Source organism: Spea bombifrons, chromosome 5 (assembly GCF_027358695.1).
Source record: "Spea bombifrons isolate aSpeBom1 chromosome 5, aSpeBom1.2.pri, whole genome shotgun sequence".
Taxonomy (NCBI): domain Eukaryota; kingdom Metazoa; phylum Chordata; class Amphibia; order Anura; family Pelobatidae; genus Spea; species Spea bombifrons.
The window spans coordinates 50,927,795-51,071,973 of NC_071091.1; the positions used below are offsets into that span (position 1 = coordinate 50,927,795).

The following is a 144,179-nucleotide window of genomic DNA, read 5'->3' on the forward strand; positions in this document are numbered from 1 at the left end:
TTGGCTAACTGACGTATAAGAGATTGCAAGCTTTGAAGGCTTTCTAGGTCTCTTCTTCAGGTATATTACGATACTAATAACCTTTTAATTGGCTTTTTGGATGTACGTCGCTAAACGGTCTCTATTCGCTTTATCGTATGCATTTATTTTAGCGTATATTAACATAGGTGCTTTGATTTCTTTTTGCAGTGACGATACTTGTGGCTTTATCAGTGATATTCTTCCCTGTGTGATTTCCACGCGCGTTTTTTTTTTTATGTCGCGCTAGTCCGAGGTGTTCTTTAACAGCCAGCTTTGGCTCTCTAGGAAAATGCCTTTCAGCTCTCCCACGGTGTTGTGCCTTTCTAGCTAGGAGTGTTTGTGTATGCGAGCCGCGGCAGATGCTCCTTCCAACCTCGCAGATCTCCGACCCACGCACGAGTGTTTACATATTTATAATACTGATGATGAAATAATACACTCATTTGATGAAAGCTAAACCTGTCTCTTTTTTTCTTTTTTTTTCTGTACTGCAAATCAACACTTGTTTAGCTGATGCCGATGAATCTATTTGATTCGGACTGGCTTCTGCTATACGTGGCTTCAGTTGGTATATGTGATGGTTTCTGGTTTGTCCTAGTTTGTTTTAGATCTATTTTCAGTGATGTGACGAATGGTAGCTGAGGGTGTCAGTGGTGGGCGTTTAATTTGTTTCTAGGTCACTTTGTCTTTATAAATGTCGATTAACCCGAAAATAATTCTACAGCCGAGCGTTTTTGTTGTTGACATACGTACGTTACTGATAATGAAGCCAGCGATGGAGGTTACAGCTGTTGCTGGGTAAATCGCTGCCTGTCCCGTTCTTGCAGAGCTTGCTGTCTCGTCCTTTGGTAATTAATGCATGCACGCAACCTTATGACCTTTACATTGTTTTTTTACGCTCAAAAGTTTGAAGTCCCTTTTTATAAAAAAAAAAATATTTTTTTGAAACAAAAGCAAATTTTTGTCCCTTTAAAATAACATGAAATGGATTAAAAATACAGTGCAGACGTTGTTAATGTTGTCAATGACTATTACAGCTGGAAATCAGCCGGGCTGATTTTTATTTGACTATCTTCATAGACAGAGGACTTCTATCGTTCCTGTGTTCCAATAGCACGTTGCATTAGCTAATCCGAATAAGGTTAAGAAGGATAATTGATCATTAGGAAACCTTTTTGCAATTGTTACACAGCTAGAAATGTTTTCCACGGCCCCAAACTTTGAACGGTAGTGTGCGTTTTTATATAGGCGTCTCTTTAGATATGTCGCGTCACCCGTTACGATACAGTGCTCTTTGTAATGCCGCTGGCAGGAAACTCTCTATCTGATGTGACTCAAACTGCTAGCGAACCTGGTCTAATCCATGAAAAGCACGCTAGAGTCAAGGATGATGCGATATTCCATTTGCCATCATTTATCCTCCTACAATGTGCATTAAGTTAAGTGAATACTTGAGAGAAAGATGTCACTTATTCATTCTAGCTTAATGTACCGTCTGCACTGCCTGTTTTTATCATGTTTTACTCATGTAAAATGTTGGCATTGAGATAAATATAATATATATATTATTATATTATATATATATTTTTTTTACATTTAAAAGCACATCTCTTTCAAGAAAATATCAGGTGACTGAAGTGTTGATCCCACATCATCACCTAGAAACAACCATTCAGACCATTAACAAACATCCCCCCTTCTTTATAATTAAAAGTGTTGTCCCATATGATTCCGGACATTTGTTTTAAAGCTTTAGGACATTTTCTACAGGCCCCCTTAGACGCGCCGACATTCTAGCAGATTTATGCTGGCCTCCATTCGTGCCCATTGACCCACACAGCTATTCCTCATCACTGTATAGTCTGCTCCGCTAATTTCAGCTGCTGTGTGTTTTTGTGAAGGCATGGAAAAAACGAAACATAGAACCGCACATTGAAGCAGGACTGATGTCTGCCGTTCCATGAAAAGACACAAAATTGCCACCGGCTTCTACACGCGTTGTGCTTTGCTAAATACCGTATTTGCTCGATTATAAGACAACCCTGATTATAATATGACCCCCCAAATCTGAAAATTAATTTAGGAAAAAAAGAAAAACCCTGAATATAAGACGACCCTATAGGAAAAAAGTTTTACCATAAATGTTCATCTAAACTGCAGGGGATCTGGATCTTAGTCTCATAGTCAGACCTATTTGAGGTCTGATTATAAAACGACCCCGATTATAAGACCAGGGGTGTTTTTCAGAGCATTTGCTCTGAAAAAAACCTTGTCTTATAATCGAGCAAATACGGTAATATCTTGGTGCCTTTCAATTAAAAGAAACAAAATCGCCAGCAGTGTACACATGGAAGCATGGAATGAATACTAATATCTAATATATATATTTTAGCTGTATCCTCTTAACAGTTTTTGTTAACATTTTCAGTAAATATTACATGTACAGTAGAAACCAACTATAGGCCTTGTGTTTTCAGGATAGCTTTATGCCTATTGCATGCCTATTTAAATTCCCTCACTGTATTAGCCGCTATTACTTCTGACGGGAGGCTGTTCCACTTATCTACTACCATCTCAGTAGCCTTGCGTTTTAGTAGACAGAGCAACATTTTATTAAACGTGCTTATCACATTGTAAATGCTGGCTTGATTGTAAATTACCCTAGAGCTGTTTCCATTGTGTACTTTCAGATGCAGCTAAAGCAAAGCAGTGATTGACAGCTTCACTAAAGGCACACAAACATAGCTGCGCGCTGAAGCCTCCAGATTTATCTTGTGTCTTTAAAAAAATCAAACAAATTTCTACTTTTTTTTTCTTTTAATACCTGAAAATAACACACAGAAAGTTTTTTTTTATTTTGTTTCACATTGGCAGATAGATTTTGTAAATGTTCAGGTCTGTTTTATTTGTTTAGTACTGTTGGAAAACAAAATGTTTCTTTTCGATCTGTTGAGCTGATACACCTCCCCTCTTTAAACAGTGACCAAACCAGCAAAAGTCCTTTGCTGTCCTCTGTACTCTGCTCTTACACCATGGGCTCAGTTCTGAACAGCCAGAAAAATAACTTCACTATTTCCAATGCAGGATGCCTTCCAGACCTGCACTTCTCTGTATCCCCTACATGAGTGCAACAAAAAATGCTGCTAAGGTTTAACGGTCATGCAGAATATCCAAATAGGGGCTTGAACCCATTATTGGAGTTGACCCAAAACAGAATCCGTGTATATTGCCTGCATACCAAGCTAATAGGAACACAATCTGGATCTATTCATGATGGCAAATCCATTTTGTAGAGCTGAAGCATCGGGGGTCTGTGACTGAGGCATGCAGTGTGTTTTTGGAGAAAAGTGTGTGCGTCTGTGTACCTGGGAGTGGAATGTGTGTTTATGATTGGCATGCGTGATAGAGTTGGTGTTCTGCATGTTTGTGTGTGTCGATCTAATGATATGATCCCTCCTTGGGGGTAAAACGCTAGGATGTAAGCAGTGCTGTATAAAGACACCACTACCGTATCCTGATGAGGATCTCATGATGCTCCTCTAGCCAGTGCAGGAACTTCTAGCCGAGAGCAATTAAGGGGTTACAAAAACATGAAACCAAAGGTGGGATTGTTCTTTTGATACATTGTGGAATCTTTGACAGTTTTTTAACCCCTTAACATCCTTGTCCTGAAAAAAACCAATATGACTTGTGTGGGTACACTAAATGAGTGAGGATAAAAAAAAAGCCTGGTCCTTAAGCGGTTAAAAGGAATTATTTTCTGGTTTACCCTTGGGGGGGGGGGACCATTGCTCTGCACATTCTTCAGTTTCCCAGCACATAAACGAGTTAAGTCCCTTCAAAGGAGTAGAATCGCTGACTGGTACATTTGTAGCCTGAATGAATATCCCCTGTTTTGTGCGATTTCTCGTTGTTGGTGCCAGAGGAAGGTTCCTTCCATATTTGCTTTCAGATGCATTTGTCTTCCCGTTGTTTGGTAGTCTAGCACATGTGTAATGAGGCCTAAATTAGAATACTGCAATTGTGATGTATTGTTCTGTGTGTGTTATGTATTTGAACATACAAATTGTCTATACGATTGTAACATGTTTATTGTCACATTTTTTGGCTACCATGCTTCACTTGTATGGCAGATTTCACTAAAATGCTGCTCTGTTGTTTTTGGAATGTTAGTAATAGATCTATGCTAACATCGCTTGTCTTGCGTAGGACTTTTTTTCTTCCCGTTGGTTTCTCGTTATTATACAACTTTTGTAATATTCCTCATGTCGCATAACATGCTCTGCTGTATGGCAGAATAATAAAGAGCCACACAAGAGGCCACTGCTCTTGCGGATGGATTTTATCATAGGAATGATTATTATTTCATATAGCACAAGGGTAAAAAAAAAAAAAAAAGCAGCACTGCCAGTGTTGCTGATATATTTCACAGCGCTATATATACTATGCAAATAAAGGCACAATAGTGCATGCATATATAAAAATGTGTCCTGGATGGACTCGCATTTCCTAATCTACCGGACTGCCGTGTTTGTCTGTCTTATATTCACGGCCTCTGACTCAGTTGCAAACAGCTTTATCACATGCATAGACTATTCTGAGCATACAGGCTTCTTACTGCTGATCATTCTCTTCAAGAAAAGAAAAAACATGCTCTGTGACATCTCTGGGAAAAGAATATTACATGCCTTTTCATGTTGCCGGTTCATATTGGAGTGCTACACGTACTGTTCCTTAAATTGACCGATTTTATAAAGCTTTTTACCAACACTATGGTTAATATACACTAGCACGATTGTTTAAATAAAATAAAATGATATTGCTTAAGGTTGTAGAAGTATGGTGTGCCTGTCATGTAGGATTGGGATTGCAAGGTTACAAGCATAATATACCAGTTGGTATTTTAGATCTTTATTATACAGAGCTCGGCTTGCAGCAAAATGCCTTGTTGCCTTTTGTGCATATTCCTCTACGCATTGAAGAATGCAGTTAGTCGTGCAAGGCCACCAAGCAACGACAGCATTTTTTTTTTTACTTCTGTATGGTTTGACTTTCTGTGTAAGTCTGAGTATTTTATCAGAAGTGTGCTTATTGAAAAACTTATTTGTAACCAATAATATGAAACCCCTGTTTTGCTTTTTGGTAACCTCTAGAACAGGGGCGTCCAACATGCGGCCCGCGGGCCAAATGCGGCCCGCGAGACCTCGAGGTGCTGCCCGCGTAAGATCGGCAGCCAGGGCAACCGATCTTACGCGAGCCGCACCTCAAGCCCAGCTACTTACTTGTGGGAGGGTCTTCTGGACTGCACACAGAGGAAGCGGAGTTCACGTGACATCCTACTTCCTCTGTGCTTTAGCAGAGAAGGCAGAGGGAGGCCGCGCCCCCTGCTGAAGTCTGTAAGCGGCATCGAGGAGCTGCCTTGCAGGTAAGGAGGTGGGGAGGGTGTTTGAATGAGTGTGTGTGATTGAGGGAATGAATCTGTGAATGAATGATTATATGAATAAATGTGTGTGTGTGTGTGTGTGTGTGTGTGTGTGTGTGTGTGTGTGTGTGTGATAGCATGGATGTGTAAGTGCTGGAACCTAGGCATGATGGGACTGTGATTGCTGTTAGCAATCACACTCCTATCATGCCAAGTCAGCCAGTACATGCTGAAACCTGGCCAGCTGCCCCCCTTGTGTATTGATGCTGCCAGCAGTATGGGGTCTGCACTTACAGCCACCCTGTACCAGCATGTACTGGCTGACTTGGCATGATAGGAGTGTGATTGCTATCAGCAATCACAGTCTCATAATGCCTAGGTTCCAGTATTTACTGGATGGATGTGTAAGTGCTGGAACCTAGGCATGATGGGACTGTGACTACTGTTAGCAATCACACTCCTATCATGCCAAGTCAGCCAGTACATGCTGAAACCTAGCTAGCTGCCCCCCTTGTGTAGTGATGCTGCCAGCAGTATGGGGTCTGCACATCACTTACAGCCACGCTGTACCAGCATGTACTGGCTGACTTGGCATGATAGGAGTGTGATTGCTAACAGCAATCACAGCGAGCACAGTCCCATCATGCCTAGGTATCAGCATTTACTGGTTGCATGGGTTGCCAGCATTTACTGGTTGCCAAGTCATATTGCTAATTTTGTCCAATTGTGTGTTATCTACTTTTATTAAAAATGTGAGTTTTTATTATTATTTTTAAAGGTGGGGGTCATTTTCGGTTTTGGCTAAGTGAACCCTGAATGTTTTGGTCCAGAATTTTCATTTTAGTTCATCCCTAGAATAAATCTAGGGAATCCTGAATTTGTAGTCGCAAAACTTTCTAGGCCCAGAAATCAGTGAGAGGAAGAGTAAAGGTTTTGTGTTATTTACTTTATTTTAATCTGCATATTTTATTAAAGGCCATATTTTTTGTCACAGTGAAAAATGAGTGCGGCCCGTGCACGTATACAATTCTGATGAAGTGGCCCACTGCAGAAAAAACTTGGACACCCCTGCTCTAGAATGTAAGCTTGTGAGCAGGGCCCCCTTAAAGGAATATATTGGTTTGTCTTAGTCTGTCAATTCTTCTAGCTTTGTCATACGCTTTGAATGTATGTATTGCGAGAAGAGTTGATAAACTGTTTCCACTATATATATATATATATATATATATATATATATATATATATATATATTACAATTTAATGAAATGTAAAAATTTGCAAGACAATAAAAGGAAGTGTTAGTTTGAAAAAGCCTAAACATCTTGAGGTCTAAAGTCTAGACTAGAAAAAACACATGACAAGACCTTTGAGATCACATTAAGTTTTACTTCCCTTTTAATACTGTTTGCGAGGAAATGATGAAACCAGTTGCGAATGCACCATTTACATGTGGAGCTGTAAGTAATGTTCACTTACTTAATATTCAAAACTGTTCTGCCTTATTGTATCAGCTATCCCATTGGCATAAGAAAAACATCAGTTTCTCGTTAGATTGAGATTTGGTAAAAAGTGGAGAAGGACCATAAGTATGATCATTTAAAATCACTGTGTGTGTATGTATATATATATATGTAATCTCTATATTTATTGTTCCACCGAAAAGGGCCTATAGAGCCTGAGCAGAATACAAAGTATGCTGCCACCAGGCATATCTTCCTTATCCATCAGTCTAACACCTCTCCCTTCTGTCATTCTCTTCACTGACTGCCTGTATGCTTTAGGATCTAATTTATAGCAGTTCTGCTCCCTACATCTTCTGACTTATCTCCAAATACACACCTATAGACCCTCTCCTCATCTGATGATCTTCGCCTGTCCTTGGCACGAATTTCTACCTCTCCTGCACTTATACAAGACTTCCCAGGTGTTGCCGAACACGGCTTATTGGACTCTCTGCTTGTCTCCGGTCCTTAAAATTTTCAGAAGGGAGCTAGTATTTATTCAAGTCAACATGGAGCACTGTCTGTGTGACGCAAGATGTGACTCCATCACAAATTTATGCAGAGAAAAAATGATCCTGCGTTTGCAACATTACCTTGCTGGAGTGGATTTACTGCATGTAAATCACACCGTGAAAGCAGGAACTAAGGGACACCAACACCTCAAGTATTGGAAAACTACTTGGCACGCATTGCTAGATATCCTACTGAAAACATAACTATATAGTATGGTTCCCATGTAACAAAGTTTGCAGGAATCGTAAAACTGTTAAATATCCCCTCGGTTGCAGGGTTATCATAATTTACCTTTTAAAGTTCTATTTTGATTGATGACCTGCCTTTTAAACATCTTGTCCTGTGATTTCCCTAGATTTCATTCTTCTAGGTGGATGCTCTGCTCAGTGAAAGGTATTAAATTATCATGCAGCTGTTTAATCCAACTATTCCCTTCACACAAAGCTTGGTTGTAATACTGTTCCACAAACCACTTGGCATTCATTTTTTCTGGTTTCTCTATTTGCCTTTTTATTTGATATCGCCACTTAGACTTTTACGTCTTCCATTTTAAGTGCAAATCCAGAGTGAAAAGAATCCATTCATCTCATCTAAATTCTTTCTGTGCTCAGTTTCATAAGGTTTCCATAAATCCCTTCTTTAACTTTTTCGACCCTGCTTGAAAGTACATATAGAGTGTGTGTTCTAAAAATGTTTTGTGCCTCCTTCTAAATGGGCCAACTCAGCTGTGCTTGAATATTAGCTCCTTGACGACAATTGACGTGCCTGGCCATCAAGGAAATGCATCCCTTTAATGACAATGGATGTGCCTGGCGCATCATGGAGTTGAACGAGTGAAGAAAGCATTCATTGATTGCTTTCTTCGCTCAGCTACTGTTGCTGCAAATGCTCGACAAAGAGGTATTCAGCAACACCAAAAAATTAAGTTGGGGCACCTTTAGACCACTCCTTGGAGCCAATGTTGAAGTGTCTTGATATAGTGGCTTTCAGCAACCCAAAAAAAGGTTGATTAGGAGTATTTCAAGACACCTCTTGAAAGAGACATGTTGCCTCTAACAAGATGGTGATGCCCATTCAAAAAGAGTTCACAGAGCATCTCTCCAGACCCTCTTAAGAACAGGTGATGCAGGTCAGTGGAGCACAGCTCACTAATATCTGTGTGGTCAGTAAAATACAAATTAAAAAAAAAATAAAGATGTAAAAATATTTAAATAAAAATGTAATAACATTTTTAAAATAAAAAAGGCCCTTGGTAATCTCATCATGACATAAGAGGAACAATCCAGTTCAAAGAAATACCCTGGGGTGTCTAGTTTTCAAACATATAGGGTTTCATGGGGTAAATTGAACTGACTGGCTTCAAAGATGTCCAGAGTAGGACATAGGGGCAAAATGATCAGATTTGAGAAAAAAAATGGTTTGGACATATGCTACTTAGGCTTGGTTTCCATTGGGTTTTTTTTTGCTAAAAACGCCTATAAAAACGCCAATAGCGCCACCTGGCGTTTTTTTGTGAAAAACGCATGCAGCCAGATGTTAGCTGTAATTCAATAGGAAATCGCAAAATGCCATTTCCACTTGGCGTTTTTCTGTTTGGCGTTTTTTCAGTCCTCTTTGGCGTTTTTCTGCTTTTTTGGGCTCTGTGGCAGTTTTTCAAAATCGCAGCATGTTGACACTCTGGCGTTTTTTGCAAGAAATCTTGGCTTTTTTTCTCCAATAGAAGTCTATGGGAGAGAAAAAACGCCATGAAAAAGCCATGTGGGTTTATTGCCTTGGCGTTTTTTCCACAGTTACAATGCAGAGGATGGACCCAGTATCTGTGTGTCCTACGAGAAATAGGCTGAAAACAAACAGTTTCACACAAAACAAAGTCCTGGACTGGTTCATATTGAATTTTACACCATTTGGAACAAACGTGCCATTACAAACAAACATACGCGACCGGATCCTGCGTGCCAAAAGCAACAGCAAACAATTTGCACCATCATTTGGGGCCAATCTTCCCAGAGGAGCAGACATTCGAAATAAAGCATGCCTTACAAACCACAGAAAAGAGACAAAAGGGTCTACCAAGTAAATGACATCAGGAGAGGGCAGATACTTGCCATTTATCCTAATCCCTTTTAGCTGGGTGAAACTTCTAACTTGTAAAGGCTGGAAAAACTGCCTAAGGTCAAAAAAAGCAATTTCCACAGAAAGGCTAAAACGCCAGAAAAAACTGCAGAAAAAAACGCCAAAACGCAGGTAAATGCAGTAGCAGTTTTCTTGGCAGTTTTCCTGGCGTTTTTCATCAAGAAAAAAACGCCGGACAAAAACCCAAGTGGAAACCTAGCCTCATACTTATTGCCCTATAGCTTGCAAAAAAGAATTGTTTGTTTTTTATCGACAAATATTAGAATATTAAGTGTTTTTTCATTAGCTTTTGTAGATGAGTAAAATAATTTTCAAACAAAGGTCAGAAAATACTTTAAAAACTTACCATACTTTAGAAAATTACAAACACTACAGAAGTGTTAAAATAGCCATTTTCACAAAGCGTACAAAAAAATAAAAAAAACATCTTAAAGTTTAATGGATAGCCTGCAACATTATGATGACCATGATCAATGACTATTTTATTTGCAAGTTTATGAAAATCTTTATGACAATTAAAAACAGCCCGAGATCTGTGGTGTGATTATGACCATAATATTGCACCTTAACAATGAAGATAATTGTAATAATTTATTAATCATAAAAATATACTGCCGTCCAAGTGACTTTGTGGTTATTTATGATTATAACTAATATGCATTTTTAAAGAAAAAGATCCGGGTATATTGCATTTTATTTACCAGGTAATGTTAATATTGCAGGGTGATGGTTATTTCTATTGCTATCTGTGAATGATCGAATTCATTGAGTGTATTAAACCATTTTCACGTTTTCATTTACTCCTAGCGCTGAAGTGTCTCTGTGAGCATTGTACAAAAGACAACCAGACCTGCGAGACGGATGGCCTTTGTTTAGCCTCTGTGACAGTCCAGGATGGCAGAGAAACTCACAACAGCATGTGCATTCACCAGTCCGACCTGTATCCTCCAGAACGACCATTTGTATGTGCTTCCTCCGTAAATTCTGAGGTTCAAACAAAAACTGTTTGCTGTGAACAAGATTTCTGCAATAAAAAACTTACACCCTCAACAGGTAATAAACTATGAAAAAGGACATGTTTTGTTTGTTTGTATTTATACCAAGATATCATCGCCAGTATTTGTTTTTTATTTATGTAAAGTGTAGATAATTAGTGTAGGAAGGCAGCTAGAGTCTCTTCTTTCTGATTGTGAGTAGTAGTATGGATAGGATAGAATAATTCCCACTTCAAGATATATTTAAAGTATTTTTCTTGGGAGTATGCAGAAGAAATTCTTAGCGTAGTTATATATAATCCTGGATTTCATCCTAATCTGCTGTACTCCCGGGGCACACCATAGCGGGGGGTTGATCCTGAAAGCTACTTGCAGTAGCGGATGCGATGGCAGAGTAAATACCCCCAAGGCATGTGCATGCTATATAATTAGGGATTAAGGAAAACCTGTGGTTTGGAATAAAACGCCACTTGTGTGGACGGACACCACAAAGGTTGTGTACTTGATGATGGGCTCATTGAATAAATGTTTTACAAACACTAAAATCGCTGGCAATTTTGATGGAAGTCTGTAAAGAGGGGATTCACAAGCAGGGGTGCTGGTTTAAGTAAACCCAGGAGGATGTATAGCATCTCCCTACTACTTTACAAGTAGTAGTGAACATTTTAAATCTAAGGCAACGGAGAGTCAGAAAGGGAAACAATGTCAAACAATAAATACAAACAAAAAGGATGCCTGCCCACAAAGCCTGTTTAAATAAATGAATTCCATGTCAAAATGAAAGATGACCATATACCTTCTATACCTTCCCCAAGTCCTTAAGTAAAAGGTTGTTTGTAATACATAGGCAAAGTGCTATGTGTTTTTGTAAACGGCTTTGTTGGGAGTAGATATGATTAGTCTTGTGCATGGCCTATAAAACAAAAAAAAAATCAATCTTCTCCTTCCGACCTTTCCCATTCCGAAGTACTGTCATATAGAAAATAAATTGTATTTTCACTTCTATTTTAATATTTACTGGCTTGACTTTTCTTTTATTTAATAATACAAATGCTTCTTATGTGTCATGTTGGCATTATATCAGTTGTATACTATATTCCTAATAGCAATGTATTTGTTTTTTATTCAGCGCCGCCATCAACAAAGAATTTTCCCAGTTTAAGCCCGGTGGAGTTGGCGGCTGTAATTGCAGGGCCGGTTTGCTTTATTTGCATATTAGTGATGTTAATTTTGTACGTCTGCCATAATCGGAATGTCATTCATCATCGTGTTCCAAATGAAGAAGATCCCCATTTAGATCGCCCCTTCATATCTGAGGGTGCTACATTAAAAGACCTGATTTATGACATGACAACTTCAGGTTCTGGCTCAGGTAATTGTTTTTTAATACCAATGACACAAAATGTGAATTTGTTATATAAGTAACGAAATGCAATAACAATACTGCGAATGCATAATACATATTAAAACATAGCAACGTAATTTACGTTGTAAAAAAGGCCATCAAGTTCCAAACCATCTATCTATCCCTCCTGCTTTTAATCCAAAAGAAGGCAAAAAAGCTATTTTTCAAATTTTACCACTTAATGAAAAAAAAATCCTTCTAGACTCCAAAAGGCAATACGATTTCTCCTTGGATCAAGATAGCCCTGTATGTTTTGCTTTCTAAAAAAAAAAAAATAAAAAAAATTAAAGTTCACTCCCTGTTTGAAGGCATCCATTTGTATTTGAAAGCACCACTCTTGGCAGTAAATTCCGTACCTTTATTGCCCTTACTGTAAACAATCCCTTCCTTTGTCCTCTATGAAATCTTTGCTCCTCTGGTCTCAGAGGGTGACCTCTTGTTCTTTGTACGTTTCTGTTAATGAACAGGTCACTTAAAAGCTCTTTATATTGGTCCAGCATGTTATAATATCTCCTCTAAGAGGCGATTTTTCTATGCTGTTTCCCATGGTTAAATGGATAGTTTTCGTGAATGTTAAAATTGTTTGGAATGTTTGTATATTATAGACCACAATATAAAATTATTGAAACAGAATAGCTAAGTTTTATATTACCAATAATGTCTAAATAACCAAATTTGTATGGTTGCTAGCCAGTCCTCGATTAATACAATTACATTTCTCACAAAGCTTTCTTAAGTGCTTAACAGTATTACTGTATAGAGCACTGTACTTAATGGTAATTTTATTGTTATGGTACAAACTATATAAAGGGTGCTGATGTTCTCTTTCTAGGGCTACCATTACTTGTGCAAAGGACGATTGCTAGAACTATTATTTTACAAGAAAGCATTGGAAAGGGTCGATTTGGTGAAGTATGGCGTGGGAAATGGAGAGGAGAAGAAGTGGCTGTAAAGATTTTCTCCTCAAGGGAAGAACGTTCTTGGTTTCGAGAGGCAGAAATTTATCAAACGGTGATGCTGCGTCATGAAAATATTCTTGGTTTCATCGCAGCAGACAATAAAGGTTTGTAGCATTAGGACCAGAGGCCATCGTTGGGTGTAATGCAAGCAAGCTTTATTTTACTGAGTATCTAATCCAGGAATGGGGTTTAAACATGCATTGGGATAGGCATAAAGCTATGTGTATTCACATTTTAGGTCTTTATTTTTGTGGTAAGTCTTCCACATGTAGCTTATGAGTAATATAGTGGTGTACCTCTCATGATGAGTGAGTATAGTCTCTCTGATGTAGTAAAAAAATGCTAGCATTCCCCTGCAAGCGCTGTGTAGGGGCTGTGCTATGTTCTTTGGCATTCCGCTGCAAGCTGTGTGTATGTCCTATGCTTAGGAAGTACACCCAGAAGTACCATGCCACATGGACCCCACACATTATATGCCATCAAATTTTAGGTTTCTGTATTGTCATGCCTGTACTTTATTTGCAGACAATGGCACATGGACCCAGCTGTGGTTGGTGTCTGATTACCATGAACACGGGTCTCTGTTTGACTACCTAAACCGGTACACAGTCACTGTCGAAGGAATGCTGAAACTTTCCTTATCCACTGTGAGTGGCCTGGCGCATCTCCATATGGAAATTGTTGGGACACAAGGTAAATTCTCTTGAATGGATTTTTGCAGCCTTAAGTTAAAACCTATCCGCTTTAAACAAAGATTGTAGCAGTGAATCCTGTGTAAGCCATGGAAAACAATATTGCTTATGTTAAATTGTATAGAGTAACTTCTGTCCAGCAGTTGGGAAATGCTATTTCTGTTTGATTGCATGAATTACCTTAATTGGATGTAGACATAATTGCTGTTTGCTTTACTAGGTAAACCAGCTATTGCCCACAGAGACTTAAAATCCAAAAATATTCTGGTTAAGAAGAACGGAACTTGCTGCATCGCTGACCTGGGACTTGCAGTGAGACACGATTCTGCAACAGACACAATCGACATTGCACCAAATCATAGAGTTGGAACAAAAAGGTATATTTGTTAGTATCATTAAATCACAAAATTTTAACAAAGGCTGGTAGTAGAATTAATGCACGGAAAGCGTTAAAATACTAGCATTTGAAATACCTTAGGGTAAATATATGGTTTGATGGGGTCAATTGAACTAGCTGCCATTTAAAGATGTCCTCAATAGGACATGGGGGCAGAATGACTGGTTTTGAAATAGCAATATTCTACTTATTGTCCTACAACTTGCAAAACAACACAAGTATTTTCACATAAGAAAAGGTGCTTTTTAAAAGAATAATATAAAGTATAATACTATATTTTATATATTACAGTAAATTAGATTATATGATCTAAAGAAAGCCCTTCTTGTTCTGGAAAAAACTATATAGCTCAAGGAAACCGCCATTATCACAAAGGGTACAAAAAAACAAAACGCTCTGACCTTAAGGGGAAAATAACATATTTTCTAACTTGTTCTCCATTATTCCTGAGGAAGCAGTCTAATGCCTCTAAATGCATACTTGTGCTTTCCTGTGCGTTCTCTGTATTGTAATACAAAGCCATATTTTTTTTAAAAACGACTAACAAAATACACCCTTTGTCATAGATGTGTTAAGTATGTAAAGACAGATTAACAATACAAACTGAAAGTTCGATTGACTTTATTAAGCAGTGTATTTACCAGAAATGTATAGTGTTTGATAGATGGACATCTTCTCATTTTGAAGCGTCTACATCACATCATGTAAAGTTTTGTATTGGTCGTCAAATTGGATGTCCATGTTGCATTTTTGTTAATGCTCAGACCTCCGAAAAATGTCATAAATAACGTTGTGCATTTAGTCCTTACTGTGAGATGCAGTATATACGTTTCTTGTATTCCTTCAGCATGCACATAAACTGCAATTTTGAGTGCACCGTGTCTGCTTATAATGCTGTGTGCATGATATTACAGTTAGGTGTATGTAATTCAGCCTTTTTTATAGTGATCTAATGAACATTACTGTTGCTTTTGCTGCTTCTACGTTAAGAGCTTCATTTAATAAACCATATAGGTAAAAAAAAAATACTAAGCCTAGCCCTCTCAATACCTGTGCGCGCATACAGCACTGCATACTGCCAGATTTAGGCAAGCAGCCTATGAATAAGCAATTTTTGCCCCAAACTCTGCATGTAACACCTGAGATCCCGTATGTCCAAAATGCAACTCGAGGAAAATCCGACAGCCTTAGATTCATTAATGAATTAAAACCTAAATGCAATTCGATCTATGCATGTACTGGTAGTTTGGGTACTGGTGTATAGAATAAATCTTCCCTTTTTTACCTGAACCTGGCTTTCCATACATTTGTGAATAACAAGACCACTTTATTGGTATGTCATATTCTTAACTCATGCTTCAGGGTAACGCATAACTTTTTTTTTTTTTGTTAAGGTACATGGCTCCTGAGGTACTAGATGATTCCATAAATATGAAGCATTTTGAGTCATTTAAGCGTGCTGATATCTATGCAACGGGATTGGTTTTTTGGGAAATAGCCCGTCGATGTTCCATCGGTGGTAAGTGACTGCTGTGATGTGTATATAACTAATATATATATTTTAAATCAAATTTATGTGCTACATTTTTGCTAGTTTTGTAGTTATACGTTTTTAAACTTTAACCCCTTAAGGACAATGGGCGGTCCCTAAACCCATTGAAGCTTTTTGAGCTGCGGACTTTGTCATTGAGGGGTTAATACATTTTTTTGAACAGTGTTTTGTTTCCTTTCTGCATTGTTTGCAAATAGCGTTTGTCCCATAGCTAAATTTGCAAATTTAGGACTGCTAATTATACTGCTAAATCAATGTATGTCTAGTGAGGGTTTCCAGGAATAGAATTTACACAATTCTGCAGTGAAGAAAATGGGTGCGGACAACCTAAGTATTAAATAATAACCTACTATAGTGAAGATCCCTGACAGCAGATAAAGTACCTATAGTTTAAACAATTAAACACCCCTTTCCAGTGTCTGGATACACTTTACAGCCCAGTGGGGAGAACAATATGACTTATAAAAAGAAAAAAAAAATGATTTTTTTTTTCTTCCCTTGGAAAATTATACGTCTAAAATACAATTTTAATTAACGTATGTTATAACTCAATATAGCTTATCATGGAATAGGGATTATAGGACATTTTTAAGGAAATACATGAATTCCATTTATCTTCCATTTATCTTGGTCAGAAATGCTTTTGACTTGATAAAGGGAGGACTCCCGAAAGCTCGTCTATTATTTTAAATAGTGTTAGTCCGATAAAAAAGGTATTACAAGATTCTGCAACATTTATCTTCCAAAATATTTTTTTAAAGGAATTAAACCTCTGCAATGGGTCTCATTGCTCAACTAAGACACGTACAAAATCACATTGTACCTTTTCAAATGTTTTGTACTTTAACAGAAAAGTTACCAGAAAGCGGCATAGAATATTTACAGGGGACCTAAAGTGTACTAGACAAGGAAAGATCTACAGATACATGTGAAGGAAACAAGGAGTGATGTATATTTTTCCTGACACCGCCTCTAGAGAAGAATGCATATTAAGTAATGTGAGCACTTTAATATGCATTCTTTCAAAGAGAGAAAAAAATTAAAGCTCTTACCTGACACAGATGAAGCTGCCCTCCAGCTGGAGCCTTCTTCCTCCATGACCTGTTGGTTACTCATTGTCTGCTTCAAGCAGCCAATCAGTGGGAGGAAAGTTAGTACCATTAAAATCAGTGGGAACACTTTCCACACATGCACACAGGGGAGTCAGTGCTGGAGATGAGAATGCAATTTGCTGGGATATCTGTTCGGCATTTAGCTGGGGTGTGGGAAGGGGCTCATGCATATTGGGGTTTCTGCAGAGTTCCCCCATATATATATTATATATATGAGCAAATCCTAATTAGGACTATATCTTTACAAAAATCCTTGCATGAAAAGCGTTAAAATACTGACATTTTAAATGCCCATGGGGCATCTAGTTATTTAGTGATGGGGCAAATTAAATTGGCTGGATTTGAAGATGTCCCATAAATAGGACATGGCCACACACTGACCAGATGTTGAAATCCCCTGCCCCCCCCCCAAAAAAATGCACACCTCTCAGATGTGGCCTTCTGTCCCCCCATGCAACCCAACAAATCCATGGATGGGGTATCACTGTACTCAGGAGATGTTGCTGAACACATATTGGGGTCTTGTTTGAAAGTGACATATACAAAAAAAATACCTCCATAGATTTTGACAAGGGCTGGTGGCAAAATTACTGCATGGAAAGGGTTTAAGTAGCACAAAGTAGCTTACGAATAGAAGTTCATTTGCAAGGCTGAATAATTATTTTGAAGGTGCTTTGCTCTACTTAGACAAAACATGTCTCTGGTATTTCATGCAAATAAACTTAAGCAGGTCTCTCATTTTATTATTTTGGTCTGAAGGGTTAATTACATTAAAACACAAATCAAAAAAAAATTATTTCAGTCTCTATGGCAACAAGTTGTCACGTGGTTATGAAGTGTTCCTGGCAAAAATAATTAAGTGCCCTTTTACACCATTAAAAGCATTCAGTACAACTTGGAATTATGTTGCATTTAGTTACAAAAGTGTGTATTCGGCGGAATCGGTTGGAGAGCACCTTTTTACGGTGTTTCTTTATATTTAACGGCAGTCAGTAAGGTATTAAGTTGGTCGTGCAGCAATTGTAACTGGTGTTGGTTTTCCCTAATAATAATGCTCAATTGTAAGTTGATCTATGAGCTGTTGCGGTTGTCTTTTTACCCTTCAGATCGCTAAACATGATCCAGGTTCAGGCTTTTTAGTCATCATGAATAGGAGTTCAGCGATTACACGTCCTTGTGTTTTTAGCTGTTGAATAGTTTAATAACCCCGCAGTCTGCACATGTATTATGCATAGATACCCTAGCTGATTGGAGGCTAGTGGGATTTGTTTTGTATTCTGATTGAATGACCCCTTATACAGATGACTGTGGGATACCTGATGCTTCCTGGATACATTTTCATGACCCAATGCCATTGTACAATGTCCTGTTGTAAAATGATCCATTTACATGGCTTTCTTTCTTCTGAGATTATACTATTTGCATGCAATTGTTTGGTTTTCTGTGCAATTAATCTCATTCCATCAGGGTCTGTATGAAAATGTGTTTATTATTATTGTATTAAGCTAATCAAGCATTTGCCAAGCAGTATTCAGTGTGCTGGTATTTATATTATTATTATTATTATTATTATTATTTATTATATTTAGATAAAGCCATGGAACATAGAAAATCTAGAGTTTGGAAAACTTTGCACAGTATTTTATTTGTATTTATTCTTTTTCTCTAATGTGAAATGTACAGGAATCCATGAGGACTACCAATTACCTTATTATGACCTGGTACCATCTGACCCATCGGTGGAAGAAATGAGAAAAGTGGTCTGTGAACAGAAGCTTAGACCAAACATTCCAAACAGATGGCAGAGTTGCGAGGTAAGCTTTGTCTCGGCAGTGTTCATGCTGCTGCTACAATGAAACACTTTCCAAAGAGTTTCATAGATGAATACGCTGAGCATAATTCAAGAACGTTAACACAGAATCTGCTTGACACTGCTAGATTTATTTTGGATGCAACACATCAAGGTAGAGACTCTTAATACTCTGTTCAGACAAGAAAGTAAAATGTTGGTCTTCCACTGCAAATAGTTGCTCGGTTCTTTGAAGGACTAGACAAGCAAAATAATACAGAACTAACCGTTATTTTGGGGGGAAAAAACCAGGAGGTTAATTTCAAAGTAATGTTTGGTGAACGGGCAAATCTTTCCTTAAATTTTTTTTTTTTGTGTCGATGATAATATGGCACATTTTGTAATTTAAGAAAAGTGCCCATGTTTGTGTTCTAAAATGCTTATGACTCAGCAGCAAACAGTTCAATTGCACATATAGGACTGAATGTAATGTTTTATCTTCTCTGACAGGCATTAAGAGTGATGGCCAAAATCATGCGTGAATGCTGGTATGCCAATGGAGCAGCCCGGTTAACCGCTTTGCGCATCAAGAAAACACTATCGCAATTAACGCAACAAGAAGGCATAAAAATGTAACAGATCCCTTTGAACTGAATTGCATCATTCGGTTTTTACCCAGTTTGCCTGTTCTGAAGATATATTGTTCTACCTCGACGAGGGAACGGACTAATAGTGCTGCCTTTCTGAAATGACGTAGAGTGATATCTAGGCCGCTCGGGAAGGAGGAGCATCTCAGATCCTTGCTGCTTACTTGGATCACCATCTTCCTGGGACCTTTTGTAGTTAGAAATGTTTCTATTAACAAAATGGTACAAATGCTGGTCTTTTTTTGTTTTGTTTCTGAACAAACAAAAAAACAAAATCATCAGTTTTTAAACAATATTTGGTCATTACATGATAAAATCCAAAGCCTTTGCAAAGTCTACTTGTAGAAGTTAGTGATGTGTACCTGTGCACACTCTGCTTTAAGAAAAAAAGGAAAAAAAATACCTCGTGCAATTTGGGGAAATCACTTATGCAAACAGTTTTATATGCTTTCATGCCTTCAGAATTATTTGTATTGCCGGTAAGTGCCACATACAATGTTATTTTTACACCAGTACTCAAGATGTTATGCAACATTTTTAATTGTACATGCAGAAATGGATATTGGTTACTAGAAAAAGTCTTTCTGACTAAAGCGAATTATTTTTTCAGTGGAATATTTCAATTATAATTGTTTTTTTGTTGTTATATATTGCTGGGAAAGTCTGGTCATCGCTACAGACGCAACCTTGTACAAAATTACCCCAATTATATTTCTTCCCATTCCAGGTTTAACGACTGGGGGGTATGCTTACGGTCATCTACAAACTATATTAGTCATCCCGTTTTCAACAGGACAGCCCTGATTTTAAGGTACTGTCCCACTTTTGCAGGCAGTGGTGATCATGGGCCGTGTGGACAGACCCTCTGATTAACCCATGACCAGCCAAGTAACTTGTGGCGTTTTTGGTCCGTGTTGCTAAAGCATACACTACACCCAATCTCGGCTCCAGCAGGAGAGGTAAGGAAGCCGGGTGCCTCCCTGCCTCTTTATGCCACCCCCAAACAAAGGTGTCCCGATTTGGACATCTGAAATGTTAGGGCGTTCACGTGAGCAGAAATGCTCACTTATTCTTAAAGGCTTAGCACACTGTAAATTTACATATTGGTGAAATGTTGCTGAGCAGACCCTCTCTCTCTCTTGTGGTCATAAATGCCAAGTGATACACTACGTGTAATGTTAAAATACTTTTATGTTAATATACAACATAAATTTTTTTTATAGTGATGTAGCATGCTGCACACACACACAAAGAAGGATATCGGGGAGTACACATTTATTACAGTAGATTGAGCACTCTCTTATTCTTCAAATTTACAGTCCATGCCAGTTAAGAAACTTGTGTAATTTTGTTTTTAAAACTTAAACAATGTTTGTGTATGCCAGGAGCGCAACTAACTTCCTGTTCTCACAATTGTTATATTCATTGCCTCTTCTATTAGCAGTTTACTTCTGACAGGAAGTATGCCTGAAACGCATCTCAGTTTCACTGAGGTAAAATAGTCTGTCAACAAATACCACCGAAACTATTACGCTTCATAGGTTATTTTAATACACAAATTTAACGGAATAGTCATGTTTCTTTTGTTTGAGTGCGGAAATCTCTTGAAATACATTTGGCTTAGCGGTTTTCAAATTCCATGGCACATTACCATATTAACCCCTTAAGGACAAAGGGCGGTCCCTAAACCCTGTGTGAAAACAATGCATTTTGAGCCCGTACATGTACGGGCTTTGTCATTAAGGGGTTAAGCAGGCTGATGTGCCATAGTGCCAAAAAGAAGCCCTGGGATATCTGCACCACAACTGGCTCTGCTGTCTGCCAGGAGGCACGGAGCCACTGGCAAACTTAAACATGCCATGTTTTTGAGGAAAACACAGCTTGTTTAGGGGACTAAAAAGCCATTGGTTGCTCTTGGATACATCAACAACTTTCATTTTAATTAAAATGAATCTAACATATGGTCTAATACGTTATGGGGCGCTCTACATGACAGTGTATATCTGCTTTCAAATATATGCAGCCCATATATTCCAGTCGTTATTCTTGCAGGTAATATTTAATCCAGCCGAGTAGGCTTTTTGTGTACTCTTGCTATCATTCCTATTCCTATTATCATTTCAGAAAGTCCTACATTTTTTTATTTTTTTTTTATAGTGGGTAGCTGTAGTCCGTCGCTTTCTTTATCATTTAGAGAGAGCAGGGAGTATGTTGCACGTATCGGTTTGGCCTGGGGTGGGGGATAAACCAGTAGATAAGCCATTAAATGTTTAACATCATTTGTCAACTAGAATGTGTCACTTATTTTATGTTTAAGAGTAAGTGGTTGATTATCTAAATGTAGCTCTAAACGTGTTCCAGAATCAGAGACCAAAATGTTTCTAATGTGTAACCAACATGCAAAATATATAAAATTCTTCATTTTTAGTATAAAAATTACATGAACCCAAACCTGTGTGTACTTAGATGACTTGGATCATGGCGGTCATAAGATGTCTCATGGGGGTTTTAGATCCGCATCTGACAAGCTACCTGTTGGTCTCTGGGATAGTGTTGAAATTACTCAAGGAAACCAATAGTCCCAGTTGTTACACTTCACTTCTCTTGACGACAAAGCAGTGTTATTTTCTATGACTTAAGAAATTGTTTATGTAATTGAACATTCTTCTTATTACAAAGGTATTCTATGTTTTTATTCTTGAACATTTGTGTATGTATTTTATTATTTATATGTGTGTGCTTTTGAAATTTAGACTTTTAAAGAATGTAATTGCTTTGCATTTGTGTATATAGTGGGAGGACCAATAAATATTATGGCACGCCTGCAGCCTTCTATTTTAATTTCCTAATCAATCAGTTTGGTGTTTTTTATGATTAAATTTTAAATTACTCCTATGCCTTTTTAGGTTGCCTACAGACCTTTAATGCTCCATTACGAAGCAGTAGAAGTTGTATAGAGTTGGTACCATTTAACAGCAATGCATGAAAATATTAGTAAATCTGACATTTAAGCCCTTGAGATTTACAAGGTAACAGTATTTAAATAAACTTCAAAGGGATAATAGTCAGCCCACCATTCTCTGTCAGTGAGTTAGTATGACACTGATGTGGGAGGCTGTGTTCCAGAGTGTTTAACTCAGTGGATTAGCTACCTTCACAACTAAAACAGGCAGATGTTGCTCCTCACAGCTATCTTGAAAACATCTTAACCCATCCTCCAATATTGTGAGATTATATATTCCTAAAGGTTAGAATAGATGCCTTTTGTGCTACCTTTGTGCTTAACTTGATGACTACATCCCTCCCATAACAAAATCAAGTTGGCTCCCAGATTTATCTATTAAGGGCCGTTAATGGCCCTTTGATGTGGCTTTAGTAGAGTATACTTTACAGTGATCAGCTCGTATGAACACGGTTCCTTGTACTAATTTAAACAATGAAAGTTGGGCGATTGTTCAACCATGAATGTACCTCATTCATCAGCTTAGAAATCATGCAGGAAAAGGCGCGTGTTAATTTACAGGAACTACATGCTCCCCTCAATCAGGAAAGTTATCAGATCTTGCGCCACTTGGTACAATTAAATGGCCGTGTAAGTTGGAAGTGGGCAGATGAGGCATTAATGCTGTTTTTAAAATAATGCAGTTTCTCAATACCTCACAACTGCTGATTATTTGAGATGCATGTTTTATGTATGCTGTTATAAATGTGCAACCTCACTGCCCAGTGTATAAATGAAATTCAAAATATTGACTACATTGTAGATGGTTAGGGACCATGTCTATTCACTAAAGGGAGCATTGTGGTTTCATTTCCCTTCATTGTTCATTATAAGGGGCCAACACTGACAACTTCCTCAAGCTAGAAGTGCTGAAGGGGGCTTGTGTGCTGCATGATTTAATGGATAGTCTATGGCTAAAGCTCATTAAACTATTCATTATACAGGGGCAGCTAATTAGGAGAGGATCTTCATTATATATATAGTCAAGGATTTTAAACCATAAAGCTCCCTTAAGTGAATAGAACCCCTTATCTTAGAATGAATTTGTTTTGCTGATATGTTCTGGCAATACATGCCCTTGAGGCATATGTTGCTTATATATTGAAATACATTTTTAAACTTATGTAATTTTGCTCTTTTTAACAATTTCACCTTTTATCATAGCTCATGATTTACAATTTGTAGAAAAGGCACTGTCTGCCAATGAACTGTTTTTTCCCATTGATACACCCTTGGTTTTTCCATCTATAAAATGAATGGTGGAACAGTGTTAGAGCATCTTGGGCCTATAAAAAGTCAAGCTTAATAACTTTTGAATGCAATCTGGGTCTCTCCAAGAACTTTCATAAAAAAGCAATTTATTTTTAAACAATTCTTTAAAAAGAAAAGTCCTACAGCATTTAAATCAACTTGAAAGCTGTTCATTAATGCTGCATACACCCTAAAATGTAATTCTGCATCAGTATTTTAAACTAGAAAATACAACGCATGTATATTTTTAAACTTTGTAAATACGATTTTATCATTCCAGCTTTGGTAATACATCTTCGAATTCAGGACATTTTGACTATATTTTATACGTATTTCTTAATTCGTGATCCTGGTACTATATTCAAGTTGCAGGAAATAAAACTGGTTGTAGCTTTATATATATATTGCTTTACAGTGCCATGAAATTCATTCCTTTTTTTTTTTTTATATATATATATTATGATGGCAGGTAAACCCTGTGCCGTTGTGCCATAACATATCTTTTCAACATTTGGTGACCTCAGTTTTTGTAAATTGTTTTAAAGAAACACGACCTCTAAAAGCCATCAATTCTGGAAACATCAGAAAATATTTGTGTTGTAGATTCTGAAAAACACCAAGGTGTGTTTACCTCGTGTATATAAATAAATGCATTGATTGGTTATAGGACTCGAATAGAATTGCATTGGCTTGTGTATACATTACACTGTATATCATAAAAACCTGTTTGGGATATTGGATTCTTTCATACAATTTGTGCAGCCTTTTAATACAGCAGTGTGAGATTTGAATAATCAGAACCACATTTACACATTTCAAAATCTTGTATATTTAGTTACTTTTAAAATATGCTTTTACTAAACTGTGTTTCTTTCTGAAATATGTATGCATTTGTAGAGCAATCACCTCAATATGTTGTAACTATGATGTAGCTATGCGGATGTCAAGTACTAACATAGCAATGTAGATTAAATAAAGCAATGGAAATATTTTTCATGGAACATAATGATGTTTTGTGCATTTGAGTGTTGGTCTTTATTGTCTTGAAGCTGTTGGTGGAGTTTCTCTAGGTTCCTGGTATTTGTCCAGCTATGACCAGGGAAATTAAACGCTTAACTTTCCCTACCTCACACATTTTCTTAACTTATTAAACCAATAAGTTTAACGTTAAAGATGATGGCCCTTCATTATGCACAGTAAAGTCAGTGAAACATTGTATCACCCACATTCTTTAGCCTTGGTCAGATTTCATGTACAGTGCGTAGTTATTGTACTGTGCCTAATGCACAATGCAGTACTTATTTGCCCTTAACAATCACAATCGGTAAAATGTTTTAAAGTTCTACGTCACCCCAGTTAGTAGCTAAAAGCGATCAGAAAGTTACATTAGACTCCAAACCTGTTCATAGACGCATAAGTAGGGAAATCATGTATGATGATAATGGAAAACCATATATCCTCTTAAGGATCTTGAATGAAAACAATATATTGGGGCCCTGCAAATCTTACATTCTCTACCAGTCAATCAACACAACTTCTCCATTTACTCCTGTTCCATACTGCCCCCCGCCCCGAAAACCCAAAGCTTGTGAAAAAACAACCCTACGTATCCCACTGCCGGCAACTCTTTAAAACTGCGTTGTGTCCTCTGTTCTGCTGATGAGGCGCAGGTCACCACTTCATCAGCACAGGTGGCTGGTCTACCTTGGCAGGCTGAAAAACTTCGAAACGGCCTAATCAAAGAGGATGCAATATGAATTGAACCGAAGATTTGAAAGGCCCTACACTATATAAACCTAATTCACACCTGTAAACCCGTATTCTGAATTTGGATAGATAACCTTTATGAATATAAGAGAAAACGTGTCATTAGTGAGACTAAAATCCTTATTAAAGATATAGAAGCATCAAGATCCACTTAAAAAAACATAAAACAGATTAGAAAAACATATAGGCATGTTTTATTTCAATTGCAGCAGGAGGTTCCATTTTACATCAGGAATGGTTCCCAACAAAATGTTACAATAGCATATTTATCTGTATTAGTTGAGTGGAATGTGAGAAGTAATAGCATTCTTGGTCTACAAGAAAAACTCATCTAATACTTTATAAATTAGTGATTTATCTAACCTGATAACTGTAAGGGTTCTTGCAGTATAAAAAAGGCATTCAAAATAACTAGTGATGTATAAAAGCTGTCATGGCAATACTTTCTATATACATGTATACTGTAATACTGTGATATATTAATGTTTTTAGAAGATTCCTCAGAGTGGAAGTATTTATTTATTTTTAATTTTTTTTTAATTTAGGGATGTATACTGGTGACGCACCAGAAGTCCAAGTAGTTTTTAGTTTATTATACACTTAGCTTTCTCAGAACGAAAATAAACCATAGGCTTTCAAAAAAAAAAAAAAAATGGGGGTAGAGAGACATTATACCCCTTAGGGGGGGGTTATATATAAATAAGCTACTTAGAGATGAAAATAATTATACTTTTTAATCATAAAATGCCAGGAAAGGTTATCTGTGTACACCGCTTGCACTTAAACGGTCAATGGACGTGTTAAAATAACTTACATTCAAACACTTGAGTTAATAGAAGAAAACGTTACCCTCAAAAATAAGCTTTGATATTTAGAAAAATATATTGCAGTGTACGGGGCTTTTTGAAGTTTAGCATCTAGCCCATCTTTAACACATTGCCAGACTAGTCATAATCAACCTCCCTCCTCGACTTTAGCACCAAGTTAGAGCCTGGAATAAGTGTTCCACCACAATTCCTTACACATTGCATGAGGTATGTTTTCTTTGGCTATAAAAGCGTGCAATCTGTTAAAACAAAAAAAGTACAATATATACATTACATATTTCAGTGTTTCTTAACTTTTTTTGATAAGCTGAGCCACTCATTATTTTCTTGTGTCAATTATGTAACTGTTCTCAATGCACAATACTATAAACTTGTTAGAGCAACTGTATGAATTCTGGTCTAGGAGCTTCCCGCTGCGCAGAGACGATGCCTGACCACTGACTGCCATCTCGGGCGTCCTCCAGGCTTCGCAGTAGTTGTGAACCAATCGAATGCCGTTCAAGCTTGATCCGTGCCAGATTATTTTTTGAGGCCTGAGGATAACAAGTTTTTTTTAAACAAAGTTATAAACTTTGTGCATCTAAATTAGACACAGGTATGTTATTCTAAACTTTTACGAAATGGGGTACAAAACACAACACAGAGAGAAACCCAGTGACTTACTTACATGGTGAAGGCGCAACCTCTTGAGCTCACTCTCTACCCCTCTCTTTTGTATTTAAATCTTTCTTACAGCTCGCTGCTTTTCAAGGCATCTCTAACGTTAATCCATGTTTCTCAACACTTTTGCCCTTTCTCCTTTGAGTTTTATTAATCTTAGTTTCTACTACTATTGAGCCTATAACGCATCTATCATCCCATCAGTCCCTTGTTTCCTACTATCAATTTAGACTAAACCGTTGCTTTTTTTCTTTTAGTTCCTTAAAACATTTTTAATATATTTTGAGCATCTCCACTGCCAGATCACCTTGTGGTAGTAATCTAGCAAGGAACCATGGATCTCCATCTCCATCGCTATTGTCACCACAGATCAATATGCTGAGCTCCCTAGAGGCCTCTGCTGAGCTGAACCATACATAGCAGTAGAATATGACAACCTTTCCTCAAGTGCTACAGTATACCATCAGTAATAGCACAGATCAATCCCCCCTTCATGCTTCTGTGTTTATAGGCCACAAGTCACTCTGCCAGCACATCTTGTAAGGGCATGCCCGAAAACCAAGTGGGATGATTCACTAATCTGGAAACACTGGGGGGGAAAAGAAGGAATTCTAACTTACCAGGTAGGGTCTGTCATAACATTTCTGCCATCAAATGAATATATCGGTATCCGCGCATTGAACTGTCCTCCATTACCAGAAAATATGGACTCCCAGTTGTCAAAAAGTATTTCACCCTGATAAAATAAAACCGTAAAACTAGGAATGAAACAACTGACAGTGCCCTTTACACCTAAATCAGGGTCTTTGCCCTCCATTTGAGAATTTAATAATATAACTTCTTGTATGTTATTTCCTTTACATACTGATTATTTGACCTTTATTACGCTGTCAATATACAACCTGGTTTTAATGTGCAGTGTCTTTTTGATGATTTATTGTGTATTTAAACCTTGCTGACCTGGGCTTCGATATTGAACAAAACATGGCTCAAATTGGCAGCAGGTCATCGTGCAAAAAAAGATAATATAATTAACCGAACGAGGTATTCTTGCGATTCTCTACTATGCACAATACTAAATGTACATGCACAACACAAAATATCCTACAGAATTCATATGAAACTAAATAAGACAACTGCTGTCCGAAGCAGTGGAAATTACACACCGCGTGTTAATCGACAAATTTGGAATTATGTCTGGGAAAATATTGGCTTCTTACAGATAGACAATTATTGACACTTTTCGGGCCACTGGCACTCTTGCATCCTCTTGATTAAATAGTCAAAATATCTCAATAAAGGTTCGCGATTATGAGACAGAAGTAAAACAAAACAAAACCCTTCTTTTCTTTACGATGAAGCGTTTTTGGCCCATTTGATGGAGAGATGATGGGTTAACATTGTATCCAAAAAACATATCATTCTTAAGATGTAGATTTTCTGCATTCCACGTTTTATGATTATATTTCACCTACTGTATGTGTTTACTGATATAGGATGTCAGCAATGCTGTAATTTTGTGTTACCTTCAAGTTCACAATAGGGAGATTGAATCTATCAGCTTTTCTCACAACACTGTGGAGATCTTGCAGATGAGAAGACAAAAAGGCTCTGTAGGTGGACGTTAGGCCGACAGCACGAGCCTGCTGGAAGCATTGTAAATCAGCCCGCACGTTACCGGAGAACGGCGCGTTCAAAGCCACGAGGTGAAGCTACAAAGAGAAATAAAGAGGGCTTACGATCTAGTCTGGGATTCACAGGTTGCAGTCTTCGCATCCTACATCCTTTCAGGCCTTACATCACCTTTGTGCAGTTTTTAATACCAAAATCAGGATTTTCATTAACTACACATTAGTTTCTATTTGCAATGCTTAATTGTACGCCAATGTAATGATAAAAGAAAGGACACGGTCCACGGAATAATAATAATTTTTTTTTAAAAACTAGAAAATTCTGCTTGTAATCATCAATACGCACATAGTAGAAAAACGTCTACAGCTAAAATGGACCATGCAAAAATATAAAGGGACTAGGCTGATATTAAAGTGCATATGATGGTTGGCGTGGCCCTTTAAAGAAATATTCTTCAATGCTTAGTTTCAGAAAAAACAGTAGTTTAAAGATGGAAATAAATCCATCACAAGTAATTGAATAGCGATATTACAGCTAACTTTATTACATTATAGATAAAGAAAATAGCTTGAATGTGTGTGAAGAACGGTAAAAAATAAATCTAAAAATGTTGGAGCCAAAAGTGCCTCTAACTGTGTAATCAGAACCCAGCATGCAAACTATCTCTAGTGGCAAAAAAGTATAGTAGGGTGGTTGTGCATTACTAATCTGTGTGTGTGTGTAATATGTATAGGTGTATATGCATAGAAGTGTGTTTTTATTTTATCTCATTTTCCTCTATTTTAGATCTGTGCAAGGACTGATATTCAGATGCTTGTAATAGATTTATTTCCAGCATTCAATGTACCGTTCACAGGAACATAAAACATCGATGTCTGACATATCTGAGCTGCAAAACACATTTATTTAAATGTGTGATACAAGCTGTGCCTCGCAGGCTTGCAAGTAAATGGTCCGCTAGGTTGTGAGTGGTTCGAATATCAGTAAGCAGGTATCAATGACAAATTGTGAGTAAAGGTTTTTCATGGTTTATGTGAAGGGCCGGCCCAAGACAAAATGCCGCCGCCCCCTCCATTATCTACCCTTCCTCTCCCCCCCCCGTACTTACCTTTTAGTGGAAATGAGGCACTCAGCATTACAAGCCGGCACCGAGACCGAACAGGGAGACTCGCCGCAGAGGAGATTGAGAGGGGCGCCGAGCGGGTACTGCCAGCTTGGTAAGCGAAAACCACTCGGCGCCCCTTTCTCTCTCTTTGGCTTTAAAAAAAAAAAAAAAAAAGGGCTTGGGGCAGCAAAGGGCCGCCCCTTCAAAAGTGCCGCCTGGACTGGTTGCCCCACTCGGCTCCATTGTCGGGCCGGCCCTGTTTATATGCTTTGTGAATGTTTTGCCCTGAACATTAGACTTTGCAGACACAAACAGGTTAAGTGTTTAGAACTATTTAGTGGTCTAAAATATTTCATCAATGTATCCCATATGAGTCTAGCTAAGCTAGGCAATAATGAGAGCTATTAGTTTGCATTTGTAGGAGGCAAAGCAAAACTTTGTTTTACTCACGTTTGCTGTTCCATAGTCTGTATTTATGCCAGGAGACAAGGCAGGCAATGGCTGATTTCCCTATAATTACAAAGAGATTATTTCATGTGTACTTAGTTGAATTATAAGAATGTTCTCAGGAATCAGAGCTTTCATTTCAATGAGGCATATTTCCCTCTTGCTTTGTGACAGTATAAAAGACAGGTAAATCCTGAGTGGTCTTCTTACATAAGAATTAAATGTGATTAACATTTTGCTAAAACTTTCCCACTTGAAAAACTCAACATGATGTAATTTTGCAGCCATGAGCTCTCATTTTTTGTATTAGTTGCTTTGCTTAGATCAAAAAGGTCAATGCTAACCAATAATAATTTCTACTGGTAGATTAAAACAGAATTGGCTAATTTTTTACAAACAAAAAAACTTACGTGGCCTGAAATGGCAGGTGGAGGGGGGCTGTCAGCAGGAAGGGAAATCAGGTCGCCAAGCTAAAAGGACAAACATAAACTAATGAAGAATTCTGCATGCTAAAGCCAGCACAGTAATGTTTTAAGAAAATGTTTGGAGACTTATACAACACCTGAACTTTCCTCCATCCGCCTCGAACGCGCACATACACCTCGCTGCTTTCACTCAAGTAGATCAATGTGCCTTCTGGTACCAGGTGAGTCTTTTGCAGCATGTCATCAATATTTTTGGTTGCTGTTGCCTAAAATGAGACACAATGGACAGACCGTAAACATAAGAAATCTAACAGTATAGGAATATGATCTTACCCTTTCAGTACTTTTTTCCTTTCCCCTGATTGTTGCATCATTAATTTTGGCTTAGTTCAGTTGCCTTCATACCCAATAAGATGATCATGTGCTTAGTATATTTTATTTTTACTTTCATCTCACAGTTCATTTGGCTAAAATTGAGAATGAAACACTTTCTACTACTGTTGAATTTTTACAAAACTACTGGTAGTTTGTATTAATGACTGTATTTGCATCTTTTGAGTGTGTACGAGATCCTAATACCTTGGAATGTCTGTGCAACCCTTTGTTACTGTTTGTTAAGTAGCATAGGACATAGGATATAGTCAGGATTGTCAGCTTGCCCACTAGGTTCAGCCAAGGACTGCAAAGTGTTCAAGAACGTTCTTGGGGTGCTGTATAAAGTGGACTGCCTGAGAAACTTCCCACCTCAATAACTACCATACCTGGGATCTCTGGGACACCACAGAAAATCTCCAGGTTGAGGGAGCAGCATTGTGGCACGGTCCACCCCCTGCTTACCAAAAAATGGGCAGCTTTCAGTGGGACCAGCCATCAATATCAATGGGACCATCTAACCCAGAAAAGGGAGGGCTCCAGGTAGCTGGAGTCTGGATGTTCCCAGGTACAGTAACTACTCTTACAGGGTTAGCTCGCATGAAGCCAAGGCAGAGTTACACAAGAGGTGTTCTTCAATAAATCACTACTCTGGTTAAACAAGAACTGCAGACATCCACTCTGTATATTTAACAAACATTCACATAGTTCATCAAAAGAACCCCTCGGTGGATGGTGTTACTCATTCAATATGGGTGCTAACCCTAGAAAGAGAAAGTTTCAAACCAAGTAGGCAAAGCAGGCCCATCACCCAAAACACACAGATTTAAAAAAAAAAAATTTACCAAATTTCTGGATCCTGGTATTCCTGGTTGCCCGGGTGGCCCTGGAGGTCCTGGGACAGGAACTATTTGAATAACATAACAAAAATAAATTAGCAGATTGGTATAAATAGATCTGTAAACAGTTCTAGATTTGGAAACCAACTATGGGAATGAATCCATGTGAACTGCTAAGTGCATTTCATCAACTACAATAAATATAACAGTTTAAATAGCCATATATCTATTTTCTATCTCAAAAAAGGGGATTATTCACTGGAGTAATTTGCATATTAGTTTCAAATTTGTGATTTCACTATGCATTACGAGGGACCAACACCAGTGAGCTTCCCTGCAAGAAAGGATGGGGAGTCCTTGCACAATGCATAGTTAAACACAGCAACCAAACTATACGTTATGCAGGGCCAGCACAGCACATCTTAAAGAGAAGCTCATTTGGGTTTGCCCTTTATAATGCATAATCAGGGAGATTTAATTTTACCTCAGTGCCTCCCGCTTCAGTGAATTAACCCCAAATTGCTGGAAGTATTTAGATTTAAGGGCTTTGTTACCTAGCATCATAAAATCATATTTTCACATTACAAAAACTATCACTGAGTTAATTTTATGTACAAGGACAAATGTCCTAGGCCAGAGTACATTGCCAAGAGCACTTTAATATGCATTTTACAAAAACCAAAAAATAAGGCCATTTTGTGAGGCAGAAGCTGCAGCAATGTAGCTGCCTTTCTCCGTGGTAGGATAATTCTTCTTATATATATATATATATCATCAATATTTTCATTTCTCTGATAATATACCCTATTATTTTGTACCGAGTGATGGAGTAGAAAAGACACATACATAATGCAGCCGATAAAACGCATGGCTGCCTCCCTTTCTATTTTGTTCATTGTGAGTGTATACATTGAATTGATAATCCCTGTAATTGAATTTAAGTGGGTGACTATAGGCCATTCATGCACGTTTCCTTCATTCTTAATGCTCTTAGAAATTATAACAAAAGAGGACTTGAAGTTTTTGTTGGCATTGATTTTGTTTAACATTTTGAAAACTTTAATAATGTTTTTCTGTCACAATGTTGTAACATTTACGAAAAAGGGAAATGCACCATAAAGCAAAGATTATATATTTATGTAGATATAACCCTTTCTAAGCTGCTTTCAGCATATTACAAAATGGCTAATGTACATGAATTATTGAGAAACTGCTGCAGTTCATTATAATGTGAGAATATTGTGCGGAAAATTCGACTGGCATTGCCCCTGCTATCATTTCACTAAAGTTTACCCTGCATTTACCCATGTAGACGAAAGGTTTATTACTGTGATCACAACACTTCTGTGTCAGTTTAGCTAAGACCGTATAACGGAGCTGAGTAGTTTGTTGGTATCACTTCAGATCCATTGAGTTGACTATGTGTGAGTTAATTAACTTGTAAGAGGAGGTGGGCACCATTGAGGACATAAACCAGAGATGGAAGGAGACCCCAGAGATTTAGGTACTACAGAGAAGTTCTGGAGAATCTGCAATCTTCTCCATTCATTGTGAAAATCCAGAAATAACAAAATGCTAAATGGGTTGTGACCTTATCACTTCGTGTTGTCACCAATACTTCAGCTCTGCCCAATAAAATATAGAATGTAAACTAGGACCTGGTATTAGGATTGTGAAAACCTAGTATTATCGGTAATAAACCCTTGAGGCAACTAAAGGGAATACACATTTGGTGCCTTCTGTCATATAGTTCAAAATAAAGCATAGCGCACAATATTTTTATATGCTTGAATACATGTTTTAGAATGCATACATTTAAGTAGCATAAGGTTTCAAGATTTCTAACCTTGAAGATAAGGGAGGTACAACAATATACCGTTATTGTTTATAGTGCTAGTATAAACTATAAAGCATGACAGTTTTTAACCTACAACAGGTACATACATATCTATGCTTGCCATTTTTTGTAAAATTTATGTTGGATTAAATCTTTGATACGTAAAAAGTTAACTATCTGTTCACACAAAGATATAGGGTTGCAAATAACTAACCTGAACCAAATATAGCATGGGGTCCGGGTGGACCAGGTGGGCCAGGTGGTCCAGGAGGGCCAATTATACCATATCCAGGAGGTCCAGGAAGCCCTGGAACACCAGGTGGCCCTCTGGGTCCAACAATAGATTCTCCTTTTTGCCCCTATAAAAATAAAATGATGAACTAATGATTTATGCATTCAGATATCAGGAAAACATTACAAACAGAATATCTAGCCACCGGCTAAAGCAATTAAAAGTGTTTAGTACTACTGTCTAAAACAAAACTACACTGTACTACTATATTAAGAGCAGCCATTCCAGTTTAAATAGAATAACAGCATTATATTTATAGTGATACATAGATGTTTTAAGAGCAGATTTAATATGCTTTTGATAATATGCTTTTTGTCTGAGATGGTTCAAACAGACTTCATAAACTCTCCCATAAGGCAATATGCAGAGTGTGGTTTGTTACCTAACAAGGCTGGGTCCTAAACATAATATGACCACCTAAAATGACACCCTCTACGTGTAAAGTATGATTAAGATTAATGCATCAATACCTGGGATCCAAAGACATAATTAAACCGCATTATCAAGCAGAGTTATTTGTGAGTTGACTACAAAAAACCCACTTTGGCATCTTTCTTCAATGTGCCCATTCAATCTGCAAGCTCAAGTTAGCTCAGGGCTAAGAAGAATTTCTTTTTATATATGCACTCACATTGTTAGAAAAATGAGAATGGAAATAATTAGAAAATATAATAAATATGTGAAATTATATCAAATAATTGTAAATCAGTATGCAAACAATATTTTTTATTAATTCCTAAATAGTTTAAGAGACATTATCTCACGCATTGGTCAAGCAGAAACAAATTTCTTTTCCAATAAATCAGGGGATGCAATGTAAAATGTGATATGTCCAATAAAGAACATTTATTATTGTTTTGGCAATGCATACTTACCATCTCTCCTGGTCTTCCAGGAGGCCCTGGAGGAGCTTGGATGAAAAGTCCATTACTGGATTCACCCTTTTCTCCCTTTTCACCCTAAGAAATAAATAACCACTATGAACATATTTCTATGTGCTAGAAGCCTGGGTTACTTTGACAGATTTAACAGGGTGACAGAAAGTATATTTAGTCATATTAAGGCCTATTATAGAGCTAAAAACTATAAACAAAGGAGATGATATTCAATAACTCAGCTAAACACCATGACAGCGAGATTAACACAAGTTACGCAAAAGTTACCTTAATGCCGGTCAGGTAATGATTCAGGAAATGGTTAGCCATGGGATAACCTGTAATAAATCCAGCATATTATTACCTTACCTAGAATTGTATTTCCTAACACATAATACTATAATAGTTAACATAGAAAATCCTTCACCAGTGGACTTACTAATGAAATGACTGCTGCATTAGCAATCATCTCTAGGCCCAGGTGAGGCTTACTGTGTGACATTTACCATTTCTTCCATATTCAGAGATCCAAACGCAATCATTTTTATGCATGGAAACTAGAGATGGGCTTATAACAATTCTCAGAATCAGAGATCCTATAAATGTATATGAAATAAAACTAATTCTGGCCCATATTGCAACTCAAATCCAGTTATTAAAGCATGGAAAACTTGAATCGTTGACTGCTTCCATATGTTTATGATTGAGAGGATCCTGTGTTTTCGCTACTGCAAGCTACCATGAAAATAAAGCAGAAGAACAAATGTAGAAACGTTGAAGATGGATGAGATCTCTCATTTACATATTTTGATAAGATGATGTTTGGGAGTATATGAGGCATAAGGACACACAATACTTTATTGAATGGGATACCGTTCTGGTATGAAATGGTGAATATCCAATAAAAGTCACGTACGTGGTCATTTGTTGTTGCCTTGAGAATCGTTAATTTAGTCTTTAAACGTATTCTGTATTTTAGATATTTTGTGTTACGATGAAATAAAGCAGAATGGTTTGGCTTTGAAATAAGTATTTGTGTTACTGGCATTCTGCATAATCCTGTGCTCACAAATAGTTTGCATACCATGTTTTGAAAACAAGCCATAGTACTTAAAATGTACTTATATTTCCAATAGTCTAAGTAAATGTCATGCAGGATGGCAAGATCATCAGCCTTTTAATTGTATGAACAAAATCTGAATCTAATTTCATGAAGAAATCTAGAAGCCTTTAAGCAGCACAGTTTGACGACCTTTACGGGAATTTTGCTTTTTAGTTATAACACCTCTAATATAGCCTGCTCTTCATTCAGCAAAAAAAAAAAAAATGATACAATGTGAAAATGATTTTTCTGTTACCATGATGACCGCATATGCCAATGATATAACACAAAACAAAGAATGAGCAACATGTAATAAAATTTTGCATCCTTATTCTTCATTTCTATTTCAGCTGGTTTTGCAGAATAGTTACCATCATTGTTATTATCCAGTCCAAAATCTGGAATTACCTGGGGAGTGATTGGCAACACCCTGTGCCAGGTTCCAACAGTCGTAATAAAAACAAGTTGAAGGTGTACCAGGGCATTATTATTACAGGGCATAAGCACTATTTTATGAGGTGTCGACCAAAACTCGAGTAGTAACCATGTAGTAACCTATGATATACACTTGATAGTGGCACACTGTCCATATTCTCTTTTGGAGACACCATGGCCAGTTTTATGCTTTACCCAGCCGGCCGATTTAGTTATAACACTAGCCAATTTTGATTGTAATTTTTAAAACAATGTGGGCAATTCTGAAATGTAAATACATTTTGACATTGTCGCAAAATAATACATGCCTGGAGGTCCCGGTGGTCCTAAATCTCCCTTTTCCCCTTTGAACCCAGGTACCCCAAAAGAACCCTTCTCTCCCTTTCGACCTGAAAGAAAACATAACAAAGATAATTACTTAAAGTACTTTTGGTATGCAAAAGATTGGTTATCTAATTGCACTGTGTTTTTAGTTTTAAATGATGGTAGAGGGTATATTAGTCTCACAAGACACGGTAAATAAGAAATAATCGAAAGGGTCTTGGTTCCATGCTATGATTCACAGAGTTATATCTGGACACGCGATCATTTCATCACCAGCACTGATAAATAAGCAACATTGGTAGCATCTTTAATTTATTAAAGATTTAGAAGGTCCTCAGGCTAGCTTGGTTTTGTTTGAACACAGATAATACCTGAAGTCAGTTACTTGCCCCAGGCCTGTTCATACAATGCAAAGCTTTTAACAGCTTCTTTATAGAAAATGACGGCAGATAAGAACCAATCGGCCCATCTAGTCTGCCCAGAACCAATAGCAGAAGGACAATCCATAGAAATGATTCTAGAAAGACTTCTATAGGTCAGCGTGATGTAAACAAATACATGATTTCATGGTGACAATATGAAGATAGCGATGTTGTTGTCTCCCGTTTCTTCTGATTCTACTCAATTTCAACACATTGTACTCTCTCTGCCCAGCCCAACCTACTTTTTCTTCTCTCCGATTTGCATAACTATCTTCACTGTCCGCCTGCCTTTTTATTCCCTCTCTGCCTTTTTATTCCCTCTGATCTGCACTACTACTAACTTCTTACTTTACCCAGCTTATAGCTTCTAGTTTGCAATGTACTGCGACTCATCAGTCGTTGCCACCGCTGCCTCGTTTATCACAATTGGAGATCCCTGTTTTCCACTGCCTTATCCTGTGTTTATTCTGCAATATTCTACAACACTGTGTTTAATGTATATTATAAACACATACCACACATGTCCGATGCGCCATTAGTTGCATCTGCCTGTTGAAGACAATCACAATCATACAATCAAAAACCTTATGTTTGTCAAAAAATGTTTTATCAAAGGTTAGTGTTCTATTTAAATCATAAGTTTAAATAATGCATATTATTGTACTGACAAAGTGATGTAATATAGATTCTTATCACACTTGTCCATTTGCAACACAAAGATAAATATATTTTAAATTTGTAAATATCAGCATGTAGTGTGACATATTTATCCATTCAGATAAACATTGCTCCAGATAGTCTGTGAAAAAGAGTTTTCAAAAGTTTGATGTTCAAGCACAACACTCTTAATCGAATATTCCTTTAAAGTAAACATGCTTTAACATATCAAGGAAAGACCATAGAACTTTTATTGTTAACCAAAAATAACAAATATACGCTTCCGTTCAAAAGTTTGGAGTCACTTGTTTTTGAAAGAAAAAGAAAAGTCTGTCCATTAAAATAACATCAAATGGATCAGAAATACAGTGTAGACGTTAATGCTGTAAATGACTGGGAACGACTGATTAAAGGAATATCTAGTTGATGATTAGAAAACCCCTTTGGAATTATGTTGCAACAGCTACAAATGTCCTTGCTTTCCATGAAAACAGCTAAGTGACCCCAGACTTTTGAACAGTGGTGTAGTTAGCCCCCTGGAAACTCCATATCATTTATTATAAGCGTTCCATGATAAGATAAAATGTACAAACCATGCAAGTTAGTTTGAGTAAAATGCATTCTGAAGTATATAGGTTTAAGCATGCTTTGCCCATTGCAATGGGTGTTTAGTATCCGCATTACATAACCGTAAATGACAAAGTCTGCTGTGGAACTTACAGGCATTTTGCAGTAAGGTCTGGGAGGGACTGGATATACATTCTATTCGGAATTCAGAAAGAAATACTTGTATTATACGGCAACCAGCATGAATCACTCAACCCCTCAGTATTTCCATAGTATGTACTTACTCCTTTTATGTTGAAAACAGGTACTGGTGGACCGGGAGGTCCAGGTGGCCCTGGTAGTCCTCGAGGACCCTAAAATTCATACAATATGTATTTCAAAATGTATTCAGGAATATCGGTAAGAATACTTTTTATTGCCAGTCCAATCTGTTTTAAACTACCGTAGCATCTATTGTAGCTACAGAGGGTTTGTTGACTAAACAGTGGGTATTATGAAACTTGGGCTCAGATGAAATCATGCCAACTACTATCGTGCTCTATGAAGGGCCAACGCCAGAAGATTTCCGGTTCAATATGGGACTAAGTTGGCTCTGGGTTATGAATACTTACACTGAAGAGTTAAAATTCTAAGATTTAACTTTGCTTTATGTACACCCAACGAGTACAGTGTTGTATAATGTGATTCTATAAAAAAAATATGACTGTGCAGTTAATAGGAAGGTCAAAATCCACCACCATCTTATTCTGAATCCACAAATACACTAACTTAATTAACAAAATAATAATTAACAAAATAATAATTAACAAAATAATCTACAAATATAATGTCCAGTAATTCAGGTTTTGATAATTCCCAATTCATATCATATTCTTATAAAGAAGACTACATGTGTATATTTACTTACAACTAAAGATGTTCCAGATTCTCCTTTCTGTCCTCTTACACCATTCAACCCGGGACGACCCTGTAATTGAAGTGATTTGTTTTTATTAGCAAAAAGTACTAGTAAGCATGGCTGGTTTGCGTCCCAGGTTGCGCCACACAGGGCACACTCTCTTCTGGGTCTGTGTCTTTGCCTGGGGCAAAGCCACACGAGGCAAGGCTATCCTCAGGCTGCCTTAAGTGTCCTGAAAGTAGAGCACTTATAGTACACCGCCTGGAAAAAAGGAAAGTGACCTGGCAGAGGAGCGTATCACCAGGAGACTCTTGATCAAACCCAGAGAATGTTCAGATATGCTAGTAAGCACTACTAATGCAATGAACTGATGTGCACAATGTAGGATGGATCCCCTAGAGAGGGACACAAGTTAATTTATTTTTAATATCAAAAATGGATGTAAATAAAATCACAAATCAAAAAAGGAAAAGTGTTCCCCTAGAGAACAATATTTCTACACTTTATCCTGCTTTATGCGAATTAGGTAGTATTTATATGTGGATATTCAACGCTAATTTGATATCATTGTATTTTAACAGACTTTAACTGGAACATATGCATAATAGTAAAAAAAAACGTTCATAGTGATTTCATTGTTAAATATAAAATGCTGCACTAGGAAGTTGTGATAAAAACTAATACTTACTTCTAACACCAGTCATCTGATGTATTCTTTTTTTATTGGGCACTTTAAACTGTGTAGCATTGCCCATAGATTTTTAATTGGTGTTGCAATCAATTTACGTTTAAAACAATATAGCTCCTGTTTTGTGTTAATACAGCATGCATCTCACGCAGTCTAGCTTTAGGCAGTCACAATCTCCAGCATTCTACTGTATCAGTGCTAGACTGAAACACCGTGACATGGATTTTCTGTCCTCAATTTTCCAATATCTAACACTCATAGGGCAATGTGATCTTCTCAGTTCTGTCTATTGCAGAGAGATCCTAGGCACCGTCAAGTACTTTACAGATATAAGAACTTAATTCCAATTCATCTTCACTACTACTGAGCTAATTTTTCACTTTTGATCAACTTAGTTCATGTTATGTTATCAGACAGAATGGAGCCTATTATTCTGGGACCTGTGTGGTGTTTATGGTTTAGGATATATGTATGCCAGAGTCATATTTATTTCATTATGAACTACATACGTGGCTAGTAACCCGTTGGACTTGACCCACATCCACACTTACCACACCCTCCGTTTCTGTGCCATCTGTATGGCCTGTAGCTCCCTCACTGACACTACACCCCGAGAAGCAATGTCATCTCTGGGCATGCAGTATCAGTGATGGAGGATGATTGCCCCATGTTGTGGGACCCAATCATCCCTGCTTCATGGGACAGGTGAGAGGCAGGGACCAGTTAGAATGCCAGGACCCTGGAGCAATAGCTCTTTGTGCTCCTCTATTCCAGTCCTGGCTGTGAGAATGGCGAAACCGCGTAACTACCAATAAGATCAGATGTGTTTAATTGGTTCTTTGTCTACACTTAGTTTAGTCAGGTCTAGTGGAGGTTAGACAAATGATTTGATGGTGTGAAATGTATCCAGGGTTGTCTATGGTTTCAGTGTAGCATAGAATGTACAATTCATTCTATGAGGCAGGCTGTTGAATTGCCAACTGTGTTTCCTGTTGCAATGTTTTCCCTAAAAGAATGCCTCCAGACTTAGTAGGTGGCATTATGCCTAGAATGCTGATACACAACATAAATATGACTAAAATCATGTGTCAAGGAAATGCAGGCAGATTGCTGAGATTTATACCTTAGTTAAGTTTCAAACTATATGGCCCTAGTTATGTCGACAAAGTCCATTTACACAGCATAGACGTGTCAGCCATAAAAACACGAGCATGTTATATACAACGCATTTCTGTATGTATGCATAGACAAATACATGCAATGGAAAACATACTGGCCGGCCTGGAAAACCAAATTCTCCTTTATCTCCTTGTTGTCCTTTTGCTCCCTGGGAAAAAAATAAAACAAACAGAATGAAGTCTGAAAGAGGTTAGACACTTAAAGTGTCTATCTACAACAGATTTGCAGTTCACTATGTGATGCAAATACCATTTCTTTGTGCACATTATTTTAAATTACATTCTTGTTCTGCAGTTCTGCTTCGCATTATTAGTAGCCACCCGTACAGTCACTTACCATTGGCCCCATAGGTCCCATCATGCCAGGTTCACCCTTGACAAAAATACAAAATGAACGACAGCTAATTAAACATATCAGAGGTATGTAACAATGCTTACAGTAGAAACTGAAGGAAATTTGTTAAATACAAATATTGTTGATTGCATAAAGAACAATGAAGGCTTGCATCTTTAGAACAACACAATAAGCCATCTCATTTGCAAAGCTGTATAAATCCATTGTTACTAGTTTATATTTTTATTAGTGCTTTTCATTTCAATATTATGAATGTCTTTTCATCCAAAAAAAGTATCTTAATGGAGACAGGTCTTACATTAGGTGAAACACCTTCTTCTCCTTTATACAAAAAAAAACTTTATGGGACAAAATATTTATAATCTCGCATTTTCATCAGTTTTCAGTTGGAAACTCTAGACATATTAGAAAAGCCGCTGATGGGAATAGCAATCATACAGAAGTTTTGATGGAACTACACCGGCCTTGAATTCTTAACCCAAAAGAAGTGTTTTAAATCTCTGCTTAGCATCACTTTGCTGAGTGTAGTTAGAATCATACTGCCTATTCACGGAAGCAGTAAAGTGTCTACTTTACTATTCTATTACACTAGATTACATGTGATCATACAGTTAAGCAAAGAACGTAATCACCAATTTGAATGTGTCGCATATTAGGAAACATTCCCAGTGATGATAAACACAACTATAGGACACGTAATACAAGCGACAATATTATGGCCATTATAATAGGATGTTATTTAAACCTGAGCTTCTAATAATCAGGTAACTTTTTTAGGGGAACGAAATGATAATGGAATATTTGACAAAGTTTCTATGATCAATTATACCCGTATTGTTTGAACATTGATTCTGAAATGGTTAAGAAAGGTTAATTACTTTTGCAGGTATACAGAACAGTAGCGTACCTAGCGGGGGGCGGGGGGGGCGGTCCGCACCGAGTGGCGCTCATCAGGGGGGTGCCAACTTGCCGGCACCCGGCACCCCTCCAGAGAGGGACAGTGATGTCCGCCGCTGGAGGAGAAGGCTCGCGAGGGAGCGGTATCGGAGGTCTTTAACAGACCTCTGGCTCCCTTGACTGATTTTAAGCCCGTTCAAGGGAACCGGCTTAAAATCACTCAAGGGAGCCGGAGGTCTGTTAAAGACCTCCGATACCGCTCCCTCGCGATCCGCGCGGCAACTGCTTCTGAAGCAACAGTGAAGCCGCGCCCACCGCAGTCCGTGCCCTCTGAACCGGAAGAAGACAGAAGAAGAGGAGCGAAGAGGAAGAAAAGGAGCTGACTGCTGTAAGAAGAAAAGAGGAAAGGTAGGAAATCATTTAGTGAGGGTGGATTGGTATGTGTGGATTGGTATGTGTGGATTGGTATGTGTGGAATCTGTGTATTGGTATGTGTGGAATCTGTGGATTGGTATGTGTGGAATCTGTGGATTGGTAAGTGTGGAATCTGTGGATTGGTATGTGTGGAATCTGTGGATTGGTATGTGTGGAATCTGTGGATTGGTAAATGTGGATTGGTATGTGTGGAATCTGTGGATTGGTATGTGTGGAATCTGTGGATTGGTATGTGTGGAATCTGTGGATTGGTAAGTGTGGATTGGTATGTGTGGAATCTGTGGATTGGTATGTGTGGATTGGTATGTGTGGAATCTGTGGATTGGTATGTGTGTATTGGTATGTGTGGATTGGTATGTGTGTATTGGTATGTGTGGAATCTGTGGATTGGTAAGTGTGGAATCTGTGGATTGGTATGTGTGGAATCTGTGGATTGGTATGTGTGGAATCTGTGGATTGGTAAATGTGGATTGGTATGTGTGGAATCTGTGGATTGGTATGTGTGGAATATGTGGATTGGTAAGTGTGGATTGGTATGTGTGGAATGTGTGGATTGGTATGTGTGTGGATTGGTATGTGTGGAATCTGTGGATTGGTATGTGTGGAATCTGTCAATTGGTAAGTGTGGATTGGTATGTGTGGAATCTGTGGATTGGTATGTGTGGATTGGTATGTGTGGAATCTGTGGATTGGTATGTGTGGAATCTGTGGATTGGTATGTGTGGATTGGTATGTGTGGAATCTGTGGATTGGTATGTGTGGATTGGTAAATGTGGATTGGTATGTGTGGAATCTGTGGATTGGTATGTGTGGAATCTGTGGATTGGTATGTGTGGAATCTGTGGATTGGTATGTGTGGCTTGGTAAATGTGTGAGAGTGATGGGTGTTATGCTGTACCATTCCCAATGTCTTTTTCATTATATAATTATGCTCTAAAGTACATCATAACTCCCATCACTCTATACTGTTCCATACAGTGGCAGAGCTGGGAGACAAAGGGCCTTGCACCCCCACCGCAGGACTCCTGAAAGCTAAGTGAACTTCAAAGGGGGGAGAGGGTAGATAGTTAGGAGGGGTTAGATAGGGAGAAGGGAGTGAGACGGGGGATAGGGGGTAGATAGGGAGAAGGGAGTGAGAAGGGGTAGATAGGGCAGAAGTGGGTGAGAATGGGTAGATAGGGAGAAAGGAGGGTAGCAAGAATATTGAAATAAAGAGTCAGAATGAGAGCGAAAATGAACGGATTAATGTGTGGATGAATTGTGTGAATGAGTGAGAGAATTAATGAATTTGTGAGAATGCATCAATGAATATGTGTAAATAATTTGTGCGAAAGAATAAATTATTGTGTGAATGAAAGTGAATTAGTGAGTGACTGTAAAAGTGTTTGTGTTAATCATAGGTGTATAGTTGATTTGTCAAAAAGGCAAAGATGGTATTAGCAGGGTGTTTATGGGACAAAAATGGCACAGGCAGGGTGTTTATGGGACAAAGATGGCACAGGTAGTGTGTTCATGGGACAAAGATGGCGTACACTCGGCTGTTTGGGAACAATGCTGACTCATGCTGGGCTGTTTGGGGGCAAAGATGGCACGTCCTATGTGTGTGTGTAATTTGGGTGCTGGTCAGGTTCTATGTGGGCAATGTGGACGCTGTTTTTTTTTGGAGGGTTATTAAAGAAATTATTTTATGTGTTCATATATGAATTATATGTTCAGTAAATGTTATTTAAACATATTTATTTTACTTATAAGTTATTAATTTATTTTTTCAGATTTCTTGTTGCTTACAGTTGACATACAGTTTACAAATTGGTGCAATAAATATTCTTGCCAACATAATTTTGTAGATGTCTTTACATTTGGGGGGGGGGGGCCACTTACAGGATCCGCCCCGGGTGCCAAATACTCTAGGTACGCCCCTGATACAGAATAACTAACACAAATGTTTCTTTGTCATTGATTTGGGAATGCAGTATGCAATACACAATTACCTTTAGTCCCTGGCCTACCGCAAGTGCAGAAATCATAGAGCCGTCAGCCGCAATAAGCGCCCCTGGTTCTCCTTTTTCACCCTAAAATAGAAACAACAAAATTGGTATGGTCTTAATACATTATTTATACACCCAACAGTGTAGCTGAAATACAAATTCTGGCAATGCTTGCATTTAAAAAAGTTATTGATTGTAACGCTTCAAAACAATTCTGGATTTATACTTCAAAAACAACAAAGAACAAAGTTTTTTTATGCATTGTGCAGAAAGCTTAGCTTTAAAATAAGTGTAGATGGTTCAGATAAGTTTACTAACTGGTCTTTTGCATTAGAACATAAGCTAGTTTGGTAATATCCTCCCTCCCAAAAAAGTGACATTTTAATTCCTTGGAAAGTTTTGCAAATTACAGGCTGTGGAAAGTATTGCTCAATAGAATTCACAATCTATCAGTTCCCAATTCAGATCATATAAATAAATAAGGCAATATGAATCGGTTTCGAGGTTAGCTACTATAAGGGCTGCTATATGCTTGCTCACTTATCAAGGATTGCTATTTCCAAAACCACAGGAAGTCAGAAGAAAAGAAATATAAAAATATAGAACGCAACATACTGTATAACAGGGATAAAGATACTTATTTCCCCGCCAGAAAGAAAAAAATCACTGCCAATTGTTTTGCACAGTTGAAGCATTATAGCTGGAAGAAATTAGCAAAAAACACAGAAACATAGAATTTGATCTAGTCTGCCCTGGAGATAACCGTTGTAAAAGGTTCCATCTTGGTAGAAGAATAACTAGTGGGTTTAGAAATGCTTTGTACATAATTATTTAGTGGATGAAAAGCCGTTACTTGAAATCGTTAAATGGCAGTGTGACAATGTAGCACAGAAAAAGATGAGATAATATATACATGGTCTGAATTGCAATTAAATTCTGCCTGCTTACAGGATCTCCTTGGCAAGCGCTTTCTCTTCTTTATTCCATGTAGGCAGTGCTTACCAAATTAAATACATTGAATGCAATAACTCTGTACATACAGTACACTTATAATGGCATTGTATTCTAGCTCCTCTTTTTATATTTTCCTTTTGTATGCTCGCATTTCATGAACTCTTTTCTCAGACAAGCCACTTGATTTCAGCAGTTATATATTATGAAGAATTGACTTTCAGGACAAGGACTATTGAAGTAACCTTTTAAAATGCCAAGCATGAACAGCTTTCGTCCCCTTGGGCTGGAATGCTAGAATCATTGAACAATATAACAAAACAACATTAAGGATTATTTACCATACCATAGTAATAAGTGATGCCAGTCATGGTATCAGTAATATTTCTGGAGCTACTATGCTACATTAAAGTTACATTACGTTTATGCTATAGCGCCAGCAGATTCCACAGCGCTTTACAATCCGGGTGAGCAGGATACATTTATAATCGCAAACAATAATAAACCGGTACAAAAGGAGGAGAGGGCCCTGCTCTTGCGAGCTTGAGTTGTGTGCAAATACATACATAACCTCCACACAACAACAAATCCAAAGTCAGTAACACCGAGCACTGCCACTGTTCACTAACAATGTGGGTAACCACTACAAGGCATCCATTGCCGGTCATCTTGTAATAAAATGATAATGTATTGTTATCACTTATGATAACCAGATTATGTCACATTACATTAAACAGTATCCATTGGACTGGGGGAATTAACTAAATATCTCATTGAAGAATAACATACTACTACAGGAGGACTATATGTTGGCATTGTGCCGCATAAAGAAAAATGCACAACTTTTGCAATTGGGGACTGCAAAGCACAGAAATGTAGGAAAGCCAAAATCATTATAAGCCTATGTACATGTGCCTCTCATATCACAGATATCAATGATACAGTTACTCTTGGAGGCCCTAACAACAGAGAGATAACGTTATGACATCATGTCCCCACTTTAGATTTTGAGAAAGCACACATTTCTCCTACTGTCCTCAACCTTCTCTTATTGTCCTCAAACTCGCAAAGCTGGTGTGTGACCTAATTTGTTTCTATGATGATGAAGTTAGATGACAATAAAGGCACTTGAGGATTAAAAAATGTTATAAATGGGCAGACTGTAGCTGGAACGGTCTACTGCAACATCCAGAAAAGTGGCAGGCACTTGACGTCTCCATTAAAAAGCAAAATGTGTAGTGATATATAAACATATGTACATTCCTTTCAGATCTAAAGTAGTATACATACAGTAACAGAATTATTCTATTTTTCGTTACCTTTGGTCCAGAAGAACCAGGCTTCCCTGTATTACCCTTTGGTCCAATCGGCCCCTTTGGAAGTAGAAGACAAAAAGTGAGTTTAGAAGAATTCCAAATGTCCACAGACGATCTTAGGAACAAGAAATATTAAAATCCCTAGGTTTATCCATAGAGATAGCCTTAAGTCATATTTCCCATGCACAAGGGGGTTTTTTTTTAATAAAGGGATTCAAGAGCCCTAGGCCCAGCTCTGACACCTGGAGATGCTTTACAATAATCAAACCACTGGTTTTAAGATACCACGTAATGACTGCAGTATCTTTCAACTCCCAACTTGCTGGAGAGATTTGGGAGTGTTTTGCACTCCAACTTGAATGTGAGTGCATTGGAGTGTTCTGTTTAAAGTGCCATTACTTTGCAATATTACACCATACTAGTTTTCTTCTTTTTTATGTTTATGGCGAGATATATGAGACCAAACTACTGTATATAATTGAGTAAATTCCTATTTTGTTTCCTGAAGCGCAGCATATCACCATTTGTTTGCTGATATGTTCTAATGTATATGCGATTGAAGGAAGCACAGATATTGGTGCTGCTGGTATATATTAGAGGTGGTGGTATATTTCACACTTAAGTTTTTACAAGGGACTTTTGCATGTGATGACCCTTTTTAACACTGTTAGACAGGTGAGTTGAAACTAGATATCAGCTGCACATTCTTACTTTGAATAAACCATGCAGTGTTTTAGACAAGCCATGTAAGTGGTACCAATTTTGTAGGTCAATTTCCAAAGAATCTGACACCTTTTTAACAGGTTAAGTCATTTTTAATAATTAATATTGGTAGTAATGTTATATGATTAGATATCTTCATTAACAAAACATCATGGTCAGTGGGAAATGAAAAATGAAAACAGAAGAGTGACACTCACAGGCAATCCTGGTGGTCCTGGTTTCCCATCAAGTCCCTGAAGTAAAAATTAAAGAATTACGGTAACATTCTATTTATACTTTATTCAGACACACTTTTTAAAAACATCATTTTAGGGGAATAAATAAAAAAAGACAATATCTAATTTGCATCTTGAAATGACATCCTCCATGTTCCAGATGATGCTTCTCCCAGCAACCTCATTGCCAATTTTACTGAGAACACTGAACACAAATGTTTAGATCAGTGAGTTACAGGTTCAGGCCTGTCTTTAACACAGAGCAAAGAGGGGAATTACCCCAGGCCTTTGGCCCCACAGCTGTGGCCCTTTGGACTTTCTCAATACCCAAGCTGTAAATGCCAGCGGGTAACATCATACGTGGAAGCCTGGGGAACATCACATGAAGGTGGCAGGTACAGCTGGGCTTGAGGGACATAGTGGGACCACTAGGGGAGACTCACCCAGGGCCCCATGTATTATTAAATACAGTTAAAACCCTGTACATGCTTATTTTAACACTACTCAATTTGAGAATGAGTAGGCTCTTATCTACCACTTCATATAACGACAAATAAATTTCAGAAGAAGCAACTGGGGATTGTGTATAAAGACCACACTGGGGATTGTGTATAAAGGCCTGTTACCGGGGCAGAGTTGGCACAGGTAGGCTGTTTGCAGGGCAGAATTGGCACAGGCAGGCTGCTTCAAGGGCAGATGTGGCATAGGCAGGCTGTTTCAGGGACAGAGGTGGCACAGGCAGGCTGCTTCAGGGACAGAGGTAGAATAGACAGGCTGCTTCAGGGGCAAAGGTGGCATAGGCAGGCTGCTTCAGGGACAGATGTAGAATAGGCAGGCTGCTTCAGGGACAGAGGTAGAATAGGCAGGCTGCTTCAGGGACAGAGGTAGAATAGGCAGGCTGCTAAAGGGGCAAAGGTTGCACAGGCAGGCTGCTTCAGGGACAGAGGTGGCACAGGCAGGCTGCTTCAGGGACAGAGGTGGCACAGGCAGGCTGCTTTAGGGGCAGAGGTGGCACAGGCAGGCTGCTTCAGGGACAGAGGTAGAATAGGCAGGCTGCTAAAAGGGCAAAGGTGGCACAGACAGGCTGCTAAAGGGGCAGAGGTGGCACAGACAGGTTCGTGTAAGGGCAGTGGCCTACCACGTCAATGTCTGCTTAGTGTATAGTGATAGGGGCAGAGGCTGCACTACCGTCAATGTCTGGCTCAGTATATGGTGATGGGAGTTATGCTGTACCATATATGTTCAGTGAGTGTTTAATTTATTTAAACATATATAATTTATTTATAAGTTAATTTATTTGTCGCATCTCTCACAAGGCCATCTCATGAGATGTTGCAAATGAGAACTGCAATATTGTGTTATATCCCAGCATTCTGCTTCAATACATTTTGAGGTAACTGGACGTGTATGGTAAGTGGATGGTCTTCCTCTGGACCTACCTCTAACCACAACTCTGCCTTGTCTCTAACCATGTCTAACAACAAGTTTCTCACTATAGACAACTGAATGCTGGCACACTCTAGAAAACAAACCCCGAACATTTGAAAATACATGGGTCCAACATCTAGTGCATGTTTTTTACTAGTCTACTTACAGGGGACCCAGGCTGTAGTTGCATGCCAGTAATGTTCAGTAAGTCTTCTGTGTCATTTAAGAGCAGCTATTTAAAACAGAGAGAGAAAATCTTTTTATACACAGACAAAATATGTTACCTGTTAAATGTGTATAAGTTTACAAGTACATAAACATGTATAAAAGAGAACAAATGTATCCAGCCAAATGCATTTCACTCATAGGGGGTGCTTACTAGTCAGCAAATATTTACTTACATCTTGAAGTGTTACCATGGGTCCAGGTGGGCCTGGAGGTCCTACAATACTTGCACCGTCTTGTCCTCTTTCACCCTGCAGTAACGTTGACCAACATCATTTAAGGACAGGGCAGAAACAAAGCAAAGATTCATGAGCAAAATTATTTTGCCACCATTACAATATGCCTGTTCAATCATAATTTCCCTCTTTCACATTTAGATTTCCCACACAAATGAATTATTTGTCCTACATATAACACAATATTTTTTAGGACTAAAATATAAAAAGTAGAACATAATTCACAGAACAACTCAAATATATATTTATTGAAATGTCGTTTTTTTTTTTTCTTTACGGTACCAATTGGGAAATGCTGCGTATAGCTAATGTCATCAATACAGTTCTTCAAAACAATCTAAAAAGCTGCCTATATAAATTGCAGTATTTGTAGATGTCAACATAATGGATTTGTTTACTGTACAAATCAACAAACTGTTATTTTTCAATTCTACTAACCAAGTTGTAGCAAAATTAATTATATTGCAGATAACAAGCAACAATCTCAGCAAAGTTTATCTTATTCACAGACAGTGTCAATAGGGCCAAACATAATTAGCTAAATGTTTTGCATGAACCAATATTCTGCATGGTTGACTGGAAATAACTGTTTTAATTATATTGCTTTTTTCCCACTGACTCTTACAATATGCATATAATAAAAATAATAAAGTGTAATTATCAATAACACAGGCAGGGGCCCCATATATTATTATATACATACCAGACATGAACAGCCTCCGATGATTAACCCCCTCCATTACCAGACAGAGTATCTGTCTCTCCTGATTGGACCTACTTCACTCTTTATCCTCCAGCCCCATCCAATTAGTGGTTTTTTTGTTTGTTTTGTTTTTTTTTTTTTTTTTTTTTTTTTTTTTTAAACAGAAGGAGACTTTATCTCCCTGAGTGGCCCCAAGGACAGCTGGGCCCCTGGTTTTACCCCCTGGTGGCCGCCTTGAACACAGGTTTGATAAATTGAGACATTTCATATTTCATTGAAGAATATGATATAAAAAGTGATCCTGGTGAAAATTATGAAAAACGCGGTCTTATCACTTAAGCAGCACACTTAAATGTTCATGCTGAGAAGAGTCAAACTAGCCCTTCATTACATACAGATAAATCCACTATGGTGAACTGTTTGTGTCTGACCCACAACTTACTGTTCGTGGAATAGATGTCTAGGTGTGCTGACAACTCACCTTGGCTCCTTTATCCCCCTTTTCACCCTTATTTCCCTAAAATGGAAGCACAAAAAATGATCTAATTAATTAAGTACCTTAGTATATAAACACATTGCGTGCACCCTAGTGCTGGCCAGTTATTAACTCATTGTGTCTACATAGAAGAATGTGTGTTGGCTTATATTCATATGTTAAACTGGAACTGGAAATGTTATATGTAAAAGAAACATGATTATAATAAATACAAAGAAGACCTATTGAAATTGGAACAGTTTTTCTTGTGTGCGTCTCTTATGACCATCTCTCCCTAATGAACACTTTCTTGATTCCTTTGCAAGCCATGTCCTTGCTATGCAAGCATGATACAAATCTACATATAAAAATAAGTACTTTGGTTAAAAAATGAACGCTATAAGAGCATCTAATTAAAAAAACAGGGAAAAGGGATGTTTCTATGAGACAAAACTACGAAAGGGAGGCGGAAGTGCTTTCTAAAGCGCAGCATGATTGTTCGGTAATAAACTTCATTGTCTGTAATATGCATGAATCAATTGCTCAGAGCTCAAAAATTCCAGGAACCTGTGGAGTTCTTTTAATTCAATTGATTTATTTGTATACATTGTAGGCATTAAACTATTTATATGTACATAGATCAGCAGATATTCTTGATGTAGCTCAGCTGTACCACAGCTAACAAAACTCTGATGTCAGTGATTTACAAGTTCCTTACTGGACAAACTTATCAGGGCATGGTAATCAGTGTAGTGATTATTCATTTAATCTGCACCCTACTGATTTAACGGATTTGGCACACATAATAGTAAAGAATAAACTGATTAATATCAATAAACCCGTTTAGAGATTTTTTAGTATAGATTTTTTACGGGGTATGGACACATGGAACTGTGCAAATTATAGTACAGTAAGTCAAAAATGTATCACATTTATTGAAATAAGGCTGCATTAAGTCATAAACCGAAGGGAGAAATATGACAAACCATGGATCCTTGCAGTCCTGGAGTTCCTTCTTTTCCGTCCTGTCCAGGTTTACCTCGATCCCCCTTCAGAGAAAGAATAAAACTTTGTTACATAAAAAACATAATGCAGACCTTTTCCATCCTGACAGATAAGATGGAAAATAATAAAAGAAAAATATCAAAAAAAGGAATGGTGGGGGGTGGGGGATTTACCTCCAAAATGTAGAGTTTCCAATATACTTTAAATATACTATGTCTTTTACTTTGGTGAATGACAGCAAAACAGTTATAAGGTGTCAAAGCAATTAATCTTGTCAGAAATTATTCTAAGAACATCACCTCCAACATACATCTTGTTTATCAAGGTATAAGGTGAGATATGACAAGACAAATAAACAATTGTATTTCATTCAAAACACCATACAAAAGATTGCACGTTCATCACAAATTTTATCACAAAGCAGTGACTGAAACCTGTTTAGGAACTGACTTTCCGACCAACATATTTAGACGCTAAGCCACCAATGGAGATATTCACTGTTCCCCTGGGTTACAAGATCTTACAAGAAGAAGAGCCTCATTCAGAATTTTTGTGTTGCCAAAGCACAAGGACGTCTTGGGACACGTCTTACTGATGGACAGTATAATTCAAAATACTGCCCATACATCATCACATGCAGATATAGTGAAGGAATCTAAACATACATGGGATAGGCATACGTCTGTATAATTATAAGACAAGACCAAAGACCTAGTAAGTTTTGGTATTTTTGCAGCAGGAAAAAATGGACAGACTAGACAGGCCCAATGGTTTTTATCTACCACCAAATTCAAAGTATTAAAGCGTAAGGAAGAGCCACTGGATGAAAAAAACTGTACCTTTTCCCCCTTTATACCAGGAAGACCTGTATCTCCCTTTTCTCCCTAAAAGAAAATACATTAAAACATACAATCAATAAATATTGGTGTACAGAAATATATATATATATATATATATATATATGTCACTTGGGTATATAAAGCAAGGAATACAGAACACAGGGCTTGCAGAAAAGGTATGTATTCAAAAGAAAATACTCTTCAGTTTGAAGAGTGCAATAGCCTACTTTTTGCTTGAATCCATACTTCTTTTATCAGTATGTGCTCTTTGTCTTTGTATACTGTGCAGATCAGTAATACTGATGAATAATAGGTGATAACTGATAATAGATAACTGACGATCACCGCCGCCATAGCATAAGGTGAATGACTAATCACACACATTTTTTTATTGTCTATTAAACCGGCTTTTTACCCAAAAGCAACAGTTGTGCAACAGAGCTGGAAATGTCTCTATAGAAGAATTGCATAACAGATGACGCCCACATCAGGCCACGCACGGTTAGCACCTCTGCGTCTACGGCTGATGTTACAGAACTGTTTTGCAAGCAGCCAGTCGGAGAGAGAGGATGCCAGCTGGATGCTGAGAGACATTATCTTCTCTGCAGAAGAAACCAGAATATAAGGGCAAATGCTTTATTTATATATTTAAAATGAGAACGCAATGAAGTAGTTTCGAGCCGAAATGATGAATCTTCAGTTTGTCCTTGGTTTCTGTTTATGGAAGAAATCTATTCACCTACCTTCTCCAAAATGCTATTTGAGCAGATTTGTTTAGAAAATCATAGTCACCTTGATCCCTGATTCAGTCAGGAAAGCACAAACTGTAAACTTGGAGTTAAGCAATAGGTGACCTGTTACCCTTTAAAATTATTATTGTATTTATGTGCCATCCTTGTGTATAACCTCGATTATTTCATTCCAATATTCAAGCCAGTTCTTTGCGTTTCCCATTTAATTTTTTTTCATACGCAACAATGTCCTTTATTGAGTTTTTTTTTCATGTCAAAACATTTCATTCTATAAAAAAAGTAGTTCTGTTTTTCATGTTAGGTATAACTTTTATAGACTTTTTCTTTTCATTTCTCACAGAGCAAATGCACACAATGAAGTGTTCTTAATGAAGTAAATGATTGATTATCTCTTTGAGGAATTATTCCCCATCATGAAACAAGTAAAATAAAAAAGCAACACTGTCAATAAACTTTTATCATTGACTCTTTCATGTATATATATATATATATATATATATATATATATATATATATATATATATATACAGACACATGCAACCTTTCTAGTCAACAACTATGCTGTGTAAACATTTCAAAATCATTACTAATTTTTCAAGGGTAGTTTATAACATTGTGAGAAGAAATCATCTCAATCTATGGGGATTGTTGTCAACTGTTAATCCACACAATAAACAGAACACATTCAACTGAAGCCAGAAGCTCTCTCTATTATGTATAGACCAAAAATAAAATGGGCATGTATAGATCATTAGCCCATAGCATAGTGAATAGTAAGTACTTCTTTGAAGGTGATTTGAAGCACTTTTTGTCCCATGGCTTTGGGCCTCAATATATGTCTCCACATCAAACCAAACATTAAAGGGACAGTTTAATGTATTTGACATCCCCGCTGTAAAAGTGCATTAATATGTATTCTTCCCAAATAAAAAAAGTTACCTGACACAAAAAGATGTAGCCCTGCTACTATAGTTGCCTTCCTTCTTCATGGTCTGTCAATTCTTGCCACTGATTGGCTGCTTGAGGGAGCCAATCAGCAGCTAGAAAGTGCTCCCATTGAAAAATGGGACAGCAGTATGAGTTTGTCTATTTAGCTGGGGTGGGGAAGGACCAAAGAATATATGGGGATTCTGCAGAATGTCCCATGCATTTGCCACAAAAATGTAAAAGGACCACGCAGCTATCATAATCATTAAAGTGCATTTGATGGCTGAAGTGTCCCTTTAAACATGGTTCTTGATTTGGCTTGCATACAATTTAGTGCTCAATAATTCAATATCTCACTATACTGCATCTTACTTTTCCAGAGGTTTATTGGGTTAATCTGTATGTACAAACCTGGACCGAATGCTTACAGGAGTTCCCTGGGTCTTAAAGTCAGTTACTATTATTGAGGTTTGGAAACGGTAACGCATACAACTCCACTGCTGAGAATCCAGCATAGTCATTTTGTCAATTTTCTGTTTTTATTTCATTCTGATTAGTAGCCATTTCTTGATTTTGAAAGTAAACTAGATAAGAATTCAGTATAGAGAATGAAATGCACGTAACTGCTGCCTATTAAAGCACTGGCATAGTTTACAGGTGCACTGGAGATTAAGGGCATTGAGTTAATAAACCTGACGTCTCCTTGTTGCCTCACATTCCTTTTTTAATTTGTGAAGACAATACACATGGTGATTAACTTTAAAGGTTTTTTTTTTTAAACTCAGATGTTTGTTTTTCCTTCACAATATACACTGAGCTGTAATATGTCTATTGATTTCTCAGTAAAGGAAAAAATGTTTTACATGGTATTATGGATTGAACTATAACCATTCCAGCAAATCCATTAGTTAATACAGGCATATTGCTATCAAAATAACATACTGGACTTTTATGGAACCTCTATACTTACTTTGGCTCCTGGTCCTGCTCTTAATCGTTCATCTCCAGAGCCTTCCATATCCTAAGAAATCGGAAAATAATTAGAAATAGAAATTCCATGCCCACATTTAGTAAGCTTTATATGAAAACCAAGAAACTTCATGTGCTGCTATGAATATATATATATATATTACTGAGAACTTACTTAAAAAGCATGTTTAATACATATATATATTGCTTACTGTAATCTGTAAACACCTTACATTTGTTTTTCTTTGATGAACAAAAAAAATGTAATAGTTCATCTTTAGCCTTAGAATTAACTTTGTAAATATATATCATATACAGACCCCGGAAAGGCGGTTTTATTGTTATAAAAATGTTGTATAATTTTATTGTGATGAAACTCACCTCAAATCCAAATCCATATCCAGGTCCAGGTGGTCCTGGTGGGCCAGGCGGTCCTGGGGGTCCACTGATTCCTTGAAGGCCTTGTTTTCCTTGTACCCCCTGACCGCCAGGGGGTCCTTGAGGTCCTTGTGATCCAACTTCACCCTATAAAACAATTCACAATACTTTTTACAATGTCATTCTCTTCAGCAAAAGAGATACAATAAGGTAGTGTGCAACGTGGTACATGTCTTTACCTTTGAACCAGGTAGACCTTGTAAACCTTGATCACCCTACAAAACAAACAGAATAAACATATATTTGCTTCTTTGTATTAATTAGGTTGATTGATTTTATAAATTAATCTAGAATAAAAATACAAACAGCAATATACAACATTTAAACATGGCCCAGGTCAGATAACACTAAATGATACTAGGATATTGTGCTCACACTGCATTATTTTACTATTTTCTTTAATATGTTGGCCATGCACATTTTTAGACATTTACACCCAGGGCATGAAGTCACACACCAGTAAAAAAACATAGCATAATTTTAAGGGTGTTTGCACCCTTAAGCAACAGGGTATAAAAATAATGTATAGTGTTTATCAATCCCTTTCAAATAACAGTTCTTAGATTAAAGCTCTTATTCTTTGGTTACAGTGATAGACTTGTGTTTTTTCTAATTCTATACACATTATCGATCATATTTTTTACATTTATATGCTAGGTGCCCCAGCACAAACTCTACTTCCACTAGCAGGACTTGTTGGGAAAGTGCAGCTGGTGATATGGGCAGGCAATAAACAAGAATAGTTATAGGCGAGCAGGAAATGATTGAGCTTGAAACCACACCAGCTAAAAAGTCCTTCAGGAACCTATGCATGCACTATTATGTCCACACAAAAAACAGTGTCTTCATAGTACATCCAGTGAGGTTTTTTTTTTGCAACAGTGGCGAGATCTCCACAATGCTACACAGAACACAGCCTGGACTCTCTACTGTCATCAGAAGCATTATACCCCCAAGGATTATTTAATAACCCTTACCACAACATGCACGGGTGGTGGAAAATGGGGTGGAATCATCAGCCATCTCCTTGGTTAATAAAAAATATTAAAACCTATATCCCCCATTTAAAAACGTAATTTCCCCTTGGCCTTGTAACAGGTTGTGCTACCCTTGGTAGCAACAACTGCAATCAAACGTTTTTAACACCACTGTGGAGGAATTGTGGCCTGCTCTTCTTGGCAGAATTGTTTTAATTCAGCTACCTTGGTTTTTTAAGCATGGACTGCTGTTTTAGGGTCATGCCACAGATTCAAGACAGGGCTTTGACTTCAAAACCTTAATTTTGGTTTTTTTGAGCCATTCAGGGGTAGACTTGCTTGTGTGCTTTGGATGATTGTCACTACTGCATAACTCATCTGCCCTTGACCTTTAGGTCACAAACTGATGGATGGACATTCTCCTTTAGAATTTTCTGGGAGCCGAAATCATGGTTCCATCAATAGTAGCAAGTTGCCCAGGTCCTGAAGCAACTAAGCAGTTCCAGAGTGTCACATAATCACCACCGTTTTTGTTGATATTATGTTCTCTTTGTTGAAATGCTGTGTTAGTTTTCTGCTAGCTATAACAGGACCCATGGCTTTCTTTAAGTTCCCCAGAATATTCCACAGAATATTATCCCAAAAGTATGGAGGATCGTCAATTACAAAATACGTGAAGCCATGGGATTTAATTCATCATCAAGATATCAAATAATGGAAATCAAGGCCAGATCATTACATTTATTTATATAGTGCCAGCAGATTCCATAGCGCTATTACAATCAGTGGAACAATGTAAAATCACACACAATAACAAACTGGTACACAATGATTGACTTGCTTTTGAAAGCTTACAATCTGGTCAGAAGAATTTTATATAAAGAAATTATGGGTTCTGTTTACTTGTGATTAGTGTGATATGTTATATTGCCTACAAAGTATATTTGTTAATATATTTCATGAGGCTGCATATTACTGAAATGTAAACTAATTTAACAGATTTTTCTTTTGTTTTCCATGTTGTTTATATCAATTCATGCAATAGAGATGTCATTCAATTTGCTTGTCACGATGATTATATAGACATTTAACCCCAAACTTACTTTTGCTCCTTTTTCACCAGGAATACCGATCATTCCTTCTAATCCAGGTGGGCCAGGTAAACCCTTCAGAATAAAAAAAAACAGTTAAAAATCAGCAAACAGAAAAAACTGAGTTAAAAATCAACAACAAGTTATATGCCAAGTGGCAGGAAAATGTAAGGTCATTATAAATTTTCTACTTACTAAAACTCAATTTCATTGTTTGATCTAACTTATTCTTTAAAAAAATACATAGCAATTATTTCTATTTAATAAAAAATACAATATGTAAATATACTAAATGTAATCTAAATTACAAAGAAATTATGATTGCAATGTGAAAATTAAATACATTTATAATGCAAGTCAATGAATTAGTAGAAGCAATTGTTTTGTTGTTCAAAAGGCAGATTTTTAGCATACACTATTGTATTAGGTAGGGCTCCTAATGTACCTCAAATACTTAGGCCATAACTGACTCAAAGAAAACAGAAACATAGTTCAAATGTTTGAGATGTTCGTTACAGAAAAAGAGGGTACACGGAGGGTGAAATCACATAATATCAGTTGTCCTATCATGGCAGTATGATCATGAAATCAGGTATCTGAAGGCAAGGTGCATTATAAAGAGCAGTTTTTCTGCAAGATAGGCTGAACAGGTATAACGGATAGTTAAATATGTGATATGACTTGCAAGAAATCATTCGGCATCAATTATCCATTATACAGGGCAAATCTGGTTACTCAAGAAATATAATCTCCCTAAAACAGCTGTTCACTGACTTTGCTGTCCATTATTTGATTTTTCTGAAATTCCAAACTCTAACCTGCAAACTCGCTAGAGAGTGAATAGGCTTTACAACTGAGTAACAACTTGTGATGAACTTTGGAGCTAAATTAGGCTGTTTTGAGAATTTTCCTCTTTAAGAACCCCCCCCCCTTTTACTTTGCCCCATTCCTTTCAGTTGTCATCATTTCCTTCTCTTTTTTAATGTAATCCCAACTGCACCTGGCTGTCTCTGCAACACTTCAAATTACCATGCTGGGCTATCTGCTGTGAACAAGTTATCCGTCTTGATACACTCATAGCTTGGGAGGCATGGAAAACCCCAAGCCACAAAAGGTTTGGCTCGTCTCCACTTGAGTATGCCCATGCTGACTCACAAGATGATTGAGCTAAAGTTATTCATTAATCCCTTTGCAGAATATAGTAGTGAGCAGAACTTAAACTGTTCTTTTGTCTGATGGGTCCAGTCAATATATACAAGGTCACGATTAGGACAGGGAGTGCGTACTAACAGTATTTTTATGGAAACATTGCAGAACCAGTAAAACCAAATGCTGCAAGCCCACACAGCAAATGATTATTGGCTTCACATAAATAAATAAATATAAGGTGTTTTTTTCCATTTAAACTTTGTTGTCTCTGAAAATTAGGTATAATAATAACATGCTTTTACCAGTGCTGGGGTTGGACTCCCACCTTAAAAGGTACACTAGTTTCCATAATAAAAAGGCTCTGCTAATGCAAAAGATATTCAGGGTCATGCACATCCATTGTATGTAGCGAAAGAGTTCCTGTTCGTAAAACTTTCCGAAGTTACATTTGGGTAAAAACTCCCACACAGCAGGAGTTTTAAAGTTGCAAACAAAACAAAGGTTGCATTTAAACAATAGGTCTCTTAACTTCTTCTCACTTTTTGTTTGCTATAATGTACTTATTTTGAGAGTTGAACATAGTAATTATTACTCTTTTGAATTGTGACAGTTTGTGCCTTTTTAGATAGTTGCTATGCCAATTGTGACATACGCTTCACTAAATGATAAAAAGTGTATGCGATTAGGAATTGCTAATGTAAAACTGTAAGAACTGAACATTGCCTAACTAGCAAACCTCCCAGACAAGGACTTTCAGGCACTACCCCACCAAACACCCCTACGTTCCTGCTTTTGAGGGCTGGTTAAGGAGATCATATGATGGACCCCTCAGACCTGCTGAACATGTTGCTGATTCAGGCACCTCCAATTTTAAGGGGAATGCATTTCTGTTCACCTTCCATGATGCTGAGGTCTATAATATGTAAATAAATAGTTGGCGGGCAGAGGGTGACGTGTTTCCCAATGGGACTTGATGATGATAGAAACACTGTGGAATATTTTAAAGTAAAATTGAGAGAAAAAAGCACCAATTTATTTTATTCCCTAAAGCTGCAGACTGCGAGAAAGCTGCAGTTTTCAATTCACCAAGCACATTATATATTGTTAGGGGCCCAAGCAGGGGCCGGCTGACCAGTAGAGCAATTGTCCTCTGCGTTATACTGCGATCATTATGTTATTAACTTTCAATAAAAAAGGTCTTGAAGGGTATGAGATAAAACATGAAAACAATTAAGGCTTGAGTACTTGGGAACTTTCTAAATTGGATAATGTTTAAATATTAACCATTTAATACCAGAGCATGAAGATTCTATGTAGTCACTCATCAAATGTGTCAACTAAATGGCAAAAAGGATACGAATCCTCATGGAAATCTTGTCATTATTTAACAATACACTTAATTTAGTCACATGCATTCAAGCAGAAATATCAGACTTAACATACTCGTGACAAAACCCTAAAAATCCCAGTTTATATTTCATCACAGCACTGTAGAATAGTAAGAGTAGTGTGACCCTGAGAATCTGCCACCTCACCCTGAGACCCTGAGATTGGGGCAGAAAACCTGGGATTCATGATAAAACCCTGAGAGGTCCTGATGCACTGGCACACATACCTAAATATTAGAAATCACCGTTCTATAAAATACCATGCAAGCTTCAAGCCACAGTCAAAAAAGATAACCGTGATCAAAAAGATGAGCATTAATGTAACAGTTCATATGACAATAAATGTATACAAATGCTTCTTTTGAAATACTATATCACGGATTGCAGTGTTCTCACCACATATACCGTATTGGCTCGGATATAGGCCGCCCCTGTATATAGGCCGCACCCTAAAAGTTTGGTGCTTTTTTAAAGAAAAAGTTTTTTTCTTTAAAAAAGCACCAAAAAAACATGCTGCCACTCTGACCCCCCCGAGATATGCTGCCACTGTCCTCCCTCCCCGAGATATGCTGCCACTGTCCTCCCTCCCCGAGATACGCTACCACTGTCCTCCCTCCCCGAGATATGCTACCACTGTCCTCCTCTGCCCCCCCCCGGACTTACCGGAGCAGACTCCCGGGTGTCTTGCGGGGCCGGCGGGGGACATCTACGCAATACGCGTATACAACTTCCGGTGCCGGCACATCCAGTGCCGGCACCGGAAGTTGTATTGCGTAGATGTCCCCTGCCGGCCCCGCAAGACACCCGGGAGTCTGCTCCGGTAAGTCCGGGGGGGGGCAGAGGAGGACAGTGGTAGCATATCTCGGGGAGGGAGGACTGGGAGGGAGGACTGCATGTCCCGGGCGTCGGGCGCTAGACCCCGAATATAGGCAGCACCCCCACTTTAAAGACTTAAAGTGGGGGAAAAAAGTGCGGCCTATATTCGAGCCAATACGGTATATCATATTGCGTACAATACAAGAATGTACACTCTGGGTTCATTCTATGTATATGAACTATTATATTAAGGAAAATATCTCAATGATTCAGGTCTTTGGCAAGCAATATGCGGTATTTCTAAATAGGCATAAATGCACATAACACATGAGTAAAAATACTGCCTTTTGACAACAGTTTGACCTTTTCTTTTGGAAACAGCACAGTACCATGCCAGAACCACTAATGTCCTCATCCCACACCTGAAAAATTGTGAAAGCATATTTCTGTAAATTAGCCAAAAATGTTCAATGCAATTTATTTATAAATTGTTCTCTGTTTAAGTTAGTTTAATACTTATATATCAAAGATACACTCTTTTACATGATTATTTCATTTGAGGTGGGTAGCTTATCACAGCACTGCATTTTTAATGAAAAAGATACATAGAGAAATATAATACAGAATACTTAAACCTTTGCATCTATTTTTACAATAAACTCAGTTAAATTGAACACAAATGTAAGGTGCAATTTATCATCTTAGCAAGTGAAAGCTACCTTCTGAATGCAGGACATCATTACACAGAGGTGAACCAATAAAAGGGGCACACTGGCCATCGCTTTCTCTTTAATACATATGAGTGATCCATTTAAATTACTGCTTTTGTCCAGTGCTCACGCAAGAATAGCACACATAAGTCTAATGATATCCCTGTGTTGTCGTTAACAGGTACTCCCAGATGCTCCTAAAACTTAGAGGCTTTATTTTTTTCCCTACAGGTAAAGAATGCAGTTTCTTACGTAGACTTAAGTTCTTAAAAATGTATCATTTGTTTACGAGGCTACACGGGACAGTGCCTCTTTAAAGCTTGCCATATGCAGTCATTTGTCACTATGCCTGAAAGTAAAACTTACTGTTTTTAAATATGACAGTTGCCAGCATTAATTGATTTCTAGCTTTCACTTTAGAATTATGGGGTTTAAAAATGCATAATGTCTACAAGAAAGAACCATGTATTTAACGTTTATATAGTTTCAAAACAGATGTAATTAACACATTTAAATGTACTAAACATACATATCTAATGGTTTCATCTCTGATCTCTGATCCACATAATTTTTTAGGAGTTTTCATCTATTGGGATTCACCTAAGTTTCTGTGGCTATCTGCCTGACAGTTGATGGGTGGCATACTAGTCTTCTCTCACTGCTCTTGAAGTAAGAGTTGCCTATTTTGGCTCACAGATGGTACTGGGAATCTTCGTAAAATGGCATTGCTCACTGTAGGAGCATCATTCGATAGTAAGCAAGCAGTTAGGTTTGCTCTGAGTGAGTACTTGAAAAAATCAAAAAAATTGAGGTGGGGCAGCTCTGGAAAGAGTATTGTCACGTTAACTTGCATATGCTGGTGATATAGCACTTTTATTTTGTTTACATTTCTCAGTTTTCTTTCTGTATACTTCAGAAATGCTTTTACAATACAAGGAAACACAGGTAACTTACAGGAGGTCCAGGCATCCCAGATTCACCGTCTTTTCCATCCTTTCCTGAAGGTCCTTCCATGCCAGAGCCAGGGGTCCCAGGTGGCCCTGGTGGACCCGGTGGCCCAATAGCGCCTGGAGGACCAGGTGGACACTTTTAGGAGAGGAAATAATTGTGAAACTTATTGTTTAAAATAATAAAATGAACCAATTTCAATTTCTAATAGAAAATCTAATTATTGAAAGATAGAAACCATTGAGTAATCAAGCCCAAAGATGTAGTGGATTGGTAACTAATTAATGTTTGACTGATATCCTATGCTAGAGAGTTTGAATAGTAGCTTTAAGAAAGGCATAAATGAATGGCCATCATAACATGACATTTATTCTGCCGCATCAATCTAAATTCCGAAAGAAAAAACTCTTCAGTATTTGGCCCATTCACTTAGAAACTCAGGAGTCTTCAAGAGTCATATGCATTATCGTAGGCAGTACAGGTCTTCTTAATGCTGTTCAGCGAAACATAGGAAGGATACATCCATTTTAGAATGTTTCCAATGTGCATAACTTAATATCCAGATAAACAGGAATCACAACATATGTGATGCAATGCTGCTTACCATTTCTCTAAATCTTCCAATGTCACCACTGGCTGAACCTTCAGCATCGTCTCCAGTCTAGGTTAAGAAAAAAAGGCAATAGTTTAATTAATCGGCATTTAAATTGTTTCTGATAACCATAAAAGGTGAAATTCACAATGAATAACCAGAGATGGCACTATTCTTTAGCAGATTAAGCAATGGTTTAGGGTCTACCCTAAGTATGTGGAAGAGAAGAGTTCCACTCAGGGCCCCATGGTATCAACATTTAGCACTTAGAGAAGTAGAGAAAAGAATATAAAATATTTTTCTAAGCAATACCATAGATTCGGTATAGAATTATTAATATGACAAAATTAAATGTCCCATCCAAACTGTGTAAAACAAAGAACATAAAATTATATTTCCAAAAAATCATTTTGTTGTTGAACAAACTTTCAGTCCAGGCTTTGCTAGAATGTTTTGGTAAAAAAAAAAAAAAACCTAGTCTGCAAACTGATTCATAGTTGATTAGTTGATTTGGAAGTAGTTAACTTCAAAAAAGGGTTCAAACTCTGTGCCTGGAAATTATATTATATTGGGAATTGTTATAGACAACAAACCAGGCAGCGATGTCAGTCAGCAGTTGCTAAGGTCAGTAAGGTATTGTCGTGTATAAAAAGGGGCATCAATTCGCGGGATAAAGATATAATGTTGCCTCTGTATAAATCAATGGTAAGGCCGCACCTTGAATATGCTGTGCAATTTTGGGCACCTATTCTAAAGAAGGATATCATAGCACTAGAAAGGGTGCAAAGGCGGGCTACAAAATTAATAAAAGGAATGGAGCACTATAGTTATGAAGAAAGGTTACTAATTTAAATCTGTTTAGTTTAGAAAAACGTCGCCTCAGAGGGGATATCATAGCGTTATATAAATATATTCGGGGCCAATACAAACCATTGTGTGGAAATCTGTTCATAAACAGGACTATGCATAGGACACATGGTTTAGACTGGAAGAAAGGAGGTTTAGTCTAAAGCAGAGGAAAGGGTTTTTTTACAGTAAGGACAATAAGGATGTGGAATTCTCTGCCTGCAGAGGTAGTTTTATCAGAGTCTGTACAGACATTTAAACAGCAACTGGATGGATACTTGGAAAAACATAATATTCGGGGATATAATCTTTAATTATGGGAAAACATCTTATTGATACAAGGAGAAATCTGACTGCCATTTTGGGGTCAAGGAGGAATTTTTTTCCCTGGTTAGTGCAAAATTGGAAAGAGCGAAACTGGGTTTTTTTGCCTTCTTTTGGATCAACAGCAACAAATTAACAGATATAGGAAAGGCTGAACTTGATGGACGCATGTCTTTTTTCAGCCTATGTAACTATGTACCTATGTAACATGCTAAGTTTTACTTTACATTTGTTCCAAAACAAAGCAAAAAGAATTTAGTGCATACCCATCTAATACTATTTAAAAACACCTAAGGCATAAATATTGGGGACTATATCACACTATATGGCCATATATTGCTTAACCCACCACTACATCATAGTGCCCAAAGTTTGGCGAGCCCTATCTTATTTTTCATGGCTATATTGCTTACTAAGGAGTTAAATTATTGGAACTGCACTGCATTTTAACCCAAAAGAGACTCTCAAGCAATTCAAAGCCTTCTTTGGACAAATTAGAAAGGACTCGCCAAACATAGGGTCCTAAGTGGGGGCTAAGAAATATTAGGCCATATAGTGTGATGGAATCCGATAAGTATGTATTAGAAAGTTCTTTTTTGAATGTTATTCTCTGATATGCTCTGATTTTTGGGTTTCGTTTGTGTATTTATTGACTAGGATCATTCTAGCAGCAAACCAGGAATCTGAATGCATATGCCTTTTATGCTTTTTTAGGCTGTGCTCTCCCCTTTTGTGTATTTTTGTACTTTACATTTATTCCACATTGAAGTATTTTAATAGCACCAATATTTCATAAAATACATTACTTATTATGTTTAAAACCGTGTTACTATGATTTGGAAATGTTGTAGTGCCAGAAGCTTTTGGGGTTTTACTTGCAGTTCCAAATATAACCACCAGGAACAAAAAAAGATGTATGTTGGACACGTGAACATGTAGTCATTAGCCAACAGGGTTTCAGATGGGGGAGGACACATATCTACTGGAGTGCATAGTCCCTACTGTAATGTTTGGTAGAGGAGGGATAATGTTTTGGGGCTGTTCTTCAGGGTTTGGGCTAAGGCCCTTAGCTTCAATGAAGGGTAATTTTAATGATACCGCATACAAATAAATTTTTTACAATCGTATGCTTCCAACTTTGTGGCACCAGTTCAGTGAAGGACTTTTCATGTTCCAGTATAACTGTGCCCCAGTGCACAAAGCAAGGTCGACAAAGACATGGTTTGATGAATCTTATGTGGAGGAACTCAAGTGTCCTGCACAGAGCCCTGACCTTAAGCCCACTTAACACCTTTAGTATGAATACAAACACCAATTGTTCTAGCAGCAAAGGCTTCAACTCCATATTAATGCCCATGGTTTTGGAATAGAATGCTCATAAAGGTGTGATATCAGGTGTCCACATACTTTTGGTCATATAGTGTATTCTTAAGCAGACATTTTTGTTTATTTATATTATTATCGATTGTTATGACAAAACAACACAATGGGATTATGTATAAAAAAGTGATTCTGGGCATTAACTATTTTTTTGGGGGGGGATAGGATGTACAAAGTATTAGCCTTGTCCAAGCGCTGGATGATAGGTAGAATAAGGTGAACCAGAACTAGAAAAAGTGCAAAGGAGGGCTACACACTTAATAAGGGGATTGGAAGATATTAGTTATAAAGAGAGACTAAAAAAGTTTAAATTATATACACTGAAAAAACGGTGTAAAGGGGATATGATAACATTATATAAATATATGCTGGGCCAATAAGAAGAGCTCTTCAGTGACCTGTTTGTTAACAGAAATATACAAAGAACAAGAGGTCACCCTCTGAGACTGGAAGAGCGGAGATTTCATAGACAAATGGAGGCATTCTTTAAAGTAACGGTATGGAATTCACTGCCAAAGGAGCTGGTGTTATGAAATTCATTAGATGCCTTCAAAAGGGGTCTGGATAGAAAGGCATGACATACAGGGCTATAAATAGAATTCATATTTTAGAGCTTCTTGGTCCAAGGAGAAATCTGATTGCTTCCCCCCGATGGCAGAATTCAAAGTAGCTTAATAAGGGTTTTTTGCCTTCTTTTGGATCATGAGTAGGAAGGTTAGGTAGAAGGATTGAACTTGATGGACTTAGGTCTTTTTTCAACCTTATGTACTATGTAACTATGTAACCATGGGTCATAGTGAGAGCTAGATATAACATCAGCAGAATGAGTGGGGGGCATAGGCAGGGACAACATTTTGCTGAGCTCATAAAAAATGGTTTGAATAGCATTCTAGTGTGCATAATAATAAGTGAAGGAGTCTGTGATATTTTTCCAGCCAACCAAGTGGCACATAGACTTCAAGTCACAGGCTGCTAGACCTCAAAAGTGGCACTGACTGCAGGAAAATCCTCCAAGAACCTCAAACATTGTCCTGTTAGGGAATTTCCATGGGAGAGCAAGTGCCTTCTTTTGTCCTCTCATACGTACACATGATACTATGTTTAACAAGCAATTTCTTCTTCTGTTTGGTGTACATTGGAATATGTTTTACACAACATGTTTATATAACAAAACATTAAGACAGCTTTATATACTTAGTTAGATCACCTCGCTTTTTTGTTAAGAAGCGGGGCAACATGATTAAAAATATGTCTGAGCCCCATAAAGAACAAAGAGTTGAGGTACCCAACTCCCTTTTTAATACTAAAAAAAACAAGATTTGTGGAGTTTCTTTACTTTACGTTATGCATTGTTTAAAAACAAGCACTCACCGTTTCTTTTAGTGGACCCATTGGACCTGGTGGACCAGGTGGACCTGGAATGCCAGGAGGTCCTGGAATCCCAACCCCAGCATCGCCCTAAAGTAACAAAACCAAGCACAGAAAACAAAAATGCTTTAATCGACTCTAACAACAATTTTTGCAAAGACTCATATTCAGTAACGGCCTCTGGGAGTGTTTTTAGTCAACTGCTACTAAAAAGGGCCAAACCTTTATGGACTTCACCATAAAGAAGGCATTTTATTTTTCTATCTTCAAATTGGAATCCCAGACAATTAGGGATGGAAGAAACAGGTGGTTCAAATGGCATAAATCTATATCCTCAATTGCCAGTCCCCTACCTCATCTAATAGTTCTATCCCCTGTAATAACAGTCTCTGATTGGAAAGATCTTATTTTACTTAACTTCCAATGTTTTAACTTTCTCTCTGAGAACACAAAACATACTATTGTACTATTTTAACTATACTTGAACTAAAGGCAGGCTTGATTATGCAAGGAACAACATATAGTAGAATCCATACCCATTTCTCATGGGAGCAACAGCTGCTATCGTCAGCATATGCAAAATAATCTATTTGTTGTATAAGGCAGAATACATACCTTTTCTCCTTTACTCCCGGGCTTTCCTTGAAGTCCTGCAACACCCCTTTCACCCTGAAATTGGATATGTTAGATTATTAAATATTTTCTCAATTATTTCATCATTATAATGTGAGCATAAGAAGAGCACGACTAGTGGTCCAATAATCTGGTTATGGATGTTGGCTTTTGCCAGTAAACATGAGCATTTTGTTTAACATTGCAACATTTTACAGTGCATGTCAGGTTGTGTAAATGGAAGAAGCATGGGTAAGCATTTATTTTTGGGGTCAAAAGCCATAATAATAAGGTTATATATGGTAAAAGTCTTAAGCCTTCAATGATGTAACGCAGATATAAAATGGAGGCATTATGTTCGTGTGAAACAGCAACTTGAAATGTGTAAAAGGGATTCATCTATATTTATGAAATTGCTAAGAGATTTGTTGTACTTACCGGCAATCCATGTTTTCCAGGGACACCCTGAAACATAATTATTGCATATGAAAAACTTGTAATTTAACACCTGCACAAATATTTTTTATTCTCTGTTGATTAAGGTAAATATTTTTCTTAGCTGAAGGGGCACTGTAACAGCTCTGTCTTTTAAACAGTTAAAATGCTTCTGTTAGGCAAGTTTTGTCCTTGGGATCTGGTATTGGAGATATCTGATGCAATATAATCTGACCTTCTGGAACCTTAGGACACTGGCAAAATGTAGTAGCACCAACAAATAGGAAATAATCATCATCCATTATTCGTTAGAAGGTTTTAATATATATATATATATATATAGATATGTCCTGAGGAAAGTCAGAAATGACTGAAACGTCGACTTTGTTTGAATAAAGAGAGATTGTTAATTTAAAGACCTGGAGTGCTGACCATCTTTTGAAAGTGCTTTATATATATATATATATATATATATATATATATATATATATATATATATATACATACATATTACATACGCACACTATATGGACAAAAATATCGGGACACCTGGCCATTACATCGCCAGAGAGTTTTACAGCATCCCATTCTAGATGCATATACATTAATATGTAGTTGGTTCCCAGCTTCTACTCTGCTAGGAAGGCTTTCCACATGATTTTGGTGCATTTCTGTAGGAGCTTTTTACCCATTCGCTCAGTAGAGCAATTGTTGAGGTCTCACTCGATCGGGCATTCCCTTCCGGGTCGCGTCACTGCTGACGTCACCTGGAAGGTCATCGGAGGACATCTGTCTAGACCCTGCTGGGATATCAGATCGCTCCGATGAGGCACTGATCACAGATACTGTGATCTCTATGCAAGTATATGGGGATCACAGTGTGATCGGTGCAGGGGGATCGCAGCTGCAACAGGAATCCAAAAAAAAAGAAGTGATTTTTTTAACAATAAAACTAAATCACTAAAATAATACAATAAATAATAATAATAAAAAAAACCAATAAAGTGTCATTGTGACATCACTGGCATTAATAACATGTTGAAGAGGTTCCTAAGAGGACCTTTAACCGAACAGTGCAATTTAAAGAAAAATATAAAAAATAAACAAAATAAAAAATTAAAAGAATAAAAAAAAAATTATGAAAAAGATAATAATAAAAAAAAGAAAAAACCTTTACATCCCATTGCCCTAACACAACATCTATAACCCTCCTGCCCCGTTCACAACCCCCAAACCTGTTAAGCCATTAGTATAAAAAATACTACCCTATAGGGTACTATATGTAAGGGATAGATATGGCCCTTACATATAGATAAAGGGGTATTTCCGTAATCAGGAGATGCAGCTAAACAATTGTGGCCGGGTTTCTCTGTCGTAACAAATACCCTGTGCAAAAAAACCTAAGCAACAGAGAAGTGTTGGTGAAAAAAAGCGAAGGAAATAATTTCTGCGGCCACCTTTGACAGTGATTGGTGGCCAAATAGCTGCATGAAGAGTGCCCAAATACCCCTGGGTTGTCTGCTTTACAGAAATTTATACTTTTGTGGGTATTTTTAGTTTATTTTTTTAAAATTAGAGTAGCAATCCCATCATACCTAATGTAAACATTCTACAGTTTTTAAAGAATGTTGTATACCTTATAGTATGTTTCCTATAAGTGCTGGGAAAGTATGGAAATTCTATATAAATTAGGTATTTCTGAAATCAGGACACCTGAATTGATAAACTTGGGGGGGATTTTCCATCACTTTACCTATTTTTGTGAGGATTTAGAGGGGAATATATATATATATATATCTAACTATGGTATCAAAAGAAAGCCCTCTCTCTCCTTGAAAAAACAATATATAGTTTACATGGGTACACAATTCACAGGAAAGGGGAATATTCGCTAAACCGACATAGCGCAAAAATGGCTGTCCCAATACTTTTGTACGCATAGTGTACACATACACAGCTTATTATAATTTGTAAATGGATATGTTCCTTTAGTGCACTTAACTGTAAAACATGGGATTTGTGAAAGCAACAGATCATCTTTAATTCAGCATTAAACAATTAAAACAATTGAAAAGCTTACTTTAAAAGTTTCCAACTTGCATCAAGCACAACTTGTGAGATACAAAACACCGATGTGCTTTGAAATAAGCTCTCCATGATAGATAAGAAGGACTTTAATGGATTTCAAAATCTTCACACTTAAAAATTGCTTTTCTATCTCGGGGAATTATTCTGAAGTACCGTTTCATTCAATAGGCACACACCATACCATATACAGATAATGCACTAACTTGTTTCTCTTGGATAAGTATATTGCAAGTCGAAGTATTGTGTAAACTCAAGTGTTTGCATCTTAAGAGACGTTATTTTAGATTTTCTTTTTTAAAAATCAAACCTAAGTGACAAAAGGTTGACTATACAGCCAATAATGTTACTTACACTGTAAGTGGCTCATTGTCTACAGTATGAGAGCTATTGATAAATAATGTTTGAATGCTCCACATTGTGCATAGTTCAGTTACTTGGGGAGAATGGGGAGTATGAAATGCAGACTATTCACGAAACACAGAAACCATTGCTATGTCTATATATAAATATAATATCTAATGTATAAGTATTCTTCTTGACCAAGTACAGCTTAAAGGTAGAGGAAACTGTTCTGAACTCCTTTGGTAGCACAGATTTGAAGCTTTTGGGCCAATACTAGAGTTCTAGTTGTGTGTTATATTAATGTTTAGATTAATTAGCACTTTAGGCCACATTATTGCACTGAATGGATCATTTCTGTGCTCCTTGTAACCTCTCTTGGGCATGGCAATTGTACCGTACACTCTACACTCTAAATTTATGTAGAAATTTGAGATTAAAATGAGGTTTCATTTATATTCATATTGTGGCGTTGTCTGAGTATTTGTGTTTTATTAATTAAATTTTCTTACAGGTTCACCCTTCTTCCCATCTGTGCCAGGGGGTCCGGGAGGACCTGGCTGCCCCTCATTTTCTTCAGCTCCTGGTTTTCCGGGTGGACCAATTGGTCCTTGTTCTCCTCGCTCCCCCTTCTGACCCTTTTCTCCCTGGAATTCAAAACAATCAGAAATATTGAACCACAACCAAATGTTTATGATGAAAATGCAGAAAAAATGTGAACATATTTGCACACAAACATATTCTTAAATATAAAACTATGGATGCAAAAAAAAAATTCAGAGCTCTTTGTTTTGTTTTCATTTGTTTTGTTGGGGGTTTCTCCTCATTTTAAAACATTCGTATGAACGAACAAAATTGCCAATTCTCATTAAAATTTAAATGTGTATGAATCCAAATGCACAAATCTAACTAAAATAAATACCACATGCATTTCTAGCAATTTGAAACAAAGAGAAGATTCTTCTGTTAATTAACCAACAACTGTCACAAAACCTCTACTGTAAACAGCCTTTGAAAATATTTATTGACAGTTTATATTATTTATTCATAAATGTTATAAGATATATATAGATAAGTAATATTACGTACATGTATTTCTTAATATTTAGAAATATTCTTTCTAACAAAATGTGCATGTCTGGCTGCTCTCAAACATCTGAAGTCTATTGTAAGTGGCTCTTACGTTAAGCAAGTTTGGCCACCCTTGATATATAATTTGATTTATATATACCATACTATATTTACCTGGTATTGTGTCCCATCTGTAAAATGTCCAGGTGCAGAGGTGCTGTCAGGGTTTGCTCTCATATGCTCTAATTTTGCTGTTATAGCACCTTCTTCACCCACCTCTCCCTTGTTAGAAGATGCTGCATTAACAAAGACACTTTTTAAAAGAAGCTGTATCAAAAATAATCATCTTTGGATTCATTTTGTTTCATTTGACAGTCTAAATTTTGAGAATGTAGTAGAAAACGTACTCTTGAGCAAAGTTTTATAAGTGGTCTTATCACCATATCAACCAAGGAAACAGTCTGTTTAGGGAGATCAAAGAATCTCCCTTGGCAAGCTTACAAAGCTGTGAAATCGACCAAGGTCTGTGCTTTTGCAGCACAAACCTCAGTCTCAACTCCCACATGATGTATTAGAAAAAGATCACTGAATATGATGTCATATATCTTGAAGTGGTTGGACATGTAAGCCAGGTTTATGGTCTCCTCCTCTGACCACATGCACGTAGCACTGACTATGATCTTCATATGCTAGTCTGCACTCTCTATTCATAAAAAATAGAATAAAATTATTTCCTGAACCGATTAAACTAGATAAAAACAAAGCAGAAACTGTAATAAGCCTTTTTTGTTGCTATGAGGATTATTAACTCAACAGTCCCTCTCTTCCAATAAATTGAAGGGCTTAAATAATTTCACGTTAAAGGCAGGACAACAAACAGAACCAGAAATGTTATTTGTAACACTATAAATCATAATATTCTGTGAAATAGCACATTTAAATTTCCCTATTTTTTTGTTCGGTTTCAATATTAAACAGAATTTCACCTCCAGATTTATACATAGTAGCATAACGCATATGAATTATAAACTATAAATACCTTTATTTTTGTCACTGCTACTTGGAGAGATTGTCTGCTCAGTGACCCCGAAATTCCCAGAATAGTCAATCTCTTCAATGAAACTTGAAACTGTAGGTGGCGCTTTAACTGGTCCAGTTATGGCTTTTGGCTGAAAGAATGAACAGATATTTATAATATAACTACAAGAATTGCACATACGGTATCACACCATACTGACAGAGACACAGGTTACATGATTTTCTCTTTGACATAACAGTAATTTCACAGTACCGTGGCTACCTTATTACATACAGTCATTCTAAAAAAAAAAAAAAGCCAATGGTAGGACGGAATATGGGAAATATATCTTAGACTTTATTTCTTTCAGTTTTTATGTCTATGTTGCTTTGCAGATATCACTACCAATGTGGTCACATATGCTGTATCTGCATATTTTCTCTTAACTTGGAGTAAACCAAGCCCTGTGCCGCAGACTGAATGAGAAGCAGCCATCTTAATACATTATGTTGATTAAGTGTTTCTCTCCATGAACATGGTAGCAACAATTTGCACAGCACTTTACATGGAACATGGGACAGACTATCAAAATGACAGTTACAACCAATATGTAAGAAAAAGTTCCACCCACTACCACATGACATTGCTTGGAAGTATGGAACATCCAGCACCCAACAAAACATTATGCAAAAGACACATATATATGCGGATACTTTAATAAACTATTAGTCTGGGATTGTGTTGCCACCTGCTAAATGTTTATTAACCCTCTTGCATTATAGTTTTATGCTCTTCACACATCAGGTGCTTTAATTGATCTCTCTTGGAAAAGTTGAAAGAGATGCTGTGGGTTGCCAATTGCTATATCTCCATTTTTAAGTGACATTGATTTTTGGTTCTAATTGTAATTTAACACATGAAAGGAAAACTTACTGTGAAAGTTGAAAAAATATCATTAGTTAGATAAAAAGTGTTCACATTTATCAGACAAAGCATTACTGTTATCAGACAAAGCAAAACTGTTTTGCCACAAATTGGCTGCTAGAAGCTCCCATATATATAAATATATATATATATATATATATATATATATATATATATTACCATCCATGCAAATGTCACAAGAATAAAACAAAATGTATCTGTTTTTCACAGATAGTCGGTACTAAAGAATATTCATGGGGCCTTTTTTTTGTATTTTATGTCAATTATACGTGACCTCTGCTGTCATGTACTGGTAAAAGGGGTGAAAGCTACATACAGCATCTTAGAAAATGGAACCTCAAATTTCTTAATTTGCAGCGAAAAGGCTGACAATGATTAAAAGGTTGTAAAAAAAACGTTATAGGGGTTTATTATAATGGCGGATTCTGGACAATGATGTTAATGCCACTGCATTTCCATGAGATATACATTGAAACTGAAGATCATTAATCTTTGAAAGATTGATCCAAGCCTGAACTGTTACACGTATCTCTGGTCATGTACTCCTAATATTCCGATTTACTTATCTTTTGCTTATCTGCCTGAGGAAATTGACCTACTTGCTGCATTCTCAGAAATGGGTTTATCAAAACACATGTTTGTAAAGACAAATTGTCCTGGAAAACCGCCAAAAGAAAAGTTTTACAGCCGCCAAATAAAGCAAAGCGCAAATGAGATATGTTTATTTTTAATGCAAAATGCAGATGTTTCAAATCAAAAATCATCAAAGCTTGGACAGCAATACGGACAGTCTTCCTTATTGCATATTGGATATTGGCAGATAATTCATCTAAACGGTAGGGAATACATTTAAAACATGCATGTTCAATTTTGTCAATCAGCTGTATCACCATAGGCTGGCTACACAACCAAAAGGGCATTGCATGCATGTACTCTGTGACGTTGTATATTTTATATAACTGTCATTGTCTACTTTTACCATATGTAGAATCCAACCACCTGGAAGGTAGGGAATTATACTTTCGATGATTTTTCTTTTGCTGGCTGTCCACCATGAAGCCATTGTTACCAACCATGTAACCAAGGCCATGTACCAATGCAGCAGGTGCAGACCCAATTGGGTGACACTCAGAGCCAGCCTTTGGGGTGTGTGACCTGTACGATTGGTCTGGCCTGCCCATCGCTGTTGGAGTAGGGCTGGTTGGGGATATCATGGATCTTCCTTTTAACTGTCTCAAAATAAAGGGAGGTTCATACAGACCTACAGTAAATACTAGATATGTTATGATGACATCTGAAGCACGCACGGAGCAGTGACTGGCTGTGTGTGTGACTTTGTGTGTGAGACTGCGTATGTGTGTATGTATGTGACTCTGTATCTATGCGACACCATAGATAATAACACCATGAGATACTTGTATAATGTAATTCAGAATAAACCCTCATAACCCCATCTATCAATTTTAATTCTCAATTAACAGATGATCACTTTGTTTCATTACAATAAAACATTTTATTGTTTCATTACAATAAAACATTCCATTAAATATTTCCGATGAGCAAAAAATATAGACTTTAATGTGAGCTTGTTTATAAATCAATAAATAATCATAATAATAATGTAATACGTTTTCTTTTTGAGTTTGGGTGTAGTTAACATACAAGTTCCTGTAGTATACCAGTTATTATCATATTTACTGTATTGTGGCTGGTCTTGTAAAAAGCATACATACAAAATAGCACAAAAGGCCTCCACTAGAGGATAACACACATAAATAATATACTTAGTTCCTCACATACCATTTCTTTCAAAAAATATTCCACATTAATATTAAGAAGCAGACCTCAGTTCTGCCATCATTCTACTGCTGCACCAAAAACACAAGTTATGAAAATGTATTTCAAAAAATGTGTGATATCTCCGCTAATGTTAGTTTTCCTTTCCTAAATGGATGAATCAGATACATGCAAGGATAATGTGAGGGAGATAACTAGACCCTGGGGTGGGATACCGAGTAGAAGCTGGCCCTTGAAATGGGATATAGAGTTAGGTGATAGAATGTGCCCTTGGGGTGACCAAAAGTGAGAGGAGCTGCCCCTGTCTACAAGCCTTGAGAGACAGCCAGGAAGTGAGTATGAGTTTTAATGTAAACAGTAGATGCAGAACAAAATGGGTAGGTCTTCATAATAACTCTTAGCAGTCTATTGTTAGGAGGACCTTTAATCAAATGCCACACTACAATCTAGCTTGCTGGAGAATAAGAGTAATAACAGGTCTTGTTTCTGATGCCTAAAAATACAGAAAGCAGTAATTTCAAAGAAAATGCTAGCTATAGTTTTCCTTTCAAGAATCCAGATTTTACCACATCCTGGAAGTTAAGAATAAACTTGGAGCACCTGGTTAGCAAATCATATAGTAGAAACAAGAAAAAAGTGGTTTTTTTTTAAATTATATACAAATAATTTGGTATCTTTTTTGGTTTACGATATCCTCTACATTTCAATGGTTTGGTTAACATCAAGCTAAAACTACTGAGGTGGTTGAGGCTAATGAAACCTCAGAGGTGGGTGAGTCATCCTAGGCGAAGATGAGGTTGAGGTTGAGCGCTGGTGCTTGACTCAACTTCTTTGTGTGAAGAGTAAAAGCTATTTATGAATAACACATTTTTTAACATGGCATATTGTACTGTTTCAGGTATTTCTCATTATTATATAATCTGATTATATAACGATATAATCATATATTATATTATCTTTAATATACTGTATAGAAGTTTACAAGAGCAGGGCCTTCTATCCCTTTCAGTGTGTCTTAACAAGTTAAAAACAACAGGCGTACATGATATCGGAGTGCTACATTGTGTGTTGCTAAGTGGTACATAAGGCTGACAAATTAATTTGGCAGCTTTATTTGGATCATTATGATGATTTGTTTTCTGGTCTGATTTCATACTTTGTTCAGACTTTGTAATATGCAATACAAGAGCAAGTGAATAATAAACTCAACTGCATAACTTCATGCTGATTAGAAGATAGACATAAGGGCAGATGTGAATTACCGCACTAATATATCAACATACCTGGGGACCTTCCGGGATTGACCCAGAGATCTCCGAGTGAAGCACCGGTTCTGCGAGTCAACACCTGAATCCTCCGGATGGCTCCCCGCCCATTTGCCCTTTAAATTGAGGAACGCCCACTCACGTCAGCTGGACCGCCCACTGGCGGCACGGGACTGCCATGACGTCAGTGGGCAGTCCTGGCTGCGTCCCACAAGGGAAGGTTCCGGGTAGCCGGAGTATGCATATCAAACTGGTCGCTTAGAATATCTGGCTTATTTTTAAGAAAAAGTACAATTTGTACAAATAATAATTTGTCATAAATACAAATAATTATGTACATTAATACTAATAATATAAAATTTTAAAGCATATAGGGTCTAGATATCAATGCCCTTATTATATTAAACCACCAAAATCATGTTTTTTAGGAAACCAAGAGAAGAGTCATCTATTTAGGAGGAATAACATACATAAATAATACATGTGGCATGATGCTGTCATATAACAAAGGAGAGGGGTTGTTTTTTTTAATTGGGTCACAATAGATTCATATTATTATTTATTGTTTTATATAGCGACATAACATGTAGTATATAACATAACAATTTGACTTCCAGAAACAACAGGGGAGAAGGGCACTGCTCAAATGAGCTTACAATCTAGAAGGAGTTAGGGTATATTACACAATAGGTAAAAGTGTCATTGCTAGGGATGGACCGGCCACACTACTATTGTAGGAGTATTGCAGGAGAGGGACTAGGAAAGGTGAGTTATGAATCAATGAGTTATGGATGAATATGGGAAGGTGTTAATGTGCAATGTAGTAAGCGTCCTTAAAGAAGAGGACCTGCCAGTGTACACATTGTTGTGTGTAAATACCTGTAATATTTGTATTTATACTGAGTGTTGCAATGCTGTTTATTAAGCAAATAGCCTTCTTCAGCTTTGTGTTTGCAAATAATAATTATTTATTGTAGCTTTAAAAATAAATAATATCAGTTATTCGAATTATGTTTCACATTAGTTCTACAGCTGTACAATGAATAACAAATTGTTTCAGACCCGTTATAACTTCCTCTGCCCAGAGAAAGAGGAAAGTAATCCAGAGAACCGGGGGAGCAGCACTTTACCCAGACTCTGGGTCAAATTCAGAAAGTTCCCAGGTATGCATATCATACCTGGACAACTATAAGTTATCTTACAGAAGGAAAGGCTATGTCTATCCACAGCAGTCCATCTAACTAGGTTAAAATATACACTTACCGGTGACCGGGTTAGTGGAATAGTTTCTTCAGTCTCCGACAGTCCAACTTGTTCCCTTATATTTTCCTCACCACTGCCTTCCCCGGATGCCTAAGGAACACAACATGATTTAAAATGAAATGTTAACTCAATCAGGTAGAAGCGGAACCAGAGTTTTAGAGACCTAACAACAGTTCTTCCATGGACCAAGGCAACCTCAGTTGCTTCTCTCTTTTCATGTAATCCCAGACTTGATGATATTAAGATCAGGGCTCCATGAAGGCCATACTATCACACCCAGGAATCATTGTTCTTCTTATGCTGAAGATAGTTTTTAATGACTTTGGTCAGGCCGTTGTCTATGACTATATTTTGGGGCGTTGTCATGCTGCAGAATAAATTAGATGGGATCAATCAGATGCCTCCCTGATGGTATTGTATGATGGATAAGTACCTGTCTGTACTTCTCAGCATTAATCCCCAAATCCATTTGCAGAATTGTAGCCCCAAAATTGCAAGGAACCTCCACTATGCTTCACTGTTACCTGCAAGCACTCATTCTTGTACTGCTGTCCAGCCCTTTAGCAAACTAACTGCCTTGTGCTACAGCCAAATATTTAAAATTTTGACTCATCAGTCCAGAGCACCTGTCATTTTCCTGTACCCAAGTTTCTGTGTTTTCGTGAATAGTTGAGCCTCTTAGCCTTGTTTCCATGTTGGAGATATGGCTTTTCGGCCACAAGTCTTCCATGAAGACCACTTCTGACCAGACTTCTACGGACAGTAGATCGGTGTACCATGATTCCACTGTTTTCTTTCAATGCTTAGCTGACTACTGGGCATCTTCCGATTGTAAAGGGAAGCATGATGTGTCTGTCATCTGCCCCACTGTTCCTTTGGCTGACCACTGCGTCTATGTTTCACAACATTGCATGTTTCTTTGTGCTTCTTCAAATGAGCTTGGGCAGAACATCTGGAACCGCCCGTCTGTCTTAAAATTTCTGCCTGGGAGAGATTTTGCTGAGACAGTATAACTTACTTGTGTCTTGTTGTTGTACTCAGTCTTTCCGTGGTGTATAACTTTTGAGATCAACCTTCAGCAACCTCACCTTCATAGTGATGTTCGCTATTCCTCGCACAGTTTTATTTCTACACAGCTATTATTAACAATTAAGTTAATAATTATGTTTTAAGCTATATATTAAATTGATGATCATTAACACCTATTTGTTACAATTGTTTAATCACACACCTAACTAAATGCCTGGACTTTGAAGGTCCTGGACTAAAAGAACTAAGGAGGTCTTGAAGGCAAAGGGTAGTCACACAAAATATTGATTTTATTTAGAATTTTCGTTTGTACACTAACTTTAGCTATAGCACGCCTGCCTGAAACTTTTTCACAGTACCTTTGTACTACTATAAATGTAACAACTAAACATAGACATTCAAAAACAATACACAGGCAGGCATCATACCTATATAACCTATGCAACAGGTAACTGTTATCCTAAATAAACTACTACTGCAAACAAGAAGTGCAGCTGCTTCTGGGACAAAAGCTGCCCCTGTAGGCAAGTATAGGATAGAATACTGGAAATTATATGTGAGGCATATCTATGAACATTTTAGTAATGAATGAGCAGTAGGTTTTCACTATTGTATATGTATGATCCACATCAGGGGCGTACCTAGAGTATTTGGCACCTGGGGCAGATCCTGTATGTGGCACCCCCTCACACACACACTTTAAAACTGCATAGCTTCTATCGTTAGACAAACATTGACAGGGGTACAGGATAACTGTTATTATAAACTGAGGCAGACATTGATGGGGTACAACATAACACCTATCACTATATACCGAGGCAGACATTGAGGGTGGTACAGCATAACTGCTATTATATACTGAGGCAAACATTGATGAGCGACACTGACAGATTCCGCAGTGCTGTACAATTTGAAGATTTTACAGATAACGACAAGTACAATACAGTAATTGACATACAGATACAAGAGGAATGAAGGGCCCTGTTCCCGCAGGAACTTCTGCATAGCAGATATCTTGTGAAAGCTATTGCTCGTTCTAACATACAAGGTATAACCAAAGTATGATTATTTGGAGATGTTTTCTAAGCAATGATAAAGGATGAGCTGCATGAAAAGTACTTTATTAAAATTTCCCTTCTTAACCTTTCACAGCAAGCTTTGAACAGATTTTATTCATGGAGATTTTCTTTTTCTTACTCTATAGTGAAACATGGGAATGATTAAATATCATACTTACATATGGGTCATCATCTTCACATTGGTCTTCTGCAGCTCTGGGGTTAGGTTTCAGTGTCAGTTGTTGAATAGATCCCTGCAGGGGAAAAAGAACCAATTGTAATTATTTTGCCTTCTGATCTACAACTAACACAATAAGTCTTTAGAGTTAATATTTAGACCAATTAGATGAACAATAAATATGTTCTATAGTGTGTTCTAACTATGCACATGTTGTGGTATTTAATATAGAGAAACTGATTACATTTTAAATAGCACATTTGTTTAAAGCACCACATTAGATCTAACTCTAAAAGTGAAATATTGTACAATAACACTATTAACACTGTACTCTGTGTTGGGGAAGAATATATATAAAGCTGTCTTCATGGTACTTCTAGGTTGGTAATATAATAATGTAAGGATAAATCACATTAATATGTGCAAGACAACACTGTATATATGTATAAGATGCTTCCCCTGCTTACGTCTTTTTGTTATTTATCTTTGGAAAAACTATATACCTGAAAACGTAAAGTAAGCATAGAGACAATCTGTTTCCATGTAGATAATCTATACTATATGAAGATGCAGATAGTAATGCAGATGCAGATAGTAATGTCTAATGATGCAATGGATGCATGGTGTGTTTTTATACAGATACTAGCATATTAATTCAATATAAGAGATCTATTGCTTTGTGTTAATAGAAACAAGGAATCCTACTGGATATATTTTAATACTGTGTAAGTGTGATATGTTAGCTAATATCAGGCTCACCAAACACTTGTCTTACTAATCTTATTATCTTTGTTTACTGTCCCTTATTGTAAAAGTGCTCCAGAATCTGCTGGTTCTATATAAAGTCAATTTTAAAAAATCAATTTTCAAGCAAAATGTAATTAATTTTGTTTTTTTGCAGAGGTAGGTTTTCAATATTTTTAGACATCAATTCTAAGAGTCAGTCAAGATCATGCGACAAATCTAAAAAGGATATATTTAAACAGACATAATCAAAAGAAAACAGTTAAATGAATTAGGATATCAAGTGGCTGATATGACAATCTTTTTGTAATGAGGGCTTGGAAATATTTCTATAATCTATCTTCTAAAGAAGTTCTTAAGTATCAAATTGGCTCTGATTTCATCCTTTTCAATGAAGGCTTTGAAGTCATTTGTTCTTTAATTAATCCCAAAATGATCTGTTCTTATTTGTCAGAACATGTACAGAGTGCAAAGTTTACAAATTATTACTTAAGAGTATATTAATAAGACAACTGTTAAGGCAGATGACACGATAAGGGTAATTAGGTGATCAGAATTAAACTGTTTGTTTAAAAGTAATATGTACTGTAATGCAAAGCCAACTTTGCAATAGAAAAATACCTCCATCTGCTGTGTGTTTGCCTACAAGTTGGCGTGTTTAATTTTCCATTCAATGCCAATAACACTAAGCAAATGCTATGCTGTAGATCATTTGGCTCTTTTCAAAGATGTGGAACCAGAGAATAAAAGGAGAAAACAATGAATGCGGTTTGTGAGCCACTTTAACCATTGACACCATTCCAACAGCCATACACTACTGTCTGCATTTCAGGACTCGCTATGATTAAGAAGAATCAGGGCATTTATTTGATGTCTCATTTTTATTTTCTTTCTGAGTGTCCTGTTTTAAGCTGGACCACAAGCATTCTTTTTGTGCAAACTTGTGTATGAAGCCCAAAATCATTTCGGATGAATTTTATGTTTCGTTTTTGGTTACTTCGACAGCAAATTTAGTTTCCTGCAATTTCGGTACAAATTAAATTTGTACGGCTTCTTTTTTATTCTGAAACAGAATTTGTTCAACAAGAAAGTCTCTCTCTGTCTCTTTGTACCCCCTGTCCTCTCCGTCAGTCCTGTCTCTACCCATTCCCCCCAGTCTTCTCTGCCCTCCTTGCCCTGCCTGTTTACTTGCCCTCTCCCCATGTCTTGTATCTGCTCTCACCTACTCACCCACCTTCTCCAGCTGCTCTCTGGTCTCCTCTGATCTCTGCAGAGAAGATACTGCCAGAAGAGATGGGAAGAGGCGTGAAGGAGGAGTAGGTCAGTCCTTGGTCTTGTCTAAGATTCGGGAGTCATATGCCTATTCCATGCATGCTTATAGCCTCTACAACTTCTGCTTGGAGGCTGTTTTACTTATCCACCAACCTCTCAGTAAAGTAAATCTTCCTGACATTAAATAAAACTTTCTTACATTAAATAAAAGTATAAATCCTAGGGGTTCTGTGGACCTCAAGCCACAAGATACATGCAAATGTATGAACAAATATTCAAGGAATTTTGGAGGTACAAGTGTATTTTGCAGTGGTAATGATGGGCTGGTTAAGGATATCAGAGCACCTCCGCTACCTGCTTTTGCAGCAAAGACCCAAATGTCGATTCCAACCTTGCAATATATTTAAGCACAGTGCCACAATATGATATCAAATCCCAGTACTCTGCTTCAATACACTGCAAGTTGGCTAGACAGTAAGGAAGGTCAATGGGCCTATTATTATTGTGCTATTATTACAAAACAGCCCTTATCCCAATTATTCTAAATTATTCTTATCATCCTTTGTATGGCAAATGTGGGCCTATCCCAATCCTTCAATTGCCTCATGTCAGTCTGCATGCTGTTCCCATAAGAGATAGGTTCCTGTTGCTCTGCCACCCCACATGATCAACTGATATCCATAGCACCCAGTTGAATGAAGCACTGACAGGATCATCTGGAAATACGTCATAACAGAAACATGCATGACAGCTTCAAAGGCTGCTTGTCCATAGTGCTTGTAATCATATGCAGCCAAGTTCTAGGCATGATAATTACACACGTTTGAGGAGCAAGTCTAACAATGTGGTGGCATACCAATCTACCTTAGACCTACCTGAGATATCATATGACTCTCTCTTCCTGTAATCTTATTAAAAGGTTGTGGTCATAAGGGCATCTTCCTTCATATGTGGTGATTTGTCTACACCTTTCACATTTGTGTTCATCTTTCAATCCCTACTTCCTCTTTTCAAAACGTTTGCTGGGTATGAATATATCACTGTGTTCTACACTCCTAAAAAGCCACAATATGTATAGAAAGCAAAGCAAAGAATGTGTTTATAATTACAGTTGTAGGAAATCCGCTTCTATTAACTATAAGTAAATATTTCTAGAATTATTTTTGAAATTTAATAAAGAAAGAAGCATTGTTAACTATAAAAATAAAGCCACGTGGCTAATCCTCTTCAAGGCTTTAGATGTTTCTGAGGGAGTTTGCTTTACTTTGAAAAGCTGTCTGAAATGTAATCCTTTGGTGACCTTAAAGGGGAGCTCTCACCATACTTTTACATCCTTCAGTTATTGTACTATGGTTGTAAGGAATTTGTATGTTATATTGATCGCGAAAAGTCTTATAAATAGTAACTATCTTTATTTCTATGTTTTACACAGCTACCCATAATCCTCTGCTTTTTGTGAAGATAGTTCCCACAAACAACTTGAAAAACTCTTGGAGATCGGAACCAAGCAGATACTTTCAATACATATAATGGAATGAAGTTTGGCCCTCATGGTCTGGATTCTTTTTACTATTACAGTTGCAAAGCTTGGGTCTCAAGCCTCCCATACACAGCAAATTTACTGCATAACCTTAAAATAATCATGTGTTTTCTATTGACAGCTTTATTTGTCTCCGATAAGGAAATGCCAGGACAAGTGATTTAGTAGAAGAAGTGACTATAAATGCTGAAGTAAAATAGTACAGGGAAAACATTTCAATCTGCAAGAATTTCCAGCATAATTTCCCTTGAGCGTATCCAATCCGTCCCTTGAAACATGCAGAAATAGATATCATTACCCAGGTAATATAAATGTACCTCCTCAGGGCTGCAGTATTTGCATAGCTTGCTTGAACATCCACTGGAGGCTGCCATACCTCACCCTTTAACAATTTGCAGGCAAATATGTGCATACAGTTTGCTGCTTACCCACATTTTAATGGGGGAATGAGCCAAATGAGATTCTTTACTCATAAAAAGAAATGTCCTATTTTTGAAACACATTTCCCTTGAAAAAGACATAGCCTAATTAGATAACCTAATATTATTATATTCATGTAGCACAATGATGCTTTGCAGTATTAAGGCAGAGGAGAAGAATATTTTACAAACAATGGTAAAAAGTCATAAATGTGTTTTTCCACATTGGCATCAAGCGTTCATTTGTTAAACTTGGCATCTTGCCTTTTTTAAAGAAGTGTGATTGGCATCTGTTCAGTGCTACCCAGTCTCAGCAGGAGCGTGTTTTAATGATGCTGATAAGACCCTTAATAGGCAAGGGTGAATTCTTTGCATAAGAGAATGTCAGCACAAGGCACACCGCATGACCAAATAGTTAGGGGGCTAAAATAGATTTAGCAACACAATGATTTTGTATTATATGGTATTGTTCATATTATTGTTATACAAATATTAAATATCTCTCTATTAATATATTGCTGTATTGTACTTAATATACTAGTAAATAATATATATATATATATACGCACACAATGTATATATATATATGTATATAATATAGTGCATGGCCCATTTTTAAGTTGAAGCGGGAATTTGATGGAAGCCTTCGGTCTTCAAAGTGGAAAAGGTTAAATAAAATGAAATTTTTATTCAGCATCTGTGCAAAAGGACTAGTCCTTACCCTCAATGGTCAGTCAGCAAGCAGCAGGCACTGTTATTATGTAGGATTTTACCTTTCCAGAAATAGGGTCAAGAACAGGAGCTTGTGGTTTGCCTGAGAATCAGCGGTTTCAAAAATGACAGCCATAGGTCTCTTTAGCCAGAGGAAACAATACAAAATAAGATTTCAAAATATCAAGATGCCATTGATTTTACAGCTTCCTTTTGAGCTGCCCCATAATCTCCAAAGCCCACAAAAAGCAGGGCAGCTATGCGGCACAGTGCCCAAAAAACCAGAACACTTGGGAGGCGACGCATGCATCGCATCAGGCTGACTGGGTGAAAATAGAAAAATGTGGATATTAACATAAGTGTCCCTCTTTAGCCATTTGACATTTTGAGAGGAATGCTTTCAGTATACCCTTAGTTAGGAGTAGCTGTATTCATCCAGTAAAAGTAACAGAATGTTGCAGAATCTTGAAATACTTTTTTCATTGGACTAGTACTATTGTAAAGACAGGTTTTCGGGCCTATCCCCTTTATCAAGTCAAAAGCATTTCTGATCAGCAACCATTTTACTTTTGGCCTAGATTCAAGATAGTTTTACACCTACCCCACCCTCACTATATTAGCCTCTACAACTTCTACCAGGAGGCTGTTCCATTTACCTACCACCCTCTCTGTGAAGTAAAACATCCTTACATTACATCTAAACCTCTGACCCTCTAGTTTTAGGCTTTGGCGTCTTGTTCTGACCTTTCTCCTCCTGTGAAATAAACTTTCTTTGTGTTAAATTTTTTAATGCTTCTATCACATCTCTTTTCTCTCTTCCAAGCTATACATATGGAGAACCCATAGGAGATCTTTTTTTTTATTCTGCATAACCATTTGAATTAAAGAATCCGACAAACAGGACAGTTTCACAAAACTGGGAATAACCCTAAAACAGGGATTAAGAAAAGCCACTGAAGGCAAGGTGATTATTGTTGGTAATGTCTTCTATACACTTCTGTTGTAACATGTTAGATTCAGCCCACCCATAGATGCTGTAGGTTACATAAATCTAATTGTTATGACCAGCTTTAAAGTTTTTTGTTGTTTACATTGGGCTTAACGATTCATATCTTGTCATCAGGTGCATGAATCAAAGTAATTACGCTTGTCAGGTAAACACATGTTCACAAAGGAAGATTTACTGGAAGACTGTTTCAGAACACTCTGATTTAGACAAATGCATTTGTGTTCCTTACAAAGGAAAAGGAAACTCAGGAGACAATAGTATTTTTAAAATAGCTCCGTTGATGATTTAAATGTCTTGGGCTGACTCAAAGTTTGTGTAATTTAGTGATTGTGTGATTTAAAAAATCTACAATAAATGCATTTAATGTAAATTTAACCTTACAGTAATGGTATTTTTTTTTTTATTTTATCCCAAGACTTTGCTAATACAAGATACAATCCCAACATAGGTTACATAACTGAAAACATGAAATGACCCCAACATAAGTAAGGCACAATCACCTTATTAAACCATCTACATGTAATGCGAAATGGCTTTTGGACAGTTGTGTATCTCACATATCATCACCCTCAGTCATCATTTAGCTATAGGAAGGTTTGCTAATAATCATGAGATCATGTAATTTAGATAGAAATAAAGACTACTGAAAAAAGCTGTAAGGTGGGCTGCACAAGCATGGGCATACGTACAATCCTCTTCACAGAATACTGAGCATGCACATATAGCGAATTGATGGTGGGGAGGAACAATGATGATGGTGGGGGGTATGTATATGGTGGTTGGGGATAATGATTGTAGTGGGGATGTGGGTGGATATGATGATGGTCAGGGGCAGCTCTAGATTTACACATACATGCATACATACTTTAAGGATGCCTGTGAATTTACATGTTAGTGTCTTTACTCCCATATTCCCTAGCTCACCTTTCCTGTTACTTCATTTGCAATACTTATACTAGTATGGCAGTGGCACTTTTACCTCTTGTGTAATACACCCTAACTCCCTCTAGCTCAGTGGTTCACAACCCGTGTATCCTCAGGACCCACATTTGTCTTTGGTCATTAAGTCGCGACCCAAAAATAACCTCAGAAAAGATGAGGGAGTGAAAAGTCTGTCTGCGGACTGCAACAGGAAGAGGGGAGGAGAAATCAGAGAAAAACTTTATTCAGCTCCCACTAGGAGCAGACAGCAACCGCAAACCAATCAAGCAACTTGCTTTGTGGTCGGGGAGTAATGCTAAAGTACATGGCGGACCGGAGGCTGCCTGATGGCCCTGATCGTTGCGGCCGCGGTCCTGACAGCCTGCGGCTCGCGGATTGCCGCTAGAATGTGTTAGGCAGCCCCAAGAAAGTGAAATTTTCCCGGTATGCCTCCAGTCCGGCCCTGACCCTCTGCGACCCACTGAAGACAGGATCGCGACCCACTTTTGGGTCGCGACCCATGAGTTGAGAACCACTGCTCTAGCTTGTTTAAGCAGGGCCCCCCCTCACCTGTTGTTTTTGAAAGTCAAATTGTGATATATATAAATATATATATATATGTATATATATATATTACTTGTTATGTCCTGTTTACCCATTGTACAGTGCTGTGGAACATGATGATGCTATTTAAAACAATAAATAATAATTATACATACAGGCACACCCACTCTTACACCTTTCACATACATTCAGATGCACACAGCCACTATAAATCCATACACTTACAAACACATACACAACCACCCACCCACTATAACACCATACACTCATACATACATACATACACATACTCACCCGCTCTAGCACCATACACATATACATTGTACATATACATTGTACATACAGTACATACACATAGCCACTCTAACAACATACACTTACACACTCATTCTCTCTGATCATCCATGCAGTTCACATACTTCCTCCTCCCCCAACCCCCGCCTTACACGTTTAGCTCTTAAAATGTTTTAGGAGAGCTACATGTTTATTTGTGCTGTTTAATATCTACTGTGAAAGTGATTTCTGCATTTTGAATAACTTGGTTTTCAGTAAATTATTTAAATAAACTCAGACTATACAGATGCTCTCCCAATTGGTCCCAACTCATTACATAATGTCATGACCCACAGTAATATTAGGAACTCTCCTATTTATGACTATTGTGTTATTCAAATATACTTTAAAATGAATGGTTTGTCTCTAAATAAAAAAAATTGGGCCTGGGACACCACATAAATGCCGTGTGCAAATATAGGGCTGGTATTCAATTATTTCCAGGGCTGGTTTTTATTCCCAGTCTGGCCTTGTCCTTCATAGTTCTGTTAGGGTTGGGTGTAGGAAATTGGATTAGGAAGGTTGTGCAAGATACCAGTTACCAACTAATTAATTTCAACTATAACAACATAACAAAAGAGAAAACAGGATCTTATCCCTGCCAGCTTTGTCAACGTGTCTCCCATCTGCCCTCAGCATCTATCTATATTGTCTGGGTATCCCTGTGAGTCTGTTAGAAATACCAGGAGGTACAGTGTACTACTGTATGTGCATCTTCAGTAAGTCATCCAGTGTATTAATGTAGGCCTGTTATGAAAAAAGGTTTCATGTGCAGAATTGCATGGATTTCAAAGCCTATTTGAAACAAAACCCGTTCTCTTTAAATTCTGTTGTGGTGGGAGGTTGTGGCTAACCCAACACTGCAGTTAGCATCTGTGCATCTGTAACAATTTGGATTGAACATTTGGATCATGTGGTGTCAGATGGATTGTCAGAATTATTGAATTCTCGAGAAGAGGTCTGGCAACAGAGATTGACTTCTGTATTGTAACATACATATTTTAATAAACTGCTGACATGTTGTTGTTTTGCTCCCATGCCAGCACATGAACCTATGTTATTTAGCACTTTTCCAGAGAAAAACAAAGAATTTCATGGTAAATCTTTTCAATGCAGCACAAAAGAAAACGTATAGAATGGATAGGTGGTGATATCGAATACTTCGGTCCATTGTTAATTGTCGATCAGCATCTTAAAGATGAAAAATAGAGGCACTGGCAAATATGACCCATACTTGTCATAGAAGTACATCGTTATAGTCCCATATTAGTATTGTGTGGTCCTGAACCCAAAGCTGTGTCTAGTACAACATACCACTCAACATTTTAGGAATCCAAATCAAGACAACTGTGTGGATAGTGTGACAAAAGACAGAGAGGGACGGAGGAATGCTAGACATGGTCATGGCCTAGGTCTGGTCACCATTCACCTTACTTACCTGTAGAGCATCACAAGGTAACCACATTGGAACTACAGTACACAGCAACTGCAAAGACCGCCATTGATTTCCAAAGTTCCCATTTGACCTCCCCCACTGGCCTATGATCCCCAGAACAGTGGGGCAGCTACCCAACAGTATTGGAAATGGGACAATATATTGACCAAATAATATTCAAAGGGGGACAATTGATGTCAATTTTGAATGGAAAGTTTAGCTCCCTTTCTAAAGTTTCTTTACTATCACTTTTTGGTGAATCAGTGCTGATGATCAAACATGTTGTCTGCCAAATGTTTATTACCAGTACGAAAATCAGGCATCTGAAATGTGTAGATATCTCATACAGTGGCAAATCAGGCAGACATTTTAGATGAGATGAGACAAGATGAATAAAACACTTTAAAACATATTTTTCATCTTGTTCAATTATCCATCATTCTTAGAGAAAGTCAGGTGCATGCAATTACTTCAACACAACTTTGCTAGGAACTGGAGCTGAGTTTCCCCATCACCTCATTAATCTCATTTTCACAGCTGGGGATGAGTTTAATTAGAACAAAGAACAACTGAAAATATGTATGGAATCTCCTTAATAACCACAGATGTTTTTACGTAACCATTTCTGTGGACAACCTGACCATGATATTACAACTACTAGTAAAATGTTTGGCCTAAAGCTGAATGCATATATCATATTGGCCCAAGAGAAGATGGTGTCTTTAGTCGGAGGTGAAAACTTTTATTGGGTCAACATCAAAAAAAAGTAGTTACATAGGCTGTAGGCCTACCATACATTATGTATCCTCTGTTCTGACCTCTACAAGAGTGCATCAGTACAGTGGAGCAGAGCTACAAAGGTTGTGTCAGCTAGGCATAGACCTCCATAGTGCAAATGGGATGGTTGCAAGGGTAATCTCTACCCACTAGCCCACTAAGTAAGCGGTACACCATGGAGCGGGATATCTAAAACGCTGCCCCACCTCCTGGGCATGTTTGCTGAAAGTAAATTTGATTTTAGTGGCATGTAACTAGTATAGGAAAACATAAACAAAATTACAAAGGGTTTGCAAAAATGCAGTTTTATTTTGTGACCACATACTTTAAAAGATACTGTCAGAGAAGCGGCCAAAGAATAGAATGACACTTGTGAAATGACATAGGGTGTCGGCTTTTTAGAAATACTAATACTATTACTTTTAGCACTTAAGGCTACAGCCATAAAAATAATGCACCTCATTTGCCTATATCTACAAGAGTGCTACCATGGATGTAGAATCCCTCCACCAACATTCCCCATTGTGATGGTATAGTAGCAAATACCTGGAACAGGAGAACGTAGGAATGGAACCCATAACACAACTAATACAGTTTATCCTCAACCATAACTACTTCATATTCATCTTTTATCTCCAAAAAATGTGGACTGCAATGGGCACACGAATGGCTCCACAATATGCTAATCTGTGCATCGACTTCATCTCCACCTGCCACACCAAACCACTGGTATATCTCTGCTACTAATCATCTGGACTGGTAGCGAAGAGGAACTCCTCAGATTTCATGAAGACTATAATGCCTTTTCTTTACTATTACCTGAAACTGAGCTACTCCCAAACTAGCATCCAAATCCTAGACACTACCATTTACATTAAGAGCAAGTAAATTCAGACTTCACTCTACCCCAAACCAACAGATATACCAACCTACCTGAAACACAACAGCTTCCATCCCAGACATACCAAAAACTCAATCATCTACAGTCAAGCCATTAGATATAACCGCATCTGTTCAGATCCTATGGACCAGGATAAACACCTCCAGAATCTCAGGAAGGAATTCATCAACCATGGGTACAGTATAAAAATCACAGACTCCAAAATACAGAAAGCTATCAATATCCCCAGAGAAAACCTCCTGAGATACCAGCAGCCACAAAAAAAGAGATTGAGTACCGTTAGTAGTAACCTACAATCCACAAATGGAAGCCCTACGCAAGATCTCTAAGGAACTACAAGCAATCTTGCACACTGATGAAAGACTTCAGACAATATTCCCACACCCCCCACTAGTTTAATTCAAACAGCCTCCCAACCTCAAACAATGGATGGTGAAGAGTACCCTTCACAGGCAAACAGCAAATGGTACCTTTCCCTGACAACAAAAGAGATGTGAGACCTGTGCACACATCCTTCCCACAGATGAAATGCAGATACCAGGCTCACACTTACACCCCAAAATCAATTGCTGCTTTACACGCAAATCCTCCAACGGGTGTACCCCATTATGTGTGTTAAATGCCCAACAGCGATGTATGTGGGGGAAACAGGCCAAGTATTGCACAAAGGGTTTAATTCCCACAGACATACCATCAACCAGAAAAAATAGATACACCTGTTGGAGAACATTTCTGTCAGCCTGGACACAGCATTCGGGATGTGAAGCTCTTAGTACTGATGGGATCGTTCCGCACCCAGAGGGAGAGAAAAATATGGGAGGTCAAACTAATCTGCTGATTTAATACCCTACTCACTGGGCTCAATAGAGACAGAGAATTCATCTCCCATTACATTACAAATCATTAATCCTCTCACAAACATTGAATTAACAACTTATTATTATTTTTTATTATTATTATTATTATTTGACACCTTTGTGGATCTGGCATGTGTCAAATGGTTTTATGGCCCCCCTAACCAGGGAGTAAACTGACCAAAGATGTTCTGACTGAACTGTATCTATCTATTAGATTTCTGTTATTCCAGCTAATTTACTGCTGAGCAAATTCCCCAATACCTCTGTGTTTATTTTAACTTTTTGTTAACCTGTGAACTGTGCTTTTGTATTTAGAAAATTCAGTTTTTGCTTCATTAATGCCTGAGGAAGGGACCTAGCAACTTGGTCTTGAAAGCTTGCAATTAAATTCTCAGTTAGCCAATAAATGCTATCATTTTAACTATACTTTTCTCCTGTTTTTTAAAGACTAACACGGTACAAACATTTTTATCATTTCAATATTTGCCTATAAATACCGAGAACTGATGAAAATGCTAGGCATATAAGATATTTCCAAAATCATTTTGAGATCAATAGTGTTCATTTGCTGTATCTCATTTACAGTTGCTAAGGATGTGCAAATGTGGGTTTTTTTTAAATATTTTTTCTATACTAAATGATAGCTTATATATAGGTATTGTTTCGAGAGGAAGCCCTACTTGATCTGAAATGAATACATTATTTGTGAGGGCACATAAGGGAAATAAGGGTTAAACAAAATCATACTGAAAATCTTTTTGCTCACTAATGTATAAAAAAAACCTTTGTAACCTCAATGAGTTAATGTACCGTACTAGAGAGGTCAGTTAATGTTTTGTCTAAGTGAAACAGCACTTTTAGTTCAACTATTATCAAAACTTCTCTCATTAAAATATATAATAAAAACCGAGAGTGCTCTTTCCTGGTGTTGAATTTAGTGACTTTAGACTAAATGCTAGCAATTGTATTTATAATAAGGCGAATAAAAGGTGAACATTTATACAAAGATCTAAATTTATAATAAGCACAGAGTGAAAAAATATACAAACATTTGTATGACCTTACATAATAATGACTAAACGCAAAGCTTGCAATGTCCGGCTAGTGCTTTATTGAAACGTTTGGAAAATATGCTACTTTAAAAGCTAAATTGGTTTAAAGATGATTCACTAGCTCTGGAAATAGTTTGCTACTGGTCCTGGCATAAGGTAAGTAACCAGCTTCATGTTTTCCAAAGACAAACATGTTCCAATTAATAGAACTGTCTTTTTAGCTGTATTGTGAAATATCCCATGTGTGCGCAAGAAATGACTGCATAAATATCAAGATACCACTGGTTTCTCACAGTCAATTAGATCTGTGCCATGTGGACAACCGATAAACACATCGATAAACACATTTTTAAATGATACTTACAGTGAATGACTCCAGGCCGGTTGCTCCAGCATTTCCAACAAATATACCAGAGCTGGCTTCAAATATCAGTGCTTCAGATGATCGTTGGAATGGAACTCTATGGTATTCTTCACAATCCATGTATAGAACAATTTCATTTCCTACCACGTTCATTGTAAAACGATTCCACTTGTTTGTCATTATTGGCACTTTAAATGACGCAGCTTCTTTGGAAATTGGTGAACCAGGCTCTGTATAGTACATTATTATCCTTTGTGTCCCATCTTCAACAGATGATAGCCTGAGGCCCAGGTAGATAATCTTCTGAAATGCATCAGTTATGGCAAACAACACTCCTCCATGATTGCTGTTAGGTTTCACTGTAGCAATCACAGCAAATTCTCTAAAGAATGGCTGCGGGATAAATGTTCTTGTGAGACGGCCAATATTAGCGTCTGGGCCAAAACTGTAGGCTGGAAACCCTTCATATCCAGTGGTGAAAGAAACAGAAGGTGGAAGAGGAACGCCAATCAGTTCTAGGAGATCAAGATGTCCTCTACTTCCTCGTTCTAAAAGAAAAACAGTGTTGTTATGTACCATTCCGTATAACATTATCCTGTCTTCAAAGAGTGTTCATTATTTTTTCTATGTATGATTGCTCCTAATGTAATGTATGACATTTAATACGTGGCACTACCCAACGTGTATCATTCCAGCCCAGTCCCAACTCACAATTGAAACATATTATCCCATTTTCAACTGTGTATATGGAACTAACACCGAGTGCTGTATAGGACAAAGAGAACTGGAATGAATCCACCAACATTCACAAGTCATTCACTTCCATTTTCCCAAAATAATAGCATTGTATTAGCAAGATTCAAATGTGGTTGTTGGTAGAAAAATGTGGCATATATTTTTTAAAGATTTACAATGATGTTTAGAAGAAAGTGAATCGTGTTGTCAACACACAGACAAAACAGATGATAACTGTAAAGTGGCCTAATATTGAGAAAAAAATGTCAAGGGCAATATTTTGTAATTAAACTACTGACAATGCAAGCGTTAACCCTTTCTACACGGCTTAGGTAGTATACAGTCTTTCAGAAAGATATTTTGTTTACAGTTTTATAGAATTGTCTAATATTCTGTTCTTTATTTTTCACTAACCAAAGGGATTTCTATAAATTATGTATTATTAAACAACTATTGCCAGGTACTTGCAGATGTTTTTTTTTTCTCTCTAATTTGTCATTACACACATTTACTTTTCTTTTCTGAAAGCTGCTAAAGCTGACCATGTTAGCTTCACTGGACCTTTTTTGACCCTAAATAAATGTTACTTCAGGAAGAAAAGATGCTCATTTTAATTTATTGTTGCTGCCAGTCTCCTGACAGAGAGCACGAGTCCAGTGCCTATGCATGAGCAGTTTCTGGCAAATGCGTTTCTCTTGCTCCCAATGTATAATCTCCAAGACTGAACCCTGCAAGCATCCATCTGAAACAATAAGACACTACCTTAGCAAGAGGGTGGTGGCTATGTGGCTCTGAAAACTTTTTCATACATAAATACTTTTTGGGTAAAGAATGGCATGTAGAGGCAGACATGTGGTCACCCTACGTACCACCATACTTGGGAGCATCCCAGAGTAGGCACTTGGGACAGCCTTAAGTGAGTGGGGAATAGGAGGGGAAGTTTGCAGACAGCAGGCATGGTCAAGGGCCGCTCACTTACCTAGAGAAAGAGAAAAGTGTCCCTCAGACCTAGAGAATCAGAGCTTCACCCATAGAGTCCCCTTGTATGCCTACCACCCAAAACCCAAAAAATATTAGAGTCTTCTTACCGAATGTACTGTATAGTCTAAGAAAAAAACTATTTATGATTTCTGATGAACAAACTAGGAGAACAAATTTTTTTCAGCTGCTTAATTTTTTTTCATTGTGTCTAAAATAAGCTGGAAATAAAACATACGGTACTTAAGAAAGTGCTAGCATGCTAAATAATATGTAGCAAATAACATAAAAACTGGGGAGATTTTTTAAAGAAACATTTTGCAGTTTCCATGTCCACAACCTATTAGTGCCTCTTAAATGACATTTAAACATTTTCTGGAAAACGGTGAACAAAGCAAAATTATAGAACTATTTACAATTTAGACATTCAACGGTACAGTACTAGGAATGTAGTCATTTCTAACACTAAATTTAGTTGCTAAAGCGTTAAATTTAGCGAAGTTGGTAAATCAGCACCTTTAGAGCAAAATCCAAAATTTCAGTGCAAGTTTTGGGGATTGTAAGTTCTATATTTACATTAAAGGGTAAATTAATTATAACCTGTAAACAGTGGTTTAATAGCTTAACATAAGCTTTCAAACTGAAAAAAATAACACTGTGTAATTAAGTTCCCCAAGTGATTTTACTAGGTTTTCCAAAATTGAGTCTGTTTTAGCTTTTTGCTTAGAAACAATTTCAATAAAAGATGCGGGCATATCCTTTCCAAACCCCATAACAGGCGGAAAATTTTCCTTTTACTTTACAATTGCTAAAGAGTCACTATGGAGATGTTTGACTGCACAGTTTAAGTATTTATGTAGCATGGGACCCAATTATCAGACACTATGTATTTCAGTATACATATTTTTATGGTAGTAGTGCATCCAGAATAATAAAGACATTGAGTAAATGGTTCTCTGTTACTGTCCTATTAATAAACAACAACAAAAATTCTGAATTATTTATATGCCAAATTTGGAAAAGATTCTTGGTTGGCTTGGCCAAGCAAAAACCTAATGATATAATTAAATTAAGCCAATAGTACAAAGGTAGACAACGAATAGCTTTCCAGATATTGTGGACCCACAAATCCCATCATCCTGGGTCATACTGTGAATTGCTGAGCCTCATAAGAGTTTTAGTTATATGATATCTGGGGAATGGTCTAGTGATTTTGGCAGTGTTTCAATCGACTGGTTCAAGGTTTAAATAAATTCCTGATCATTTATCAAATGGAAGCAGGCCCAGACTGACCATCTGGCACCCCAGGGAAATGCCCAGTGATCCAGTGACAAGCAGCACTGCATAATCACCTGACCTGCTGCGGCAGATTGGGAGCTGCAGTTTGCGGTCAATGACCAGACATGCCAACAAGCTACACGAACATCTATCATGCAGCCACTTACATAATTAGGTGGTTACTGGCTCTAAAATGCCAGGGCCCCATCATCTCCAGGCAGGCTCTGCGTGGAAGGAGCACATGGCTTCTATATATTTTACTTAACTAGCCACCAAATAAACACAGAAATGTCACACTGTTGAGTAAATCCTCAATTTTCAATATCTCAGATGCACGAATTAGGTTATGTGATTATTAGAGAACACTTCAGTGTCCTCAGAGAAAAAAACATGACATGTTTAAAGAATTATTTCTTGGAAAGGTATGGGCATAAATTAAATTCAGCAGAGTAGGTGGAACAGCATCTTTAATGTAAAGTTATCCATACTGTCAGTTACTCTATCTGCTAGTACAGCAGAATGGCATTTTCCTTTGTAAAGACACAAATCATCTGTCACAACAAAACATTCTCATTATGCTGTCTCTAGAAACAAGCTACATATGTCTCATCTGTGACCTTGTAGAATATATTGCCAGTACCCTTGAACTGTGTTATATCATAAGGATAATTCCCTCGTAACAAACATAAATTATAGTTGAAAAAAATCTGTGATCCAGAAAAAGGTTGTTATTGATCATTTACCTGTCTTTTTATAGGTTTTTTTCTTTTTCTTCTGCTGGCCCAAATACTCTGTTATATTGTTATGAGGCTGGGGCGCTGGGGTTTCTGAGTACGGGGAAGAAGTTGGTGGGGTTTTCTCAGAGCCAGGCTGTGATGCTGGGATGCTAGTGCCAACAGTAGCAGCAGCCTCTGTGGTCATCTCACTGATATGGACAGTGCCAAGCGTGGTAGGTGGCAAAGACTGTGTAGGTGCTAAGGTGGTTTGTGTGCTGCCCCACCACCACCACCATTGCCCCAGTACCTTACTGCATCCAGTCATAATGCAACAGTACCACAAAATCCAATTCATTGTATCTTCTAGATGATTAGTAACAATACCCCAGTATCCAAGCAAGCGCTCTTCTGTCTGATGTCCTTAATTGCTCCCTCCAAGGTATGCATCTGAAGTTGGTTACTTCATCCTACGAAAGTTACCAACAGTTCAACTGAAAATGAAAATCAGCCTGTTTAAGGATTTGGAAAACTTTTACACAGAGGTCTGGGAGTCTCCTTCTTGTGACTTGTGTTATGTAGAAGTGAAGCCAGTGAACTGCCCACCTCTTTTCTCATGTAAATGAAGCTTTCCGGTACCAAGAGGAGTTTCCTTTGTGCACCAATCACCATACACTTCAGAAATAAATCTGCACCTCTTGCTGCAACAAATAAGTTATTATTGTGCGACTAAGCTTTGTTCAGTGGTCTAAAGCGTATTAGGGCTTGTTGAAACTTACAGCTTGAATTAAGAATATTATATATAATTGAAGAAGCTGAGCCTTTGCCTTGTTTAAACTTGAAAGGCACTGCCTTGTACAAACTTTTGTTTTCTAGTCAATGTGACTGGCGTACGGCTCAGTAAAATGCAGATAATTGTGTTCTGATGGAACATATGTTAAGGGGTTAAATTACTTAATTAAAAAAAAAAATTGTACGTGTGTGCACTAATAGTTTGCCTCTGAATTATAGCATTTTTAACATTTTCTTAGGATGGTGTTTGTCAGGTGATTTCTATCCTTTTATATTTATAAATATTACTAATGCTATGAGAAGAGGTGGCCAGGTAAGGTCTGGTTTTGCACAGGCAGCATGCAGCAGCAATATAGAAACTATTGTCAGTAGACCATGTACAATTAATCAAATATACACGTTAATACATTTGAGAGTTTCTGGGACTGATATATTGAAATGGAATTTAAAGGCATATTGTAACAAGTGTTGTAAGTTTCGAGTTCACAGCCTTAGAAAGGCTGGCAACTTTTAGGCTGGTTGGCAAGACAAGGCAAATAGCCAAGAAATTAAGCAAACCATGTGCACCATCCACTCCTGTCCAATTTACATTACATTTACTACGTTAAAAAGTTTTGAGTCACTTTTTCTTGTTGTTGAAAGAAAAGCTAATTTTGGCCATTACAATAAGCTGAAATGGTTCCGAAATACAACATAGACATGATTAACGTTCTAAATGACTATTGTAGCTGGAGACGGCTGATTTTGAATGGAATATCTTTGTAGGGTTGCAGAGCTCTTTATCAGCAACCATCAATTCTGTGTTTCAATGGCACTTTGTGTTATCTAATCCAAGTTTAAGTTTAAAAGTCTAATTGATTATTAGAAAACCCTTTTGGAATAATTTTAGCATAGCTAGACATTTCCTTGTTTTCCATGAAAACTGCTAAGTGACACCAACATTTTGAGTGGTAGTATATATCTCACAGGGTACAGCATTACAATGCAGAAAATTAGTACCAGTCCAGGTGTTAGTACTGTCCAATTCCTTGCTTAAGCATTACATTGCTGGAAACCCACAAACAGTATTAACCCAAAAGGACAGCAGTGATCTACAGCATACCCCAAAAAATTTTAGGTGTCCAAATTGAAACACCTATGTTGGGGGCGTGGCTAGTGGTGCATGGGGTGTCAGAGATGTGGTTACCTTACCAAAAGAGCCATCTTTGCAAGAAAGGTCTAACCTATAACAGCACCCACCTCCGTGGACCTCCATGGATCTTACAGCTAACTGGGTCAGCCAGAATCGATTGGTGGATCCCCAGTACCTGCAAAAATCAGCACTGCTTCTACGTTTTTAGATTTAAAAAAAGGTATTAAGTAATAGCAACTTATGCCTAATGAAAAAAACGATACTTTACATTGAAACTTGTTTCTTTTTCCATGAAACTTTCTGAAAGTGTCATTCAGAAGAATGATCCTAGGGCGTGACCTTGACTGCTTAAAGAGGAACTGTCACTATAACAGCTTTTAGCATCACTAAATTCATTAACTTACATAGACTGAGAATGAAAAGCAGCCCGCCCTGGAAACATTTAGAGACCAGCCCCATATAGTTGATCTCGCGGTTGAGCTCTTATACCCACACGCACCCCTTATAACTTCCCGAGTCACACTATTTGCCATACAAATAACTATAAAACATCTTTTTATCACATTATTTGTATTAAAATACCAGAAAGCAAAAGTGTTAAAAGGCCCTAATAAATCAAATAAATTAGACATAATGGAATAAAAACATTTGCTACTGCAAAATTGTTTAGATTAAAAAGTTCAATTTTTTTTAGTGGAACAAAATAGTGATCACATTATTCTTCACAATATTCTTGTAAGAAACTTATTTCTTATTATTTCATGTAAACTATTTTTTCAGAATTTAGTAAAGGCATTTCTTGAGGCAGAGTGGCATAAATGGGGTTTAAAGGCAATTCTGGAGGCAGCATATCATGGGGCACTCTGCCTCCAGAAAAGCCTTGTGCCCCCCATATAACACCCCCCCCCCCCCCCGAATTACCACTGCTTCTGACTCCCTGGGGGCAGCGGGTGGCTGGCATCCATGAATTGAAAGGGGCCAGCATGCACGCACCGCGCCGCCCAATGGCCGTGCCTCAGCTCTTCTTCCCACCACTTTAAAGACATGGGACGAAGTGCTGAGGCACGGCCATTGGGCAACGCGGTACATGCACGACGGCCCCTTTAATTTCATTAGGCGTCAGTGGCCGGAGGAGGCAGCCCGGCTGCTGAAAGACAGCCACTTTCAATCCCGCTTGCAGCCACTTCGCGGCTGTTTTGAATGTTGGCCAGTCCGGCCCTGATATTCAATAGGGAGGAGGCTGGCTGTCAGGCCTCTCCAGTGGCCCCAGTGATGGAGGGTTGCTTCACAGTAATAAACATTTATCTGACGTAGATCTCCTGCACAGAATGATGGTCTCCTCATGTGAGTTTATACTATATGGAAATTAATTACAATGTGCAGCTGTGCTATAAATTTTCCTTGCTTACATTTTGAAATCATTGGAAAGGAGGATGAACATCAGAAAATTCACAGTGCCACAGGGAGGTAAAATTATCTATAGTGTAAAACATTAGACCATATAGCTTTGCTTCCATGGAAATGTAGAGCTTTAACCAAACGCCCCTGAACACTATCCCTATATATGACATCATAAAATAATCATATTTAGCTTACTTGAGCTTAGCTACAAAACTGCTATAAAATGTAGTCAGATTTGCAAGTCTGTTCCCATTTTTTTTACCATTGAGTACCAGAGGGCTACTCTCCATTAAAAACTGTTAACATGGTAACAAACATCACTGTGTATAAGAATAATGTCATTCTGGATCTGAAGACAGACATTTGTATGGCCTATTCTCCACAATAGCAGCATTTACTGGGAAGTATTTAAGTCATCCCTAGTTCAGCCTTTATAAAATACTTCAACTTTAATCAAACATTAAAACTGAAATATGGTAATTCAGCTGTAACATTAAAACTACGTAAAAGTTAAAATTTAGTATGCTGCTATATTTATTATTTATAGGACACGCTTGTAAAACACACCCACGTTGTAGGTAACAATGATTTGAGAATAAAATGAAGATATAATATTTTTTCATAGATGCAAGTGTACCTGTCCGGTTATCTTAATAAAAAAGTAGACAGTTTGTATTCATTGATTATTGGAGGGGCATATTCACATTATAAATCTGATGTAACATATATGCAGGGCTGGCGCCACCTATAGGCAAAGAACTTGTGGGGGGCGCCGGCAGCCGCGCAACCTGTAGCCACGAACCGCCGGCGCGGTCATGCATTAGAAGCTCAGCCGAGGCTAGCGGTCACTTGATGGGAGGCAGGCAGCCCGAGCCACCGACTCGCAGTCACTATGGGGAGGAGTGGGCAAAGGTAAGGAGCCTGGGGGCGGGAAAATTATGTTTTGCCTAGGGTGGCAAAAATCCGTGCACCAGCACTGCCTATATGAGTGTTTTAACAGTGGTCTTTTAAAAATGTAACATGCTCTGATCATGGAAATTACAGACAAGTAAACCATAGTGGGATAGTTATTTGAAGGACAGAATACATGCATGGTCCTTTCCTTTTTAATTTACTTATCAACTAGATGCAATTTCTCAATATCTACAGAAGATACAAAATTGTGTAAGCTGCTAACATTAAAACAGGGAGAAGATTTGGAATAGAATACGAAACTGGACAGCTAAGTGGAAGATGCACTTTACATCAATGTAATATTATGCATTTGGGGAAGAAAAACAAGCGTGCTAAATATACACCGAACGGCTTCTTATTGGGGAGATGTCCCCAAATCTCAATGCCAACGACTATTCATGAACTATTGTAGTAGGAGATGCAGATATCTATTACAGACAGATCAGTTTACTATCTGATATCAAGTATTAAAAAACATGCAGATAACAATGAATTGAAAGCTATAGACACAACAGAGGTTCACCCTGGGATGGCCAAGATTCTTTCTGCTGCCCACGTGACATTTAAATAACCCAACTGAATGTAAAAGTAGTTATTGCTAGACCCATCAGTTCTCAATCAAAAAGCCAGAGAGAGGACATATATAGTTTTCAACAGGAGGTGGGGGCCAAAATCTGTGCCTCCGTGTCAAATTAGGTTTTATCCAACAAGTCCATTGTTTTTTAATTAAATTGATATAGTTACTGACCAAAAAAATGCTGGGAAATACGATGGGCAAAATGTATTAGTTATATCATATGTTAATGATGTAAACACTTTAATGCAAATACTAAAAATAATACTTTTTATTAGCTGTTTTGCATACCAATGTAATTAGCTGATGATATTTTCTTGCAATGAGTAAATAAGGTGAAGTTGTGGAATGTTCACCAGGATTTCAGTAGCTTACTGTATGTGTTCTGTAACATATACGTTCCACCCCAAAAAGGAGCTACAGTTATGGATTAATGTTTACTGCTAGAATCTTGTGTGTGGACCAGACTGTAGTCTGCTTCTCAGATTCCCGTACAATTACCCTTTTCTTGTTTTGTTATCATGCATAGTAAACTAGGTAGAAAGCTATATAATTATGTTTGAAAGGTTAGAACAAAAAGTCATAATCTAAAACTAGAGGGTTAGATGTAATGTAAGAATTAAAACATCTATGAGATAGGCATAGACTATCCTGAATCTAAGACGACACCAAGGACAAAATAAGGTCAGAGTCTTTACATCATTAAATATGGGCAGACTAAATGGGCCGAATCTGGCTCTTATTTGCTGTTAAAGTTTGTGTTTCTACAGACATACATTCACTTGCACTTCAGTGTATGAGCTGAAGGGGGTTGCTTTTTTGTTCAATTGTAATCCTTTACCATCATGTATCACAAATTACAGACATGAAAACTACCCTACACAGTAACATTTTGTGGAAGTTTCTTTTCTGTTTCAGTGTCTAAAGACTCCTCTTTAGTGTTCATTACGGCTTGGTTCAGTGCAGGGCCTTCAACACTGTCTAATACGATTACATATTTTTTAATCTGCTTATTTTGTTAAAAGGGGATTAATGCAATAGCCTGCTTGCTTTTTCATATCTTTCACTTTCTTCGGTTAACCTGAGCTAGAGCAGATCCATGGGAAAAAACGATTAATCTACTTTAGATAACCAGGGATACACATAAAGGCATATGACAGAAACTATTAAATACACTGAGAATCAACTACTGGGGGGGGGGGGCAAAAAAATGTGTCATTGTCTACATACAGTACAAAGGCTTTGATCTTATAACAGAGCCCACAATCTATTTATTTTGCTCAGAAATTATGTAGAAAAAAATGAACATCTGGGAAGAAAAGACATACAGATGGTGTCTAGTTTCCAAGAGATACTGCCCTGACGGACACTTCAGACGATGGTCCAAGATGAGTGTCACACCGATCATGACATTGATTTTAAGCATAAGTATATATAAATAGGATGTGTTATAACCCCTTATATATTTTCTTTTCGGAACACTAAAGACCTGTTGACAATCCTCCTTGAGTACTTAGCCACAGTATGTAGTGATGGATCTAAGGCAAGCCAGGACCATTGTTTCCCAGTGGGAAATAATACTTTTGAAAGGCACTAGACAAAGCAGAATAAAGACCTCCTTTTACTCCAGCAGACTGTGGTTCTTAGCTGCCCTGGAGCTTTTACAAGATGTTTCCATGTATTAACTACTTTATACATGGCTCAGACTTGTCATGAAGAAGACTTTAAACATGGCCCTTGTGTTCTACGTTCTTCTAAGGAGCTTGTTTATACTGTAGTATAGTGTAGCTGTGGGACAAACAAACATTATATTTATTTAACTCCAAAGATTTGGACATATCTAAAAGTATCCTGACGACATGAGATTTTTTTAAGCAGTCACAATCTGTAAGAATTATACAAGAAACGACGTTGGCCTGATTTAAGTCAGTAGCTTTTATCTTCCCACGTACAATAATTGCAGACCTTTAGTAATTTTAGATACATGGAACTTTTTCATCAGGCTTTGGTTCATCCAGACAATTTGCACCACATGAAAGTTTTATGCTTCCCTATTTAAAATCAGAAACCAATGTTTTGTAGATAGTTATTTTTTCTCTGAAAATAAACTACAGACGGCTTTGATTTTCTTACTTCCAGAAAAATGTGTATGGATGGTATCCCCATGCCGGACAAGTCTGAGCTCTAGGGCAACTTGCAAGCCTTTTATGTTTCTGAACCATGGATAGTTTGGGTTTAGGATTGACATCTTCTTTGTATGTATTTGTTTTAAGGCTTAGACCCTATAAATTTGAAATACTCCTGAACGTATGCTCTCCCTGATGAAAATTAGATTTATTTGTGGCAGGCTATCAGCTTCTAGTTTACAGATAAATCCTGGTCAATCGGCAATGTTATATATTGACCAGAAAAACACAAAGATTTACTCCCACAATAAACTTATTTTCAACACCTACATATACCAATCACTGTAGTAAATAAATAAATGGGAACAGAAAGAATCCAGTGCTGCTATTTGTTAACCTACATATTCATACCTGGGAATTTCCTAGGGCCAGCTACCTGGATCTGAGTGAGTGACTTCAGGGACAGGGCTCGTCAAGCTAGAAATGGGGCTAGCCCCACATAGCATTAAATGGGTTAGGATATAGCAGTCATCGGGCATGGTCAAATGCTCCTACCCTGCCCTGGAGAAAGAGAGGAGTGACCTGGAGACCCAAGGAAGCAGCACTTCATCCCAGAGACTCTGGGTCTAACCCGGAGACTTCCCAGGTACGTACATCTTGTCTCCATCATTTTTACCTAACCTCTATGGACTTTTGTGTTTGAAATAAAATAAGAAATGCAAAAGTTGCATTCTAAACTGCAACATTTCAATTGTCACCTCATCTTAATCATGGTCTGCCCCACAAAGTAACTTCTAGAAAAAAACAGTACTAGAAATGTAGATACTTGGTTACACAATAGGGTGTGAGTACTAGATGACTTTTTTTTTTTTGGCTTATAATAAAAATAGTCACCATATCCAAAAGTAAAATAAGTCTACATATAAACTGAGCATCATCCAACTGTTTGAGTTAAACAACAGTGGATTAAGAATGCTTAGAGGCTTGTAATGCAGGGGGTTAAATCTTCTTCTTTTAACAAGTCTCAACATGCAAGTTATTTTAGAGTCACAAGTGCAAAAGCAGAGTCTCGGGTGCCACTGTTATTATTATTAGTTACTTTCAAACCTTTTCCCAGTTCCATTTGCAGACATTAAGTGGTGCTACAGTATTAAAAGTCAAACAAGGTCAGAAAAGCAAATGAAATGCCATGGAAAATGTTAATGAGAAGAACTTTTTACCCTTCTGGAATTTCTAACTGGAACATTGTTTAGTAATTGGTTGTAAAGCCACTGAGGTATAAGTAATTTTTGAAAAGTGCAAGTTTTTTTTTCCTTTTAGACAAACTACTAACATGTATGAAATAAATTGCATGTCCTAACATATCAGTTGTCCTAACACCTTTGCTGAAGTGTGTGGCCGGGTCAAGACTACTCATTTTTCACAAAGTGCCACCTTGGCCAAGTTGAAGCTGCAATGGAGGACTTGTGCTGCTCCACCAATTCTACTGTGTCAGTCAGGGGAGATTAGAGGATCTCCCCAACCTGCCCACGATCACTACTCTCCCTCAAAAGTGAGACACTGCCCAAAAATCAGGATTGTTCTGCAGAAAACCCGACGGTTTGGACTTTTTATTTTTTTTGACTTGATAAAGTATGTATATTATTTAAACATGGTATTAACATGGTATTAAAAATCGTCAAAACAAAAGATTGAATTGTTTTATTTGTTTTAGTGGAATCTGTGCCTTTTGGCATGATTGCTAGCTAAGCCAGGTGAAAATGAGGCACAATTTATGAGCATTTTGTCATGTCTAATAACCCACAGCTTTCTAAATATTCCATGCCTGGCTTACAGTGATTAGTGAGATCTGACATGAACACATTTTAATTACTATTAGTATAGAACGTCCCTATTGTAGAGACCTAGCGTAGCTCATAGGGGCATAGGGGTGGGGAGCAACAGGGTAATCCCCCCATCAGTTATAAAGCTGACATCAGCGATCACAATGGACATGTGTACAGGGTCAAGTGCATCTCTCGAGGTTGGGTTATGAATCCGGTGGGGCTTAAGCACATATTCATTTTCACACCAGTTTGGCCTCTCCCTGTATGTGTTTTATCTAATTTCTATACTTATATTTGGATATGTCACATACTACTTGGACTCTGTTGAAAATATTTTTTTGGATTAAGCACAAATGTGCCAGAAGCACAATCTTTTAAAAGGCACTTTGTGCTAGACAGATGAACCATTTACAGGGCATTAGTTCAATTCTTTGCTAAAAAAGGTGAATTAAATAATGAATAAAGCATTCCAATGAGAGTTCTCATTTTGCAAGCTTCATAAAAAACCGAAATAATTACAATGCAAAAAGAAGCCATTATCCATAGCCCAGAAGACTATATTGTACTGAAACTGTATGCAAGAACTGTCACCTTAGTACCACATGAAATGTTTTAAATTGCTGCCTAGGATTGCTGCTAGGATGTTTCCGATAATTTCTTTACAGGGAATCTGCGTGGCTTTAACTATCTCTAGTGCAAAAGGCTCATGCCCATTTTCAGTATGTTAGGGAAGCATATTATACCGGTATCTGCGGGTTTGCAATACAATCTTGACAAGCAGATCATGGGAAATAACAGTTTGCATGAAATCACCCGGCTATCATTGGTGCAGGTAGATGTGATATCATTTTAAAAAACGTAAAAGTGTCACTTTATAACCCTGAACAAAATAAAGTAACTATGAAATGTAACAGACGTAGGGGTATTAAAACACATAATAGCAGGGCTCTCTCCACCAAATGTATCGGTTTGTCTTAGTCTGTCAATTCTTGTCTTGTCATACCCCTTGAATTTATGTATTGTATTAAGCGCTGCGTAAACTGTTGGCGCTATATAAATAAAAGATAATAATAATTGCCCCGGCAGACATTATTTATATTGGTTATATAGATACCTGGGAATTTCCCAGGGTGTGCTACCAAAAGCTCTTCCTCTTCTGGGGGGACAACGTCAGGAGGAGTGGCGGTAGGTGGCAGGGCTACCTGTATGGGATGAGGGCTGGCAGCACATAAGGACAGTATTGAGTAGGAGGGTAAGTGAGATGGAGTGGCTGAAGCAGCACTTCACCCAGAGACGCTTGGTATACACTGCACTGTATCACATACAACATTATTAAAGATAATTATAACAGCTTAATTAAACAAATGCATGGGAATAGTTTAGGGAAATTAATTTCTGTCTATTCTTTACTCATTTTGCTAACTTCAGCATAATATAGAAGAAGCACTACGGCAATAGTGTAGCAGATGTCGCAGGATCCCTCTGTCTGTACATGGGCCAGGTTACAATGAGCCATGGAAATACCACAAACAGAAGAATTAGCAGAAATGGAAAGCAAATGGCACACAATAATAATGGGAGTGGTTTTCCCATATACTGCCAAACATCTGGTGTTATTCCTCAGATGTTACAGCAATATCCACTTTTTGTTGAGAGATTGGATATAGAAAAGATATATGCATTTTCTGGGGTATCAGTATGCTCGGAACCAGAGGTTTTGGGTGATATAGGATTGAGTGCTCAGATTTGGTACAATCCTCATCAAATAAAGTACATGGCTATAGGCACTATGTGTGCAATGGCCAGTTCAGACATTTTCATTTTTTAAATAAAAGTAGTCGTGGCTAAATAACACTTTCACAGACAAGAAAGCTAATCTGAAGGCCAGCTGTGAAGTCCCGAATTCTGTGATGTGCCACAATCCTGATCTGGAATCCTGGCATTGTCTATACAACCTTGAGAACTCATTATATAACATTTATATTTGGAATATAAACCTTGAAAAGAATTAACATTTGTGAAAATCTAAATAAAATTACATTTATATACATTCTGTAAATGTTAAATTTAAATTGTTATTCTATATTTTTGGTACAGCTCGCTCATGGTTAATAACACTACATTATAGTGTTAAAACTGCATAGCTTCTATCGTTAGGCAAACATTGACAGGGGTACAGCATAACTGTTATTATTTACTAAGGCAGACATTGACGGTGGTACAACATAACACCTATCACTATATACTGAGGCAGACATTGACGGTGTTACAGCATAACTGCTATCATTATTTACTAAGGCAAACATTGACGGTGGTACAGCATAACTGCTATCATTATATACTGAAGCAAACATTGACGGTGGTACAGCATAACTGCTATCATTATATACTGAGGCAAACACTGACAGTGGTACAGCAGAACATCTATCACTATATACTGAGGCACACACTGACGGTGGTACAGCATAACACCTATCACTATAGAGAGAGGCACACATTGATCGTGGTACAACATAACACCTATCACTATACATTGAGCCAGACATTGACAATAATGCAGCATAACCCCAATCACTATATGCTAAGCCAAACGTTGATGTGGTGTAGGTCTACCACAATATACATATATATGATTAACAGCAATCACACTCCTATCATGCCCAGGTTCTAGCATGTACTGGTTGCTTGGGCATGATAGGAGTGGGATTGCTGTTAGCAAATATATATATATATATATATATATATTAATATTGTTATCGAATTTTTCTGTCCAATTTTGTTGTGTTACTTACTTTTAATAAAGGTGTGGTTAACACACCAAAATTGAACAAAAAAATATATAATTGGTACCAGCAATCTCACTCCTATCATGCCCAGGCAGCCAGTACATGCTGGAACCTGAGCATGATAGGAATATGATTACAGCCTCCCTATACCATGCTATCCCCCCCCACACACTTACACATCCATGCTATCACAAACTCATTCACATTCAGTTTAAACTACAGCATAACACCCATCACTCTCACACACTTACTAATTCACTCTCACAGAATGTTTTCCTACCTTTTCTCTGTCACTTTTCCTCCTCTTCGTTCTTCCTCTTCTATGTCCTCTCCTTCCGGTGCAGTAAAGACGGTGGGCGTGGCTTTGGTGCTGTGCGCCGGGATCTGACATCAAATCCCGACGCACGGCATCAGTTGCCGCGCGCATCGCAACGGAACAGGATCGGAGGTCTGTATTAACAGACCTCCCGCTCCCTTGATTGATTTTATGCCGGTTGGAGGGAGATCCTTGATCTCCCCAACCGAGCTTGCTTCTCTAGCGGCGGACATTACTGTCCGTCTCTGGAGGGGTGCTGTGCACACAACCAGTGGCGGACCGCCCCCCCCTTCGGTACGCTACTGGTTGTGCGCACAATTTTTGTTCGTGTGCGCTCCCTCTGAAAGCTATGTGCGCGCGCACAAGCGTACAGCTTAGAGGGAACACTGCTGGCAGCATTATACAGTAGCTATGCCTGTCTGCCAACAGTCTCTTCAATACAAATTCCAGAGATGGTAGAAGAAGGCACAAAATCAAAGGAAGACATTCATTGTATAACATTGTACATATTCTGGTGTCCCACAGTCACATGTGTTTCAGCAGCAAAGCTCTTAACCTGCCAATGGTATAGTGCCAGAAGCAGCTGGAACATTCATAACCACGTGGAGATTAATGTATTTCTCCCCATGTATACATTTTATTTTATATAAGGCACAAGGAATCTTATACAACTAGACCTTTTTACTGTGTATACCTACTAGTTAGAAGTCAAATTTGTATAGGATCTTTTAGTAAATACTAGTGTAGTTCTTGAGTTGTGTAATCTGGTGGAACTGTGCACCCTCACTTGGCCAATGGTGTCAGTGCAATAGTTTTCATAGTTTGCAGTGGTAAAGCTACACAATATATTGCAGAGTAGACACACATTAACAGATGTCACTTTGGCATGACATTTAGATCTAGCACTATCATCAGCCTGCTGTGGGTAGTTTTAGCCACATCACGCAAGGATAGCCACAGCCCAAAAGGTATGCTCATATGGGTTTGCCAAGGTGTGCATTCCCCTGCAACTGGACTCCACAACCAGTGTGAGATCCTTGACAACCTGACAACTAACAGCTATAAAAAAACAAAAACTGCCGTATCAAAGAATTCTTGTGTCAAATTACAAAGTTAGATTATGAAGGATAAGATAATGCACATTAATCATGGAGCAACTATACTAGTGAGGTAGACTTTAACAATATCATTCCATGGGAAGCTCCTCAAAAAGTCTCCCTAAGCATAAAATACAGTGGTGTATACAGTAATGTAGGTTAGCATTGACAAAACATTGTCTTATTTCCCCTAGTTCCAATAAACTTCCTTTGTCTGCAGACCTGGGGGTTGCAATGGTTGTCAGTTATGTGATACTTTGGGTGACTTTCCCTGCTTAAACACCACACTGAACTATGACTAAGAGCAAGTGAGTAACTGTGAGTGGAGGGAAAGCTTGATGCTTCAGCCTTGAGGCCGAGCAGATTTCACAATCCTCAGGGTACATTTTAAAGCAAATGGTATGGTTCGCCCAGACACTCTTCACATGCATTTCGCTGGTGCACTTCCACTGCACATGATCTGAAGTGGTAAGAGCACCAAACTGCACTTAGCTCCTTAAATCCTGCACTTTTTATGTTCTCGCACCAGCTTATGGCTGGTGGTGGATGGATTAATTTTTATAAAACCAGCCATGAGCACTGAAAATCACCATTTTTGTTGTGAATGTGTGTTTTTTATATGGATTATTTTTACTTGGCTTTGCACTGAAAACTCCACTGTGGCTCGGCTTTTTTGTGGGGGTGGTCTGTGCCTCTCCTTAAAGACTTCAGCGGGTCCCCTCTTCAGATCTGACCTTCCCTTGACTCCCTTGTCTGTTAGGGTAAAACAACTTTGGGATCTGGTTTCCATTTGGAGCACCATTTCACCTTTCTTCACATTGTGCAGTGTGAAGCATGGTTTACCCCAACCCTTAATCAAAAAAAAGTCCATTCCTCCATAGACTTTTTATCAGTCAATGTGTTTGAGCCTTACTATTGTTTACCCCAAGCAGTATGATAAGGAGTCAGGGCACGGTGTTTGTCTAGTAGATCGGGCTAAAATAACAACAATATGAGTCACAACATATATAAATGGCTAATATGGAACTGCTTGAAAATATTAGTATACAAAAACTAAAACTGTTTAAAAGAAAAACAGCACAATTTTTTGGAAAACATTTTAATGGGAGATCTTCTTTTACAATCTGTGTATATGAATTAATAAAACGCACATGTACAAAGAGAATAAGCAAGTGAAACACTACACAAGTAGCCTTATTTTATCAACTTTACTTAGCAGGGGTTTAGATGGATTGTTAAGGAAAAGAAGAGTTCAGCTCACATAAAAGCAGACATTTCCAATGCAAGCTTGTAGTGCTACACATGAGGCTGCTAATGTTCCTTGGTGCCCAACATGCTAGCACGAGTCTATAGCTGAAGTTGAAGCCTGAGGCCTTGCTGGTGAAAAAGAAGGATGAAAACAGATGTTTCACCTTCACTTATTGAGAACGAATAATTGTATTCCTTTGGCTTAGATAGACTACTTTTCTGGAGCCCACACAATATAGATTTTTCTTTACTCTGAAATAGATCTCTACTAACAGAGTACCGCAAAAATAAATTATTTTGTGGGGTTACTTGTAGTATCATTGTTTATTTGTCACATTTAAATGTTTCAGGTACTCAAACTCATTTTATTAAAGGACACAAATAAAGGTAAAATGGTAATGAAAGGTTATATCACCCATATGTCATGACTCGGGTAATCAGGTCGGGTAGGAGCCCATGTGCAGGGGATACTTGGGGTTCGGTCTGTAACCCACGATGCATGATTATACAAACAAAAACACCGCAAGCAGAAATCTAGGTCATGCAATGTATTGTATGTGTATGACAGGACAAGCAAATAAGGGTAATACAGTCTGTAAGCAAGAAACCAGACGTATGGCAGGATAAATAAATACCGGTAATAAGTCTTTTGGCAGGGAGCCCACTCGGAAAGACACGAAAGGCAGAGAGCCCACTTGGAAGGGCACGAAAGGCAGAAAGCCCACTTGGAAGGGCACGAAAGGCAGAAAGCCCACTTGGAAGGGCACGAAAAGCAGAGAGCCCACTTGGAAGGGCACGAAAGGCAGGGAGCCCACTTGAAAGGGTACGAAAGGCACAGCAGCGCCCACTTGGAAGGGTATGAAAGGCACAGCGCCCACTTGGAAGGGTACGAAAAGCACGGAGCTCGCTTGGAAGGGCATGAAAGGCACGGAGCCCGCTTGGAAGGGTACGAAAGACACGGAACCCACTTGGAAGGGTAAGAAAAGGCACGGAGCACACTTGGAAGTGTACAAAAGGTATGGAGCCCACTTGGAAGGGTACGAAAGGCACGGAGCCCACTTGATCAGGACACAAAGCAGGTAACCAGGAACGGTACAGGTGCTGAGCCACAGCAGAAAAGTCCACAGACTTCAATACAAAGGCCCTGACTGGAGGGCAAGGCAGGTTCATAAAGGCAGGGTAATCCAGGAAACAAGGCCCAACTGCTTGCAATAACAAGGTCTGGGTGCTCCAGAAAGAGAGGGGCGGCCACTAGTGGTTGTAAAACAACATGAGCGTCAATAAGTAGTGCATAATTAGTGCATAGTCCTGGCAGGCAGGGTGGATCCTGACACCATATGAGAAAGTAATTGCCCCCTTAAACCTGTTTGACTTAAACCTGTTTGACTTGCTTGTGTGCTTAAGATCAATGTGCATAACCCAATTGCACATGAGCTTTGGGTCACAAACTGATGTCCTGTTATTCTTCTTCAATAACGGCAAGTCGCCTAGCACCTGAAGCAGCCCCAGACCATCACCCTACTACCACTATGTTCAACTGTTGGTATGATGTTCTTATTGTCGAATGCTGTGCAAGCTTTATGCTAGATATAACAGGACCAATGAGTTCCACTTTTGATTCATCAGTCCACAGAATATTATTCTAAAAGTCTTGGGCGTCATCAAGATGTTTTTTTGGCAAATGTGATACTAGCCTTTGTGGTTTTTGTGGCCAGCAGTGTTTTTTGCCTAGCAACTCTCCCATTGCAACTAATATTGTGGAATCGTGAACACTGACCTTAACTGAGGCAAGTGAGGCCTGCAGTTCTTTACATGTTACTCTGGGTTTTTTGATGACCTCTTGGATGAGTCGTTGAAGCATTCTTAGAGGAATTTTGGTAGGCCAGCCATTTTTCCCATTTGTACATAATAGCTCCCACTGTGCTTAACTGGAGCCTTTCCAGACTGAAAGATTTGTTCTTTATCTGTTCTTGAGATCTTGTTATCTGCTCTTATCTGTTTCTTTAGATCACTGCAACATGTGCTACTTTTTGAGACCTTGTAACCAACTTGTATTTAGTTGGTGTTTAGACTCAACAGGGCTTGCAATAATTATACCTGGTGTTTCTAGTGAAAATGAACCCAATGATTGTTTCCTTTAGTAAATAAGGGGGCAACTACTTTTTCACGTAGGGCAAGATAGGGTAGGATAACTTTTTTCCTTCTATACATGAAATTATACAAAACTGCATTTTGTGTTTACTCTTGTTATCTTTGTCTAATATTGAAATAAGTGTGACAAATATGCAAAAATAGAAGAAATTAGAAAGGGCCAAATACTTTCTCACTGTGGGCAGAACCTTACTCAGATACATGTTACATGTTCCCATCCCGAAGCAAATAACTACAAACCCACAAGAAAATCTAAACTCCCCAGAAAGCCCTATCAGATCTATCTTATGAAATGGTGTAAAACACATAACTTGGATGATAAACTTACCTTAATCAATCACATCACTGATTACCAACTCACAGTAACTAAGAAAAAATGGATATTCCTATCTTGTGAAATCAACCTAACACCTACCCATTTCGCACATTAGAAAGGCTCTGCAAGCCATCTTGCTTGCATAACCCCACAAACTTTTCGCAGTCTAAATGTCAAGAACTTGTAGCCTTCTTCTCTGATAAGATAACCTCCATCTGGACCTCCATTGCAAGAGGACAGCCAAGGACTTTGCAGAGTTTCAGGAGTAGACAGGCTTTGACATCATAGGCATGAAAGAAATCATGTCAATCACACAAAGCCTGCAGCCAACTACCTGTAATTTAGATCCTGCACCTACACATCTTCTTTCAGGATGCACAGAAGCAACTGGCCCAGTCATTACAAAATAGTCCAGTGTGCTTTGCAATCTGGAATTTTTCCAGACCTATTGAAAGAAGCACTGGTGAGACTTTGTCTTCTAAAATAAAGCCTTCTTCAGACCCAGGCTGCATGTCAACCTTTATGCCTGTCTCGAACCCTCCATTTCTAGGAAAAACGCAAACGCCAAGTGTAAAACTTGGTGACTCAAAGCTATCCACATCAATCAAAATGCAACACCTTGGAGTGACAAAGTCTGCTTTTTTTCATATGAGGAACATGGCCAGGATAAAGCACCTAATCCTAATCTATGCTTCTGTGACATCTCGTCTGGATCCAGGGCCCTACAATGGAGCCGACTGGGGCAATTGCCCCAGGCGGCACTTTAGAAGGGGCGGCACTTTGCCGCCCCAAGCGCTTTTTTTTGTTTTTTTTTTGAAGCGGAGGAGAGAGAGGGGCACCGAGTGGTTTTCGCTTACCCGCTCGGCGCCCCTCTCTCTCTCTCCTCTGCGGCGAGTCTCCCTGTTCGGTCTCGGTGCCGGCTTATAATGCAGAGCGCCGGAAGTGACGTCAATTTCCGGCGCTCAGCATTACAAGCCGGCACCGTGGCAGAGCAGGGAGACTCGCCGCAGGACTGTTTAAAGGTAAGTACCGGGGGGGGGTAGATTATGGCGTCGGCAAAGGTTAAAATGACGCCCCCCCCCTGGCGTCGGCGGGGGGGGCGGCATTTTAAACTTCGCCCCAGGTGGCGTTAAGTCTTCGGCCGGCCCTGTCTGGATCACTGCAACATACTATAGGCACCCCAGAAAAAGAACTTCATCACCTACAGACCGTCCAAAATGCAGCAGCCAGACTATCTACACAATATATAATCACTTTTAGCTCTTTTTTACTGCACCCAGAGGATACAGATCTAGTAACTGATGCTTCCTACGAGCATACCTCAAATGACAAGCAGGTAAATTATTCCATAGCTCTAGTTTTCTTCACGGAGGTGCTAGCTATTTCTGTGACGCTTAGTCACTAAGATAACTCTTAGTTGCCACAGGATGGCATACCCTGGGAATTTGCCTTTCATTGCAGCTAGTGAGTGACCCAAGCACATTTTGATCTCAAGTTGATTTATTAAAAAGCAGCAGTGACTATTCAGATGACAAAAGTTAAATAAATATAAAACTTATGGGAAAGTATTGACCAACAATCCTTTACATCTCCCTCACTGGAGGCCAAGTAAGCTCAAGAATTGATGGATTAGTACAGATAAGTACAGAGCTCTGTACTCAATTTCACAAGTCATGGTTTGGGGTGATCTATTAAGAACAAATACAGCAACTGAAATGATTTAAATTCTTTTAGAGGTTGTAACATTGTATGATTTTGAGTTTTTAAAACATAGGGTATGACCTAAATTAGTACAAATTACTATATGTCATCTATTACGCCATTGTAGCTCTTGTGATAACAAAGTACATGAAGATGAAGAACATCTGTAACACTGTAGTCTACAGCACTCCGAAAATCTATTAAAAAACTAACGCACAATTTTTTCTTTCTTTCTTACCCAGTCAACAAAGTAGCATGTTCTATGGCGAGGTCACATAGTCACGATAATAACTAGACTTGTGCATAGGTTCCTGATTGTGAACCTACGGATTTCCGCTCCCGTTAACCCCTGTGATGCTACGTAGGTAAGGTAGGCTAGATGGGGAAGGGACCAGGAAGATTAGTAAACAAAGACGAACACAAAGATTCTTCACCGTCAAGAGTTAAAAGACCTTTGACTCTTGGAGCGGGTAGACCATAGTCTCCCCAGGCCAAGTTCCCTGTCAGGAGTTAAAGGCCCGTGCAAGTGACTCTATTTGTAACCAGAGGAGACCCCTGAAGGTGACCAATAGACTCACTTGCACGGCCCTTTAACTCCTGACGACAGAACTTGGCCTGGGGAGACCATGGTCTCCCTGCTCCAAGAGTTAAAGGTTAAGAGTTAAATCTTGGCGCCAAAGCTGCTGTGAAGTGCCGCCTTAACCCCATATTAACGACTTCTACAAAAAACGAACACAAAAACCGAACACGAAGCATGTATATGAATAGTCGCTCAAACCAAACGTAGGAACGCGCGATTATTCATGGACTATGAAGATTTTTTCCCTCCCGAAGACGAACACGAAGAGTTGCCCGGCACCCATGTCTAGTAATAACCCCAAAGGTTAAATCAATGAAACATACACATCCAAAACCAAGCATTGGTGACCATGAGTGAAAACTTGAAATCAGGCCATCTAATTATGTTATTCAAAATGCTTGCCTCGCCATCTTTTAAAGGTTTCTATCGTAATGATTTCACAATGCAACAAACTGTGTTCATGAGGCATGAAACAATTTAACCTTCTCCAAAAAATTACAGCATTATAAAAATGTCAGCACACTATTGGTTTTCAATGGTCTCAACAGCAGAAGTAATAGGCATATACTTACTTAAATGGTTTTGAATCACATTTTATTGATTGATAAAACTAGGCCACAGCCAACTTAAGCCCATGGAGGGTACAAGCAGATACAGTGTTCAGAATAATTGTTCAGTAAATCACAGTATTAAAAAAATGCTCTTGCACTTTCCCCCAAGTTCTACATTTCACCGTTCACTTCATTAAATACACTTACGTTTCCAAATGTAAAAAACAGAATATTAGAGGTGCCAGCTTTCTTGATTTGTCCAGGACATTCCAGAAAGTCAGATTTATGCCCAGTTGGCTAGCTGACACAGCTAGTTCCTACATTTGGTGATACACCAGATACAGTCACTTATTTTTTAACCCCTTGAGTGCCAGAGGTCAGGACCTATTTCTCCCGGAGGCCAGTTCTTGTAGTTTTACTACAGTTATATTTAGTTGGCAACTTTATAAACAACTTATACTTTACCTAGGGAAAGGTTTACGTTAAAAAAAATATCACATGATAAAATCATGCAAAAAAGATAAAACATACCCCCCCCCATTATTTTTCATTCATGCCAAACCAAATTATAAAAGTAATTCCTGAAAAGCCCTGACTTCTCCAGGCGTAACATTATATAACATATCACAAGGTAGAAAAATATACAAATATATTTGGACATATGGGGAACCTGCTTTTTGTAGAGTTCCAATGTTCCTCAACATCATTTCCACTGATATTCATATCTGTATATCTGCGTATGCATTTCTATGCATCATACCTGTTAGTGTCTATGTGTGTGAGTATAGTATCACAAGGAAAGCTGCAGTATGTAAATGATTCTATGACGTATAGGTCAAACAAAATTGTTTATCGTCTACTGGATACTTGGTTATAGTTGGGAATTCAGTTAGCGGTTACGCCTTTTCCCATAGCAAGGCCAGCTAGGGCCCTCCTTTAGAACCATTTTCACTAAATTGAAGGAGTAGTGAGGACCATACTTTTATGTCAGGGCAGGGTCTAAGCTATAGTACAAACAAGGATTAGTAAAACCCAAACCCATAGTTTCCATACAAGACAATAGGTGGAACAATGGTAAAAACGGTGGTATGGTTGTATGAATTTTTTAAACGCAATGATGAGCAAAATACACACACACACACACATGCAGTCCCAGTTTATGCCAGTACAAATTAAATGAAGGGGAACATAACCAGCGATGCACATTTGTTTATGTAGCTGCAACTCTAGGAAAAAAAAGTTAAAATCTTCTGGCTGATTTCTCTGCCAGGGCTAAATCCATTCCAAACTGAAGTTTAAAAGGAAATGACAAGAAAAACAATACACGTTGCAATTTAACCCTTCACACTGTCAAAACGCCAAAAGAGTTTTAATTTTTACCAAGCAGACTCATATGTACTTATAGATGTGATTACACCTTAATAGGACACTCTTTTTTCGCCTACAGGTCAAAACTGCATATTAAAGAGTTTCAAAATACTTTAAGATACATTCTCTGTTGGTGGAACTGTATGGGATGCTGTGGTGGCACTTATTTCACTAATCAATCACGATATATAGATAGATAGATAGATAGATAGATAGATAGATAGATAGATAGATAGATATGTACACCCCTTTTTTAAACATGATACAACTAATAGTGTAAATGAAAATCACATCAGTAAAAAATCAGTATTTCACAGTAAAAAGGGCAAGTTGTCATTTTTTGTTTGTCAAGAATGTTGATCCTAAATATGCATATCAAATACGGTATTTGGTACAAACACAATATCACGAGGGAATCTTGAAAAAAGTCTAAATAAGATAAAACTGAGGCACATACTGCATGTTCCATGCATACAGGCATCCTATTGCCCCCATCCTTTTCCTGAATTTAACATATCCCTGAGGCGTCTCATTCTATACGTTAATAAATAGAGCCACTGTTTCTACTCCTACACATCGCACTTCAGTTCCCAACCCCGTAAAATGTTTTCTTAGGTGGAAATCTGCAAGGGGCTTCAATACTTGCAGTGTTTTTGTGCAGCTGCTGAATAGTGGCACACTTCTTCTATATTAAAGTACACTAGAAATTTCACATATAAATACAACCCTTGTGTGAAAAGCATCTTGCCAATGTATACAATAAATTACTGAATTCAATAGTATTAGTTGTATCAATATATATATATATATATATATATATATATATATATATATATATATATAACTTTGAGCCATATGGCTCTTCGAAAGTTACACAAACTTAAGAAGGGCCTCTATTGGGATACCCAACAATGTGTCAGGTGAGCACATTGTTCCCTATTTATCCTCGGCCCATAGAGCGCCCTGTTCTTTTCATGCTTGTGTGACTATTGACCATGTGCAGTTATCTGGGTTCCTGAGAACAGTCTGGGACAGCTGGCAGTAACAGTGGATCATTCAGGGTGTATATGTTTCATAAAGTGGAAGGAGTCATGTAGTGATATCACGAGGGTCATGAAACCTCTGGGTCAACTAGTAAATGTATTAAAGCAGATGACTATGCATGACATTGAAATGATTACATCACTTTAGATAGCCGATAACTTGGGCCACTGAATCTTATAACACTGCAGTATTGTTCGGTTCTAAAAGCTGACATTTCCCTCTATACAGGCATTTCTAACTATCTGTATGACCTCAGTTTCAAAAGTGACCTATAACCCAGTGATGTCATCCAAATTATAAGTTTGCTTATCAATGCAATGCTGCAAGGCTTCCAAATCTGGTATTAAGGTTAGTTTTGAAATAACCATAAAGCTTTAAAACGTTAAACGTATTTGGTGGCAAGCATTGATTGTTTATTCCTTCCACATTTGAATTTCCTAGAAGGAAAAAGGAGTAGCATAAAGCAATGTGAACAATATTTTGATGTGAGTAAGAGGCAAACATTGGTATACTTAAAGTCTTTAAAGTGGGGGTGCGGCCTATATTCGGGGTCTAGCGCCCGACGCCTGGGACATGCAGTTCCGGGCGCCGGGCAGGCAGCGGGGTTAGGATACAGATCCCCCGCAGCGGTGCAGGGGACCTGTATCCTACTCTCCGATACGCTGAGACAGCCTCCCCTGCCAGCACTCTCCACAGGGGGAGTCCCGGCAAGGGAGATTGTTAAAGCACATCGTGCGGACGTGCCAGCAGCGAGAGGTTGTTAACGATTTCATCGCCGCAGCCGGTGAACGTCTGCGCGATGTACGCTAACAATCTTCCTTGCCGGCACTTCCCACGGCGGAAGTACCAGCACCGGAAGTTGAGTACGCGTCCTGCGTAGCTGTCCCCCGCCGGCCCTGCAAGACCCCGGGGAGTCTGCACCGGTAAGTCTAGGAGGGGGGGCTCTTGGGGGCAGAGTGGCAGCATATCTCAGGGGGGGATAGAGTGGCAGCATATCTCGGGGGGGCACATCTCGGGGGCAGAGTGCATATCTCAGGGGGGGATAGAGTGGCAACATATCTCGGGGGGGCAGAGTGGCAGCATATCTGGGGAGGGCAGAGTGGCAGCATCTCTGGGGAGGGCAGAGTGGCAGCATATCTTGCGGGGGCAGAGTGGCAGCATATCTGTTCCACTAAGTGTTTTTTTATTTTACTAAGAAATTTTTTTCTTTAAAAAAGCACCTAACTTTTAGGGTGCAGCCTATATTCTGGTGCGGCCTATATCCGAGCCAATACGGTATATATATATATATATATATATATACACACACACACACATATATATACTTACAGTATATATGAACAATACATAGATTTTTAGTCACATGAAACAACCAACTACAATTTACACTACTATCTAAATATGAGGAGGATGGGAAGTGGGTGGGGCAGAGAGTGAGGGAGCACTCCTGGTCAAACCTGGAGAGTTCCCAGTTACCAATATGAGTAAACAGAACAGTCACAGAACATAAGTTTATAGATTAAACTACATTGTTAAAATACATAATTCATTTTAGAAAAGCCATTCTTGGTTAAATAAATAGTGAATTAGTTGTATAAAATACTTTGGTAAAGGTCTTTCCCTGGCCATACCTCCAGGGATATGCTAAGTGTCCATACAAGGACACCAGCGTCCGCGGCAAAGTTTGTGAAGGTCCATAGAACATCATTAAATTGTCCACCGCAGACCTCAGTAATGTCCACCATAGTCATTGCATGGTTTAATGTAGTTTTGCAACCCGTTGTAGAAACGTACAAGCGTAGAATTTGATCGTAGGTAAGAAGCATTTATTCTACCCATCTTTTCTATAGTAAACACTTAATCAGTCCTTGATTTTATCTTAGATTCAGGAAGGCCTTGTGCCTATCCCATGCTTATTAAAGTTGCCTCACTGTATGAATCTCTGCCGCTTCTGCTGCACTTATTTACTACCCTCTCAGTAAAGTGTATGCTCATTCATTCATGGCAGCAATATGTAAGAACTTTACATGTATACTTCCTGCTAAATATGGTAGGTGGACATGGCCATAAGGGAAGTGGAACTAGTTGCAAGGAGGGAAGTTTTTACTAATAAATTGAGCTATAATACCAAGATCCTCCAACGCAAACAAAGATTGTTCCCAGGTCTGCTGACAAATGTTTACATTGCCATTCTAAGATATATTCCAATGTAGTAACCAAGGACCCAGGACAACCTACCCCTAAGGAACATACTGTATAAGCGACAAAGAAGGCTCAGTAAAGTTTCTAACACAATAAAATGTTTAATTGCTGGCCGTCAGCTGGCCGTCCTGATTATTATTATTATTAATTATATATGTGATGTGGAATATGATAGCACTATTTAAATCCATAAATAATAATAATAATAATATTATACTACATATTTATTCAAGGAAAACAAGAAACATATGGCTTTATCTCTATGACCTTAACTACAGGGTGACTGGATTTTTGCACACATGGACAGGGCACTAAGCAGACACTATAGAAAGTATCAGACAACTGATATACAGCACAGAATGGTGTTAGCTACGTTCTAATTGACCTAGAGCTCATTGGTAAACAACATAACAGTTATAGAGCATACACAAATATTCACACATACATCCCAATGTTTGAACAGCTGACATATATTCACAGGTCACCTAGTACTAGACAAAAATAAAAGCAAACGCAGCCATATTGTCAGTAAGTCAAGTGATCGACATGTCTTGCCTTGCTCCTGAGTTGGAACCAAACAGTATTTTTCATATTTGTCCCTGTGGGAATCATTACCCATAGACAATTTATGAGATACATGCTTTTAAATATGGATGCTTTTTTCATCAACAGGAAGGATGAACTTGATAGTATGTTACATCAGTACATTACAATGTAAAGCACACAAAAGTAGCATCGATAGGATCCCGTCTGGTGGCTAATTGAGGAATTACAATAACCACCCAAGAAAAAACTTAAGGCAGTGGCCAAATAGTTCAAATCAGAGCAGCCCAGGTGGTAATTACTCCCTAAGCCTTGTCAGCCCTACTGCGTCTAAATTCTTGTCTAGAGATTGAGTACTGGCCTGTTTAGTAGGAGAAAAGCCCCAAGAAGAAAAATTTCACCCTAAAGTATTCAGTAAAAATCTTAAAATGGCAAAACATGCAAACACATACAGTTTTGTGAAAATTGTGTTTCTTCCAGGTACAATTAATAGCAAATGAACCCGTGGCTAGTAGTAGAATCCAAGGGTTAATCTGCAAATACTCTTACTCTCAGGATGCTTGGAAATTCACTAGTGTGCAGGTAACCTGCTTAGCTTATGCTAATAATAGAATTTAATGAATTTGTCTCTCTTTGCCACATGAGACATAAATCTTACTGTGGTTATTTTTTCTGGTTTGGGTGCATTTTTATTAATCAGTTGTATGTGATATATTTTTGCAAACCTGGGCATGTTTAGAAAGGAGAATGTTATCAGTTATCAGTAACAATTCCAACGTCCTCAGGAGTTAGATTTAAAATAAGGTTTGCTTTACTGAGTTGGTAGATTGTTTTTGAAGCATCTACAATTTAGCTTACAATAATATTTGTATACAGAATCTGCTACCAGCTTTATGTGAAAAAAATACACATTTTAACATACACACCATTTGCTTCCATGAAAAGTTTAAGAGAATCTCAACCAAGGGTGTAGTTATATGTCCTGAGTGAGACTGTGAAATTGTTTGACAGATGTTGCATCCTGTGTTAAGAAGGTCAATAACTGCACCTTGGGGACTTTTCATCACAGGGCATTGTTTCTGAGTGTTAACTGATGAGAACAATGCAGGAAAAACAGCTGGCATAATGCCAGATACGAACAATATCTTGTAACTATTAGGGTAACAGATGGATTGGCATGTTCTTGTTTGATTTACCTCAGAAAGGAAACTGTGACTGTGTGTGTACTAAATATTCATTACCCCTATGTGCTATTATCATGCCGTCACTCGTAATTTCTTGCAATGACAAGAGATCTACAAATTTAGACCAGTTTTAGTACTATATTTAATACATCACGTTATACATGGCTCCCAACTGTCCTGCTTTACGTGTGTCCTGATTTAGCCACTCTATCCCGCTGTCCCACCAAGCTCCAAGTCCCACCAAGTACCTCTCTACTGCTTTTTGCAATCCTGGCCCTGGTGTTTCGTTTTGGGGTAGAAGTTGGGAGGTATGCATTATACATGCCTCCTAACGGTCCCAATTTAGGCCTGACAGTCCCGATTTTGGGTCTCTGTCCCGCTGTCCAGTCTATCCCTATGCCACCTATCCCTATCTACTCACCTCAGGTCGACTCAACATTAGGCAGCGTGAGGTCTGTCACTTCAGACCTCGCTTTATTGCTCCCTAATCACTACCCTCCGACAAATAATGCAGAACGCGGGGATATGACACCATCCCTGTGCTCTGCAGCAATAGTCGGCGCGTAGTGATGAGGGAGCAGTAAAGTGACAGACCTCGCGCTCCCACCACAGGATGCAGGATACAGGATTGAGGCAGAAGGATGGAGGATGGTGGAAGAGGTAAGAGATTGGGAGAAAGGGATGTAAGGGCAGTGTATGTGTATGTATGTGTTTGTAAGGTTGTATATGGGCTGGTGTGTGTGTGTAAGAGCAGTATAGTTATTTGTTAGCTGGTGTGTAAGGGCAGTGTATGTGTGTGTGTAGGTGTGTAGGGGTAATGTATATGTATATGTGTGTGTGTAAGGGCAGTGTACATGTATATGTGTGTGTAAGGACAGTGTACATGTGTGTGTGTAAGGGCAGTATACATGTATATGTGTGTGTAAGGACAGTGTACATGTGTGTGTGTAAGGGCAGTATACATGTATATGTGTGTGTAAGGGCAGTGTGCATGTATATGTGTGTGTGTAAGGGCAGTGTACGTGTATATATGTGTGTGTGTAAGGGCAGTGTATATATGTGTGTAAAGGCACTGCATGTGTATATGTGTGTAAAGGCACTGCATGTGTATATGTGTGTGAAGGCAATGTATGTGTATATGTGTGTTTATGGGCAGGTGTGTGTAAAGGCAGTGTGTAGGGGTCCTGGGATGGAAGGCTACCATTAGCCTTTTTTTAATTAAAAACAAATCTCTGCTGCTGTGGACTACTCTTCTAATGATGCTCAGCCAGCATTATGGCTGGCTGAGAATCATAGGAATTTTAGTTCACAGCTAGCATCTGCAGCTTTACTGTTGCTGCACTTCCCATGATGCTCAGCCAGCATCATGGAAGTAGTATGTTTGGCTGAGCCTTATGGGAATTCAATTCAATGTGTTGGTTACAAAAATGAAGCGTGTTTTAAGTGGCGATGCAAGCGAGACATTTTAAAGTGCTATTGCTAGTATTGGTGAGTTGCGCAAGATTTTTTTTAAAAAAAAGGGTCCCTCTTTCACATTTTGAAATGTTGGGAGGTATGCATTAGATAAGAGCTTAATGCATACCTTCCAAAACACTTAAGTTGACCAAAGGGATTACTTTTATTTTAGGAACTATGCAAAGTGTGGCTAGTGGGTACTTTCTTCTTCAGATGTCCATCTTTTCTAGGAGCTCATAATGTTTGGTAAATATGGGTCTATCATACAATAGTATGTTTTTAAACAGATAATGTGCCCCTCTTTGGCAATTTGACATTTTGAGCTTTTTTTTAAAATGTTAAAACAAGCGGATGAGAATGGCTCATCCATTTTTATCTTTCATCACTTTTTATGTGTCTGTATTTATCCATCTAACGGTTTTTCTGGGTTACTATGCAAATATTTATTTTATTCAGAACGTCACCATGACCATGGAAATTACTGATATGCCTGGTTTCACATTTGGAACGCAAGTACAGCTGACTGGAACTCATTTGTTTTCAAGCAAACATGTTATACAACACACGTGGAGAAGTTTCTGATGAGTTCCTCAAACATTCTAATTTCATAACAGAGTGTATATGATGATATCATGTACTTTCTCTGTAGAGTAAAACAAATGTTATAGAGTGGAAATGCTACAATGGTAGCTATAGAGAAAAAGGGATATCCTGAGGTTAATGTCAGGGGCAGAATTTCTGATGCAGCAACAATGTGGGTGGATGTGTTAGCATTAAACTGTGAAGAATTATTCACAAGATGCCTGGACACAAAACTGAAATATTTTCACAGCTGAATGCCCTTCTGAAATGACATTTTTTCCAACAATTGAAAATGCATCAATGAATGAATTAGAAATCCAACTAGGTCACAATGTGCTTTTTTTTTACATCAATAGCGCAACAGAAGTGTTACAAGTTGGTAAATACATACACTACTACATACATTGAAGAGAGCCATGTCACAATTGCCATAAAAATGTACAGAAGACCAATAGGATAAGTTCATAGAAGTGACTTTGTTTTAGGGGGAAGGATAGCGTTAGGATAGCATTAGTCATTTTTGTGTGATCTGACTCAACTCATGTGATCTGACTTGACTCATGATATGTAAGATACTAAAATCAAAATTTTTCAGTGAAATACCTACTTCATCACAAATCAGACACCAACATTTGTTTTTAGCCTCAGCATTGTTATGCAGGGATTGGAATGTTACTAGCGTTTTAATTAGTGTCAAAAATCCTGTTTTTATTGGTTCCCTCATTATAAATGTTAATTGATATAGAAACTGTGCTAACAATTGGGAGGTACCTGTGGTGGTGTTTTTGAATTGCTGGCTCGGCAAAAATATAGATATACTCACATTTAGGATGCACGGTATATCTTAATATTATATAGTATTTGTACTACTTATTGCATTAAAATAAAGTATTCTTTCTAACATCTTGTGTAGTTGAAGCTGTAACCCATGCATTCTATGTAGTATATGACACTGGGTACAGTTGCTGGGCTGGCACACATAGCACGTGAGTGGTAAATTCTATAGATAATTCATGTGACCTCCTGTGTGTGTGAGCATGCATGTGCACTTGTGTGTGTGCGTGTGAGCATGCATGTGTGCTTGTGTGTGTGAGTATGCATGTGTACTTGTGTGTGTGTGATTTGCACGTGTACTTGTGTGTGTGAGCATGGGTGTGTAATTGTGTAAGTGGAGCGAGATGGAGTGTGTATAAGTCAGTATGAGTTAGTGAGTGTCATTTATGTTGTATGTTGGAAGGAGGGGGCAAGGGGCAAAGAAGGTTCAGACCAGTTGTGTGGGGGCAATGATAACACCGACTAGCTGTTGAGGTTGGGGGCCCATGGTTTCTAGTTATGCCCCTGGTGCCAACAGTGTACGTATGATTGGGATAGACAAAATGTATTTACAAGGATGCCAGTGTCTGCAACAAGGGTTATGGGCCTAATTGAAGTCTATATATCACATTTAAACATCCACCACAAACCCTGATGTTGCCTAATCCAGTATGATTATTATTGCGGTATGTCCTTACTTTCTATATTTTGTATCTCAGAGAGGTTGTTTTTTTTCAACATGCCAGATCACACCCAGAAGCAGCTGTACATTAACAACAGCTTATACAAAGTGCTTAAACCAGTTAGTTTCTCTATGGTATCAATATTCAATACTCTGATCAATAAGTAGCCATCCTTTGTGTCTTTGTGTATTGGAATTAAAACAGAACATCTAGAAAGCAAGCACAGCCAAGTCTAATTCTTGTTTAACATAAGTCTATTGGTTCATGTTCTATATAAATAATAATGACGAAGGTTCATTTTATATAATGGAAAATGTAATCCTATGTTATACAACTGTGTGGGTGGGAAATAAAAACAGTAACTTTCGTTAATGATGATAGGGAGAATACATGATCACCACAAAACTTTATTTAATTCATCCTGGCACCTGTTTTTCTAATACATTACACGCATGTGATATAATCACTCTCAGCCACACCTGCAGTTTTTCCACTCCATTCTCTGATAAGAGTCCCGTAGAACACTGGTGGCCCTAAAAGCTACGTAATCTGTTTATGCGATTGTTCCACATATGATTTTCATCTTTTACTCCAACGTGCATGTTGTACAAACGTCAACCGACTGATGTGAAGTGATTGATGTAAATAGGGAGACATTTGGCTATCAATACAAAGAAGACATAGTATATTAACTCCCTATCTCTATGTAATGTTCCAATATTCTCAAAAGCCATTAAACCCCCAAGGCTGTGGTGGAATACGGAGGTTAGGTTTCATTAAAGGTGAGATGCAACCTTGTCCTTCTCCATCATACTTGAAATGTCCCCAAATTTTAAATGCTGGACATTTCATTCTACAGGCAGCTAACCCCTCTACAGAGAAGGTGAGATATCCTAAGTCTAACAGGCACACAACCGCCTCTGATAGATACCGTTCCTGACATATGATTTATCTATCGTAGAATCTTATTTAGGCTACAAAGACCTATCCAAAAATCATTAAATTATTTGTTTATGGCTTGTACTCGATCTTTAAGATCCATCATAATTGAATTTAAAATTATTATATACACTGAGTTCTTGAAACCATTTTTGATCAGATCTCTTGCTTCATGTGAGTCATAGCATCTGATTTGTTGTTGAATATTTCTCATCAATGTACTCAAATGTGGTTGGATTTTTGGATGCAACAACTCTGGATGTTTGATTTAAGCAAGATTTATTAAGTAGTAGTCTTGGCTAAAACTGGGAATGAAAGAAGTGTTTTAAACACTGGATGGGTGGCAAGATTATTTAAACTGAGAAAATCAACAAGCCGATTTGTGTACATAGTATGTACAACTATTTGTAGGGTCAAATTCTGATTAAGGTATTTAAATTAATTTTAAATATTTATAGTATTGTTTCTACCATGAAACACAGATATTTAAGTCTTGTTCGATGCTTTTTTTTCAAAAAGGTACCATTTTGCTCTTGCATATTTTGCTCTTGCATCCTTTTCCATTAAAATATAATAAGGTCATGGTTAAGGGACACAGAAATAACAAAGAAACATAGGATTTGAGAGCAGATAAGAACCTCTTGGCCCATCTAGTCTAACCATTTTTTCCTGGTGTAAGGATTCAGTCCTTAATTAGTCCTCGGTCTTGTCTTAGATTCACAACAGCCATAATCCTATCCCTGTGCTTATTTAAACTCCGTCACTGTGTTAGCCTCTACCACTTCTGCTGGGCGGCTGTTTCACTCATCTGCCTTCTTAAGGTTAACCTTCCTTACATTACAAATAAAAGTCCTTATTAACTAAATGGTGAGTTACAAGTGCGTTGTGATGAGAATAAATATGCAGAACGACACTAAATTTAAAACATAAATTGGAACACAATCCTTAATAAGAACTAGTTATAGTTCTAGTCCGGCAGGAATGCGGTGTACTAAAGATAAAGTTGTTATAGATACAATTACATAACTTAAGCTCTATTAAACTAGAAAACGTTCAATGACATGGTCCTACTTAAAAAACAATTTTCCGTCGCATTTGCTGAATGTATTTTTATTTGTTGCGGTTATTAAGTCATTCCCTTTGACTGCCAGAAGGAAACTGGAAGCAGGAGTTTTCTGGAATTTCACCCTGCACAGCATCACTTGTCTAATATGTAGTCATTCCCATACTCTTGTAATGCTTTAAAAAGTAAAGTAAAAGGGAAATGCTTATGTGGCTCTACTGGCCTTTTAAGAAAAAAAAAACTTATCTTCGTTTGAGAAGAAAGAGAAATGAAAATTCAGCTAATACATTCTTACAAATTGTCATGTTAGGGCTCTCCTCAATTAGCTATATAAAATGTGTTATATTTCCAGTGATACTGTATAGAGAGCTGCGACAGACAGATGATAGAACAACAATTCCTATAATACTCAGGTTTAAAAGAATTTAACCCTTTGAGTGTAAGCGATTGGGGCACATTTTCCCCTAAGAATCCTGGACTGGATTATGCAGACAACCAGTCTATTTCAAAAACTGGAGTTGGAATATTGACTCGGCCTGCTCTCCTGAAGCCCAAGCAGCAGCGCAGCTTAGGCGGAGTGGGCCTTGACAGAGTTAGTGGGTGGGCTTGAAGGAGTAATTTAAATTCATTGGTTCAGGTTGTTATGGGTGAGGTTAAGGGTGATAGGTATATAAAGGGGAACCATTTTGTATAAGGTTCACTAACTGTTTTTTTCCAGAACTGGGTTGATGTGGTGGTTTTTCGGTGGTGTTTTTTCCCCATTTTGTCACAGCGGCAGGGATAGTTTGTGAGATTGGTTCGGTGCAGTGTGTTTTTGGTTTGGTGTGACTAATTTGACTTGGTTCAAGTTAGTCTGTTGGGTTTTGAGCTGGCCTGTGGCTCAGAACCTTTGGTGGTGTAGGGGTGTCCTGGTATGCCCCTATATTGGTTATTTCTTAAATGCGGGGATAGTTTTGACAAAAGTTGTTTGTTATAGTGGGTTTTGGTTTGCTATAACTAATTTGACCTGGTTCAAGTTCTTTGAGGTGGCCTGTGGCTCAGAACCTCATTGCTGTAGTGGTGTCTTGGTATGCCTCTACATTGGTTATTTGGTTAAATTGGTGGCAGGTAAGGGTGGGCACCATTTATGCCACAATGTTTGATCTCTGCATGTTAGCAGTCCTGAAGACATAATGAGGGCATTCCATGCATTTTTGTTCTTCATTTCTCATTATACCTCAATAAAGTTTGCATTAAAATCCACTGATCAACCATAGGAAGTTGTAATATCTGTTTAGCATATGTTAAATGCGGAGTTCAGCAACAGAACAGCAAAATACTCATTGGCTGTCCCGATACAATAAAAAGTAGTGTTTCCGAGTGACACCATATACAAATTAAAACAGAGTTCTCCTCAATGAAGCCCATGGAAAATTAGACACTATTTTTCCTTTAAATAAGTATGTTGAAGCTGATCTGTTTGAAAACGCAAGGAAAATGCTACTTTATGTGCATACATTAAGGAACGCTCCCTGACCTGAACTGACTTACACATGGACATCTGCCATTACAAAGCAATACAGCTGTTCTATTGGATGCTGCTTCCCAGAGGGAGAATAATTCCATGAGTGCCCTGTCCTACACTAGGGAAATATTTCAATAATGGAAAAAATGGCTTTCCCATATAATACAATCCCCTTTTTGTTCAATTAGCCACTCTCTGTCTGAAACATTGGCATAGGTTATGAGAGTCGATAAATAGGGTGCATTCTTCCTCCTCTCCCTGACATTTCTCATGGCTTAAAATACTACATATCCTATTACTTTCTCCACACATCCTTTAGCATAACTCACCATAAAGTTTGAGCTAAATAAGAGACCTGCAAACCCCCCATAGAAGTATAAAATATAAAGTTTTCTTTCTATACCACCCGGGGTTTTGCTCTAAAGCCCTCCTTGATCTAGGAAGGAAAGGGATTTGCAAAAAAAAGAACAGTATTTAAATAAATGAATGCCCAGTTCTGGCATTTAATATGAATCTAGCACTTTCTAACTTTGAGAGTGATCTGTGTTAACTAAATATTGGGCAGCCGCCAGTTACTGATGAACTGTTTATAGGCCAGCTACACTGCACATGTAAAACCACTGACCACTTGTGGCTTTGTATCTACTGTATGTTTTAAGGGGATATAGGTGTTGCAATGGGTGGCAAATCCCCAGGTATAAGGAGTGACTACCTACAATGTTTGTAAGTGACACATAATGTGTGTCTAGAGTATTTGGGTGTTGGAATATGTTTGAGGAGTCTATTGACTCAATCCGCACATCCCATAAGACAAGCAAGCTTCTTCTGACACAGGTAGTGTAATTTGATTTCTCATATAATGAATTGCTTATTATTAGACTTCTAATGTCCATGACAACAAGAATCTCTTTGGTACTCCTAAATTAAGTTCCATGCTATGACATCTTAAATGTGAAAACTCTAGAAAACTGATATCTCTACTGTCATATTAGTGCATGAATCCATAAAGATATATTCAATACTATTATTGGACATTTCAGCTCACTTTGATATACATATACCAAAAATTGTATATAGTAAACAGAATATATGTATAATTCTGTTTTTTTTTGCAGCACTTTTTCATACACTTTTGGCAAAACCGTCACTTTATCTATATTTATTATATGCCAAAAATGCATAACCTCCCACGTATATCACCATTTGTTCATTGATGTGAAGCAGAAATGGTAAACAGGGAAAGGATCTAAGAGAAGTTCTGTACTTATTAACATACTAACAGTAACAATCAACCCTCCTAGAGAATGTGACAACTGCAAAAGCACACATCATAGGGATTAAAGGTTTTTTGCATATACAATGCTACATATAGGCAGACTATATTATACAAAGCAACAATTGTCACGCCAAAGCCATAGGGGACTATGAGTATAAAACCATTCATAACCATATCCTGAAAACAATAATATGTCAGCTATAGGACATTTAACAGTACCCAAAATGGTGGAAACCCATCCATGTTTAAGCCCAGTTGTAAATAATATGTAAATGATACTAAAAGTGGAGTTTTCGACCTATGTAAAAAGAAAATTAAAAGCTAAAACGAAATATTAGTGATACATTTATTATTAATTCCTGTTAATTTATCCAGCCATTCATCTATTGGTGTATATTTTACATACCCTTGAACATTTCAGGCAATGGCAAATTTATATGGGTGCATTGTGATTGTCTGCATTCATTATTTATAAGTATATGCTAAACTGAGTATTACAATCTGTTTTTCATTAATGTATGGTACTTCCTATTGTTTCACTAACTTGTATCAGCGTGTAAGTTGGCAGTCATGCTATTTAATGGATTACACCCACTGACTCGTTGGCCAGATGTAACAACCTGTTTCAATGCAATATCAAATTCTTTAGATTTTACACAATAAATGAAAACAGATCTTTTTGTAAGGTTCAAGTTCCTGTAAATTTGGCTAAAGTCAAAATATTTTTATCAGACACGTTTTCCAATTACATATTTCACTGTACAATTATGACAGCATAGATAACGGAAGGTAGACTTGTAAACTTCTCAAATCCCAGACCAAGCAAATGAATCCCAATATATTAAATATATTGGCACTTTATAAGGTGCATTTATAGCAATAATGATAACCGAGATCAGATTTTTTCTACAATAAGGATTTTTGTATACTTTACTCCTTCCAGGCCTATATATCAGGATATAATGAGAGACGGTTTGGTGGACCCCTGACTATGGCTCAGGTGACAATAACTGACTTTCATAAAATGCCAACAAGCCATGTTGGAGTGGTATACAGACAAGTATTGGTCGTTACAAATATTTACTCCTGTCTGGATAAACCCAGCGACTTCTCCAGTCTGAGTCCTAGTTATTGATTAAACTGCCTGAGACCACTTTAAAAGTCTGCTTCCTTGGAGTAGTGGTAGGGTGTGGGCTTGGGAATACTGGCCCTAGAAACAATGTGTCGTTAAAACTTTGAAAGTAATACTGTGTTTTAGGAGAAAGTGACACTGGAAGCCCATACACAGTATGTATGTATTTATTCCCCTATCCTTTGATGCAACTGAAAATATCATTCAATTGAATCAAATGTTTGACTTACAGTTCATTTTATGAGAGTCATCAGTATATTATAATTAAGTAAAACCAGTTTACCAATACAGTAAATACAAATCTCTAACATCCACCTCTGTTATGTCGTCATGGAGGAGTGGAAGAGGACTCCAGTGGCAACCTGTGAAGCTCTGGTGAACTCCATGCCCAAGAGGGTTAAGGCAGTGCTGGAAAATAATGGTGGCCACACAAAATATTGACACTTTGGGCCCAATGTGGACATTTCCACTTAGGGGTGTACTCACTTTTGTTGCCAAGGTTTAGACATTAATGGCTGCGTGTTGAGTTATTTTGAGGGGACAGCAAATTTACACTGTTATACAGGCTGTACACGCACTACTTTACATTGTAGCAAAGTGCCAAAGATATAATAAAATATTTACAAAAATGTGAGGGGTGTACTCACTTTTGTAAGATACTGTAAGTTATTTTTGCTTTTTCTCAGACAGAAGGTAAGGTCAATTTGTCCAGCCAAATGTATTTACTTGCCCTGTCCCACGACAACGCACCCAGCGACCTCCTCCATGGTCACTGCCCACAATGCGGAGTGCTGGAATATGATGTCATATTCCAGTGCTCTGTTTCTTAAATGTGTACAGCACTGGGTATTACATACTATTGAGGCTGTGCCAGATTAGCACATTCTTCCATAGTATAAAAGAGCCAGTGGGGGAGATCTCCCTCCTAACTGTCCCATTTAAGCCCAACTGGGTGATCTGCGCCCTGGTTTGCAACAGAGAGAGAGCCGCCTTCCTCTAAAGAAAATAAAATATATATAAAAAAAAAAAAAAAACATTTGAATGATCCTAAATCTAAAAATAGAGCTACGATCAAAAGCACTACAGTATACAAGCCTAAAACAGCATGTGTACATGGGTAAGTACACAGAGGACATCTATAAAATGCATTATATATTTATGCTTTAGTAGCTAGTTTGCATATCTTGAATATTTTCTTGTCTCAAAAGCAGCTTCTTTGATACTTTTTAAAAGCTATCTGACTCTAGTGTGTGAGCATTTCTGTTTTTGATAATTATCCAAATTGAATACCTGAAGCAAATTTGTTTTTTTTTCCTTCTAGGGGCGAGGTTTCTATCTATACATATAGTCTGTTTGAAATGGATGAGTTCCACTAGCTCTGTCTGCAATGAACACCATTTCCATTTGAGTCAGAACGTTTACAGTGTTCTTCTGCCAAACATATCATTGCATGGTAACGGCTAAGTGTGAGAGTAGTGGGCACTTACACTCTTCTAGGCATGTTTATTACATCAGCTTGTGTTAGTTCCCCAATAAAACACTGCACCAATACTTGTTTGACCAACATATTCTCATAACCTATGAACATATTTTAAAATATGCAGTGGTAAAACTGTCTTTGCTAACAATGATTATTACCGTAAAAGTTACCAGAGATCTATATGATCTGTAGCCGAGAGTTTCAAGTGCGATGCATTCCGGGAAGAGCTTGCTTGCCCTGTATAACGTATAATTATTATTATTACTATCTTTTCCAGGACAATGTGTGTGTGTGTGGTTTGATGATTACACACACAACCCATGTGGATCACAGTACAAACATTTTCAGGTAGGCATACACAACTATGCTAAAGAAACACTTTCATGTCCACAAGCATGGCACCTTTGTTGCACCCCTGGTTCTATGGCTCATTATGATGGGAGCTGCCAAAAAGATCTTAGCAGTTGATCTCAGCAAAGCAGTGAGCCCTACTATACTGCAGTAAAGTAAACTGAGTGATTTCTATGATTGCTCAGTACAGGGCTTAGAGCACTTATATTGTTTCACTGGGCAAAACTTTTTCCCCCTCTCCATGCGTACACTCACATTTACAATTATACTTAGTTGGAAGGCACGTCATGTGATCACGACAGTCAGATGCACACATGTGACTGGAGCAAGTAAATTCATTTGCAAGCTTCAAATGGCACAGTGCTACTAATTCTATGTTACTTGTAACAAAGTCAACTGTGAACCTTATCCTCAACCCCAAAAGCCCAAATCAAAAGGCATTTAATCTGCAGCGCATTCCTAATCAAAATATAATAACATTTATACAAAAAAAAATTAAAAAAATCCACCAGATATTCTTGCATGGCCCCTCTTCTGTCCTACCCGTTCAGCTAAATAAGCTTGTATATTGTCTCAATTTAATTCAGTGTTATACCACATCTGGTCCTGCATTAGGCCAAAGGAAAAGAAATGTGAAGGCAGTGGGAAGAAAACCTTAATACATTAGATAGTTGAAAAGTTCATGCCTAACATCTGCATACAATAAAACGTTTGCTCCGTTAATCTATATGGCTCTTTATAAAACGGTAACGAGAGCAAACACTCTCCCATGAATTATCATAACTACAGTATTGCCTTATGCATGAAGTCGCTCAAGGATTGAGCTAAACATACTTTTGCTAACTAAAATAATCCCGAGTGCGTCCTACACGTTTTTCCTGCATGTTTCTGCCAGGAATCCAAATGCACTCTGGTAACGTGTCCTCCTGCATCTGAAAACCACAAGGGAAGGTACAAATACAAGGTCTTTTTCATGCTAGCAGTGTAATTCTGCACTAGAAATGGGAAAATGGGTTCTTGTGTGTTTCCCTAGCAAAATGAATCTGCTGTTCAAATCTGCTAGGCACCCATTCATTAAATCAAACACGGATTTTTTTTTAGGAAAGGATTAGTATTTAAGGAATTTTATATATTTGCTGCAGTCTGGACTAGATTAAGGATATTTCATATTGTGTAGCAATTGTCATATCCATAGAGGTATTATTAAGCACAATACAACCCTAGGCTACGTCTTAAGGGCCCTGACTATGTTTATGTGGATCAGCCAGCTTAGGAGGAAGTAGAGCAAATCGGCTCGGCCCTTAGCATCCTAAAAACCATATGTTATGCAACACCTCAGCATTCATTATCTAGTCATGTCTAAAATGGACAGCCTAGAAAACGTATAATAGAAGAAAAGGAAGGATCCAGTCAGGGTGTTCTGTATAAAACCTTTGTTACTAAATGTGCAAATATAATGCTCAAAAACAGGCCTTGAGGCATTGTCAGTCTCCCCCTTACTACTACTACCCTTTTTGCTAAATGAAATCCATCTAGCTCAGGTTCCGTCACAAAAGGTAGACGTTAATGATTGTTGGAACCGGAAATGAGACAAGTACAATTTATAATGTGCTTGTAGATTCACTCAACAGACGGTGGAGAAATACAGCTAACTGCTCTGCATGACTGAGACATTGTGTTGCTAGCTCACCAATCTTACACATATTTTATTATTATTATTATTATTAATAATATTTTATAACATGTGAGACAAATTAAGGCATGCCTCCGGCAGGAAGCGCGCCAACACCTCTGATAATTAAAGGCTACGAGCTAATAAATTGTTAGAGTTACAGTTTATACCACTATCGGATGGTACAGATGGTACAAAGAATAAATATCAAAGAATAAATATCAAAGGTGATATTGCAAATTCTATAATTTAACCTCGGTCAATGAAACATACCATGAGCCACCAGATTTACATGTTAACAAGTGATTTGTGCCTATATGTGATCCCTGATTGGAGCAGATATGGCATTTTTCTTCCTAAATGGATGTTATTTAAAAGAAAAAAGTGAGTTCTCCAGTCTAACTGCACTGTAAGAAACACTCCACAGGGCTGCTTTTGACTGACAACTGTTTGCGTTACAAGCTTCTTTGTCAATAGGATGAACTCCTATGAAACATCATCGCGATGGAGAAATGCGTTGGGAGAATGTGAATGCACAATCCTAATGCTTTTGCAGTAGGAAGTTAACAGGTCTATCCAAAGCGTGTTTAAATTAACTCACTGTGTGTGTTAACCTCTACCACTTCTGCTGGAATGCTGTACCACCTATTGACCTGCCTACAGGGCTAGAACAACAGTTTAGATATGAGTGTCTCATTATCTCACAGGGTGTGAAGATTTCAGCCTGCTCCACTGAGTGATGCACAGCTTCATTGATCTATCCAGTATTGCTAACATGGCAGCTTTTCAAAAACCTAATTAAAAATAGTGCCTTTTTTCATAATTAAATTTGGCTTTTAACCCTTAAAACTAAGGCAAGACAGTTTGTTAAGACATGCACAAAGACCACATGCATAATACGGAATCCTAGATTACAGCAATGAAACGTGTCATATGGAAAAAAAAGTACATCCAAGCAAAGCTGGCTACCCGTGCTTTTTGGCAGCGAAGTAGGAGCTCTTAGAAACTTGTAAAACTTTAGTTCAATACACATGTATGATTTAAATATTCCATAATCTCTTGACTTGAAGGTCATCAAATTCTAGGGCATATATAAAAAACTCTCATCACCATAGCAACCGATCAACTCATCTTGTTGTTTGAATCCACCCTGGTCGCTATGGTGATGTTGTGAGCTTGTTTCCATTGTGGGACCAGAATGACTTATTATACATGTGCCCCTGTGTTTCTATGATGGAAATCCTCATTGCCATGAAAGGAGATTTTCACCAGATACTGCCACTTTGGCAGCTTTGGATCGTATAAAAATATCCTACTCCTAGTCACTCCATTTATGTGATGGCTTTGGCCGTGATAGAAAAGAGTATAATGAAAAAGAACGGGAATCGTGTGTTTTAGAGACTGAAAAAGCATGGCAATGACTCGCTCGTGTATTCCTGACCATTTGGGGATTTGTAGCCCCTTAGCTGGAAAGCATAGTTATTTTCAGAACTACTCCGTGTGGCAGCGGTCTCAGGCATTTGCTTTGTAATCACATATTTTTATAGGAAGATAATTTTTTCGTTTCCCTTCCTGTTGATGGGATTTTTTTTTTATTTTTTTTTTGCAATGGCAACCCTTTCAGCGCCAGGATGATCAGCATTTAGCAATCCAGATCTTGTGTCATGAATTGGCCAGTATTACTACATGATTGCACTTGGATTCCAAGAAAACTGCTGTGCACAGAATGAAAATGTAATCTTTCTTGAAATGTTAACCCTGTATCTTCCCTGTATCTGTACCAGAAAATGTAGTTTTTTTAGATTTGCATTTCTCCTGGTATTATTTTATTAAGTAATGTCGAAGTTTCGTTTTTCTTATTCCATTATGTTCTACAAATGATTTAAGCTGAAATGCGAACATGCATTATATATATATATATATATATATATATATATATGTAACCAAAGAAAAATGGGCACTCACGGGTCTTTGTAGCAAAGTGCATTAAACACTAGTTTATTTCAATCAGCAATATATATATATATATATATATATATAGATAGATATGGTCCACGTGAGAATAGATCCATATTCAAATCGAAATACAGGTCCTCAAAAGCATACTCCCACCTCACGTGTTCCTACCATCACCAGAGGCTTCACTACGATTCAATAAAGCCTGAGTCTGAGGTTCAAGTGAGAGTGTCTGAAATGATTAGTACCAATTATGTCTGGTACTCATCTTGGACAAAGGAAACATGCAGCCAGTGTAGTAGAAAATAAACTCAAACAACACATTTACCTAAAAAACTGAGTACGCTCTCAGAAAGGAATTAACCAACCACGAGTTATCAGATAAACATGTACTCATACAGTACAGAATATATCATAGGCACATGCCCACTACAGCTCTGTCCACAATATTAAAGAACTCATCTAATTTATGACTAATGTCACCCCTGTGGGGAAGCTCTTCCAAGTATCCACCGCTATGATAAATGCTATATCTATAATATGATCCCCTACCAAAGAACCCTGATTTTAGTCAAAAGAAATCTAGTTTATTTTTGACACTGTAAAGATGCCTTCATTATTCATAAATACACAAGAATCAATTTTCTTCCCCAATATTACAGTCCAGAGCTTTAGGGTTATGTGCTAATGTCATGAACGTTCACCTGTATACAGATTCAAGAGATAGATTATTTCCAATCTTACCTTCCCACATCTGAGCATCCGAAATCAATGGAAATAGCCATCCAAGGAATAAGAACATAAATCTCAAGGGCCGTTGTAACTGCCTGAGGCACATATACAAAAAAAAGAGACAAATAAATAAATAAAAATAGAACCTCAGTACGATCTGAAGTATATGCTTATCTATAGCAAAAGTCAATAAAACATCCAAATAAAGTTATCTTCTCACCTTGAGGCCATATCTTAAGAGAGTCTAAGGATATTTTCAGGGATAAAGCATAAAAATAAAATATTAATATAAATATATATAGAATAAAAAAAGTTAGTTCCGAAAGTTTGCTGCCTTCCCCTCTGCTTTACAGAGCAGAGTGAAACAAAGGCAGCTCTGAGCCTCTCCAGTGAGTCACAGCAATCAGGGCTCGAGCTCTGAAATCCGACTCCTTTTAGATTTTCCTCCTAGACCACAGCCTTAAGTTACATGCCCTACTCCTCATCTTATTAGCAGAGATCAGCTTTTCTTCCCACCTTCTTTCTATACGCATAACCCTAGTCTTAACACCAAACTACAATATTCTCTGGGACACATTTCAGCCCTTAACCTCAATATACCTCTTCTGCTTCTTCTCTGCCACCTCAATAGCATGACCTCAAACATCACTCAGTGTCATATACACACAGAACACATTATCCATTTAATGTACAGAATTCAGAGCGACACCACATACTTTCCTAGTTAGTTTGGACACTGTATAATGTAAGCAATCTTCAGGGAATATAAATACATTGTCACGGCTAATGAAATCTAAGTTGAGAAGGAACAGAAAAGACTTTGAAGAACCGAGTACTCATACTTAGTGAGACGTGAAATGTTTGCATACCTTATGGTAACTTAGGGCATCATAGTTTCAACTATAAGATTATAATTATAATGTGTGTTTGCTATGCAGAATAAAAAAATTGATGTGAAAATAGACTTTAAGTATGGAAACGTTTTATTCTGGGGAATAGGTACAGAAGATGCAGTCTTTAATAGTCTTTAATAGAAGGTAATACATAGAAGACACCTCTGACTGTGAAGCTTTATGTCGCTCTATTAAAGGAGTATCACATTTGACTGTGCCCCTTAACTCATTAGTAGTGCATCACATGTTTCATACAAGCTGTATAAACAATAGAGATAATTTATTTCTAAAAACAACTCCAACTTTGTAACTGCTTAAGGTAAGTTTCAATTACCATGAATGCATCTCATTGCATTCATTTTAAAGGGAGGGGTACCCTGGCCAAGGGAGAGGAGCAGGACCTGACCTCTTTACCCTGATTGGACAGCTCAATGTTTAGGTTGGCTGTGGTTATTTAGCGGGAATGGTAAATAGTAACGTAATAACATAGTAATTTAGGTTGAAAAACGCCCATCAAGTTCAACCCTTCTTCCTATCCTCCCAGTGTTTGATCCACAAAAGGCAAGAAAACCCCCAATTAAAAAAATATCCAGACCCTTTTTGTAGTGTATTTGATAGCACCACCTCTCTTGGCAGTAAATTACATACCTTCATTGCCCTTACTGTAATGAATCCCTTCCTATCTTGTCTATGAAATCTTCGCTCTTCCAGTCTCAGAGGGTGACCTCTTGTTCTTTGTATATTTCTATTAATGAACAGGTCACTGGAGAGCTCTTTATATTGGCCCTCCATATATTTATATATTGTTATCATATCCCCTCTAAGCTCTGTTTATCTAGTATATATATATATATATATATATATATATATATATATATATATGCAACTTTTTTAGTCTTTCTTCATAACTAAGATCTTCTAATCCCCTTATTCAGTTTGCATCAAGTCTTCCCCTTTGCAACTTTTCTAGTTCTATAATTTTTATATATAATCATTTTTAAGGAACAGTGCCCAGAATTGCACCGCATACTCAAGGTGAGGTCCACCATTTATAAACAAATACAACACACAAAATATGTTCTGATCAGGTCACAAAGGTCACGAAGCAAATGGCTTCTGCAACTGACCCTAGATATCCTTTTTTAAAGACCATAGAATGTAATCATACAATCTCTAGTGACCGAAAATGAATGTACCTCAAAATCCTACAACCTTACTTATCTATGAAACTACTCTTCAATAGTAAAAAGTTCAAGTAACTGCCTCAAATGCAAGACATCTTATGCTGATATCTTCCTCTGCTTATAGGGTTGTCCTTCAAGTGATTTTTGGAAAAGTTCTATCTAAGATCCATGTAAGAAAATTGAATTTTTTATGGCTGAAACATTTGGCCAATACTTTATGTTGATACTTTCTTTAAATCCTGAACTGTAAGATAATGTGACTACATTCTTATATACAGTAATAATTGTATTCTGTTTTTATAAATAAAGCGTGTCTCTGGTGATTTGTGCCCATTCAGCCAGAAGGCCATTGTGAGGTCAGGCACTGATGTTGGATTAGAAGGCCTGACTCCTCAGTGTTCCAATAAATCCCAAAGGTGTTCAATGGGGTTGAGGTCAGGGCTCTGTGCAGGTCACTCAAGTTCCTCCACACCAAACTTGTCAAACCAGGTCTTTATGGACCTTCCTATGTGCACAGGGGCAAAGACATGCTGGAACAGGAAAGTGCCGCATACGATGGTCTAAAATGTAAAATGCTGTAGCATGAACATTATACTTTACTGGAACTAAGGGGCACAATTCCTGAACAACAATTTCAAGACCATTATCCTTCCCCGACTAAACTTAACAGTAGGCACAATGCATTCCAGTTGGTGTTGTTCTACTGGCATCCACCAAAACCAGTTTCATCCATCAAAATGCCAGAAGCATGATTTATCACTCCAGGGAACATACTTCCAGTGTCCAGTGGTGATGTGCTTTACATGGTCTATAGTCATTTTAATATGCCAACACAAATTCACTGCAGCAAAAACTCTATTTTGAGAAAGACCTGCACAATCACTATGATGAGGAAGCCTGTAGATTTCAAAAAACACATTCTGTTTTCTGAGTTCTCTGTATTATACTGTGCTTTAGTAATGGCTCTTTTGTGCCTTGGTCAAGGGGCTTTAACAACAGCTGTATTTGAAACTGAAATCACCCCCAAGGGTTATGTTTTCACATATGTGAATTAATTATGTAAAAAATTTAATTTAATTCATTGAATGAAAGCTCAAAACTGCCATTTTCTAAATAAGGTTAGTATTTATTTCATGTTGAATTTTATTATTTTAAGTTTGACTGTACTTGAGGCAGTTTGATTTTTCTGGGCTGTGTTTTGTTCTGTCCTCAGAGTTGCTTTGTTGTGTGCACATTATCCTTGTTCTGTTTTTGTTTTACTGTTCATTGTTTTTGTACTGACCTAATGTTTGTGTTTTTTACTCCTGCTCATAACATGTTATCCAATAATTGAGGCTTCAGTGTGCCTTGTTCTTATATATTCCTGTGTTCCTAATGGTGATATCTGGCCACTGAATTGGTATACATTTTTTGTGGCTAGTAATCACAACAGGGCACTGTCCATTCCTTGGCACAGAGCTCTCTATTCCTCTGTTTCGTAATAATCCTACTTGGGTGTTGTTGTATGATTTCACACCAAGGTGTATTAAATTACTGTAGATCCATGCAAGGAGAGGAAAGCAGATCTAAATCATCTTGTGAATAGATCTAACTGATTTTTACACAAGACCCACTTCCTTGCAATAGGTAGGGATCATCATATATATATGATTGTTAACAGCAATCACATTCCTATCATGCCCAGGCATACCCAGATTCCAGGATGTACTCGCAGACTTGGCATGATTGGAGTATGATTGCCAGACATATACCAATCCACACATATACTAATCCACACATACCAATCCACACATACCAATCCACACATATACCAATCCACACATATACCAATCCACACATATACCAATCCACACATACCAATCCACACATATACCAATCCACACATACCAATCCACACATATACTAATCCACACATACCAATCCACACATACCAATCCACACATACCAATCCACACATACACCAATCCACACATATACCAATCCACACATATACCAATCCACACATATACCAATCCACACATATACCAATCCACACATACCAATCCACACATACCAATCCACACATACTAATCCACACATACCAATCCACACATACCAATCCACACATATACCAATCCACTCTCACTCACTCACTGAATGCTTTCCTACCTTTCCTCTTTTCACCTTACAGCTTCTTTTCCTCCTCTTCGCTCCTCTTCTTCAGTTCTTCTGTCTTCTTCCGGTTCAGTGGGCGCGGCTTCAGTGTTGTGCGGCGGGATCTGACAAATCCCGGCGCTCAGCAGCTGTTGCCGCGCGGATCGCAAGGGAGCGATATCGGAGGTCTTTAACAGATCTCCGGCTCGCTTGAGTGATTTTTGAAAACTATAAAATCACTCAAGGGAGCCGGAGGTCTGTTAAAGACCTCCGATACCGCTCCCTTGCGAGCCTGCTCCTCCAGCGGCGGACATTACTGTCCGTCTCTGGAGGGATGCCGGGTGCCGGCAAGTTGGCACCCCCCTGATGAGCGGTACCCGGTGCGGACCGCCCCCCCCCGCCCCCCGCTAGGTACGCTACTGCCTAATTGGACATGATTTTGAAAAACTGAATTGTTCATGTCCCAAATATGGCCATTTAAAACCGAGGAAAACGGCAAACCTATGCATAGGTGGTATCACTGTACTCAGGAGATGTTGCTGAACACATATTGGTATATTGTATGTCAGTGACACATACATGAACTGTAAATTCATACCTAAAGTAGAAAAGAAAATACACCAAAAATTACTACCACAAACTTTGGCAAAGGCTGGTAATAGAATTAGTGCACGTAAAAAGTAAAAATACCAGCATCTAAAATATCCTGGGCTGTCTAGTTTTCAAAAATATATGGTTTGATTAGGTAAATGGAACACAAAAAGCTTCAGTTAAAGGCCCTAAATTTCTCGCCCCCCCCTTCCTCTGCCTCTATGGCAAACATAACTTTCTCACCTTGCATTAATGTAGCACATATGAACCGCACAGGACAAGAATACAAACTAAACATTAAAAATTATAACTAACCAAAACTAACCAAGAAAAAAAAAATTAAGAACTGAAAATACAGATTTTTGGAGGTGCACGCTACTCATATATTGTGGAAATCAGGTCACTTTAATGAAGTGACATATAACATATGTCAATTCTAGTGTTTCCCACTTGTATCCAAGTGAATAAACATATTAACATCACTATGGTGCCAATCCCAAGAGGTGATGTCACAAGGTTGAGGAAAGGAAACATTCATCTACTGGATAATCCTCTCAAATGCATCATGCTTTAAATATCCAATTACAACATTGTGTAATGATTTTCAGGCATTTTTTGCTGCTATTCGATCTCATAAATTCTAGTTACAAAGCCATTGACAAATATGTTGTAAACTTAAGTAGGCAACAGTTAGCTTTTCCCAAAAGGTAAAAGCCAACAAGCCTAACAATAATGCAATACAAACAGTAACATGTGCATTGAAGAATCATAGTTGCCACTTGCCAACATTAACTGATTTTTGTTCACTTGTTCAAGGTATTTGTTACTATCCATTGTGAACATGCAATAAGAATAATGATGTATGAGAATCAAACCTCCCTGGTTCAGTCACCGGTGGAATCACTAATTTAGGAAAAGGGAGGAGTGCTTCTTAACGCCAG

The 144,179-nt window shown here is 37.9% G+C and overlaps 2 protein-coding genes across 2 annotated transcripts in view; one reads left to right on the forward strand and one right to left on the reverse strand.

Moving 5' to 3' along the window:
- Positions 1 to 20,711, forward strand: part of TGFBR1 (transforming growth factor beta receptor 1) — a 21,979-nt gene extending 1,268 nt beyond the window's left edge. Inside the window, exons 2-9 of the mRNA XM_053467614.1 lie at positions 10,399 to 10,644; positions 11,716 to 11,958; positions 12,824 to 13,054; positions 13,476 to 13,643; positions 13,863 to 14,019; positions 15,434 to 15,558; positions 18,387 to 18,517; positions 19,003 to 20,711. Of these exons, the coding sequence (XP_053323589.1) occupies positions 10,399 to 10,644; positions 11,716 to 11,958; positions 12,824 to 13,054; positions 13,476 to 13,643; positions 13,863 to 14,019; positions 15,434 to 15,558; positions 18,387 to 18,517; positions 19,003 to 19,128 (1,427 nt within the window). The 3' untranslated portion in view covers positions 19,129 to 20,711. The remainder of the gene's footprint in view (positions 1 to 10,398; positions 10,645 to 11,715; positions 11,959 to 12,823; positions 13,055 to 13,475; positions 13,644 to 13,862; positions 14,020 to 15,433; positions 15,559 to 18,386; positions 18,518 to 19,002) is intronic.
- A 5,559-nt stretch (positions 20,712 to 26,270) lies between these two features.
- On the reverse strand, positions 26,271 to 97,491 carry LOC128497656 (collagen alpha-1(XV) chain-like). Its single transcript, XM_053467820.1, has 42 exons — positions 96,938 to 97,491; positions 93,204 to 93,751; positions 80,306 to 80,380; positions 78,040 to 78,129; positions 72,791 to 72,920; positions 71,926 to 72,047; positions 71,193 to 71,327; positions 68,257 to 68,283; positions 67,822 to 67,875; positions 67,210 to 67,296; positions 63,301 to 63,357; positions 62,703 to 62,834; positions 61,428 to 61,460; positions 57,698 to 57,760; positions 55,797 to 55,832; positions 55,561 to 55,704; positions 55,181 to 55,231; positions 52,532 to 52,576; positions 51,674 to 51,736; positions 50,694 to 50,729; positions 49,450 to 49,524; positions 49,215 to 49,280; positions 47,603 to 47,638; positions 46,686 to 46,739; positions 44,419 to 44,499; positions 41,078 to 41,113; positions 40,836 to 40,889; positions 38,884 to 38,943; positions 38,261 to 38,329; positions 38,130 to 38,171; positions 37,268 to 37,301; positions 36,315 to 36,395; positions 34,758 to 34,807; positions 34,470 to 34,553; positions 33,517 to 33,661; positions 31,472 to 31,533; positions 30,392 to 30,520; positions 30,240 to 30,299; positions 29,833 to 29,892; positions 28,172 to 28,357; positions 27,266 to 27,381; positions 26,271 to 26,518 (listed from the first exon to the last, which is right to left on the reverse strand). Exons 1-42 carry the CDS (start codon positions 97,263 to 97,265, stop codon positions 26,305 to 26,307), a joined length of 4,050 nt encoding a protein of 1,349 aa, XP_053323795.1. The 5' UTR covers positions 97,266 to 97,491; the 3' UTR covers positions 26,271 to 26,304.
- Between the last annotated feature and the right edge of the window lie 46,688 nt (positions 97,492 to 144,179).

Excerpts from the sequence above, each read along its gene's own strand:
- LOC128497656 (XM_053467820.1), bottom strand. The coding sequence starts at position 97,265 with ATGAATTGGATTTTGTGGTACTGTTGCATTATGACTGGATGCAGTAAG. Across the intron at positions 72,048-72,790 it reads TAGCAGTGACAAAAATAAAG|CATCTTCTAACAAGGGAGAG; the intron begins GTATTTATAGTT and ends TTGTTAATGCAG. Across the intron at positions 55,232-55,560 it reads GATATGGATTTGGATTTGAG|GATATGGAAGGCTCTGGAGA; the intron begins GTGAGTTTCATC and ends CCGATTTCTTAG.